The 142,256-nt window shown below is 51.1% G+C and overlaps 1 protein-coding gene across 2 annotated transcripts; it reads left to right on the top strand.

Annotated features, from left to right (window-relative positions):
- The first annotated feature begins 36,271 nt into the window (after nt 1-36,271).
- On the top strand, nt 36,272-98,172 carry MDGA1 (MAM domain containing glycosylphosphatidylinositol anchor 1). Of its 2 annotated transcripts, none has more exons than XM_060615384.3 (17): nt 36,272-37,419; nt 67,546-67,685; nt 72,188-72,362; nt 74,948-75,144; nt 75,963-76,095; nt 76,346-76,615; nt 78,763-79,092; nt 81,704-82,000; nt 82,840-83,124; nt 84,844-84,995; nt 85,847-86,024; nt 86,262-86,285; nt 87,324-87,479; nt 87,966-88,100; nt 92,271-92,401; nt 92,615-92,723; nt 93,464-98,172. In XM_060615384.3, exons 1-17 carry the CDS (start codon nt 37,353-37,355, stop codon nt 93,553-93,555), a joined length of 2,871 nt encoding a protein of 956 aa, XP_060471367.1. In that variant the 5' UTR covers nt 36,272-37,352; the 3' UTR covers nt 93,556-98,172. The 2 variants fall into 2 exon arrangements, with proteins under 2 accessions (XP_060471367.1, XP_060471368.1); XM_060615385.3 differs by having other exon boundaries at nt 36,274-37,419; nt 87,327-87,479.
- Nucleotides 98,173-142,256: the final 44,084 nt, after the last annotated feature.

Raw genomic sequence — 142,256 nt, 5'->3', positions numbered from 1 at the left:
CTCCACAAAAGATTTTTAAAATGGACTTTGTTTTAAGTTTATTTATTTATTTTGAGAGAGAGAGAGAGAGAGAGTGCACACGCATGCATTCGAGCAGGGGAGGGGCAGAGAGAGAGGGAGAGAGAGGGAGAATCCCAAGCAGGTCCCACATGAACCCAACCCCATGAACCCTGAAATCATGACCTGAGCCGAAATCAAGAGTCGAATGCCCAACCAGCCGAGCCACCCGGATACCCCTAAAATGCACTGTATTTTTAAAGAATCAAGCTGTTTTCCATGCTTGGCAGCTGCCATTGGTCAGTTTGCAGAGAGCACCGGTAAACAAGCTTGAGGGATCAGGCATAGGAGGGGGTGTCTGTATTTCTGAAGGTGAGGCTGCAGCCCCCTCCCCTTGTCCTCCTTGTCACCCTCTCCCCACCCCTTTCTGGGAGCAGGGTTGGCCTCCTCCCTTTGACTGACATTGACACTTTGTATCCATCTCCTTCCTTCTTGCAACTCTCACTCCCTCCATTTTGCTGACAGGGAACTTAGTCACTTCTCCTCCTACATCTCTGGCAGGCCCTCCTCCTCCTCCTCCTCCTCCTCCTCCTCCTCCTCCTCCTCCTTTGCTCACTCCTCCCTCTGCCCTCCCTTTACATGCAGGCAGCCCCTCTGAGACTCCCTCCCCAGCAGAGTTCCATCCTGGCACCACCTGTCCCCGCCTGGTGTGAGCTCTTTGATTCTCTTGTTTTCAGCTCCTGTATTGCCACCAAGCAGACTCCCAAACACATCCCCATCCCTTATCCTGATCTTTCTCCAAGGACGCTGGCCGGCGTTCCCCTTGTGTACTGGACACTTCCACTAGGCTCTCCTGCTGCGACTTCAAATTCAATTTGTCTTTATCAATTTGTCATAATCTTCTTCTGCAAATTAGATTACCCTTCTGCAATCCCTAAACCCTCAACGGGCACCACCGCCCTTTCAGTGCCTTTATCCAGAAGCTCGAGAGTCACACCCAGCCCCCCCCCCCAACCCCATAACCATGTGGGTCCAGGGGCTTCCATCCTGGATCTGTCTTCCTCCTCCGCTCTCCTCACCATCCCCCAGTCTCCCACTGCCACCCTCCTGCTCCTCTCATAGGGACTCTGCCTCTCACTGTGTTCTGTCTCTCCTCCAACCTTCAAGCCATAATCAGGGTATAAAGTCCAGACTACTCAGGGAGGCACGTGTGAGCTCCCTGTGATGGGTTCTAACCAGTTCCTTCCACTGCACCTCCCTGTGCTCGCTTCCCTCACCCTGAACCCAAGCATCACCCTGGGTGTGGCAACGTCCACAGAGCAAACCAGGCACTTGCATACATTTGTCCCTCACCCTTCCCAGCCCCGTCTCCGATTTCTACCTCTCCCGTTCCTACTCATTTTACTACTTAGCATCAGGTCCAGCTGCAAATAAGAGAGACCTCAAATAATAATGCCTAAAGGTAGATGTTCTTTCTCTTTTATGCAGAAGTCCACATGGAGTGTTGCTTCATCAAGTCCTCAGGGACCCAGATTCATTCTAGTGTACTGGTTTGCCATCCCTAGGAATGGCAACCTCGTGATCCAAGAGGACAGCTAGAGCTCCAGCCTTCACCTCTGTGTTCCATGTAGCAAAGAGGGCAAAGGGTATGGGCGAACCTGATCAGGTGGGAGGCAGCGGTGCGGGTGGTGGAAGAATTTGCCCGGTGTAGAAGAAAAGAGAAGTTTATCGAATACGCCCCAAAGGAGCAGCTGGCAGGACAGAGAAGGAGAGACTGCTTTGAGGGGCCACAGCTATATGGCAGATTGAGGGGGTATGGGGACATACGCAATTTTCCCTTTCTTGGTAACTGTGCCTGGTTGTAAGTAGCCCATTGCTCAGTTAGGGCCTATGGTTTTCGAGGTGGGTCGCTTCCTGAGCCTGTTTGCATTCGGCATAGTGGTCAGTGGTCGCTGTGGGTCCTTTTGTCTTACTCAGGTTTCCATTGCTCAAGCCTGTTGCCTAAAAGTGGCCTCTATGAAGGGCGTGTGTGACTGTGTTAAAGGAAGGCTCCCAGAGGTACTTACGCTGCTTTTCCATTTATATCCTCTTAGCCAGCTGCAAGGGAGGCTGGGAAATTTATTTTGAATCACGTACCTGGCGAAACCTCTGATCTTGTAATATACTGTAGAAGAAAAGGAGAGAGGCTATTGGGGGAACTATTAGAAGTCTCTGATACCATCTGACAGAGACCCATTTAAATGCCTCTCCTTCAAGTGCTTTCTCAGAGCCCCACATGGAATTAACCACTTCTTCCTGGGCCCTTGCCTACAGTACTTCTCAGAAATTCTCTCCACTGTCTATTGCAGTCAGTGGTGGAGCTGGTCTCCCCTCCCAGACCGTGAGCCCCTAGAGGCAGGGCAAGTGTCTCCTACAACCTCGAGCCTCCTCATGGCCAGTCACGAGTGCAGCAGAGCGGGTACTTGGGGAGTGCGTGGTGACCAGATTGAGCCCTTGAGCACCTCAGGTCCTGCCTCCCTGGGGAGCAACAGCATGGTTTCAGAGGTGCCTGGTTGTCATCAGGATCACAGCCTGCTTGTGGACCTACCCTGTGGCTGTGTTTGTTTGCTTTCACATAATGGCACTTTACTGGGGTGTAATTTATATACCTTCAAGTGCCCTAATCTTAAGTCCAAATCAATGACTTTTGACAAGTGTACACACTCATGTAACCACCACTCAGAGCAAGAGATAGAACATTTCTAGCACCTCTAAAGGCACCCTTGTGCTCCTCCCTAGTAATAGCCCTTGCAGAGGTAACCGCTGTCCAGGATTTTTGGTGGCTGTGGTTTTATGGGTGCTTATATTGACTTCAGCAACAATTGGCTGCTTGGTGGCTGTGTAGAAAGTAGGAACTGGGGTTGGGGAGCATTAATGTCCCTGCTCCAAGTCTTCTCCCATCTCTCTATGTGCCAATCATACTAGTCTTTAAGTTCCTTTAACTCACGCAGCTTTCTCTGGCCCCAGGGCCTTTGCACATGTCATTTTATCTTCCTGGAGTATTCTTCCTATGCTCATATGGCCTATCTTATTCCTGTTTGATCTTCAAGTCTCAGCTCAAGCATCACTGCCTCATGAGGCTGTCCCTACCTTACTCAGATTGGGTTCTACATCCCACAGCACCTGGCACCTTTTCTTTTGTAACAACCATCACCATCATAAGTCTTTAATTCCTGCATGGCAGACACACCCCAAGATAGCCTCTCACTGAGTCACATATCTGAGTCACATATGATTTGTTTCTCATCAATAGACTATGTCAAGGGTTATAGGATTTCACAGTGCCAAATCAATTGATTTGGGGTTAATAAAAAATTTATTCTAAGTTAGCCTTACTTAATCATGTTAAAGCTCCTATAAAAAGGACGGGGGACCTCCTTGAAGTCAGAGACTTTTTTCCTGGATTCAGAGAAGCAAGTTACCTGGAGTCCCACCTCTATGTTGAAATTAATTTGGTTGAAGGAGCTTGGAAGCAGATCTCTCTCCAGTTAAGCCTCTGCTGAGAATATGGCCCAACTGATGCCTGGATGTAGCCTCGTGGGTCTGTGAGTAGAGGACCCAGACAAGCCACGCCTGGACTCTGGGCCCACAGAAACTGTGAGATAACAAATGTGTATTGTTTTAAGCTTCTAAGTTTGTGGTAATTTGTTACATCACAATAGATGACTGCCTTTACTAATACATCTGCCTTGGGGTTCCTGGACGGTTTCCTTGGTTGAGTGTCCATCCGACTCTTGATTTGATCCCAGGGTTGATCTCAGGTCACGAGCCCCATGTTGGATTCTGCACTGGGCATGGAGCCTGCTTGGGAATCTCTCTCTCTCTCTCCCTCTCTTTCTCCCTCTGTCCCTCTCCTCTACTTGCACTCTCTCTCTCTCTCTAAAATAAAAACAAAAATCCAAAACTAATACATTTGTCTGCCTCTACCTCTAAACCATGAGATCCTTGGGGGCAGGGACCTTGTACACTGTGGCTATCCCTGTCTTCTGATGTAGAGGTTCTCAAAGCTTCTTGGTTCACAGTATCCTCAATGTCTTAATTTTTTTTCATGGTGTCTCTAGATCAAAAATACTAACACTTCTGTTAATTCAATAGCTACACCAAACAACTTAAGTATTTATGTCTTAATAACTTAGTAGCCATCTGCAAAAAATAATGCACATAGATTAAAAGAAAAATTATATTATTCTATTCTTAACTGCAATTATTTGCTCATAGGACGTGTGTACCTGTCGGACACTGCACAACTTCTCCAACCTTGGAATCAGAGTCGACACCACCACACCACCCTCATCCTGGTTTCCTTTTCTACATTGATTTTCACTCATAGAGTGAAAATCTATCTTCGTGACATCATTGAAAGGAATGTAAGGCAAACTAATAGCTGATGTGAATGTGAACCAGCTCAAGCTAGTAGCTTGCATGATGTACAACAGGTGTTGCTGTGTTATCTTTGAAAATGTCAAATGGGGCACCTGGGTGGTTCAGTTGGTTAAGCGTCTGACTCTTGATTTCGGCTCAGGTCATGACCTCATAGTTCATGAGATCGAGCCCTGCATCCAGCTCTGTGCTGATGGTGTGGAGCCTGCTTAGGATTCTGTCTCTCTGCCTCTCTCTCTGCCCCTCCTCTGCTCAGATGTGCATGTTCTCTCTCAAAATAAATAAATAAACATTAAAGAAGAAGAAGAAGAAGAAGAAGAAGAAGAAGAAGAAGAAGAAGAAGAAAATGTAAAATGTCCCACAGCTCCCCTGTGAATTGACTGAGATGCCCCAGGGCTCCTTGACTGGCACAAACCATAAACCTGTATGTGGAAGGGACTCAACAAATAGTTCATGAACTGAAAGGCGACTGACTGCCTGAATGGGTGAAGCATGGTGGGAGGGGGGTGCCCAAAGAGGAAATAGAGCTTTGAGTGAAAAGGCCCCGTTCTTCTCCCCTAGCACATTGGCTCTAGAGGGCTATCAGTTAGAGTCCAAACAGGACAGCAGAAACCACTCTAGATGTTTCAAAGAGAAGGAACTCAATACAGGGGATTGGTTATGCAAGTAGTGGAGGACCAGAGAAGATGGACAAGGGCTGGTGAGGTGACTCGGAGATTGGTGAGAGCTGGAAACTGCTCCTACCCTCAGGCTGTAGACACATAGGAAGGAGGGTATTACCCACAGCAGGCCTGTCAGGCAGGAACTGGAGCCATGAAGGAGACACAACACTGCTAAAGACACCAACCGAGGTGGGGGGGGGGGGGGGAGGGGGGCGGGGCTCTCCCTTCTAATTGCCTTCCAAGCTCTCACCATTGGCCAAACCCAGCAAGACGCCAGGTGGCACAGAGCCTGACAAACACAACCTGTAGGGATCAGCCCCTGTCAGAGAGAAGAGTGGGGGAAGAGTAAAACAATAGACCTCAGAAGGGGCCCAGGAACTGCTCAAGAGAGGTGGAATGAATTAACTGTGTCTGGGATAGAGACTGGGCTGGGAGGAGGGTCCCTTCACCCAGGCCCTTACCCTGGCTTGGAAACAAGCAGGTATCATTCCGAGAAGGGTCAGCATGTCCAGGACTGGCCTGAAATGGACACCTTCTGTTCTCCTGGACGCCGGGGAGGCCCCTCCTCCCAAATCCAGAACTGAGACCAGGCCCACTATAGACCTTTGGAGACAGGCCTGTTGCCAAGTGGCTGAGTGACTTCTGTCAGGTCACTTAACCACTCTGAGTTCTGGCCTTCTCACCATAAAACAAGGGCTCAGACAAGATGACCTCTTGGATTCTTCCTATCTTTAGGATCCTTCGATACATGACTAAGCCAGACTTTGAAGAAGTTCCAGAGGGGCAGTTTGTAGATGGGGGAAGGGGTAAGCAAGAAGGTGGGGCCAGATTCCACTCATTTATCTAGGGAAGCAGGGGCTAGAGGCAGGTCACCAGCCTCGCTGGCAGGATCTGGGGGAGTTGCCTTCTTCCTGGAGGTACTGCCCGCACCCAGGAGCTTTCTCCGGAGGGACAAGAGGCCCCAAACAGTCTACACTTCTTAAAGGGTGGAGAGAACTTGGTGTCTGGGAGAGAGGAGCATCTAACTCTGGAGGCATCTGCAGTGATCCCAGGGAGGGGAACAGAGCTTGGGAGATGGATTCAAAGACCCAGGAAGATTGGAGCAGGACGAGGAGGAGTGAACTGGACCAGAAGTTGTCAAGTGACTCATAGACCTGGAGAACGTCAGAACTGGAATGCACTTGACATATTACCTAGTCCAGTCCTGTTGCTTTCCAATGAGGAAACTGAAGCCTAGAGAGGGAAAGTGACTTGACCAAGACTCCTCATCTATTACTAGCCAGCCTCTGACTCCCGGCTTGGAGCTTTTCTGAAGCATAGCTGCCTCCCACCTCACACTCAGACCAAAGCTGACTTGATCTGGGTCCTCCTCTCTGAGGACTCTGGTCTGGATTCTTCGTTGCTCTAGAAAGTGAACTGAGCAGTGAGTTTTCATTAAAACACAAGTTTAATATGCAGTCCTACTAGCATGTCAGCCCCATGAAGGCAGGAATGTTACCTGCTTGTTTTTCCTACCGTACCCCCAGCGCCTAGAGCAGCGTCTGCCACGTTGTGCTCCCACTCTGCAGTCTCAGTCTGCCGGGACGATGTTCTAGGCACAAAGTGCAACAAATGGTGGGTATTTTCAGGCTTTGGCTGGGGGAGCCGTTTGAGATCCCCCCCAACTCAGGAGTGCTATGCTCCTCATGCTCGCTCTGAACAGCCACCCCATGGACCCCAGGGGAGACTGTTCGAGCTCTCCTCAGTTCCCCCTGCCAGTTTTCTCATCTAAGAATATCTTTAGCCGGATCTGCTTGGTCAGAGTCTCTCCTCCTTCCCCTTCACTCCCTCCTTCTGAACATCCTGTGGAGCCCCGTGCAGGGGATTAAGAGAACCGTGCCTAAGACCCTCCCTCCCTCTTGGCCCCAGCCTGGCATCACCCGCGGAGCTGTTTAATCTGAAGGTGTTTTCTCAAGAGCCAAGCTCACATTCTCAAATGCTCAATAAGCATTTCCTCCTGGATGGTCATCATGGGTTGAATTGCGTCCCCTAAAAAGATTTATGAGGGTACCTGTGAATATGATCTTATTTGGAAATCATGCCTTTGGCAGATGCAATCAATACTAGATTGAGATAGGCTCGGAATCCAGTGACGGGATGTTGTTTTTAAGAAGAGAGAGATTTGGACACAGATGCAGGGAGAATGCCGTGTGTCAAAAGAGACAGAGATTGGAGTGATGTGTCTACAGGCCAAGGAACACCCGGGATTGCTGGTCAACACCAGAATCTAGGAAGGGGCAAGGGGAGTTTCTTCCTTAGTGCCTACGGAGGGAGCATGGCCCTGCCGCACCTTGATTTTGGACCTCTAGCCTCCAGAACAGTGAGCGAAAACGTTTCTGTGGTTCTAAGTCACCCAAGTGTATGTTAATTTGTTACAGTGGCCCTAGGAAACCAATACAATGGTTTACTGGTGCCTCAAACTCAACAAACATCCCAAACAGAGATCATCACCTTCCTTGTCAAGGCTGTGCCTCTGGCAGCCTCCCTCCACCCATGCTTCAGGTCTGAGCTCCGTCTGGGCCCCTTCCTTGGCAAATCACTGCCAACTGTTGTGGTCTGCCCTGCCCCTCTGTCCCTCTCCTCTCCCCCCACCTTCTTAGTTTACGCCCTCATCTGGATCTCGTGACCCCTGCCCCCATCCATCTCACACAAGATTGGATGATTAATATTCCATCATGCAGCTATCCCATGATACCCCACTGCTCTCTAGCTAAAAATCCAAACAAACCTCCTTTGTAAGGCACCCTGCTGACGGCCCAGCAAATCCCCTTCATTTGGCATGTGCTCTTATCCCCCAGCTGTTGTGAGCATTGACTGACAATAACTCACAACCGTTCCTTCTTTGGAGAATTGCCCTGGGCCAATGGGAGCCATCTTTTCCAGGAGCTATGTCCTCTGTACCAAGGGCAGCCCGCAGCAAATGACTGACTGATTCAGGGGCACAAAAGGCCAGCCCCCTTGCCTCAAAGCAGGGCTAAATCTGTGGTATAATTCATTCTCCAGAGCTTCCTGGGGGATCAGGCTGAAGCCAGACTCTGGGCAGAGACCATACCCTTCCTTGACCCCTTCCCCTGCCCTACCCTGTTCCCCAGTTTCTCCTGAGAGTTTTATCTCCATAATTACATCACTGAATATGTGTCCCGGGCTTTGCTTTCAGGGAGCCCCCCTAAGATGACCCTAGGTAGAGCAATGGCATTTCTTAGTAAAATCCACACCTTTTTACTTGGCATTCAAGGCCCTCCAAGATTATACCCAGAGCACCTATGTTCCCACCTTGAGTCCCCTCTTTCCCCGTCCCTTGTACTATGCTGGTGCTAGCTTGGCAGATCATCGACCCGCATACTGAATCAGGCAGGCGTTCCTCTATTTCTCACCTCTGAGCCTTTTCTATGATCTTCCTCCTGCTGGGCCCCCCTACTCTGCCTCCCTCATCCACACACATGGAAGCACTTACCAACTCTTCAAGAACTGCCTTCACCAAGTTTTCCCAGCCCTCGAGCAGGAAGTCCCATGTTCCTTCTTTGATCTCCTAAGCGCGTCCTGTGTCTCTCCAATGACATGAATCACTTTCTGCTCAGGAATCATAGGGTAATACCAAGTTAAGTGGCACAATTTCTGTCTCAGTGGAGGCCCCAAGTTACCAGGTGCCAACTGGCCCATATCCAAATTGGGGTGCAAGACCACTCCAGCAGGATCTACAAAGGAGGTGGCCGAGAGCTGGCCCTCACCTCCAGGCCATCGGACAGATGGGGAGGCTGAGAAGTCGGAGGTTAGGAGGGGCGAGCTATTGGTGATCTGAGTCTCATGATGGCAGATGGGTCAGCATCTGCAGGGGTTAAAGATGCTGAGAATTTCCCATGGAGCATCTGGGCACCAACTGGGATTCTTTTCAAAGGGATGGTCTAGCAGATGCCCAGAGAGGGGGGCAGATGAAATGACAGCTGGAGAGTGCCACACCCATGTCAGGGAACAACCACAGGTGAGAAAGCCCAGCAATGGGTTCCCACCAGAGGAAGAGGCAGCTTTGTACACCTGCTGAGCCCCTGGACACTCACACTATAGTATCTGACAGAACCAGGCAAGCAAAACCTTTCCTGCCCCAAACCTGGGGAGGACAGAAGTGGCCTGGTGATTGGGAAAGGGAAAGGGGGGTCTATCAAGGAAAAAGAAGAGAAGCAAGTGAAATATGTCTCCCCCCTTCCCACAGCAGAGTGAGGCCCCACTTGTGGCAGGGAGCCAGGGAGGCGCTTGAAACGTATGGGACAGTGCCTCTCTGGCAAGCTGTGGACTGGACTTAAAAAAACACGCAAGCTGTATCATGGAGAATTTCAAACATATCCCAAAGTAAAGAGAACAGTCTACTGAATTCCCACTCGCTCTGCTTCTGTAGCCCGGTTTCATCTGCACTCCTGCTCTTTTCCCTTCCCCTTAATGGACTAGATGTTTTCATTAGCAAACGAAAATTTGCTTTTGTTATACCAGCAAATGAGAACTTACTGCCTAAGAATAGTTTTGGCTCTGTGTGGCCTTGGGATAGTGGTTATAGTTACTATAGTGCTATAGTCACTGTGCTATAGTTACTGCCAGGGCATGATCCCTGTCCTTTTTTTTTTTTAATGTTTATTTATTTTTGAGAGGGAGAGAGAGAGAGAGAGAGAGCGAGCGAGCAGGGGAGGGACAGAAAGAGAGAGGGAGAGAGAGAATCCCAAGCAGGCTCCGCACTGCCAGCCCAGAGCCCGATGCGGGGCTTGAACTCATGAACCGTGAGATCACGACCTGAGCCATAAACAAGAGTCGGACGCTTAAGCGACAGAGCCCCCCAGGTGCCCCTGATCCCCGTTCTTCTGACCTGGAAGATGCAGGCCAAGAAGGTCCTCTGGGAATGATCGCATGCCGGGTGGATGGCAGATGGTGATGACAACAGTGGTGACTACCAGGACCAGAGGGTCAATGGATGGCGTGTGTGGTTGGAGTATGGGTGACCCGCGGTTGGGTGGCATGTGGACAGATGCTGGATTCGTGGTAACTGGTTGGAGTGTGGTGACATGTCTGGGCACATGGCTGGCATGTCTGTGACATGTAAGTGGGAAACTGGATGATGTGTCGGTTGGCACCTACGTGGCGTCCAAGCAAGGAGGTGCGTGGGTGCCGGCTGGTTCGCTGTGGGCTCAGGGTATGTAATGATTTATCTGATTTGCCCTCCGCTGTGCCTCCCCTCCCGGCAGCTGACTGCATCTCATACATACAAAGGTTCTTATCACATCAAGAATTCATAATCATCCCAAAATATTCAATGGGGACATGAAATATTTACACACGAGGCGCCAGACAATGAAATGAAACGAGCCTGTCCCCAGACCCTGATAGAAACCTCTCTCCTGCAGGGACAGGAATGGGGCTGAGAAGCGGGGGCCTCTTCATGGGTTCCTGGTTCTCTCCCAGAGCTCTGGGGCCCACAGGACATATACCATATGTGCCCTTGTTTGGTGGGGGAGAAGCAGATTTCCAGACTCCTCCCTGTTCCCTGTGTGGGCAGGGGATGGCTGCGGGGGTCGCGGGAAAGCTGAGAGCCGCCAGTCCTGTATCATAGGAACCCAGAATCTTGGAAATGGAAGCAATCACATCATTCACTCACCTTCTCCACAAATGCTGCAGGGATCCTCATTTTATCTGCTTGCTTAACTCTACCAACAGGAAGCTCAACCCTTATTCAATAGCTAGTGTGACTCATGGTTAGAAAGCTCTTCCTTGTATTCAAATGCCTGTAAACTCCATTTGCCAGTCTTCTTCAGCCTGACGACATTTCAGCTCCCTCTGTGGGTCACCTTGTCCATCGCCCTGCCAGCCTGGTCCTTAGTATCTTGAGGCCCCCAGCCCTGCCACCCGCCCTGGGATGGCCCAGAGCACAGATAGGCCCCTGAGCAGCTGTAATGGCATCGTCTGTTTAATTAGCATGCAATTAGCCTAATGCATATTTTAACATCACACCAGAGCTGCTTATCAATCATCTGTAGCCAGGGACAGACAGACAGACTGGGGATCTGCAAAGCTAGGAGAAAGGAGATTTTCTCAATGACTTTTAGGGGCACAGCACCCCCAGAGGGTTACAGAGAAGCCTGAAGGGTTGTGCCGTGTTAAAAGACCCAAAGTCCTTCCTTCCAGCATCCAGGGCAGGAAGATGATGCTCAGGCCTCAGTTTCCCTGGTTGCAACTCTACCCTCACTTAGGCCAGCACTAATGTCAAATTCTTAAGGATACTATCTCCGCCATCAGGCTGGAAATCCTTGTCCTCTTTGAGGACAAGTACCCTGTCTTCTCTTTCCTCCCCTGACCCCTTCTCACTCCGCCTGGAATTCCCAGCTAAAAACTATGATCCAGAACAGAAAGAGCACCGGACTGGGAGTCACTGGATGTGTGCGTTATGTTGACCAAGTTGTGTCTTCTGGCAGAATCTGTCTTCTGGCAGAATCTGTTCGCACCATGGTGGGGTAGAGACAACAGAGGCTTGCAAGCTTGATCAGTGTTTCATTTCAGCTCTATCACAGGCTAGCTGGGTGACCTTAGGAAAGTGTCTTAACCTCTCTGAGCCTCCGTGTCCTCAAATGCAAATGGCTCATAATAATACCTACCTTATGGGGTTGGTGGGAGAATTAAATGAGTTAACACAGTGCCAGCACTTATAGTACCGAAGACATGATATTTTCCTCCCTCCCTCCCTCCCTCTTTCCCTTCTATCTCATACTGTCTTGAATTCACACGTTCCTCCAGAGTTTCTGGCCACTTTGCTGGTGGGGAGGTGAGACTGGATCTCTGGGGGACAAAATAACCGTTATTGTCTATAAGAGCTCTTGGGTGGAGCCCTGAGTGGGGAGAGCTGGGGGTGGTGCTGAGCAGGCAGAGGTAGCCTTAGATGGGTGAGGCAGGGCATTCCTGACTGACACCTTTTCCATGAGGATAAACTGGAATGTGACATTGTTACTGCCAGATCCTGAGTGGCAGAACACAGAGGAGTCTAAATATTTCATGGTCAAATTCATCAATAATGGAGACCGAGACTAAATTACATAACTGTCACCTTTCTGTTAAATAGTATTTTCTGGAAGGGGGGGGCTGGGAAGGGGCCATGGAGGCCTTTACTGAAAATCATGAATGATTTAGGCCAGCAAATAAAAGGGATCAGGAAGAAAGGAAGGGAGAGGGATTTTCTAGGACCACCTATCTCATCATCCAGGGGTAGCTGGATGGAAGCTGAAAGGTGTGAGGGTCTTGGGGGAGAGGGTACTGGGTATAAGGCTTTGGGGGTTGGGTCACACCTTCCAGAACAGAGTGGGGTGATTCACGTGCTAACCTGAGTTTCACTGTCACTAGATCCTTTTTCATGGAGGTGGACAGAAAGAAGCTCAGAGACAACTATAAATCAGGGGCTCTGTCTCCCCATCAAACTGTATTCTGAGTGTAGGCGCTTGTCTCCACCATCAGACCAGGGACTGCCTGAGGCAAGAGCTTGTCTGTCCCATCGAAACAAGGGCTTCCTGAGGGCAACGGCTGTTTCTCCTTCTTGAAGGCAGGAGCTGTGTCTTACCCCATGAAACGGGGTTCCCAAGAGCCTGTGCCCTCCTCATCAGAGAGCTCCCTGCGGACAACAGCACGCCCTCCTCATCAGACTTGGAGCCCTCGAGGGCAGGAACTGTGCCTTTCTGACAGACCCAGGGCTCCCCCACCGCATGGGCATGTCAGATCAGGGGTTCCCGGAGGGCGGGCATCCTGTACCCCCCCGTCAGAGCGGGGCCCCTGAACCAGGAACTGTGTCTTCACCATCAGACTGCATGCTCCCTGAGGGAGGTAGCTCAGTCTTTTCCTCACCTTCGTTCTTTGTTCAGCAGAAGAGGGAAGGCATGAGGCCAAGCGCCCGGCGTCTCAGGGCCTCGGCAGCAGGGTGCCCCTCCCCTCCCCAGGAGGGAGCCTCAGTGGGCGTGTGTACAAACTCACCCTGCACCGTCAGCCCTTCGTGGGAAGGGTGAGGGTTGGGAGCACTATGCCCGCTAAGTGTATAATTACACAGTACTTGGGGTAATTTTCCTCTTCCTCAAGAAGCGCACGTTGGCCCTGATTTTCCTATCTGCAGATTGTAAGCTCGTAATTAGCAGCAAATTACCCACACAAGTGACAAATTTTTGTGCTTTCAAGTAAACAGACAAAATACCCACAGTTCATAAATTGCCTCTCGGTGCCGCAGCCACCTGGCTCCCGGCGATGCCCAGCCTGCCCACACGTGGCAGAGAAGGGGGGTGGAGAGCCAGCGTGAAGGCCAAGGCTGCAGTCAGAGGGATGACGAATACACTGGCTCGCTTTAGAATCAGTCCTTCCCACTCACCAGCCAGTGTGGCGGGTCAAAATCCTTGGTGCAGGTCAGCTTCATGGTGCTCGCTATGGATGTGAAGCACTGGGGTAGCAGCACCAGCCTGGAGGGTAAGAAATAGGTCCCCAGGCCGCCGTGTGTCACCCAGGATTTCATTGAAGCTGACCCCGTGTCTTCTCTCAGCCAGTATCACCTTGTGTAGGTCACCCAGGCCTGCTGAACATGGCCTCTTCCTTGTTTGGGAACACAAGTCTTACCTGTTCGGTGCTGTGGATTCTTTGGAAAGAAGGTGTTTAAGGAGGTAATTAAGGTTGAAGGAGGCCATAGGGTGGGGTCCTAATCTGATAGGACTGACATCCTTCTAAGAAGAGGAAGAGACACCAGATCTCTCTCCTTCTCTTTCTCTCTCTCTCTCTCCACCCGGCCCCCTCCACGTGCACGCGGAGGAAAGGTCAGGCTAGGACACAGGGAGAAGGCGGCTGATGTAAAAGAGATCCCACCAGGAACCAATCCTGCTGGCGCCTTGATCCTGGACTTCCAGACTCCAAAACTATGAGACAATAAATGTCTATTGTCTAAACCACCCAGTCTGCAGAATTCTGTCAACGGCAGCCTGAGCAGACTGACATACCACGTGGCTTCTCTGAGCCTGTTTCCTCACAGGCAAGACAGGGGTAACCGTGGAGCCTCACGTAGGACTGTAAGGACTAAATGAGACAAGGTATGTAAAATTCTTATCAGCATTCCTGGTCCATGGCAAGTGCTCAATTGCTGTGCTGTTATGAATGTAGCAGGATGCTAAGCCCATCAGCAATGACCCTCTCATCCTACAGTGACCTCATGCCCAGCATGGCCCCCTCGCCAAATTTGAAACAATGAGAACCCGGGGTTGGCCTCCCTCTTCCCTGGTCCCTGGGAGAAAAGAAGAGTAACATTTACCTTCCTCCTAATTTTGTCCTTTTCAAATGTCAACAGGGAAGGGAGGGGATTCTGTTCCTCTCAGCTCCACACGGGCCCTCCCTAGCAGAACACTTCACTCCCTATCTCCTTGTCTGCTTCCGTGGGATGGGAGAGGGGTGTGAGGGCGGATATCCTCCGGGATCCCTGGAGGATCAGGGTGGCTCAGGGGCAAATGAGGCCACCCCTGTTGGGGTGCAGAGAGCTGGGGCGCTTCCTGGAACCAGGTAATGTGGAAAGAGATGTGGAAGGTAATGAGACAGTGGCAGGGGACACAGGTCCATCTGGCCCTTTGCCTCAGGATCGATGGTAGTTCTACCTACCGACGCATCCTAAAGTACCCCAAAACTTAATAGTTTAAAACAATAAACGTTTTATTTGGTCACAGTTCTGTGGGTCAGAAATTCAGACAGGTTATGCCAGGGGCAGCTCATCTCTGATCCCTGTAATGTCTCCTTGGGCTAGAATGTCTATGCCCTCTTCATCCACAGGTGGGAAGGCTGGAGGCCAGTTGGAATGTCTTGACTGGGTCGTTTATCTGGCTTCCTTGGTTCTTAACCATGTGGTCCCAGGGTCTCTTCTCCCCATGGGGCTTTTCCAACCTGGCGGTCTTTCCTGAAAGGTGGCTGAACTTCTTACGTGTGGTTCAGAGCTCACAAGAGTTCAAAGGTGGATGGTATGGGGAGCCTGGGTGGCTCAGCTGGTTAAGCATCCAACTCTTGATTTTGGCTCAGGTCACGATCTCACAGTTTGTGAGTTCAAGCCCCGTGTCGGGCTCTGCACTGACAGTACAGAGCCCGCTTGGGATTTTTTCTCTCTCTCCCTCCCCTCTCTCTGTGCCTCCCCTGCAGGCATTCTCCCTCACTCAAAACAAATAAATAAACTCAAAAAAATAGATCCAGAAGTGGAAGCTATTGGGCAGTGGTGTGCTGGTAACGAACTGGCTTTACAGGAAAAAAAAAAGGGGGGGGGGTGATGAAAAAGGAAGGAAGGGAAAGAGGGAAGAAGGGAGGGAAGGTCCTTGGTTTATAGTATTTGCCAATTTCTGCGGTATACATACTTCCACCAAGACTAATTTCAAGCTACCAACTTGATGTCGATCAACTCATAAAATTCCTCAAAATTTAACGATCAGCTCTTGCAAGCTAATACAAACCAGGGGTGCACGCAGGGCTTCTTAAGGAATTTCAGCCAGGAATTGAGCCAACATCCCTTCTGCCATATTCTACTGGTTAAGGCAGGTCTCGGGTCAGTGCAGAGTCAGTGTGGGAGGGGAGTACACAGGCCAAGTTGCATGGAGGTGTCCTTCTTTGGGGGCCACCAAAGTAGCAGCTCACCAGGGACGGTAACACTGATCACAGCTATCATTTCATTGTACCAGATGCTCGGGACAGGCATTTTGCAAATATTACCCCTTTCCGGCCTGAGGAAGTATTTAAGATGAAGGCCCTGAGATCAGAGAGGGTGGCAAAGTGCCTAAGCCTTAGATCCTATTGCCTCCAGCATGGAGGCATCTCCTCTCTAGGAGGGCAGGGATGTTAGTTATTAGATGGTATTAGGGAGCTTCAGAGTTTTGGGGAGCACAAGAAACAGATTCTTATTAAATGAGTGTTGTCACATCTGGGCGTACGGTGGGGAGTGACATGAATGAACATGAAGGGGAGGGACAAAGAGGGTATGAACTAACTCACTGAAACCCTATAATATAAAGGAGGTTACCGGGAACAAGTGTGGGGGCAAAACGAGGGTGCCCTCTCCATCCCATCCCAGCACCCCTGCAGCTGGGTAAACTCAGGATTCCAACCAGGGGCGATGCCACAGGTCTGCCGTGTTTCCAGATTTCTGACAGCTACTAATTGGAATCCTGAGAACTCTTGGAAATTCATAAAAGCACAAATTATTCTGTATTTTCCAGAACACGATACTTACGCGTTTTAAATGAGTGACAATAAATAACAAACAGCGAATCCTTTTTCTGTCATAGGGTTGTGCTAAACGTTTCAGAGGTCTTTTGTTTCTAAAAAAAAAAAAGATATAATGTTAAATGCATGGCTTATTATTGCTATGAACCAATATATTTTGACAAGATTATATATTTCAATAACATGTAAAATTGCTCCCTACCTGAAATTGACACTTGATGAGAGAAAACACTAAATGAAGATGTAAATATCAACACAAAATTAATGATAAATAAAAATCATTAAAAATTGAAAGATAACAGAAATATTTAACATTTAAAAATTTTCATTCTTGGGGCGCCTGGGTGGCTCAGTTGGTTAAGTGTCTGACTCTTGGTTTCGGCTCAGGTCATGATCTCACAGTTTGTGAGACAGAACCCGGAGTCTGGCTCTGCAATGACAGTGAGGAGCCTGTTTGGGATTCTCTCTCTCCCTCTCTCTCTGCCCCTAGCCTGTCCTCTCTTTCAGTCTCTCTCAAAATAAATAAATAAACAAACATTTTTTTAAATGTTCATTCTTAAAACATTTTTATTATTTTTTTTAAGTTTATGTATTTATTTTGAAAGCGAGAGAGAGAGAGTGAGCACAAGTTGGGGTGGGGTAGAGAGGAGGAGAAACAAAATCCCAAGCAGACTCCACACTGTCAGTGCAGAGCCTGATGTGGGGCTTGAACTCTTGAACTGTGAGATCATGACCTGAGCAGAGATCAAGTCAGATGCTTAACTGAATGAGCCACCCAAACTCATTAAAATTATATATATCTATATCTATATATCTATATCTATATATCTATCTATATATATATATATATATCTCATCATATATATGATGATAAATATATATCACCTATATCATTTTAATGTTTATTTACTTTTGAGAGAGAGAGAGAAAGAGAGAAAGTGCAGGGGAGGGGCAGAAAGAGAGGGAGACACAGAATCCGAAGAGGCTCCAGGCTCTGAGCTGTCAGCACAGAGCCTGACACCTGGCTCCAACTCATGAACCATGAGATCATGACCTGAGCCGAAGTCAGATGCTTAGCCAACTGAGCCACCCAGGTGCCTAAAATGATATTTTTAAAACACACAACACATTATTTGATCTGACAGTCTTGATCTTTGTTTTACAACAAATATTCCAGATACAGAAAAAAAAAATCGTTTTTGTTGACATTATTTGAACCATCAAGCAAATGTTCAAAATATTTTCAGCTTGGGTGTTAGGGCACATGGTGCTTCGTATATGCTCTCTCTCTTTTTTTTAAACAATGAAAATCTTTGTGTGCCTGCCCTGATCTTTTTTTTTTTTTTTTTTTTTTTTGCCATTGAAATTGATATTGCTTTTGCTCATTAAGATTTTAGATCAGTTTCTAATTTCATGTCTGAGAATTCCACAACATTCCTATTTCCTTCTCTACATTTCTTCCACAGTGAGTATCTAAGCACAGGCAAATGCCAGTGACCATCCTGGTAAGTACTTAAAGATGGTAACATTCATATCCTAGCAAGGTTAACAGCACTTCACATATCAAAATTGACAGTTTAAGGGCTTATTTTGCTTCCAAAATTTATTTCTTAGAGTACTGATAATAGGATTTATATGAAGTATACCATGCATATAAACTTCTTAACATTTATTTTACTTGTAAGAATGTCTCACCATTGGTAGCACACAGGGCCACAATCACATCTTGATATAATGGCAATAGCTATGAGCAAGACTGATTGCTTCTCACCTATGAGCTCTTGTCCCAGTTCCCAGAGATGTTGACATTAACCTTCAACTCCATGGTGAAGGACTGTTTCCAGCTCTTGTTTTCAACTTGACATCAGTTGATCCTTACAAACCAGCAACATCTCTATGTTGATTATGAAGCTTTAGTTTCTGCAGGGGAATTATAACACTTTTTTTCCATTTTTCAGTTTTCTTGACTTTTCTTCAGATTTTGAATTCAAGAAAGAGAATTTCTGCGAAATGCTGGGAAGACACTACTGTGTTGTAACGCTGGGTCTATAGCATGGCTGAAGGGATGTGAGCTCTATCCAAAAAAAGTGAAGTCTTGACATGCCTACTCCTAGATGGCATGTTATGGCCGAGAGGTTGGAAAGGTCATTAAAGAGAGGGCTGGACTCCAGTAGAAAGACCACCCAACCGTGTGGGCTCCCCAGTGTTCTGTCTCCCCTGCTGACCTCTTGCAAGGCAATGTGCCCCAGGGACCTGTTTTTAGCTCCTTTCTTGTCTTCATCTTCATGCCCTCTGGGGCACCCCATTCATGATCTTGGTTTCGTTGTAATGATGAAACCCAAATTCACATCTCCAGCCCAGACCCCTCCCACTTTTCTACCTAAAGATCCATTTGCAAGTTTTTTGCTTCCAACCACATGATTCCAGACTTTGCTGGTTTAGAAGTCAGAATATCCAAGGTAGAAATGCTTCTACGAGGAGAAAAAAATGGTTCCACTAAACTGGAAGTTGAGTTGTTACCAGGCCCTTTTGTTTCTCATGCACAAGAGGGATTATAGCGCTGGTTGGGGCAACTCTATCACTGGGAAACAGTGGGACAGGGAGGTGTTTGGGGCATTTCCTAGTACTTCTAGGTCAAGTGGTAAACGTTAATGGAAGACCATAGCAACCCAAACAGGCAATACCATCCAAGTCTCAGCCTTCTCCAGGCAGAAAGTTAAGATTGCCCCCCCCCCCGCCACCCACCAAATGAAGAACTCTGAGTAGCTGACATACTTGTGAAAGGCAAATCGGAGATGGGATAAAATGACAAATATGAGCTATGGTCTTGTGATTAAATGCAGAAGTGAGAACTCTAGTATTCACCCATATTGTACTCCTTGCTTTGAGATGGATATATTGATCTATTTTATTTTGATAAAATTTCCTTCTTTCTCCCATCCTGATATCCTATTATTTTTATATAGTGGCATTTTTGATGGTTCTATTTGCAATTTGTTGGACAGGTTATAGAATATCAAGATTGGATCATGATGGAATTAGAAAAAGAATGTGTCGTAGACTCTGGGTCTGGAGTTCTCTCTTGTCCAGTGAGAGAGTGGGACACAGGATTAACATGCTAGAGAGGCTAATGTCCAGGAGGAGACAAGAGCCCCAAGTAAGGGTCCTTGCTCTGTTTTTGTTAGGATCAGAAGGCTTACAAGAGTGATGGGCATACACAAAGAGACAATGAAACTGTGAACACTAACTCATGGGCGTGAGGGAAAGGGGTTTTTGAAGATATGTGGTCTTAGAGGTTTAGGTTAATATAAAACAAAATTCTGGTGCTGGGTGGAAGGTTGTTTACAACAGATATGAGGGCCATCTCTGTTTACCTAAACTGCCTAGGGGACAAGAAAGACAGAGCATGCACTTCAAGGTCAACAAGGCACCTTTCTTTTGCTAATTAGGCACCTTTCTTTTGCTAATTAGCTCCACTCTGGGCAACTTTGCCCTGTTGTGGCCTAAAGTCCTGTTTACCTATTTTGGTCCTTCTTTCGAGGGAAAGCAGCTTTCTGCTATTGTACTAAATTGGGGGGCGTTTCCGCCCTGAACACCTAATCTTGTTTACCTCATTTTTGATGCTTTCATCCTGAGGCTTTTCTATTCTTGTATCTTTGTCCTATACTGGGGGCCTTTGCCCTCTTTACCTAATCTTGGGTGTGTTCATCCTGTCGCTAATTCTTTATGCCTTGTTAACCCTTTGGTGCAGGCTCAGGGAATTCCTAAGCTTATTCTCCACAGAATGGACATCGCAGTTATCCGGGTTGAACGACTGATGTAAATTTGGGTTGTCCCCCTTTGGGGAGAAGGGTTAAGTTTTCATTTGTGAGGAATTAATTACATTACATTAGGCAGAAGCAGGTTATGATGGAGACTGCTCATGGTGGGTAAGTTTAAGTTTAAGAATGATTTCGACTCAGGTCATGATCGCAGGGGTCATGGGATCCAGCCTCGTGTCAGGCTCTGCACTGACAGTGTGGACCCTGCTTGGGATTCTCTCTCTCCCTCTCTCTCTGCCCCTCCCCTGCTCAAGCTCTCTCTCTCGAAATAAACATTTTTTTAAAATTAAAAAAAAAAAAAAAAAAAGAATGGAGGAAGGTGTATGTTGATGTTGGGCAGCCAAAACAGGGATCATAGTGGACCTCTGCCATTCTTCTTGTCTGCCTATATCTTTTAAACTTTCTTCCTTTATCTGGGACTTCCTTACCCACTTTTCCCCTGAGTAGAAGGCAGTAGAGCTCACTTTCCCAGGATGCCTTGCACCAGGCATCTAACTTAATAGCTAACATTTTTTGAGCACTTGGATTGTGCCAGCCACTGTGCTAAGAACTTTTCCTGCTATATCTCAGTACTTACAACTACTTTATATGGTAAGTACTATAGCTTCATACTGGAGACAAGGAAACAGACTCAGAGAGGTTAGGCAACTTGGCCAGGGTTAGGTAACGGTCTGACTGCACTGACCGTACTTTTAACCATCTGCCTCCAGGCAACATCTGTGTTTGGTGGGAGAACACACAGATTAATGTCACGATAATCTCAATGTGTTGAGGGTATTACTCTGGGAGCAAGGAGAAGCAACTAGTGGAGATCCAGGAAGACTTCTGGGAAAAGACATAACCTGAGCTGAGTCTTGAGGGATGTGGGGAACAGGTTAGACGAAGGGGGACGGGCAAGGCACTCCAGACTGGGAACTGCACGTGCAAAGGCCCAGAGGAATAACTGGCATGACTGCAGTAGCCATATTTCAGTGTGTGGCAGGGAACAGAGGGAAGGAAGGCAGAGTCCAGATTCCTCAGAGTGCCTCGTGCTAAGCTGAAGAGTCTGAACTTGATCCTGGAGGCTACGGAGGGCAACGAAGGGATTTGCAGTGGATTTGTGATTTGGAAATCTCTGGCAGAGCAGCAAGATGGCTTGTGGGGTGTGTGGGCTGGAAGCAGGGAGCTTGAGGAGGCCTTAGCATAATCCAGGTGAGAAATGAGCAGAGTCACACGAAAGAAGCTGCAGTGGTCGGGAGGGGAAATGGACAGAGGGGATGGATATGACAGACATGGATGAGGTAGAATCTGCAGAGTTTGGATGTGGATTCTAAAGGGAAAGTTAGAGCTCAGGTTCAGTCCCAGGTGCCTGCCAGGCTAATGGGGGAAATGGCGAACCATTCACTGAGATGAACACAGGAGGAAGAATGGGTTTTTAAATTTTAAGCAGAAAGGTGGGCAGCCTCAGGGAGCCTCGGGGAGCCCAGGGCTGACGATGCACCTAATAACAGCTAACAATGACTAGGTGCCTACAGCACGCTAGGCTCTGTGCCAAGAGTCAACTTTACAGGGATGTGTAAGGATTAAATGAATTAATACACATGATTAAATGAGTTAATATGTGTAAAGTGTTGAGAATAGTACCTCTCACAAGTGAGCACCCTGGAAGAATTTGCTGTTATTATTACTATTAGTGGCCTTGATTTAGAGGGCTTAGGGAAGTGAGGTAGCTTGCCCAAGGTCACATAGGCAAGGAGCAGCCATCTGATTCTAAGGGCCATCCTCCCACCCCCCACCTCACACCTTGCTGTCTGCAGGTCAGAGTGTGGATGCTGATCAGAGCCCCGGGGCAGATGAGCTCACAGCGGCTGGGGAGGGGGTGGTGGGCATGGAAAGGACCAAAGCGTGGGCTGATTGCTGAGGCCCATAGGAACACTGATAAAGCTGTCCTCAAAGACCCTCAGTCCATTGCATGCCCTCAGGGCCCCCCTGGTACCTGTGCTTTAATGCACACACTGCTCACCTCTGGAGCATTTAAAATAATTTTTTTTAAAGTTTATTTATTTTTGAGAGACAAAGAGAGACAGAGCACAAGCCGGGAAGGGGCAGAGAGAGAGGGAGACACAGAATCTGAAGCAGGCTCCAGGCTCTGAGCTGTCAGCATAGAGCCCGACGCGGGGCTTGAACCCACAAACCACGAGCCGAAGTCGGACAGTTAACTGACTGAGTCACCACGCACCCCATGGAGTGTTTTAAAATAGTATGTTCCTAGTATATTCCTGCGCCCCACCCAAGAACCTCTGCCTCGGTCGTTCTGGAAGAGTCGAAATCCTGGACCAACCTGGAGAGACCCTGAGCTCACAGTGAACTCTGTCAGCACAGGAGGGATGCTGAGTACCCTCTGCTGAACGGTGCAGAAAAATGTAGTGCCTCTTAGAGGGCTGTGGTGAAGGTCGAGATAATGTTGTATATGTACTCCATAAAGTTTAGTCTTTATTATCATCAGCCATTATTATTATTGCTATTGGTGCTCAGGCTTGAATCTCTGGGGTTTAGCACGGCTTCTAGGACTTAATACATAACTGCGGAATAAATGTCTGGATCAGAGCACCTCGGTTCTGGGTCTAGCTTCCCTTTGGGTGAGTCACGCAGAGCCTCAGTTTCCTCATCTGCAGCCTGGAGACACTGACCCCCCCCCTCGCAGGGCTCCCTGGCATTAAATGAGAGCACGCAGGTCTGTATTTTGAGGGCTGAGAAGCGTTCTACAAAATGCAGTGCAGTGTCATGCTCTCTCTCCCCTCCCTGGAGGCGGCTGGTGACGGACCAGGGGAGGTGAGTGGGAGGCTGCCTTCAACCGGTGGGACGCTCTCGGTTCCTTGTGAAACAAGTGGGGTGAGGCCAGCAGGGTCCTGGGAGGATGTGGGCCAGACGTGGGCCGCCACTGGCTCACCAGGTTCAGGAGGAATCATTGAGGCTAATGGACTGTGGCCTCCTTTCTGCCTGACGCAGCTCACGTCTGACGGTCCGGCATTCAGTGGTGCTGCGTACAAGATGCATGCTTACCTCTGCACACATGTGTGTACACGTCTGCACACAAGGCGTGCACACTTAGGGAAGCCTCAAATATCTCCCAGAGCGAAGGGGTGGCAAATATGAAATCTTTGAGAAGCCACCTCTCACATGCAGTAGAGATAATTGGGATATGTGGAGCGTTTGGATTTGTCTGCGTGTCTGTCCTGATATCCGTAAGCCGAACATGTGCACACATGTCTGTGTGAGCTGCTAAACGGTGCCGATGAGCCACACGTGGAAAAATGAGGGGCCAGTGGTGGTGAGGCCAGCCCGGTGGCTATACCCCGTGGCTTACACTGGTGGTAACAATGTCGGTGGTGTTGAGGGTAGGCTGATGCTGGCCTCTTGCCTGTCCCTTTCACACTCTGTAGACATTTTCCTTGTAGGTTAGGCCTTTTCTTGAGAAGGAATGGTGATGAGGAGGAGGTTAGGAGGAGGGGAAGGGAGGAGACGCACCCTTAGCACTTAGCACCCAGTGTTCAACCAGCAGTCTCTCCCTGACAATCCAGCTCTTACAATATCAATTTTTTTTGCTCTAGAAAGCAGTGCACTTTTGCTATGTAATTAGGAAGGTAATAGGTGGGAGCAGCCCCCCTGCTGTGGCATTAAAAACAAGGTTTTTTTAATGTTTATTTATTTTTGAGAGAGAGAGACAGAGACAGAGACAGACTGCAAGCAGAGGAGGGGCAGAGAGAGAGAGGGAGACACAGAAACCAAAGCAGGCTCCAGGCTCTGAGCCGTCAGCACAGAGCCTGATGCGGGGCTCGAACTCACAAACCACGAGATCATGACCTGACCCTAAGTCGGATGCCTAACCGACTGAGCCACCCGGACACCCCATGGCATTTTTATCTGGGTGGAATGAACATAATCTGCCTGGGTCTTCCTCTAGACCTTTGCTCAAACTGCTCCCATTACCCAGAATACCCTCCGTTCAGGCTGACATCTCACCCAGCCCTAAAGGCTCAGCTCAAATGCACCTCATTTGTCATGTGATAGAATTAAATTCTCTCTCCTTGCTACTCCTTGGCTGCAAAGATGACTGTATAGTGGTTTTGTGTGGCTCTGAGGCCAACAAATCTAGGTGGGCCAAAGTTACACTAAAAATGTGGTCAATGTCCTTCTCTGGTTTAGACCATAAGTACTTGGTGTGGCCCAAGACACCAAGGCCTGATACAGTGGTATATTGGCAAAGGTAATGTTTAACAACCAGGTATCTTGGGAGGGGGGGAAGCCCTGATTTGGTCTACTTGCCAATTTCCATGGTATAAATACTGCCACCACATTAAAGCTACCAACGTAACACCACTGCGGGTGTGTCTGGGGAAGAGATGTATACCATCAGCTCTATGAGCTCGTATGAGCTGGTTTCAGTATACAATTGCTGATTCATGTCCATGCTCCATAAATGTTGACATCAGCTAGTGCCCAGCACATAGTAGGCCGTCAATACATGTTTGAATGAATGGACAAATCAGTGAATACAGAGATAAATGAATGGCTGAAGAACCAGTTGAGTGGGTAAAATTAAATCAGGTGGCTACAGCGGTGGTGACTCATGGCTGGCTTTGGCAGGGGGAGGTAGGAGTAGAGAAGAGGTTGTGTCTGTGTCTCAGGCAGGGGCACCTGCCTGGTGGCCAGCACCAGGCAGATCCAAGGGATCTCGGTCCCCGCCCAGAGGGTCTTCCTGCCTCCCCCAGGCTTCCCCTGCAGCTGAGACTGCTTTGCATTCTCTCATAAATAAACTGTAATGCCGCTGAATTCAGTTTTCTTGTTGGGTCTTTTGTTTCTTCAATCATGACAAAAGCTGTACTAATGAGTTATTGGAAAAACCAAACCCTGCTCCAGGCCAGAGAGGCTGGGTGAGCACAGAGTGGGGGGAAGGTGCAGAGCACAGCAGCTCAAGCAGGGCTGGAAGCAGAGCCATTCCCCGAAGAGACCTTGCGAGTGCTAGAGAGGGGATTTAAAAAGCCCTAATAGCTCATACGTGTCCAGGGCTTTCCAGTTCACATAGACTATCTCAAGGAATCCTTCTCCTCAAGCTGCTTGGGCAGGTGTTATCACTATGCTGCCGCTCAGGTGTTTCCAACTCAGGGCCTTGCACTTACTGTTCCCTCTGCCTGGAACACCCTTCACCCTTGCAGCCAGATATCTATTGGTCTCCCTCCCTCCCTCCCTTCACTCCGGTCCTTGACTGAACTGTACATCCCCTTCTTAGAGGGACCTTCCCCAACTACCCTGTCTAAAATGATGCCATCCCTTGTTACCTACCTCCTTATCCCCTTTAAATTTTGTTTCCATAGCACCAACTCTAATCTGATGTCTTGGATTGGATTTCCCCAGAGCAGACCCAAGACAAGTAGTTGAGGACAAGTAGTTATTGGTGACTCCAGGAAACACCCACGGGAGAATGGTGAAGTGATACAGGGAAGGGAAGGAAGCCAATAAGGGGCATTTTTGAATCCAGTTACTGTGGGAACTGGAGCCCAATCCTGCTAGGTACTCTGGGAGCTAATGTGGGACACACACCTTGGAGACATCCTGCCTGAGGGGTGAGGGAACCTGGGTATTGATGCACCAGCTCTGGGAGTCCCTGGCCCTTCTAGCTGTTATGTGGGTAGGCAAAGTAGACCTTGAGCGAGGGCACACCCTAACTGGGTGCTGGCCGTTAGAAGTCAGCCAGAGGGCACCGCAGTTAGCGTGAGACGATGTGGGATGAGCACCCACAGCACCTACTAGACCCAATATGATACAACAGTTTTATCGTTGGTCTTGGAGGGACTTCGTCATGTTCCCTGGTCCATCCTCTGTGCCTGAACAGTGTTTGGTAATCATGACATAGTTGTTGAATGAATGGAGGCCCATTGTACAGATAAAGATGGTGAGGCTCAGAGGCCTGAAGGACTGTGCCGAGATTAGATTCATGCACAAGAGAATTATTTACTGAGCACCTATTTTGGGTCTAACACTTTAGACGCTCTGACTCCAATTCCTGGGCTTCCCCTTAGGAACTCCCTTCCCCAGCCTGGGTCCTAGGAAGGGGGAGGTGGAATTTTCGTGACTTCATTCCACATCCCTGGCAAGGAAATGCTCGACTGCCTCTGTCTGACCTCATGAGGAGAGGTCTGAGAAGCCATCACTCAAGGCATGAGTTGTATAACCAGGATCTGTACTGAGATGTTACTGGGTGTTTTTCCCACATCACTTGGAATAATGACAGACATCTCCCCCTCCTCCATCCCAAGAAAAGAACCAAGGTCAGTGTCTTCTTTCTGGGCTTTTATTTATTTATTTTTTTCCTCAAAGAGCTTTGGGTTTTGTTGTCAAAGCAGCAGGGGACCACCCTCTTCCCCCAGTTAGGTTTGGGAGGTAGAGGTCTCCTGAGAGGGGGTGAAGAGAGAGAGAGGACTGGAGAAGGATGAGGAAAGGTGGTTTGACTAGGAGAGAGAAGGGAGACAGGCTTCTCCAGCCAGGGGGAGGACAGAGATTTGGGGCCTTTGTCTGGGGCCTTGTGTCCCTCTGGCCAGAGGTGCCAGATGGGGATATTTGTGAAGGCTGGATGCTAAGCACAGAGGCCTGGACGGTGTCCAGGGCCTACTTGTGGTCATTGAGAGGGATGCCACGGAGACCCCAGAGCCTGTCCGGGGCAGCTGAGCCCAACTGAGGTGTGGCTGGGGGTTCAGGAGCCAAGGTGACAGGAGTCAATTACCACGGCAATGACAAGGCCTCAGGCCTCTTTTCCTGGGTCCCAGATTCTTCTATGACCTGAGACTCCCCCCCCCCCCCCCCCCCCGCCAAACATAACTAAGGCTGATTTCTCAGAACTCTGGCAATTGGAAACTTGGGATCAGAATTTATTTGACTTGAAAAAATAAAACAGTATGACATTTATTGCATGTGGATGTTGCTGAGTAAATTCAAACCCACTCCAGTGCAAAGGGACCTGAGGGCTTTTGGATGAAGGGCACACACAGGCCTCCTGTCTGCTGACAGGCCTGGCCAGGCAAAGCCAAACCTCAGGGCAGGCCTCCTGGGTGTTTGGAGGGCCAAGGAGGCCACAGGGGAAACACTGGAGGAATTTAATTAAAAAAAAATGTATTTGAAAATCACGTTTGTTTATTTCTGATTATAAAAATAATACATACTGCTTGTAGGAAATTGGGGAAAAATAGAAACATATGAAGACAGAAATGCAAATCACCCATAATCCCACCGCCCACGATAATCATTAAAATGGCATTATCTATCCTGCTCATCTTTCTTCTGTATACAGCTTTTTACATAATTGAGACCATATTAATATTATTTATATAATTTATATTCTATCTATCATGGACAACAGGTCCCTGAACTCTGCACAGTGAACGAATGAAGAACACACATACACAAATACTCCCACACAAACACACACCAGTTAATTTGCATAGACAATGGAGAATGGACCAGGAGAAAGGACACTGAATGGTACTCACAAGTCCCTACCCTGCTATTAACCAGCATCATGACCCTGAAGAAATCACTTCACCTTCTCTGTGCCTTACTTTCTTAATCTGTAAAATGGAAGGGTTGATGAAACCCCATTTAACTGCCTCCCAGCAATTTGGGGAGGGGCAAACGTGAAAGTTCTTTATCAACTGTAGTGGTATCATTAGGCCTCGTAAAAGAATTAGGAGCTCCTGGCTTTTGCCATTTAATGTGCTGTGTGGCTTTGAGCCAGTTCCTTAGTTTCTGTGGTCTCAGCCACCTACTTAGTTACATGCAGGACTGGACTAAGATTCCTAATAAGGAAACTAAGAATTTTTAGAACAATTTATTTTGTGCCAGGCACTGTACTGAGCACTTTGGATGCATTTTCTCACTTAACCCCCCTAATAGCTCCGTGAAGTCAGAACTATTTTTGCCATGCTTTTACCCACAAGGAAATAGACCCAGAGAAGTTAAGTGACTTGCTCACAGTTGCTCAGCTAGTAAGCAGTAGAGCTGGGGTTAAAATTAAGGACTCCTGAATACCGCTGTCAATTAAACCCCTATAATGGTAGAAACAGTCTCTCTCCCTATTGTCCAATAGGGTGGCCACTGGTCATGTGCAACTATTAAGCCCTTGAAAAGTGGCTACTATGACTGAATTAGCTAGTGGCTATGTGTCAGCCAGCGCAGCTATAGGGTGTTAGCCTTAGGCCCTCTTCTATGTCAGAGGCAGCACCAAGTAAGGGTGAAGAGTGTGGACCCTATAGCCTCTGGAGCCAGATTATCTGGTTTGATGATCAGTTTTGCCACTTATTAGCTGTGTAACCTTGGGAGAGTGACTGAACCTCTCTGTTCCTCAGTTCTCCCATCTCTAAAACGAAGATGATAAAGCTCCTTGCTCCTTTGATGGCTGTAAGTCCTGGGTTAGCCGACCGAAATGGAAATGGAGAGACGTGGGGATACACTGGCCTCACAGGGCTGAGTGGGAGGGTCCGTTGGGTACCCACTCCCACGGCGGGGACCATATGTGGCTCTGAAGGCCCGGGCTAGTGGTCTTGGACGATCCCTGAGGAGAGCAGGGAGAGCCAGATAATGAGCCGAATTCATCAAAAAGGCAGCAAGTCTCTGGGGCTCCCAGTGTGTGCGGAACGGCGAGCCTGCGAGCCTGCGGGGCGGCCAGGACCCCTTTTTCCCTGACTGCGTCCTGCGGGGGTGGGGCGATTAGGCCTGGCGTGACCCGGAGGGGAGGGGGCGGAGGGTGGGTTGGAAGTGAAAGGGCGGGGGAAATGAGGCACAGGATGAGTTGACACCAGCTCGTCCTGGGGTTGGCTCCGAGCAGAGGGAGCTGAAGCGGGGCCACCACTTTGCACACTGGGGTGGGAGGTGGGCGCCATTCGTGTTGTATTCTGTGTAAATGGCGCCCCCTGGAGTTTAAGGCACGCGGTCCTGTCCCTGTGCGTGCGTGGGTGTGTGTGTATGTGTCTATTATTATTCCACTCCAGATTTCCTGCCTCTCACCCCTTTATATGGGTCAAAAAGAGGTGATGACAAAAGGAACGAGAATTTGCTAGGGGAGGTTAACCAGAAAGGAAGCAAGAAGAAACACCTGCCTGGTACCTGGGCCCAGCCCTGGCCCTGTTCCCTCCCCTGATTTCAGCTTCACTCCCCGTCCTGCCCTTTCCTCCTTTCCCCACACACCCTAGCCTGACTTTTCAAGCTTGAGAACATTTGATCCGGCTTCCTTCCGAAGAGCTGCCCTGGAGAAGGTGAGAAAGACCAGCTCAGCGAAACTCGATGCTTTCCTTTGGGGCTGCTGGGGCCCTGGGAGCAGATGCCAGAGGACAGAGCCCCCTTCAGCCTGGCAGAGCCCGGGGTCTTCAGGAAACCCACCAGACCCCCACCCCCACACCCCTCCTAAAAAGCATCCCAGAATGAGGCAGAAGTGGAAAGTCACTTCCCCTGCCCCTTGTTTACGCAGGATTTCCCAAAACCTTCTGCCCCTCGTTTGCCTACTTCCCTAAGAATCTGCTTCCCCTCAGCCTGTACATAACACAAATATTTCCTCTTATATATTTATTATTTATATTTGTCCCTAATCTACATATTGTCTGGATAGTTTGGGCTTCCCTTATCCTGGTAATTCAGGTCTTGACCAGAGCCTGTTTTTGTTCGAGTTAGTGTAATCCAGATCAGCTCATTTTAATGAGCGGACATCAAGTGGCTACTGGGTGCTCAGCCCTGCACTGGGCTACCTAATAGGAGTGGGGCATCCACCCTGCCCTCGAGGTCAAGGCACAGGTAGAAACAGAGCACATGACACAGATGCCACCTTGAGCCTGGGGTCGGAGGTGACATCCATGAGACCAGGTGGAACCTTGGGAGAGTTGATCTCCAGGAGTTCTGCAATCCCCTCGGCCAGATGTGTCCCTAGGGAGGCTAGTGGACTGAGGCGGGGATGGGGTTTGTTGCTGGGCTGGGGCCTGGCCCCCAGAGAGTGTGGGTTTTCTTCCCTACAGGGGCTGACTGCTACATACCAGCCTCACAGTCTTGCCTCCAAACAGGCCTGGTTCCCAGGAGCCCAGAGAGACATTTGCATTAGGAGAAAATACCCAAATAAAACACCAGGCTGCTTCCCCTGGGCTTGGTTGAAACTTGGAAGGCTGCAGGCAACCAGGCTTAAAGCAGGGAACAATCTTGCAGTAAGAGCCAAGAAGTCAGTGTAACCAGCAAGATGTCTTCCTTGTTCCCTATCTCCTTAGCGATTACTTTATCACTGTTACAACATATCTGCTCCTAGATCTATATCCTGACTCCATTAAAAAAATTTTTTTTAATGTTTATTTATTTTTGAGAGAGAGACAGAATGCGAGTGGGGTGGGGCAGAGAGAAAGGGAAACAGAATCTGAAGCAGGTTCCAGGCTCTGAACTGTCAGCACAGAGCCCGATACAGGGCTCGAACTCACCACAAGATCGTGACCTGAGCCGAAGTCGGATGTTCAACCGTCTGAGCCACCCAGGTGCCCCCTGACTCCGTTTTTATAGCAGGATCTGTAACTCCATAGTAGCAGTCTCCTCTCTCAGACTGGGGCTCCCTGAGGCAGGGCTGTGTCTCCTCCCACAGACTGGGACTCCCTGAGGGCAGGGCTGTGTCTCTCCCCTCAGACTGTGTCTCCCCCTCAGACTGGGACTCCCTGAGACAGGACTGTGTCTGTCTTCAGACTAGGGTCTCTGAGGGCAGGGCTGTGTCTCCCCCCTCAGACTGGAGCTCTCTGAGGGCAAGGCTGCGTCTTTATTTGTTGATATCTCCAGCAGAATATCCAATATGATGAAGGGACAACACCTGGCTCAAGAAGTATGTGTTGAATTAATAAACAGTCAAGAGAACCCAACTTTTTCAGCCTGTTCACCCCCTTTCCAGACCAACCCAGTGGGGAAGTAGAACCGGGTAAATCAGCTCCTTACACGCACTCAGAGTGGGAAGACCATGTGTTTTCCAAGCCGGTGTTAAAACCAAACTACTTTTGATCCATTGGAACATCAGCTCAAAAAAATTAAAACTCCCCCGTTCCAATATTAGTGTGGACAAAGGGAGCTTGGGACAGCTTAGGTGACCCTCACCTGAGAAGCACTGGCATTGATAACAGGACACTGACACAGCTCACAAGCATTTGGAGTTTGGGCTGGGAGCAATCTCAGGGGAGGCGGGGCACATCTGCTTGTTGTGAAAATGTGAATTTGGAGCCCAGAGATGGAAGGCCGCACAGTGAGGCATGACACGCTTGTGGAAAGGTGGCCAGAGAGGGGAAGGGACTCCTATCTCTTTTGTGTCCCCACCCCCACCATTCCAGGACTGGTATTTTCAATAATTAATTGTTAAGCCGGCCAGCAAATGTCTCTTTGGCTCAGTCTTCACATCTGTGAAATGGAGGCCACATGTCTTACCTCACAGGCACGTTTTAAGGACCAAATAGGGTAGTGGGTGTGGAATTCCTTGGAAAGGTCAAATGTGAGGGTACCCTTGGTGGTTGTAAAATAATTTACAAGAGGACCCATATAAACTGGACTTTCAAAAGTGATGTTTCCCCGTCTCACAATCCAGCCCCATCAAGTTTTATGTGCCAATTCATATGACAAGCATTTATTGAGCACCCACTAAGTGCCTGGCACTATGCCAGGTGCGAGGGATACTGTGGTGCCCCCTTTAGTCCCTTACACAGAGCCAGAGTGAGCCTGCTAAATTCAGGTCAGATCCTCTCCCTCTTCTGATCAAAACCCTGCCAGAGCTCCCATCTCCTGGGAATAACACCCAATCTTCTGCAATGGCCCTAAGGCCCAAAAGACCTGTCCCCTTAACCCCTCTGATGTCAGCTCCTACTACTCTCGGGTCACCTATTCAACTGCAGCCAAATCCTCTTTCACCACTGCGGGGCCTTTACACCTGCAATGCTCTTCCCCCAGATATTGGCACAGGTTGCCACCCCCCCCCACCCCCCCCCACCCCCCCCCCCCCCCCGCTCTTCTTCAAGGTCATGACTCCAGTGTCAGTGGAATCTAGTCCAGATACCCTCTCTCACATTTTGGCCCTCCCACTGCCTCCTCCTCTTCCTAGCTGTAGTATTTCCTTGCTATCTAAATACGATTTCGTTTCCTTATTCATATAGTCTTTTGCCTGCCTCTTCACCAGAAAATAACCTCCTTGAGGGTAGGCTCTGGTCTGTTCATTCACATTGAATCTGCAGTGCCTGGAGCAGTGCCTGGCACAGAGACGGAGATACTGGTTAAGTGAATGAATGGTGAACAGACAGGCTCCCACAGCAGAGGATCTGCCAATGAGGAGGGAGGGGAGGGGCTACAGAACCTGGGTGTCGGAAGTCTCCTCCTCTCCAAGGGTGTCATTGCAGGACTGCATTGTCACTAGTCTTGAGAAGCACGTTTTAGAACGGGAGTTAACTGCTTACTAATTAGCAGCTGGAACCACTAATTGGCTATTTGTTAGAGCCTGAATTAATAAACTGGTCTTCTTGCGAGGTCGTAACTCTGCTCATTCTTTACCCCTCCCAGTCAGCCTTCACCCCACCTGACCAGAAAGTGTCTTGCCCTGAGATTGAATCGATACCTGCCACTGTATGATTTTCAGAGACAATCTCCCTCGCAAAGGCGACAACACCATTTCCACAAAGACTTCCTCTCCCTCTCTCTTTCTCTCTCTCTCTCCTCCTTCTCCTCCTCCTTCTCTCTTCTCCCAGGCTCTAACTTGCCTAAGGCAGGAGGAGATGGGGGAGCTTTCTAGGAAGGAGCTCTCACAATAAAAGCCCTCAGCTGCCCTGCTTGGCCAAAGTCTGGGGTTCCTGGTTCCCTGGCCTGTCACACCCCCCCCCCCCCACCCCAATCAGCAGCTAGTTCCTGAAATCTCTTGGAATCCAAGGACTGGGATTTCTCCGGGGCAGAAGAATAGGGTTTTCCTAGACTATCTTGGGTGGAACTCAGGAGTTGACATCAGGTGCTACCCACGGAGCCTCCAGGCAGCCCAGCCTCAGTCGGGCTCAGGTCCAGTGGTCTAGAGCTCATATCCCCACCCCTCAACAGCCCATTTGGGGCCCAGTGAATTGTTCTCCGTGTGTGAGGAGAATAGGAAACATTTCTTGTGAAAACATTTACTAGGCACCTAAGCCCTTTTCAGTATAGAGCAGTAGGAAAGAGCAGTGTCGTGGAGCCCAGCTACCTAGGTCAAAGCCCGGTTTGGCCACTTAGCTGTGTGAGTCACTAAATCGTTCTATGTTATTCTATGAGAATAACAGCCCCATCTCACATAGTTGTTATGAAGATTAAATAGTTACTGACATGTAGGGCTTAGAATAGTTCCCGGCCCATGGTATCAGCTCTTATCCACTCCTGTTTCTCAACCATTCTGTGCGATAGGGATCCTACTCACTTTACAGCTGGGGAAACTGAGGCCTAGAGAGGTTAGGACTGGAACGTCGGGCTGATGGTTCTCAAGTCTAGTACTTTTTCCCTTCTCCGGGGTTGCCAGAGGGCCGTGTCAGAGGCAGCAGACCAGGCACACTTGGGGGAGGAGATGGCTGAATCTACAGGCACACGCAAACAGGATGTCAAGGTATTTACACTGCATACAATTAGCTGCAGAGTATTCACAAGTGAATTAGCTACAGCAAATGTTCAATCCCAGCCTGGCTCCCTCACCCCCCACCCCTCCTCCTGGTCTCTCCCTGACCATGAGTCTTCTCTCTCCTTCAGGCCAGTGTGTGTTCAGGGAGGGCAAACTCAAATGCATGTCAGCTGAGTCAGTGGGGTTCCCTGCTCCTCAGTAATACATCCCAAGGCCAAAGAGGAGCAATCAACTGCTGTCTGGGGTTGGACCAGCTAATTGAAAAATGGGAAGGCAGTCTCCTATGACATGGATACAAGGTCATTTAATTCAGAATGGGCGAAGCCAAGGAGAGCGGGGAATCACCCTGAGAGCTTCCTGGAGGCGGTGAGGGTTTCTAGGAATTTTTGAACAATGGGAAGGAGATGACAATAAGATATTCATCATCACACCCTCCATCGATGCCACTTCCTCTTCAGACTTCCCGTGGAGCAGGAAATGGATTTTTCTCTTTGGGGTATTGGTTTGGGGTGGAGCGTAGAAAGGATGGCTGTACGGAGGGTATCCTAAGTCTGTGGTCTCTGGCCTTATGATGGGTATCACTCATCCATTCATTTAGCAGATCTTCAGCTGGCCTCTGCCAGGTGCTCAGCACTAAACTGGATCCTCTTATTCAACCTTGGATCCACAGGAAACGAAAGAGAGAGAAGGGGGTGGGGGGAGATGAAGAAGGAACAATCAGTTGGAGGGGGGCTGAAAAATAAGATTCTTCAGATGTTTTCGGACTTCCCAGGATGGACCGAAAGGGAACTGAGGAGGTGCCAACTGATGGCACACCCCCAGTGGCGGCCTGGCATTTCTCCCAATACCTCCCACTGCTGCCCGGTCACGTTCTCCGGTGAGCAGTCCCTTGAGGGTCAGGGGAGGGGGGGACCTAGCAGGAAACGACCTGGGGAAGGGGTGGGTTTTATTATTTTTTAAAATTCATGTTTTAATTTCCATATTGAAAAATTAAATCTTTTTGGTGTAAGTTCTTTGAGTTTTGGTAAATGCAGAGTCGGGTAACCACCATCACAGCCCAGATACTGAACAGTTCCGGGGAGCGGGGGAAGGAGGGTTAATAATCTCCCCGCTTGTTAGCTGCTGCGGTTGTCCGCGCTCCCACGGGCCGCCCTGATACAGTCCTTGCGCACAAGCCGAGATAAATAACGGCGACAGGTGGAGCAGGTGAGATTAGCAGGACCGGGGTAGGGGGACGCGACCGGAGGCGCAGCGGAGGCAGCCCTCCCGGCTTCCCAGCCGACGCCCCCTCCCTGCTGGCGTTTGGGAGGAGCGCTCTCCCCACCCCAGCTCTTGGGGGCGGGGTGAGGTAGCGGAGTTCCGGAGTGTCTGACGCCCGCAGCTGGAGGGGGCCCCGGGCTTGGCTGCCGGAAGAGAGTGCGCCCCTGGGGCGCTTGGGGGCGCTTGAGGTCCTAAGGAGAGGCAGGATGGGGAGAGACAGGGGCAAGCCGGGGAGAATGTGGGTGGCCTCGGGGAGCTCCGGTGGCGGGGTCCTGCGGACAAACCTGTTGGCAACCTGTGGGCCGAGGCAAGGGCTGGAGCTCTAAGCGTGCGCTCTCCGCCCCCGGCTCAGCCAGCTGCTCTGGCGGTGGCCCCCACGCCCTACGCAGTGAGAGGCCGAGGCTGCCTGGAAAGGGGCGGGGGCTCGGCCGGGGGCGGAGGGACTCCGGGGCCGCGCAGACAGCCCTGCAGACCGACAGCAGGCGGCCGGCTCGCGCGCCTGCAGGACCCCAAAAGACGCGGGCCCTTGGCCTTTCCTTCCGACCTCCGCTGTAGTTCCAACCACCAAAAGTGCAAAACATTTACAAAGTGTGCAGTGCCCCGCAGGCTTCGGTCCCCGGGGCGAACGGCCGTGCTTGCCCCGCGAGCTTACTGGAATCGGTGTACCCGGCTCGGCAGCCAGTCTGGGTGTGCAAGGGCGGGCGAAGAGCGAGCGTGAGAGCGTGCGAGCGCGCGGCTGCAGAGCCCGCGCCGAAACCCACGTCCCTCCGCCACTGTCCTCGGGATAGATGGATCCATTTCTGCTTTCTGACATTTTCCTGCTGGGGGGGTGGGGGGGCGGAGAGAGGGAAAGAAGGGGGAGGGGCAGAGAGAGAGAGAGAGAGAGAGAGAGAGAGAAAGAGAAAGAGAGGGAGAGGAGAAAGCAGGCAGTCTGCTTCCCCCAGCCCTGTTTTGTTTTCTCTAATTGGTCCTGGGGGAGGCGAGGAAATTGGACAGAGGCTGGGCCGGGCGAGCTGGGCTGCCTTTAATTGGCTCCTTTTTTTAACTGGAGGGGAATCAAACAGGAGAGCGAGCGACAAAGGGTGGGAGAGCGAGAGACCGAACGAGGAGACGCGAGGAGGAGGGAGGAGGAAGGGAGGGAGGGAGGGAGGCGGGGGGAGCGCGGAATGAAAAGCTCCGAGGGGGGAAAAAGCAGCACAGCGAAGCTCAAGTTGCCGAGCGAGCGGAGCGCTCCCGCGGCCCCGAGCCCAGCGGCCGCCGCGCCCGGGAGCCCGGCCCGGCCCCGCCCGCTCGGGGCCCCCGCTGGCCGAGGCCGCCGGGCGGGGGCGGGGACGACCAACTTGGGGCGCGGCGCAGCCCCACTCTCCGGAGAGCATCGAGACCGGGAGCGCCACGGCCGCGGCCAGACGGCGGGAGCGAAGCGCGACGAGCGGAGGCGGCGAGCGGCGCCCGCGCCGCAGCCCCGGCCTCGCCGAGAGCGCGAATATTTTTCAAACGACTCAAACTTTCCTCCTTTCCCCGCTTTCCCGGGTCTCTCTTGGCTGGAATTGCTCTCCTGATTCCCGCGGGGCGCCGGGGCGCGATTCCTCCCCGGGGCTCCTCGGTGGCTCGGGTAACTTCGCGGACCTGGGGACCCGTGGATCTCGCCCCTTGGCCGAGCCCAGCCAGCGCTTCTCCCCCGCTCAGGAGGGCCGGGGCCGGGGCTCCTTCGCCTTTGGGAGGGCGCCCAATCCGGCCCCCCTGGGTCGGGCTACTGAGACTCCAGGACCCGCCGCAGGACTGGAGACCGCGGATTAACCCGAGCGAAGCCCGGGCCTTCCAGCCCCCACTCCGCGGAGGGGCGTCCCCTGGGCGGGGAAAAAGACAAGTTTGTCAGTCGTCGGTGGCCTGTTGGATCGAAGAGCCCCTGCCGCCGCAGAGGGGTCCCTGGCGCCCAGCACACGGAGCAGACAGCCCTGGGGACCCGGGGCAGATCGGCGGCCGGGCTCCTCGGGCCGGGGCGCTGGCTGCTGCGCCGGGCGCGCCAAGGCACCCGGGGCCGGGCCAGCGCCCCCTGCGTCCCCACGCGGGCAGCGGCCCCGCCGGAGGAGAAACCCGGGTCGCCGCCGCAGCCACCGCCGCCTCCTCAGTCTCCCGGTCTCCGTCGCCGCCCCCTCTGTCGCCTCTCGGGGAAAGGGGGGACGCAGGGGGCTTCGCGGGGCCCCGGCGGATGCGCCCCCCGCCACCTCTCGGGCTGCGCCGCCTCGCGGGGATGAAGCACCGGCCGTGAAGATGGAGGTGACCTGCCTTCTACTTCTGGCGCTGATCCCCTTCCACTGCCGGGGACAAGGAGTCTACGGTAAGATCCCGCGTCCCGCTCCACGCTGGCTTAGCACCGCGCGGAAACTTTGCAAGAGGCGCAAAGTGCGCGCTGCCGGGGTTTGGTGGGGACCCCGGCTCGGACTCCGGAGTGGATGCCCGGGTCCCCGCCCTTTTCAGGGCGCGAGGAGATCGAGCTCGCTGTTTCAGAGCACGGAAACGGGTCGTAGGGTCTGGCGTGAAGCCGGGGATGCCAGGGGGAGGCACACACTTCCTCAAACCTTGCCGGGGGCCGGAATGACTCGAAACCCTTGAGAGCACCCAGTGGGCTCGGGAGATCCCGACTGACCCCAAACCCGAGCCTGGGGCAGCGACTTGCACGGAAACCTAGTCCTACCCTGGCTCGGCCTCCGGAGTACAAGCCGAGCGATGCACGATCCGGAGTTGCGCGCGGCTTGCGGGTGAGCTGGCTGCCAGCACGGCGGCGGGGCGGCGGGCTCGCCTTCCCCGCTCTCGCTGCGGCTTCGCTTCTTTTACTCGCTTCTTGACTGCCAGAGCGGATGCCAGCATCCCCTGGATTGGGCACCTAAAACCCCGGCATCCGTTTTCGGATCTAGCGTGAGCCAGTTCTTCCCATCCCTGGTTCCCAGCTACAAAACCCCAGCCCCACCTTCTTTCTCCCTGAGCGCATACACGGACGCATTCAGCCACCGTCCCCAGGAAACGCAAACACGGCACGCACCCATCGGGCTACGTGTTCAAACTCTGCCTCCTGCCACGCAGCTTTGCTCCTGCGTCCCTACGCCTCGCTTTCCGGCGCTAAGGGGACTCTGGCTGGTTACCCCTTCTCCTGTCCCTCCCGTGGGTGTTCCTGGGGAGAGGTCCTGAGAGCAGGCATCAATGTCCAGGATCACCCCAGGGCTCACCACTCTCAGGGACCCTCCTTCTGAGTTCTAGTAGGCTTCAGTGCCCTGACCTTACAGTCTCAGGGCCTAGTGGCCCTTACTCTGCCTTCTGACTGCAGGATGGTCTGCACAGATCACTTTTTAATATTGTATAGGTGGGGTGGGAGGGTTCCCCGTCCCTCTATCCTGAGTCCAGGGCCTAATTATTCATCTTTAGATCAGGGGAGAGTTTGACCTGTTCTGTTGGTGTGGAGGCAGAGACATTGTCCCCCCAGCTGCCAGCCTGGGGCGCAGATGTTAAATGCTTCCTTCTGGGGGTGGCTGGCGTTGCCTCCTGGTACCTCGCGAGAGGCAGGGGTGTCCTGAGGGGTGTCTGGGAGGTGACATGCTTCTGGCTCTATACAGCTAGCTGGCTTGGGCATAATTCCCTGGGGAGGCCGGCCCAGGCATCTGGCCAAACTCTGCTCTTAATTAGTTTGTGTGTCTCTTACTGCCTGGCCCTTTACATAGGCCAGAAGAGGAAAAAAGAAGGAAGAATGTAGCAGGGACCTAGAGAGGCTGGGTTGTGGGGAGGAGGCCACTGAGCTAGCCCCAGAGGCCTCCCCGGGGGCAGAGGAAGACACCAGAGGGCTGGGGTGGGGGTGGGGGTTCTTTTTCTTCGTTGTCCCCAAGGTTTTCTTGTAGCTTCACTGCCTCCTTAAGAGGTGGCCTAAGGATGGATGTCACTGAGGTCTTTACCTCCTCACCACACCCCAGGGGCTCTGAGGGTGACAGAGAACCCTCACTATTCCCTACTGTCCTCTACTCTGCCCCTCCCCCCCTAAGTGTCCTTGGGCAGATCTGGCGAACTATCTCCTGGTCATCCCTCTCCTTGGTCCCCTCCAGCTTTTCCAGACTTCTCCAGGGCTGCACAGGGCCCATGTTGGGGAAGCCCCTCTGAGCCTAGCCTGGAAACCCCAGCAATAAGGGCAGGGTTGGGGTCGGGTGGGGGCTATGGAAGCAGTGTCTGTAGACCCTGATTTCAGAGTCCTAGGGGACCAGGATTTAGCCATTGGCTTATCTGCCTCTCATTTTCTGTATTTTCTCCTCCCTCATGTGCCTGGATCTCACTTTTTGTTGCTCTCCACTTAGAGCAAACCAAGCTGGGTGTACTGGGGCCAACCCCAGGGCTCTAGGGTGACAGTCTTTGCATCTTCCCTTTGAGGTGTTGGCCCCAGGGCAGGCTGGGGCCTCAGGGAAATTGCAGAGTGAAGCATCTTTATTGGGATAGATGGGGAAGAGGTTAAGATCTAGTATGAGAAGGAGGATGGCAAGAGGCTGCTGAGTTCTTTGTGATGCTAGAAGCTTTGGCCAGAGACAGCAGAAGGGGGAACTATGGTACTACCGTAGTTCTTCTGCCCACCCCCACCCCCCCACCCTGGTTTCCCTCTCTGCCTAAAGCAGATGAAGCAGCGTGAGAAAGAGTAGAGTGTAGGGGTGAGAGATGGCCACTTGTGTCCATCATTGTATCCTGGCATCCAACATGGTGCCGGGCACACAGCAGGAGCTCGGCAAATGTTTGCTGCAGGAATGAAGGGCCATGGTTGCAGGTGGCAGGGCGTGGGGGGAGGTTGAGGAAATGCTTTTTGAAATTCTTTCTCCCCAAGAAGTCTGTCTAGGATGTTTTCCAGCAGGGTAGTGGGGCACACTCTGAGGGTCTCTGCTTTAGGGAGAGTCACAGATTCCTAGACTGGCAGCTGTAGGAGACCTCAGGGAGGAGGAGAGAGAAGAGGCTGAAAGCCCAGTGCTGCCTTGGCAGTGAGGAGAGGCCGGTTTTAGCCAAGGCACAAAAGAAAACATGTGTCCTGGGGAGGGAACCCGGCCCCTTCCCCTCTGCCTAGCCCTGCGTGGCTGAGGGAGGGGTAGATTAACATGGAAGCTGAATCGAGAGGGCAGAAGAGCAGGAGGGCAAAGCCGGCAGGATCTATCTAGCTTGGGCTGTGGGTCTCTGTTGAGGCTGGTAGGAGGCAAGTGTCCAGAGCCTATTGGCTGCTTCCATCTGAGGGTCCTGTTGCCGGGGTCTGAGGTCTGCTGTCTACAGCAGGGCTGGGGAGGTGCTCTCAGTCTGGCCAGGTGGTTTTGCTCCTTCTTTGGGACACAGATGCTACGGCAGCCCAGTGCTGGACCAGATGGTCCATTTGGAGCTGATCTCCTCTTCCCTCCCTGCCTCCCAATCTCCTGGCCCGGTTTGTTGTGCTCCGTGGTGGATTCTGCAGTCTGTTTTCTGGCCGGCCAGGGGGGTGGGCTGGCCCCAGAGGCCTGCTCCTGGGCAAAGGCAGGAGCCAGGTGATGGAGGAAGGGCATCCCGTGTGTGGAAAGCATCAGAAAACACCCGCTCCTCCATCCTGGCTTCCGCTTCTCCCCGTAGCTGCCGGACGCCCGGCCAGGGCAGGTCAGTGGGATTCCACTCCCTTACAAAAACACAGCAAACCTCTGGATTATTTAATATGCAGGAGTAGGAATTGACATTATCCTTAAGACAGGTTGTTTGCAACTTACTGGTGGAAGTCAAAATATTTCACCAAAGGTGTCATCAGAAACTACCATCCTATGCTAATTTTTGTGGGAACATGAAGACAGATGTTGAATAATTTGACAAGAGCAACATAGCTTACAGAATTATCACCAAGTCAGGGTTTTTTTCCCCCTCCTCTGAGGGGTGCAGAGAAAGAATTTCAGGAAGTGCGTCTCCCAGTGCCATCTTCTGGGTGTTGATCCTGGCTGTGGGCACTCTTGGGATTTCTCACTAGAGTTTCTACCACAAGTCTTGAGTCTGGCTGTCCAGATCTAACCCTGCCCTTGGAGAAGGCATGCCATCAGAAAACTGGTCCCCTAGGGCTAATGGAAGGCTCTGGGGGTTTCTAAATGTCCTCAAGAAGGTTCCAGCCTCTGTTCCTTCTTCCTTCCCAGTTATGGTAACTGCATGAGAGAGAGATGGAGCCTTGTGCCCACAAGTCAGGCTGGTTTCTTTGCCTTGCCAGCATTGTCTTCCCACCCCCCTCCACCTTTCCCTGCTGAAGTTGATGTTGGCCCCTGAGCCAGCCTCAGGACTCCCCAGGTCCAGTAGCAGAGCCTGGAGAGCCCCACTTAGGGTCAAGATCTGCACGGTGCCCCATCCTACACTGGGCCCTGGTGAGGGGGTGGTTAGAGAGGATTTTATTAGCCGGAAAGCACCCTTGAGGGAGTGTGCTGGGGACATGCCAGGGGCCCACTTGTAATTGGCCAGGCTTGGCTGTGAGTTGCTGGGGCCGGGCGGCAAAGCTTCCTTTAGAGCCTGGTATTAGCTCTGCTTTGCTAGAACAGGGAGGAATGAGGCGGGGGGGGGGGGGGGGGGGGTGCTGTTGGCAGGGGGAGTGCTCCGGAGGGAGAATGGAAGGAGCTAATCACGGCCGCCAAGGCCCGGCAAATGAATGATGCAGGAAATCAATACCTGGGGGCGGGGGTGGAAATCCGGGCAGTGGTAGCAGCCCCAGCGTCTCTAGCTGCCCAGGAGGCATGGGTGGGCCTGGGAGTAGTGAGATAGGCTGAAGTGTGAAGGACCCCTCTCTGCTACCTCCTCCCTTCCTCCTTCCTCATCACTTCTCTGCCTTTCTTCTCCCCCACTCTTGTCTTCCATCTCCATGTTGGGTCAGGCAGTGCTGCACCCCACAAAGGCAAGGGGCCTGGGAGAGAGGACCTTGGGCCTCTCAGTCCTGGCAGGACATTGCCCTGCCCCCTACCTACCGCTGGACACCTGAGCCTGACCTGGCCCCAGGTGCAGGGAGCGTGCGTAGCTGCCCAAGGACTGTACCTGATGCTGCTGGCACTGCCACTCCAGATGTGGCCAGCAGGGGGAGGGCTTGGCCACCACATTGCCTTTTCTGGGCTCCCTGGGCCTCAAGCCTCCCGGTGGGATGAGTTATTCCAGTTCCTCAGCCTGGGGTCTTTGGGAGCTCCTTAAGGCCTTCTGATGCTCCAGGCCACCTCCACCTCCCACACACCCAACCCCCTGTCACAGGGCATTTGCCTGTGGCCAAAGCCACACTTGCTGCGCCCCATGCCGCAAGAGAGCTCGGCAGTAGGTCTCAGCTCTGTGGGATCCTGCCCAGGTGGGGCGGTGTGCAGAGCTGGGACTGTATCCGTCACAGAGCTGCCTCTTTGTGAACCTGGGGTGTGGCCCCTGTTCTTCATCTTCCTCCCCTTCTCAGAACACTCTGCTTTGCAGGCACACAATCTGCCCATGGCAGGAACTAGGTATTAAGGGACCCTACTGCATTTGAATGCCGATACAGGAGTCGAGACCAATGCTTAATAACAGAGGAATCTTTTTTAAACAATGGAATTGTTACCCCCAACCCCCACCCCCGCAGTCAATGAGTAACATGTGCTCTTTGCAAAACAATCAGAGAATACAAAAAATTATAAGGAAGAAAGTAAAGCTCACTTATGATATCCCACCCTGCATTTGGTGATGGTTCTTTCAGGTGTCCCTTTATGCAAAGAAGAATGACTCTTTTCGAGAGAATCATTGGTTATTACAACAATCCCTCATAGGGAGTAAGTGTCATGTGCCTTTACCCAGTGCTCGTATGCCTCTGATTCCCGTAAGGTTCTGAGAGGTTAGCATAGCATGTCCTATTGTCCGCATTTAAGAGAAGAGGAGACAGACACTTAAGTGACCTGCTCAAGGTTACACAGTTGGTAAGAAGTGGCCACGAGGCTCCATCGCTGGGGACCTTCTGATTTGGAGGTAGGAAAGATGGAGTTTCCTCCCTCAAGGAGAAGGGGAGAGGAGTTACACACAAGATGGTTCCTGAAGATCTTGGTAAATGCCATGTGGCAAGGGCAGATAAAGGACTGAGGGAATTCAAAGGGTTAGGAAGTTACTTCCAAGGTCTTGTGAAGGGGGCGTTTCAACTGGCTCGATGAATAGAAGTAAGGCCTGAGGAGAACATCACAGATGGAGGGCTCACTGTGGCAAAGGCATGGAGGGTAAAGAACCTGGTCTGTGCAGGGAGTAATGAGTTGTTCCGTCGGGCTGGAACATCGTTTGAAAAAGAATGGGCACTTAGAGTTGGCACAGCAAAGGAACAATCATAACAATGGCTAATGTTTACTGCCTGGGCTGAGATCACAAACGTGCATTCACTACAAACATGCAGTCACTACAACCCTTGGAGTGAGTCATTTTCAGCCCATTTTACCAAAAAAGTAAACTGAGGGCTCAGAAAGATGAAGTCACCTGTCCAAGTGCTGGAGCTGGGCTCAAACCCATATCGGATTACGGAGCCTGTGTTTGGGTGTAGGAGGCTGGAATTCTGGGTCTGGGAGAAGCTGTCAGGAAGGTCCTGAGCAGAGAAATGGGTTGATGTCAGCCATATTTCAGGCTGCTGTGCAGCTGTGTGTTTTGAAGAGGGTATATATGGTCAGGAGGAGGGAGACTGGTTGGGAGGTTCCGCGGTTGTCTGGGGAATTCATAGGGAGAACTCCATCCAGGGTGGTGGCTGTGAGAATGGACAGGAGGTCTCAGGTACAAGAACCACAGGGAGTAAAGGCTCTGTATGGAACACGAGATATCTGGCGAGAGAAATAAGCTCTTACTCTCTTAGAGTTTGCATTCACGCTGAGGGGAGACAGACAGTAAACAGTAAACAAGTATAAAATGCATCCTATGGTGATGGGTTCGATGAAAAAGGGGAAAGGAGCTTAAGGGACAAGGAGGGGTAGACTGTGGTTCAAGTTCACATACAGAGTGGCTGGGAGGCTTCCTTGTATAGGTGCCACCAGAACAGAGAGCTGAAGATGCGGAGGGAGGAAGCCCAGTGGATATCTGCAGGAAGTATATTCCAGGCAGGAGATTAACCAGTGCAAAGGCCCTGGAGTAGGAGCCTGCCTGGCCTGTTTGGCAACAACGAGGAGTCCAGTATGGCTGGAGCAAAGTGAGCGATGCAGGGGGCGGGGGGAGGAGGTGGCGTGAGAGAGTTAGTGGGGCCTGGTTGTTTGCAGTCTTGAAGGCTATGTAAGGATGTTGGCTTGTATTCTGAGAGGCATGGGGGAGCCATGGGAGGCTTTTGAGCAAGAGAGAGACATGAGTTGACACCTTTTTAATAGAATCCCTCTAGCTGCCATGTGGAGAATAGACTGTAGGGGGTTGGGCGTGGGGGAAGGGATCCGGTTAGAGATTGTCGGAAAACGCAAGAAATGAGACTGTACAATCATTAGGGTCCAAAAGGGCTTCAGGAAGAGCACAGGCAAGAGCTGGGGCTGAAAATGGCTGTGAGGTTTGGCACACAATGGCAGAGCAAAGGCCACAGAAGTCAGGCAGGTTTAGGGCAACGGCGTGACGTAGTTAAGAGCTTGGAATTCGGGGTAAGAAACCAGGGCCGAACCCCAGCTCTGCCCGGCACCAGCCACGAGAGCCTGGAAGGTTACATCAGCTTTCTCAGGCATGGCTTTTCCGCTTGTCGGAATGTTTACTGCCGACAGTAGTAAACTGCGGTGGGTAGTCGAGCCCACCGCACGGGTTTGTGATAAGCGATAAGCACGCCATGAGACCGTGCTGGGGAGCCCTGGGCACTGTGCTCGGCACTCAGCCAGGCCTCAACACATCGCTTTATTTTAATGACTGACGCCCGTGCAGTTTTGAACTTTATGGGATTGTGGTGTGGGATGTGTGGGAGCCCTGGTGGTGGGGTAAGTGGACACAAGTGTTCATGCTCAGGAGAGAGAGCATTCTGAAAGAGGCTGATTTGCACACGTGGATTTATGTGCACAGAACAATGTGGGCTGAAATCATGAGTGGACTGAAATTGCCAGGGAAGAGAGAGTAGAGTGAGGGGCACTGGACTGAGACCAGCACCCTGGGGGTGGAAGGAGTGAGAGGAGACAGAGTAGAAGGCATCAGGGAGGAAGAAGGAGACCTAAGAGGGGACAGGGATCAGAAAGCCAGGAGAAGGGCCAGGGTCTATGGGAGGAAGGGCCATTTAAGGTGGAGGAGGAGACAGAGTAAGGGCCATCTGGGGACTAGGAGGTTGGCAGAGAGGCAGCAGGGCTCCTCAAGATCCTCTGGGGACTTGGGGAAACCTCAGATGCTGATTCAGTGGGTCCGGGGCTACGCTGAGATTCTGCATTTGTAACGAACTCCTCGGTGTGATGCCCATGCTGCTGGTCCAGTCGCTCTTTGGATAGCAAGGGCATACAGGAAGGAGGTTAGACTGAAGCGGCAGACTTGGGATGGAGGGCCAAGTAGGTGGCTTGCTGCCTGTGAGGGGCTGTGGCCCAGTAGCCTCACCTCTGAGCCTCAGTTTCCCCATCTGGAAGGCCGGTTTAGGCATGCCCGCCTCTTAGGATTCCAGAGAAGCCCAACAGTGATAATGCTTTGCAAGCTCTCAGGCGAACTCTGGGGACTCTGTTTCGCGAGAGCAGAGGGGGTGGCAGGCAGATGGTAGGGAGCCCCGGGTGTGGGTGGCCTGTTGAAGCAGGAGGTGCGGGCTGCGCTTTTGAGAAACGTGGCGGGCCAGGGAGGGCTTGAACAGCAATTCCTGCTCCCCTTGCCTGGCCTTCCGCCTGTGGGAAGCTGGGCTGCAGGGGTGGGCGATCTGGGTCAGTGGGTGGTGACCTGGGCAGGCATGAGGATGCTGCTTGGCCAGCTTTGGAGATTCCACCCCGCGCTCTTCTGGGTTCCTTTCCAGTCCAAGAAACTCTGCTGAAATAGACTTTGATTATCTGGAGGGCTGGAAGCTGCGTGGAGAAGTGGTTCTCAACCCCAGGGGCATGGCAGAACCACCTGGAGAGCTTTTTCAACGACAGATGCCCGGCTCCACCTCAGACCTCCTGATTCAGAAACTCTGCAGGTGGCATCAAGGCAGCTGTGGTTGTAAGAGCTCTCCATTCGATTCTCGGGCACAGCTGGTGTAGACAGTGCATCCGAATGAGTCAGGCCCAAACAGATGTCTTCTTCCCCTGGGCTTTCTGAGGGCATTTCTGGGTTTTCTAGGTCACCGCCCAAGCTTTGTTTCAGCCAAGCTCTGGACCCTGGGGTTTTAAAAAAAAAACCCTATGCTTATTATTCTGTAAATTAGGAGCAGGGAGGCTTTCTAGTTTAAGAGTTCTAACTGGCAAGTGCAGGTCATGATCTTTGGGAGACTGGCCCCTCCCTCTGCTTCTGACCACGGGATTTCCAGTCCCGAACCTAGAGAGCCTGAAAGAAACTGCCCCAGAAATGCTGTTTTCATTGATTTTCAGTAGGTAAATTCTGTTACCATGTTGAAACGTTGCCCTTTTGTTTATTCTTTTCTCTTTTTGGTTTAGAGAAAAATGAAAATTTCAGAGCTGGACCACATCACAGCAATTCAGTGTAAACCAAGCAAATATTTAATGAATATCTATCTGCCGAGTGTCTGGAAGGGTAGTGGGTGCCGTGGCTGCAGGGGTGAAGGGCACCTGCCCCCGGGGAGCTCACAGTGGAGCAGGAGAGTGCAGTCCTTTCCAAAGCCCTCATTTTGGAGAAGCTTGAGTGATTTGCCCAAGGCTGTAGGGTTAGCAGGTAGTGGAGTAAGGATTTGCACTCAAGCCTGCCCAGTGCAAAGTCTAGGGTCTGCCTGCTGCCCCACATGTGAGGTTCCTGAAGGAAGTATCTGGCCATTTTTTGTTCCCCAGCCTGTGTTGTGGAGGATGGGTTGGCTGAGGACCCTCAGTCTTATATCAGATAGACATTACATTCTGTTGCTAGAAACAAAGTCTTGACTATGGAGCCTCCAACAAATTAAAGCTGACTTTCTTAAGTCGAGAGGTAGACTATCCATGACTGCTATGGTGACTCCCTGGTCAATGCAGATCCATTCTCTTTCCATCTTATTGCTCTGCTCTCTTTACAACGGTGCTTCTCAAACTCTGCCACGTGTTAGAATTACCAGGTTGGGTGCTTAAAAATCCTGATGCCTAGGTCATACCTCATACCAGTTAAATCAGAACATCTGGGAGTAGGAACCAGGCATCAGTGTGTGTGTGTGTGTGTGTGTGTGTGTGTGTGTGTGTGTGTGTGTATGCGCACACACACACACACGTTCAGCATAAAGAACTCCAGCCTTAGAGCATTTTGCTTCAAAGTCGCCAAAGGGCTGCTGGGGCTCAGCCATCGTGACACATTCCAGGCAGGAGGAAAGGAGGAACATTTAAAAGGGTGGACCTGCCAGCTGAGTCAGCTTCTATTAAAGAGCTTTTCCAGAAGCCCCCTCCCAATGACTTCTGCTTGCATCCCATTGGCTATTCTTAGCTGCAAGGGACGCTGAGACATGTAGTCTTTTAGATGGGCACATTGTCACCTAGGAAAATATCAGGTTACGTTAGAAAGAAGTGGAGAATGGGTATTGGGTAGGTAATGAGTAGTCTTTACCACAAATCCCTACCTTGGGGCCAGTTGGCATTTCTTGAAATGAGAGAGGATTTAGATGGATGTCAGCGCTGCTCTCACCCCTCCCTGCCAGCCTAGCTCAGGGGCTCTGGCTGCTCTGAGGATGCCCAGAAGAGACATAGGGAGGAGAGACATAGGGAGGAGACTTGCTTAGGGTCACCCAGACATTCATGAGGGGTCTAGTTTCCCATCTGCCAGTGCTCCTTTTTTTTTTTTTAAGTTTATTTATTTATTTTGAGAGAGAGAGAGAGAGAGAGAGAGAGAGAGCGCTCACACAAGCAAAGGAGGGGCAAACAGAGAGAGAGGGAAAGAGAGAGAATCCCAAGCAGGCTCCGAGCTGTCAGTGCAAAGCCTGACGCGGGGCTTGAACTCATGAACGGTGAGATTATGCCCTGAGCCGAGATCAAGTGTCAGATGCTTAAGTGACGGAGCCACCCAGGTGCCTGTATCTTCCAGTGCTCTTGTTCCTTCCTCCCCACCCTAGCACCATTCACACTTGCTTGAGGTTGTTCATTTCTGCTGGTCGATAGCCCTTTCCACTAGCAGGTAGCTCTTTTTGCTCACAGCCACCAGGAGGGCACTGTGGATTTTTAGACCAGAAACTGAAGGTCCATACTAGAAGCCAGGGACTGGAGAGTACTGTAGAGGTGATGATCTAGCTCATTTTCTCCCTCTCAGGCCCACACCCATCTGGGACCAGGCTACTCCATTGCTGTTTGCTCAGTGTCTCTGGTCCTTGTTGCTGGAAACTTCTCATTGTCTGACCCTATTTCCACTCACCTTAACATAATCTCTTATCAGAAAGATACAGGAGCTGAGGCCTTTGAGCTGAACTTGAACATCTCTTTGGCCCTGAGACTTTCCCTATGTGATTCTTCTCAACGTTTGTTTTTTTTTTTTTTTTTTTTTTTATTTTTTTATTTTTTTATTTTTGGGACAGAGAGAGACAGAGCATGAACGGGGGAGGGGCAGAGAGAGAGGGAGACACAGAATCGGAAACAGGCTCCAGGCTCCGAGCCATCAGCCCAGAGCCTGACGCGGGGCTCGAACTCACGGACCGCGAGATCGTGACCTGGCTGAAGTCGGACGCTTAACCGACTGCGCCACCCAGGCGCCCCACCCTATGTGATTCTTAAGGAACTCTTAATGAAGGCACCTTTTCCCATGTCTGAGAGGGACATCAGGAGGGTAGAGGTAGGGAGCTGGATTCTGGTGGCCCCATCTGCCTGTGTTTGGTTCTGGCATTTCAGTAAAATGCAGAGGGACCTTGGGGGAGGTCACTTTAACTTCCAGTAAAGTATATAAGCCCTCAAGGCAAGCTGGAGGTGGCAAGGCCTGGCTTTACTCTCCTTTCTGGAATAAGGCCACAGAGTAGAGGGAAGGCCATGAGATGGGGTCTCAAGGTGTGGCAAGGAGTGAGCTCATCTGCCAGGCAGTTGCCTTAAGTAGTGACCCAGAAGCAGATTTTCGAGATTCAGTGCAAGAAGAAACAGACCAGTGAAGGTAAGTGGCTTGCCAAGGTCACACAGCAATGAGGTGTCAAAGCTGAAGTTAAAAGCCAAGGGACTCTACAGCTGCATCTTTCTCATTCTCCAGTATCACCTCGTAGGTTCAAAGAGAAGCCAGGACCTGTCTACATGGTATTTACAAACTTTTTTATGTCCACACCTTTATAATTCTCCCATCACCCCTGTGAATGCTATGTCTCATTCCCAGGCCTCATTACATCTGGACTGTAGGATCTGGGGCTCATTCTGGGTCCAGGGCTCCTGCTTAGATGTTAGAAGTCCTTAATGGAAAAGTCAGGGAGGCCCCCCTTGTGGGTAGAGGAAGCAGTTGGCTTGGCAATGTGAACTGCTGCCAGTCCCCACCAGGCCCAACATCTCTGTCACACTGCCTAAGTCTCACCTTAGAGTTATTGACAAGTTAGCCAGCAAAGCATGGTCTGTGTTACCAGAAGGTTGTTCTGGGAGTACCTGGCAGCCCTCAAGCCTTCCTCCAGTGGCCCAGGTTGGTTGATCAGATGAGTTGGATCTTGAAGTGTTGGTATTCATGCAAGGAAGTTTCCAAGGAAGTCATGGGTGGAGGTAGGGAAGCATGGTAGGTTATGTGATGTTGGTGGGTGTGATTGTTAAGCAGTATGAGGGTCCTGGGTTGTGGCCATGTGAGAGATTTAATAGTGGACACCATGGTGATCAGGATTGGCTTGGGCTCCCTGTCTTAGTTTGGGCTCCCCAGAAGCAGATGCCGAGATAAGGAGCCAAGTGAGGTAGTTTATTTGGCAGGTGAGCTTGGAAAACTCTGGTAGGGAAATGGAGATGTAAGACAGGGAACCAAAAAAAGGTGCACCGTCAAGCCAGTCACTACTGTGTCCCATTGGGGACCTCTGGGACACCATGTAAAACACTCTCCCACCATGGTGAAGGAGCTGGGGCATGTATACACCAACTCCTATCTGTGTTGGTTGAAGGCTGCTCCTGGGGGTATTAATTTCCTGGTACTTCTAGCCCAGTAGGCATGGAATGTAAGCTCTAGTGGCCAGAGATGGCCTCAGGCAGAGAGAAGCAGGTTCTGGCCAGTGTGCAATGAGGTGGTCAGGGGAGAGGATGTGGTGCAGAGAGGGGAGGCACCAACAGCTGTACGACATCCTGCCTAAGCCATCGGTCTTGCTTTTTCAGATCCAGCCTGTCTTGCTGAGCTCTTTGTTCTTAGGTCTTGCCTTCTAGATGCATGTATAAGCCCTGACTCCGGGATAAAAACTCTCCCTTGCGGCCATCAGACCTGTGAGCTGCTCATTTACTTCCTAGGATTTTGTGACCAGAACCCCAGCACATCGATTTCCCCAAGACCTTCCTGATAGAGTCCAGGCTCTCCCTGATGGATTGAAGGGGGCCTTACACTTGGGGAGGGCAGGGTTGGGGGATCACTGAGGACAAACTCAGAGTCTACAGGTCTTTTGGGCATTGCCACGAGAGGCATGATCTTTAGCTACCCACCTGCTGAATTCAAAACTAAGAAAGAGGTGGGGACAATCTCTGAGACTAGCTCTCCGCAGGCAGAATTCTGTGTGGGTGAAAAAGTAGATTGCTTTCTGTCCACCTCCTTCTCCAGGAACCAAACCTCCTCCCGTGGGCAGACTAGCCTGTACCCCTGAACATCCCTGGGCCTAATGGGTCCAGATCAGAGCACCTCCATCCTGTTGAGAATTTTTGTGTCTCTTCACTACCCACCTGAGATTAACTAATTAGTCAGATATTTTATTGAGCACCTCCTATGTGTCAGACACTGTTCTCAGCACTGAGGATACGGCAGAGAGCAAGACAAAGAGAAGATCTAGAATCACAGGCTTGTAGAGTCAGAGCCAGGAGGGATCTTAGGGCAAATCTGATCATTTGTTCGGGAGAGAAACCTGAGGCCGAGAAGGAGCAAGAGAAGCCTTCATGCCACAGAGCAAATAGGGAGCCCAGCCTGGAATCATGGAAGGTCAAAGATAATGGGCTAAGAGGTCACCTTTCCCTAACTGCTCAGTTTTTAGAGGCAGAAACCAGTGGCCAGAGGCAAGAGTCACACCAAGCTAGTGGCATGGGTTTTGCCTGCCAGTGAACACAGCATTCTCTCCTGCATCCCTTCCAAGCCAGACTTGGGCTCTGATGTACTGAAGGGAGTGTGTGTGTGTGTGTGTGTGTGTGTGTGTGTGTGTGTGCACGCACGCGTGCATGCATTGTGCCTGTGCCTGTGTGGCTTTACATGGGCTAGGGCAGCCAGCAGGAGATATGAGTGGCTTTCCAGTGATCAAGACATCCCACCTCCTTCTGGGACATACAGTGAGCTCTCCCCTCCCGCCTCCTCTAGCTCTCCCATACAGCCATGGCCCCTGGCACTGCCCACTGCCACAGTGACCTCGGGCAATGCTGGGAGGGTTCAGTCCTGAAGGATGCCCTGATGTGCCTGAAGCATCAACATCCCTGACTGCCTCACTCCCTTTTTCTGGAGCTGAAGGAGCAGAGGCTGTGAGGCTGTCCAGGGCAGGGGTGGGATGCATGCCTCCCAGTCTGCTCCCCCTCATTCTGTTGGAGCTGGGGCAGGTGTAAGGAGTGGCTCTAGAGAGCCAGGCTGAGAGGCAAAAGGGGAGGTAGTTCTGTGTGCTGGTAATCAGTGTGTGTGTGTGTGTGTGTGTAGGACCATTGGCATGAGATAAACTGCTCCCACTGGGTACCTTGATAGGAGCTAAAATACACACCCCCCCCCCCCCCGTTCTCTACCCTGTGCATGTGCACTTTACATGTATTTTTTGTGTACCCGTAAATACACCAGGGCATACATGTGCTGAAAGTGATGGTGATGTACAAGAGCCTGTGTACAGGGGACCAGATGTGTACATGTGGGGAGACTGCTGACCTCTTTCGGGGGCCTTCTCTGGGTCTACCTTTATCCCACTGCCTCTCCAGGCAGCCCTTGGCTCCCAGGCAGGGGGCAGGAGCGGGCATCCAGCACTCTGGGCCGCCAGCTCAATGCTTATATCCAGCCTGGGTTATGGCTCACCTCCCCCCACCCCGCTTCTAGGAGACCTGAAGTGGGGGCCAGGGGCAGGCCGAGGCTGGCCTGGAGCTCCTGGCTAATTTTCCCCGGCCTCCATCGATCCAGCAGCTTCTCCTGAGTCTATTAGCAGTCGGCGAGTGAAAATATCCCCCATTGCGAGCCCTGACCTGAGACAGGGAGGAATCCATAGCAATTTGTTCAAACAGAGGAAAGCGTTTCCTTCTGATTTGTATTCCAATTTATTCTAGGCAGGAAGGGGGTCAGGGTGGGAGGGGTGAACCCTGGCTCACCAGTGCTGGGCCCGGGCCCATCCCCCTCAGCCCCCCATGCCAGCCGGGGTGGCAGCTGGTGCTCCCCATGGTTCCTGGGGTGGGGGCTGAGGAGGGGAGGGTGGGCCCCAGCAGGGGGACGGGAAGAGAGGCCCGCCAGCCTTCCCAGCAGGCCCTGCTTGGCTGGAGAGCTCAGTTGTGGATTTGGTTTTCACAAAATACAAAGCCGCCTGCTCGGAGCCTCTCTCCCGGGCACTGGGGCCTGTGCCAGGCGTGCGCTCACCCGCTGCGCCCGTGCCAGGATGGGGGCTGGGCCGGGCCCATGGACAGTGGCCCCAGCTGGGCTGAGTGGCAGGAGGGTCTATTCTCCTGAAGCCCTCCCCAGCCAGCCTTGCGGGAACAGAGCCGCTCAGGCTCTGAGGGGAGCTGAGACTTTGGAAAAGCTGCTGTGCAGGGTGGAGAGCCCCTCTCCACGGGAGTCCCAAGTGCATCTTCCTGGCGCAGTGCTCAGGCTTCGAACCTGGTCTGAGCGAACTGGGGCTCACTGCTGTCCTGCCCAGGAAGACTCTTTTGAGCACTTACGATAATGACAGCTCTGACTGACATTCATTAAGTACCTACAGTTTGCTGGGCACTGGGCTAGTGCTATTGAGTAACCAGTCCTTGCAGGTGCCAGTCCGCCTCGTGTGCCTCAGTTTCCCCCTCTCCCACATACTTCTGTCACCCCGCCCCCCATCTCTGCTCAGTCTCTCTCACTTCCTCCTGAGAATCACTTCTCCCTTCCACCTGAGGGTGGCCCTGGTGACAGAGTCTCAGTACTGACGCCTCTGCAGCCCCCTTTTCCAGAGGGACCCCATGAACAGGCGAGCTCCTTTTCTTTCAGGTAGCTTTCCTTTGGCCCCACCTCACCCTCACCGCCAGGACCCCGGCCTCTGCAGAGGTGGCACCATGGCAACAGGAGACAAGGATTCTGGGAAGGGTCAGCCAAGTGGTCCTACAGCCACCCCCCTCCACTGCTTTCCTTCCTTCTTGGGTCAGTGCCCGCAGGGAGGGGAGTAACCAGAGACGTTCTTCACACCCAGGTGTCAGCGACTCGCAGCTCTGAGGTCAGCTGTTGCACATGATTTGCCAGGCTCCATGACACCACCAAGGTCTAATTTCAGAAGCCAGCAACTAAATATACCAAAGCTGATGAATAATCATCTCTCTCAGGTGGGAGCATGCGGCCTCAAGGAGCAGAGGCTTCTGAAACAGATCTGGGTTCAGGTTCTGCCTCAGCCGCTCCCTGGCTGTGCGATCCCGGGCAGGTTGTGCTCTGTGCCTCATGTACAAGATGGCATTATAATAGCACCTTCCTGAGGGGGCAGTGGTGAAGAGGGAGTGGGAATGCATGGGAAGCCATTCTTTTTTTTTTTTTTTTTAATGTGTTTATTTATTTTTGAGAGGACGAGCACGAGCAGGGGAGGGACAGAGAGAAGGGGAGACACAACCCCAAGCAGGCTTCGTGCCATCAGCGCAGAGCCCGATGCGGGGCTTGAACTCATGACCTGAGCCGAGATCAAGAGCCCGACCCTTAACCGACTGTACCACCCAAGCGCCCCTCGAAAGCCATTCTTTGCCAGTGTCCGGCGCATGGGAAGTAAGTGACGGCGACCGTCCAGGGGAGGCCCTGCTAAGTGGGTGCTTCCAGTGCCTGGGCCTGGCTCAGGAAGCTAGTGAGTCACAGAGGCTGCCACCAGGGAAGTGGCATGTGAGGCTCTGTGTACGGGCATGTGACGCATTATCCGGAGAAAGAGGGAGCAAGGCCGAGACCCTGTTCCAGGAGAAGGGGTGGCAGAATTCCAGCCCTCCTCCCATCTTCCTCTTGGAAGTTTATGGCAACAACGTTCCCTTTCAGCCACTTTGTAGGTGGGGAGACAGGTGTGTTTTGCACCCAGCCCTTTACTGCACCACTGCCTATTCCAGACCTCAGTTTCCTCCTAAGAGGCAGCCCCCCCCCCCCCCCCTCAGCCCCTGGGCACTTCCTAACAGCAATGACTTTTCCGTCTCTGGCTGTGATTGAACTCTGGTCCAATTGGCCTCCCCCATCCCCAAGTTCTTCACTTTTCTCCCCCGACCTACTGGGTTCCAAATCATTTACAAGTTGTTCAGAGGCTCAGCATTATAATCAGATCCTACGGTGCAAGCCACTTACGTGGTTTCTAAAATTTTAGCCAAAAAAAGGAGTGAAACCCTTCAGTGATGGAGAAAAAAAACAATAATGAAAATACTTAACAGGGGGGCAGGTATTGCATTTCTTGATTTATAAATGTACTCAATGCTAAAGAAAATATGTTCCCAAACTTTATGCTTCCTGAATTGACTCTTGGAAAAAAGGAAAAGAAGATTGTTCATCCTTTTCAGGGATTTCACATGCTTTCCCTCCCAGGGGTGTTTGCCTTTTGAAAGGGACACAGAAAGAGAATAAATGAGTGACTGTTTAATCTGCAAGGTGTAGATGAGTGTTATGAAGAACACAGCAGGGAAGGGATTGAAAATGGTAAAAGTGGGGGCAGGCATGCTGTTTTAAATGGAGTGGTCAGGGAAGGCTTCTCTCTCTTGAAAGAGCTGTAGGAGGTAAGAGAGAGCGAGTTCTGGAAATCTGGGGAAGAGCAGTCTGACGGCAGGAGCTGCAAGTGCAAAGGCCCTGAGGTAGGAGTGGGCTCGGCCTGCTTTGAAGAACAGCAGAGAGAGCAGTGTGGCCACAACGTGGAGTATAGTAGAACCCAAGGGAGCAGATGACAAGGTGGCATGGTAGCCTGTTGAAAAGGCATTGGCTTTGACTCCACATGAGATGGAAGTCATGGTAGGGAAGAGGAGAGGAAGCAGAGGAAGGATGGGACCTTAGTGTTGTAAAGGGATCCCTCTGGCTTCTTGCAGAGAACAGACTGAACCGGGCAAGGGAAGAAGGAGAGCAGACCTATCGGGAGGCTGCTATGGTAATTGGGGCAGGAGGTGGTGATGGCTAAACTAGAGTGGTATCTTAGGGGTCAGAGTTAGGATCAGTTTTTTGTTTTCAAATTCATTTTGAGAGAGAGACCGTGTGAGTGGGAGAGAGGCAGAGAGAGGGAGGGAGGGAGAGAGAGAGAGAGAGAGAGAGAGAGAGAGAGAATCCCAAGCAGGCTCCAAGGCAGGGCTAGAACTCATGGACCAACAGTGCAGAGACTGACACGGGGCTTGAACTCATGAAACCATGAGATCATGACCTGAGCCGAAACCAAGAGTCAGATGCTTAACGGACTGAGCCACCCAGCCGCCCCTTCGAGTTGGGAATCAGTTTTGAAGGTCAAGCTGAGAGGGCTTGCTGATGGATTGGGTGTGGGGTGTAGGAGAAGGAGAGAAGTCAGGGAGGACTGTTTCTCGCTGACAGCAAGGGACAGAGTGTTTTCACTAATGGGGGTGGGGATGAGGAATGGCTCTTCCGCCCTGGAGTCCTGGGCGGGGAAGTAAGTGCTGTCCTCCTGAGGTCACTGGATGTGGAGAGAGGCATAAAGTGAATCAGGCCCTTACATCTCTGCTCCCTGATTTTTAAACCTCAGAGCTAATCTTCCTGCCCTCTCTGAGCTGGGGTGAAGGCCAGCCTGGAGGGGCCGTGAGACATTTGAAGCAGTCAGGTTGTGGCACCTATAAGTCCACCCCACGGCTGGGTGGGATGATGCCTGGAAACCCACAGCGGCCTGGGGCGGAGTGGGGGTGGGGATGGGGTGGTCAGACTGCTGTCTGGCGGTGGTAGGCTCTCCAGAAACACTGTCCTTCCCTCCCCTGCTTTCCCATCCTGGGGTCTAAGGCCCCACCTGCTCTTAAGCCACAGGATTGATTTTGCTTTCAGGGTTGTTATTGTTATTATTACCCACTTAAACAACTTCATAGGGGAAAAAAAAGGAACCCAATGACCATCAAACATTAACCATTCATTCTAAATTCCCTTCCCATACCTGTCAATACATTTTTACATAGCGGTAAACAGTCGTCTGTTCTGCTTTGTCGGCCGACTTTATCTCCTACACACGTCTCCTGGTATTGACTGAGACCTCGGACCTGCCACTTTAATAGCTACAGGGCACCCCCTGCATCGATACTCTGGAGCCTGGTGACCATCTCTCTGTGGCAGAGTGTTTGGGCAGGTGCCAATTTCCCCTTCTTCTAAATAGCTCTGCCGTGAATATCCTTATGTGAATGACTTTTTCCTTTTAAATTATGTCCTTGGGGCCTGTTCCCCAAAGTGAGATTGCCTAATAGGTCATAGGATAGGAACAGTTTTATGGTTCTCATTTTGCACCGCCGGGTCGTGCGACAAAGAGTTTGAGCCAGCTTTGCACACAGCCCAGCCGCAAAGGATTTGATCCTCCTAATTTATTTTCACTGGCTTAATAGGTGCATTATGGCTTGTTTCTTAACTTCCAATTTTCACTTCCTGAAGCCACGTTTGGGTCTTTGAGCACCCAACAAGACCTGATCTGTGCAGAACTTCATAGTTTACATGGAGCTTGCTGATAATGTCACCTCAGTTAATAAGGCGCTGTGAGTGTAATATTACTGGCTTCTGTTTTGTATGGCAGAAAGGGAGTTTAGTCAAGTTAAGTGCCGCAGCAAAACCTCCAAACAGTTCTTGCGGGTTTGTTATATAGGATTCCCACCCACCTGTCCCCATCCCATTCCTTCTGTGGGCCCAGGATCCGCAGGTACCCATTTCAGCCCAAATTCAGTGCCCTAGCCCTGTTGTCTCCCATCGGCTCCCACAGCCAGCGTGGGCCAGGCCCCAACCAGTGCCCTGCGCTGCCAGGTTGGATCTCAGCTCCGTGGGGCTTAGAGGAGGCCTCTGCATTTGGGGGTCAGGTGTGGCTTTGGGGGTCCTTCAGCAAAGCCATAACTCTTTCCATTGCCTGGCCTAGGACTGGTCCAAGCTCTGTGTTCTGGGTTGGGGGTCTAGACCTGGCAGCATGTCTCTGGTCCCACCCAAGATGTGCCCCAGGCCCAGTGTTGTACCTAACACAGGTGCACTGGAGCCTCGGTGCACCTAGGGACAGGGTCACTCAGGGGGCTGTTGGGCTCTACATTGGAAGCTGTAACTCTCAGACCAGGGGCTTCTCATGGCAGACACACCAGAGCTGTGAGTTTGGTTTTATTTTGCTCCCTTCTAGCTATAATTCTTGAGTATCTACTAGGCAGCATGCACTGTGCTTGGCGGATGGCATTCTTACCGTATTTCACACTCACAATAGAGAGCGCGCTTATGCCCATTTTATAGTCAGGAAACTGAGGCTCTAGACTAGAGGGTTAACGATTTGCCCCAGGCCACACAGCAACTACTGCAATGGCCTGGACAAGAACCCCATGCCCAGGGCTGTGTCTACTCCAGTAGGTTTGGATCCTTCCATGGGTTTGGGTCAATAGGTGTGGGGGCTTGGTCATATCTAGTGTCCAGTCTCCTGCCAAGGTGGGGAGCCAAGTGAGCGACAGTGATGGGGTCCCCAGGACTGGCAGAGCTTGGCAGGGCTGGGTAGCTGGGACTCAAGCAGGAGAATTAACACGAGTGACCCCGTGTCCCTGGGCCACACATCCCTGGGCCCGGCAGCTGAGGTCCTGGGTTCTAGAAGCCATTCTCTGCCCTGATGGGTAGCAGACTCTCTCTCCCACCGTCGTCCTGTATGTTCTCTTGGGGAGATCTTTCCTTCCCATGATTACCTCCGTCAGCCCACCTTGCTGTTCTTATCTCTTGAGATCAGGGCTCTTGGCATTCTCCCTAAAGTAGACCTCTTCATCCAGTTTTACATTTTCTTTTCGCAGGCCCTTTGAGCAGGTTCCTGAAGAGTCTCGGGCTATATTATCAAATGGAAAAGGGACTAACATTTGTTAGTACCTACTAGATACTAGTCATTGTGTTATGGACCCAGTGTACGTTTTCTCATTTAATTCTTGCAGCCCAGAAGTTATCTCCCCTAGTGCCTGAGATGTATTTTCTCCATTTGCAGATCGAAGAAATTGAGGCTTCTGTTTCTTATAGTAATTAGATGAGAGATGGAGTCCTGCCTTTGGCCCCTCATACCACACCATCCGGGCAGCCCCCCAGGCTTACATTTACAGCCTCAGGTCAAGCAGAGCCAGATTTAGGGCATGTGCCTTCCTTCTCTCTCCCCTGAGCATCCTACCTTCACTGCTTAGAGCTGCCCTATGTCCCCTCACTGTTGAGAGTTTTGATCCTGGTCTCCTGTGACCCAGGGAGAACATCCCTTATAGCTACCCTCAGGGACCTCAGAATCCCAGTTTAGAGGGCTTTCCCCATGGCCTGTCCCGACATCCCAGAGTTCCCTAAGTGGTGTGCCTATCACACTTCTGTTGATGCACAATGAAGAGTCCAGGAGGATAACCTGGCCCTCTCGACAACTATGTGCCTTCTCATGAGGCCAGGATATAGGTGCAAGGGTGCTGAACGTTCTCTGGGCCCCGGGGCACAGGTGGACTGGCCACCACTTCCAGCAGAGGAAGTGTGTCAAGGGCACCAGGCTGTGCCAATGGCACGAGACCCCACCCCCAGTATCGGCTCCTGAAGATGGAACCAGGCCCTGCAAATAGTGTCAAGCCCTGCCTCTGACCACGGAAGCAGACTTTTCATGCTCAGCCGTGGTGATAGGGCGGCAGCCTGTGTGCTGATCCTTCCTGCGATGGCTGCTCTCGTATTCAGTGACAGCACCTTGTACTTGGAGGTCAGAGACAGATACGCTCGGGTCGGGCAGAGATTTTTGTGGTCAGAGAGGAGGTCGGCTGCATATGGGTTTGGTTCTGATGAGCAAAAAAAGAGCTTGCGGTGGGGAGCAGACTCTACTGTGGTCTGCCGCAGAGCGAAGACAGAAGTTCCTCACTGAGGATGGCTCTGCCTGATTCGGCTCTGATTCTGTCCGATGCCGGGGCAGGACATTTCACACAATAGGTGCTCAGGAAATACCGCAGAACAAATCAATGAATCAATGGCAAATAAACAGGCAATGTGTGTGTCTTTGAAGCGTTGGGAGGCAAGGAACGAGAGGGAGGGTGGTGAGGGAATCAGCTTGCACTGAGGTCTAATGGCCCGAGAGAATGACCGGAGTGTGATGGTGCTTCCCCTCAAGATGACCAGCATTAAGGTGAGGCCAGAAGAGATGGGGCGGGATGGGAGAGACTGTTTCAGACTGGTTTTCCCAGCGTAGAACTGGAGCCTCCCTTAGACTTGGAGTGCTCCTGAGAGGTCACCTGGTTCATTCTGGATGGGGAACAGAGGACAGGTATTAGCTTGCTCCACAGACAGCCAGGGCTAAGGGGAGGGCAGGGCAAAGCCCTGCTGTGGAGAGCACAGAAGGGCTAATTTTCCCAAGAGGTCCATGTTTGATGGTCCATGGTCTGCTGAAGAGGTATAGAGCATTGTCCCGTGCAGAAGGATGCCCAGGCCGAGCTGGCCAGGTGCCCTGCCCCGAGAGCCTCCTCCAAGACCCTGGCCACCATTCTTTGAGCGGCTAATTAAAAGAGAAAAACCTGTTAATATTTCAGCACTGTTAACTCTGCTAAATTATTAAGTGTCCATTTGCATTACATGTATAAAAGGATCAATAAACATGTGCATACCAGGAGCTGGGAGGGCGAGGGAAGGATAGCTTCCAAGGATGCTGCCTGGGACTGGCTCAGGTAGCGACTTGGAGACTGTGCCCTGCACCCTGAGCCCTAAGTCCTCAGCACCGTGTCAGGCACTTAGGACCTGGAAATGCATGGGGCTTGGCATAAGAGTGAGAGAACCAGACTCTAAATCGGCAGGGCATCCTTGAACAACGTACTTAACCTTGCTGAGCCTCTGTACGCGTCCCTAGTTCTCCCTGGCATCAAGCTCAGCACCTCATATCCATAAGGATGTGTTGATCAGAGCGCAGATCCTGATTCCGTATTGCCTGGCCCAGAGCACTCAGTGGTGCTGTGGGAGGCTGTTAGGATGATGGCATTCACCCTGTCCGCTGGTAACTGGGCGGAGAGAACCAACTCCAGGCTGGGAAGTCTGCAGCCTGCTTCCTTTCTCTCGTCCCCACCTCCTCTGCAAGTGTCCCAGGCCTCCTGCAGACGCACACTTTCCCTGAAAGAGTCAGGGGCAGAAAGCACGACAGCAGCCCATACCTGACTATGATTAATCTTTTTTTTTTTTTTAATGATTAACCTTTCTAAATGTGGGTTAGGAAACCTGAAGGAAAGCTGATGGAGCTTTAAATTAAGGTTTTCCAGGGGCACGTGGCTGGCTCAGTCAGAAGAGTGTGTAGCTCCAGATCTTGGGGTCACGAGTTCGAGCCCCACATTGGGTGCTAGAGATTGCTTAAAAAAAAAATAATTTATTAAGGTTTTCCTATTCATTTTGCTATCTGCCTGCTTTACATGGCTCTACGTCTTACCGTCTCATCCTTGTGCATTTGATAGCACCCTCTGTACCCTAGCTCGTGCCGGGGAAGAAATTCTCTGATGAGGGATGAGGTCCTTGATGAAATCTCCCTTCCAGGTTCCGGTGACAATTCTCTTCCAAAGCCCAGTGGGCAAGTTGGAATTCGTCTTAACATGAGTCCTTGAGAGTTTGTGGCTTCCTCCCTGGGCCTGCTGGGTGCTAGCTGTCCCTACCCGCCCCTCACCTGGAATTTGGGGTCTGTGTTTTTTTTTTTAGGGGAAAGGAGTACGCAGATAGGCCAGAAGCACTCTACCAGGGACTCACTATTTCTGCCTCAGCTGAACTCCTTACGATGTTGCCCGGTGGGGAACATCTCTCATGCTGGCTTGGCTGTTCTCGGACACAGGCTGGGGAAGGCCATGTTATTTGTCTCCATAGCCATTAGTTTTATATACTGAGCTTTGGATCAACATTTCTCCACTCATTTTACACAACGCTTCTAGCTGTCACGATACTAAGAGATCCTCTGTGAAGAAAGCACTACACGGTCAAATTTCTTTGGAAGGCACTGGCTTAACACCAAGTTACATAGGTGTGTTTACTGCAGGACTTTTCAGAGCCTTTAATAATACACACTTGGGTGCCGACACACTCTGGGAAGGAGAGAAGACACAGCATCAGCATACTTACTCCACAGAGGACTATCGATCAACACCTTACGGCACACAGCTTGGGAGACACCATTCTCCTTTTCCATGGGGGTTTGTGGCTAGAGCTCAGGAGAGTGAAATAGGAAAAGTCTCATAGACAAGAGGCAGGGAAACATACTTGTTTCCAAAATCCCGCCCTATTTTCTACCGATGTGGTGTCAAGCAGAGGGGATCAAATCCAGCCTCCCGAATTTCCAAGAAGCTTGTTACAAATACAAACTCTGAGGCCCGTCCCTGAAGAGTCAGGGCTGGTGGTTCTGTACTGTGACAGGCTCCCTGGTGACACAAGGCAGGGGTAGGGGAGTCCGTGGAGGACTGGGACAGTGAATGGAGTGCCAAGCTAGCAGGTGAAAGGCCTGGGTTCAAGTCCCAGCTCCGCTCCTGTCCTGTGTCAGTGAGTGACGTGGACAGGGCATTTTCTTCTCTGGGCCTGGGTTTTCTGCCAGGTTTTCTCTTTCTGCCGAAAGAGGCTAAATAGGACTTGCTCTTTCTGCCTCTCTGAACGAGGTGAGGAGCTTGGAAATACACACAGTGGACCGCAGGAATGTATCACTCCTCACCATCTGTGGCGGATAAGGCAGGGTCCTCTTGTGCAGAGGGCTTGCAGGCCCCCAGGGAGGTGGATTCTTGAAAGGAGTGCAGGATCATTTCTAGAATAATGATGCCAACATGTGTGGATGGTTTACTGTGTGCCAGACACTGTTTTAAACACTTTGTGTGAGTTACTGATGTATTCCTCACAACAACCCCGTTTTACAAATGAGAAAATTGAGGCTTAAGTAACTTGCTAAAGTCACAAAGTAACTTGCGAGAGCTAGACGTGCTCGATGCTAAGAGGGATGCTCAGAGGGGTCCCATCCCTCCCCTTGCTCCCAGCTCCTCTGAAGCCATGCACAGCCCGCGACATGAATTTTAACATATTCGTGAAACATCCCTGTCGGCTTTCTGTCTGTTTTGAGTGTCTCCGTGCTGGGATATAGAGGGAGCCACAGAGGGTGGTCTCCTGTCCCCATCTCTTGTCCCTATTTAATCATCTCAGGAACTGTCATTTATTTATTTATTTTTTATTAAAAAATTTTTTTGACGTTTATTCATTTTTGAGAGACAGAGAGAGAGCATGAGCAGGGAAGGGACAGAGAGAGGGAGACACAGAATCTGAAACAGGCTCCAGGCTCTGAGCTGTCAGCACAGAGCCTGACGCGGGGCTCGAACTCACAAACTGTGAGATCCTGACCTGAGCCGACGTGGGACGCTCAACCGACTGAGCCACCCAGGACCCCCTATTATTATTATTATTTTTTAAGAGGGAGGGAGTGGGGGAGGGGCAGAGAGGGAAGGGAGAGAGAATCTTAGGTAGGCTTCATGCCCAGCATTAGCCCAATGTGGGGTTTGATCCCACGACTGTGACATCGTGACCTGAACCAAAATCCAGAGTCAGGAACTCAACCAACTGAGCCATCCAGGCGCCCCAGGAACTGTCATTTATTGAGAGAGCACGTCTTGTTTGGCCAGATGTTTTACAGGTCTTGTATTAAACCCTCACACCGGCCCTGGAAGAAGGCATTTTTGTTCCCATTTTATGAATGAAGAGGCTGAGGTTCAGAGAGGTTAAGTAATTTGCTTAATGTCACTCAGCTAGTGGATGGCAGAGCCAGGAGGAATTAGTCCCAGGTTGTCTGCTTTTCCCATTTCTCTAAACCATGTCTCTCCTCTGCTCACTGTTCCGTGACGCATCCCCTGCTCTAGAGTAGTCTTAGCACTTACAACACTCTGAAACCACCCTGTTCATTTCTGTTCCCTTGTGTGCTATCTCTGTCTCCCCAACAATGCTCTTTCATTGTTGGCTTTTCATGACAGTCTCTCCAGCACCCAGCACAGCAGCCCCCGCTCGGAGCATTTGTTGTTTGACAGACTGAATGCAGGGATTATGATGTCATGGTGCCTCTTGACACAGGCCCTGGCCTAGTTGCCTTTGGAACCGAAGATGCTACTGCTTGCTGGTAGTGCCTTCCTGGGGTGTGTGGAGCGGGAGGTTAAGTGGGACAGAGTCCCATTAGGGGCCCGTGAGTTGGTGGGGACCCTGTTGGTTCGGGGTCCAAATCACAGTTGTAGCCATTCCAGAGGTGACCAGAGTCAGAGAGGCTGATTCATGTTAACAAAGCTCAGTGGGAGGTGATGGGGAGATTGAAATGCCAAGGCTAAGGGGGCCTGGGCACCACTTGCTCCAGAGGGAAAATCTGCACTGTGAAGAAGTCAGCCATGGGAGGCAGCTCATCAAGGAGTCAGAGTGAAGGGAGTGGGTAGGGTAATGGTTAGTGTCAGCAGAAGGAACTGGGTGATCTCAGTGGGCAGTTTTTTAAAACTGAAGTGTAACTGAGGTACAGTAAAACCTTAAGCAAATAACCTGACACATTTTTACATGTCTATCCACTCATATAACCACCACCCAGATTAAGATGTAGACATTTCCATCCCACCAGATGGGATCTCATCTTCTCCCCAGAAACTTCTTTTGTGCCTGTCCCGGTTAATAATCCCTATCCCCACCCAAGGGCAACTACTGTTTAGATCTCTGTTGCTTTAAGATGGGTTTCTTCCAGTTTTGAATTTCAGATATATGAAATCACATACTCTTTACTCTTTCGTCTCTGAGTTCCTCCACTCAAATTGTGCATGTGAGATTCAACAATGATGTTGTGTCTATCAGTTTGTTTTTTTTTTTTTAGTGTAATATTCCATTGTCTGATTATACCAGAATTTATCCATGCTAGTCTTGATGGACACATGGGCTGTTTCTTGTGTTTAGCTATAATGAAGAAAGCTGCTATGAATATTCTTGGACCTATTGTTTGACTGTTATTTTTTAAAAAAATTTTTAATATTTATTTATTGTTGACAGAGCATGAGCAGGGGAGGGGCAGAGAGAGAGGGAGACACAGAACCTGAAGCAGGCTCCAGACTCCGAGCTGTCAGCACGGAGCCTGACGTGGGGCTCGAACCCACAAACTGCAAGGTCATGACCCGAGCCGAAGTTGGACGCTCAACTGACTGAGCCACCCAGGCGCCCCTATTGTTTGGTTGTTATAAGCACTCGTTTCTACTGGGTACGACCCAGGAGTGGGATTGCTGTGTCATGGGGTGTACCCTTGAACAGCTTGAGTAAGTACTGCCAGATTCTCTTCCAAAGTGGTTCCATCATTTTAGAGTTTGATGTTCTTAAGAGTCAATGTCATCAAAGGGAGTTGGGTAATCTTCATGATGTCATCATCCATGATGCCCCATCTGCAGTGAGGAAACTTGTCAGGTGGCCAGAGGCCTTCTGTCTGCTGGCCAGGCCCCGTTTTTTCCTGGCCTGTGCTGTCTAGACCCTGAGAAAGTATGGCTCTCCAGCTCCTTTTCAATATTCCTTATCAGTCACCAAACCTTCTGTTGTGACAACACTGCCTGGCTATTGGCGAGCCAGAGTGTCCAGGATTCCAGCTTATCTTCCACTGGAGCCTGTTAAATCAATGTCTTCCTTGTTGAGAGGCACCCCAGGCTTCTTATAGACATCCACGCGACCTTCTGGTCTTATCAGCAACTGGCATGCGCGTCCTGCATTGGTGGGTCATTTCCTGACGAGATTGCTGGGGACCTTGGCCACAGATGGCTCTCTCTTCCATGGTGTGGTGATGTGCCTGCATTTGCATTGCAGGGAGGTGTGTGGGTGACAGTTTCAGACCCCTTCCCCAGACTCTAGGGTGCATCTTCTATATGGACTATGCGCTGATTACAAAATTCATAGAAAGTGTGAGTTGAAAGGGATCTCAGAGGTCATCTAAACCCACTCCCATGCTATATAGGTGGGGAAACTGAGGCCCAGGAGGTCTGACTTGCCCAAGGTTGTGTAGCTTATCCCCTGACGACTAGCCTAGGTTCATTTTTCTGTGGCAGCCCGGTGGTCCAGAAGGTTGTCTGGACACTCAGACTCTGGGTTCTTGGCAGCTGCCGCTGTTCGCAGGAGCCGCTGCTGTTTGCAGAGACTCTCCTGGTTAAACATGGCCCTGTGTTGCTCCCTGTTGCTGCCCCACAGCTTCTTGACCTACAGCTGGGCAGCCTCTGTGGACCCACCTCTGTAATTAGTTCCTGACTGCCCCAGTGGTATTGGTTGGAGAGGTTCTGTTGAGGTCTACTTGCGGCAGCTCTAGAACACATTAGGGGTCTCCTAAGCACTTGTCATTTTGCCTGTGTTACTGTCACACCCACCCCTGTGAGTTCTCAGGCCTGGCAGCATTCTCTCTGTTTCAGAGATGAGAAACTGAAGGTCCAAAGACCACTAAGGGTTTACTCCAGGTAATACGTATTAGATGGGACTCTGCTCGGTCAACCTGCACAAAGTCCCTTGTTCTCTGAGGCCTGGTTAGAAGGCTATCTCTTCCATAGAGCCTTCTGTGATGCTTTCTCTAGCAGACAGTGCTCTCTCTCTCTCCTCTGACCTTCTGGGCCCTCTCTACCTCTCTTACAATGCTTAGACACATTGCCATGGGATGTTCTTGTAAATTCATTCACTCAACATTCACTGGGAACATCAAGGTGAAACTCATGGTTGGGTAGGCAGAAAGACAAGAATCCTGAATCTGGCAGACACACAGATTGATGCTTTGTTGTTGTACTGGGATAATGATGGATACAGAAGGAGGGAGGGTGCAGGTGAATCATGGGATGATTCCTGGAGGAAGTTACACATCTTATGCACAGGCTTTATCGCATCTTTGTACACCTCTTTAGGGCAAGGACTCTGTTTTCACCCCCTTGTGCCCCGGATTAGCCTTCCTACCTCCATTTTCTCTACCCTCACCTGAGAGCAGACAGGTAGGAACTCGGGAGGTCTTGCCCTCCTTTTCCAAGCCCAAACATTGCTGGGCTAGGGGCTAGACACTTAGGGAGGGACTGTGTGCTTTCCCAATCCAGTCATTTTCCCTTTGGGTGTCCCAGCCACATCCTAGCCCTGGTCCCCCAGCCCTGGTCACGTGAGAAAGGCCAGGGAGGAGCCAGTCTTTTGGAGGCTTCCAGGCCCTTGGAGAGAGGTTCTGTCCCTAGAAGAAGAGGTTGGCCTGCTCAAGGAGCAATGGGGGAACAGTAACAGGCCTTTGGGTGAGGGCAGTGAGCAGTCTGTGGGGCTGGGAAATATGTTAGTTAAGCTCTCTAAAAGTAAAGGCTGGATGGTTGATGGGGTATAGTTCAGGCAAGTGATTTGCTGGGAAAGTGCTCTCAGGAGAAACTGGATGGGGAGGCAGACAGACAGTAATGTGGTTCAGTTGTTTTAGCCTCAACCTATTCCCAGGGGGGCTCTGGAGTGCAAATGGCACCATAGTCATCCCACCAGGAGACGGGGATCTGTCAGCCATTGGACTATGTGCATATGCACTAGGGGAAGGGGAGAGCTCCCAGGCATTTCTGCTCCCACTGGTGAAGGACAGTTCCCAGGGGAAGGTGAGCTGTATGTGCCTAGCAGCTGGGGGATGGATGTACCCGGCAGGTATGGGGACCTGGGGGAGCGCCAGCAGTCTCTGCTACAGAGGCTGCTAAGACAGCGATGCTCACGGAGAGATGACCCATCTGTATGGATTACTGAGCCCCTCATACTCATCAGCTCATTGAAAACACAGAACTCTTGCAAGGAGGGTGGGATGAGGAGGAACTGCCCCTTTCCTGAGTCCTTGACCTTTCTGGGCCTAGCCTGGGACCCTGGGAGTATTCTTTCCAGAGCTCCATAGGTCAGGCCTCTAAGGAATGGCCTGGGGAGTTCTGGGCTGACATCTCCCCCTAACACACTCAGAGGAGGGAGCCTTAGACCCCCGCTGGCCTTGGTGCCTCTTACCTAAACCTGCCCCCTCTCCCGCCAGCTCCCGCCCAGGCTCAAATCGTCCACGCGGGCCAGGCATGTGTAGTGAAGGAGGACAACATCAGTGAGCGCGTCTACACCATCCGGGAGGGGGACACCCTCGTGCTGCAGTGCCTTGTCACCGGGCACCCTCGGCCCCAGGTAAGCCCCACCCTGGCCTCGCACGTGCCTCCCCTGCCCTTACCTCCTCACTCTGCGCCCCACTCTGGGCCCAGAGCTAGAGAAGAGGCAGCAGGAGCTGGGGGTAAGAGGTGGATGTTGGCCAGTAAACCCAACACAGAAGGCTGGGGCTAGGAAATAGCTGGAAAATGAACGCAGTAGGGAAGGGCTGGAGTCTGTGAGCTTATTCACCTGAAAACATCGACGACTGAGGGAATAATTCAATGTCAGTTGTTGAATTCTACTTCATTCCCATTGTATCTGTTGTGCAGATGCTTCCTCACACGCACCTCCAACCTCCGTTTGAGGGAAGACCACGTGCCAACACTGTGCTAGGTACTTCCTCCAGTGTTTTCTTGTTGGAGCCTCACGACCATGCTGTGAGGAAGACATTAGGGCATCCACTTCACAGCTGAGGAAATCAAGGCTCAGGGAGGTTGAGTAAACTCCCAAGATCACACAGCTCCTCTGAGGGTGGAAGCAGAATTTGAATCCAGAACCAGCGTCCGCTGTAGCTTTAGTGCACCTCCTCCCAGTGTGTCCATCTTTGGGTTGGAGGCTCCAGGAGTTACCAACAACATATAATACATTCTCTCCTTCAGGAGGCTTCAGGTAGGCAAGCCCCACATTCTTGATGGTAAAAGCCTGAAAGCAATTAGAAAGCAGCAGAAGATGAGTAAATTTACCAGAAGCCAGGTAAATTTTGTCACAGACCATGTATATGGTTCCATCAGAAGCGTTGGCCAGTTCTCACCGAAGCTGGTGGCAAGAGGCAGGAGCCGGGCTAGAGGAATGATGGAATTTGCTGGTGAGCTGCCATGGCATTTTAAGAGCAGCAGAAAATTTTTCATTGGATCCTAGGGAGGACAGTGAAATGCAAAATAGTTTTTTGGGATAATCTTGGGAAGAGGGATGGCTTTGATGGGTTTGGCCTTGAGACCAGCAGATGGACAAGGAGACCCCTAAAGACTCAACCTAAAACCATTATCACTGCTCGCTTCTTCTCAAAGTTTTGTTTAGAAGTGACAACAATGCTGCCAGCCTTCAGGTTGGTGTTTGTATCAGGTGTGACATCGGGATGGTCCTCCCTAATGCAAGGGAGGCAGCTGGGCCATCTCTCCCTAAGGCTGCACTGGCCATCTGCGTGTGTGCCCTCGTGCATCGCGTTTTTGAGTCGTTCGTGTCTGTGGCTGTGCATGCACACACTCTTTTTTCTACTTCCATCCATGATTTCCTTGTTCCTCCTGCTACCTAGGCTCAAGCCCTTGGGCTAATATTTGACTCTGCCTTCTCATTCCCCACATCTAGCCAGCCTCTGAGACCTCTGTTTTTATGTCTCCCGCATGGGTCTTCTGCTTCTATTCCTCATTACCTCTGGAGGCCAGACCTTCAGTCCTATCCCTTGGACCACTGCAATAGACTAACTGGATCCCCATGCTTCTGCTTCTGTACCCCATTCCCAGAATCATCATCTTCAAACCTGCTCTGTCCTATCACTCCCCAGCTCAGACACCTTCGATGGTTTACCTATTACCTACCAGACCCATTTCAGGCTGCTAGGGGTGGAAGTGAAGACCTCCCATAGGCTGGCCCCACCTGCCTTTCTGCCTGTCTGACCTCCACTGCCATCCTCCTCACACCCTGTGCTCCAGTCACACTTGCCCAAGTACACCCTGTTCATTCCTGCGTTAGCCACTTCTGCTCCCTTCTCCTGAAATGCCGTCTACCTCCTTGTTTGCTCAGTTCATTACAACAAATATTTATGGAGCACCTGCTATGTGCCCAGCACTGTGATGGGTCCTAAAGATACAGTTATAGTTCCTGTTGTCATGGAGCATCCAATCTAGTAGGGGAACAGGGAAGCAGCATCTCATGGCCCACTTTGAGGTCAGGATGGGGGGCTGAGTGGGCATGGAATTCCCCACTCCAAACAAGTAGCAACAGAGAGGGAATCTTGAGGGCCAAAATGAAGGATCTATAGCAATGGCAGTGAGCAGAAGGTGAAGAACTCCTTGGAGGGGCTTGGACTGCGTACTCACCTCAGGGATAGTAGTATTAACACACACATGGGGGATATGAGTTGAGGCCACAGGTCCATCTACGCTTGGAAGTTAGACCTAGACTCTCTATCTAAAGCAGGAAGCTGGACAAGGGCATCACCTGTGAATGGGGACCAGAAGAGCTCTGTCCCACATCCTAGAGTCACAGCAGGGATCAGATTCTGCTTCAGGGCATGGGTATAAACAGAGTCACCCACGAAGGAGCACAACCCTTAGGCTGTCTGTGTCTTGCAGTATCCAAGTGGTGAGGAAACCCTAAGCTGAGAAATTAGTATAAAAACTAGTTGGAACCTGTGAACCTATGTGTCTTGGGCATTGGGAACCATAAAAGCTATACCACAGACAGGCCTGTGAGGGCCTAAGTGGGACTTCTGTGGAAGAAAACTCCCATGAAATGCAAGCCTGTGGAGTAAAGTTTCCAAACACATTTGAAAATACACTGCCAGGAGAGCCAATCCATAGACCACCCCCCCCCCCCAACAAAAAAAAATTGAGCAATCCACATCTGAGGAAACAGAGATAACAGAACAATCTGAAAGGATCTTTAAAATAAATATGATTAAAGTGTTTCAAGAGATAATGAAAGGAATATAATCCACAAGACAAGAGATTATACAACCCGATCAGTTAGATATGGGGGAAAAAAACAAATAGAAATCCTAGAGATAAAAATAACACAGTCTTTTTAAAAACTTGGCCTCTGTGCATAGAGATAGCTAAAGAGAAAATTAGCGAATTGGATGATAGATCCAGGGAAATCAACTACAGTGTGGTCTGGAGGAGACAAAGAGATGGAAATGTGGAAAGGAAGCTGGGAGGCATGGAGAATAGAATGACAAGCTCCAACATAAATGTAGGCATTCTGGAAGGACAGACTAGAAAAAACTGAGAGAAGACGACATTTGAGGAGGTAAAGACTGAGAATTGTGCTGACCTGAAGAAAGGTACAAACCCTCAGGTGGATAAAACAAAGCAAATCCAAAGCAGTTTCTAAACACATCCCATCTAGATAAACACAGTAAAACTGCAAAATGTCAAATGTAAAAGAAAAGATATTCTCATGGCCTTGGTTTCTCTCCAAAGCACCCTCTGACCTAAGTATGAATTGCCTGAAATTGCCTATAGCCTTCTGCAGGTTTTGTCCCCTCTACATCCCTGAGGGAAAGGTTGAGGGTGGCGGGGGGATGACAGTAGCAACAATGAGGCCTGCAGTGACGCTTCTCTGAATGAGAAGGTTGCCCTTCACCCACTTCTCCTGAGCCTTGCTGTTTTTGTGCCCTATTCACCAGCATCAGGCACCTTGCCCTGTCTCAGTAATAAGCAATTCTCCCCAACTTTAAGATGGAAACTTCCCTACCCCATCCCCCAGTCCTCAAGACTCAATCATCCGGAACCGATCAATTTTTCTTAAACGTCTGGTACCCTGAGGAGTAGCTCCAGTTTCTTGTGTGATCCTCAATAGTTTCCCACAATTTAGGGCAAATATAATAATAGGAATTTGTTGAATGACTAATATGGGCCAGGGGCTACCTCACAATGACTCTGCAAAGTGAGTATTATGCTATATGATAGTTACAGTTATCTATTGCTGCATAACAAATGCTCTAAAACTCAGGGACTTAAAACAATAGACACTTAGTGTCTCACAGTTCCTGTGGGATCAGAATCCAGGAGCAGCTTAGCTGGCCAGTTCTGGCTCAGGGTATCTCAGGAGGCTGCAGTCATTTGAGAACTGACTGGGGCTGGAGGACCCACTTGCAAGCTAACTCCTGTGGCTGTTGACCTGAGGTTTCCATTATTTCCCTGTGGACCCCTGCACAGGGCTGCTCGGGACAGCCAGATGGCTTTCCCCAAGACGGAAGTCACAGTCTTTTACAACCTGGTCTTGGAAGTGACATACCATCATGCCTGCTGTGTTATATTGGTCACACAGACCAGCCCTGGTACAAAGTGGGAAGGCACCACAGAAAAGGACTAGAGGCAGGGATTACTGGGGCCATCTTGGAGGCTGGCTACCTCAGAGACCTCTTTCACAGATGAAAAATCTGAAGCTGAGAGAGGAATAGCCTACCCAAGGCTACTAAAAATTTTACCAAATTCTTAGTCTTACAGGCACTAAGGCACTAAGGCACATGTAATCCTCCCAGTAACCTTAGGAGGGCATAATGTTCTCTATTTTACCAATGAAGAAAGGAAGGCAGGAAAGGTTGGGTAATTTGCCCAAACCCATGCTCTTAACCACTGCACTACACAGCCTTATTTAAAGCCTCCTCCATCCGACCCCAGATTTCCCAGGCTCTTCCCTGAGGCGTCCTACCCCATCTGTGTATCCCTGGGAGTCTGTCTGGGTTGGTTTCCCAGGCCCGGGTGTGCCCCCCGCACCCTCACTGCCACGTCTGACCGTGTCCCACCCTGCCGGTCCAGGTGCGCTGGACCAAGACTGCGGGCAGCGCATCCGACAAGTTCCAGGAGACGTCAGTGTTCAACGAGACGCTGCGCATCGAGCGCATCGCACGCACACAGGGCGGCCGCTACTACTGCAAGGCTGAGAACGGCGTGGGCGTGCCCGCCATCAAGTCTATTCGTGTGGATGTGCAGTGTGAGTTGGCGCCGTGGGTGCCCCCGCGTGCTCAGCCTGGGAAGAAGGAGGCGGGTGGAAAGGAGGCTGAAGAAACAATAGCTCCATGGAAGAAGACAGTAGAGACCTTCTTATCTCTCCCGGACGAGAGGGGCATATCTGCTGTTCCTCCAATGTGCATCATCCTATACAATTCACACATATCCGTCCGTAATCTGTATGGACCTTGCAACGTCCCTCTAAAGTGGTCAGGGAGGGGCCTCTGGGTGGCTCAGTTGGCTAAGCCTCCAACTCTTGGTTTGGGCTCAGGTCATGATCTCACTGTTGGTGAGTTCAAGCCTTGTGTGGCTGTCAGCGCAGAGCCCGCTTGGGATTCTCTCTCTCCCTCTCTCTACCCCTCCCTCCCTCTCTTGCCCTCAAAGTAAATAAACTTAAAAAAAAAAAAAGTTGTCAGGGAGGGCAGGACAGTTTGGATTATACTCTTTTTCACAGATGATATGAAGTACCAAGGGTTTGTGTTTGTGACTTGTTCACCTGCAAAGGTGCTCTTGACTCTGGTCCAGTGCCCTTCCCACAGGACCTCATATCTCTGCTTTTGTCCCAAGGGTACCTCTGAATCTTCCCTACCCCCGCCACCTACATAACCAAGCACCCCTCAGTCCTTGCTGCTGGTTGAATGAGAAGCCCCTAGTCCCTACCTACCTTCCATGGAGATACCCCATTAACCCCAAGAGGCTATTTTACTGCTTGCCACCTGCCTCTGTGCTCACCCAGGCTGACCCTAGGTACCCAGAAACCGTAGAGCCAACCCAAGGGGCCTCTCTGGCACCATCTTAATTTCTGCAATGATTCTACCCATTAACTATGCCTCACGCCCCCCGGTGAGACCCCCAAGTGGTGGCCACTGGAACCTTAGACCCTTCTGTCTCCCATCAGCCACCCAAGGGCCTGCCAAACCCTGGGGCTGAGGATCATTTTTTGAGTTATTGGTGCTGGAAGGGGCTGGCGGGCATGGCTTAGGTGTCATCAATGCCTTACCTCCACCCATGGTCTTTGTTATGACTTCTGTCCAAGGGGGCTGGGCAAGGAAAGAGTGACGGGATGTTGGAATGCCTCTTGTGGGATGTTAGACTGTGGGTTGTTGATTCCTGTGGTTCACAACACTGGCTGTACATTAGAATGTCTAGGGGCTCTTGTTTTGGTTTAATGTTTATTTATTTCTTTTGAGAGAGACTGTGTGTGTGTGTATGAACAGGGGAGGGTAGAGAGAGAGGGAGAGAGAGAATCCCAGGCAGGCCCTGTGCCATCAGTACAGAGCCTGACATGGGGCTTGATCCCAGGAACTGCAAAGATCATGACCTGAGCCCAAATCAAGAGTTGGACGCTTTACTGATTGAGCCACCCAGGCCCCTCCTAGGGAATCTTATAAAGAAAATACTGATGCCTGGGTCCCACTTCCAGAGATTCGGATGTAATTGGGGGTGGGGCCAGCATCGGGATTGTTTTCATTTCTTTTTTTTTTTTTTAAGTTTATTTATTTTTGAGAGAGAGAGAAAGCGAGCACAAGTGGGGGAGGGGCAGAGAGAGCAGGGGTTGGGGGTGGGGGGTGAGACACAGAATCTGACTCAGGCTCCAGGCTCTGAGCTGTCAGCACAGAGCCCGACGTGGGGCTCGAACCCACAGACTGTGAGATCATGACCTGAGCCAACATTGGATGCTTAACCAACTGAGCCACACAGGCGCCCTGGGATTTTTTTCTTCAACTTTTTTTTTTTTTTTTTTTAATTGAGGATTAACTTACATCCAATAGAGTTAACTAATGTTTTTTTAAATGTTTACTTTTTAGAGCGAGAGACAGAGTATGAGTGGGGGAGGGGCAGAGAGAGAGGGAGACACAGAATCCAAAGCAGGCTTCAAGCTGTCAGCACAGAGCCCGATGAGGGACTTGAACCCACAAATCGCGAGATCATAACCTGAGCCGAAGTTGGACGCTTAACGAACTGAGCCACCCAGGCGCCCCTAGAGTGCACTAATCTTAAATGTACAGTTCAATGAATTCTTATGTGTATGCCTATGTAAACACCAACCAGGTCAAGAGCATTTCCAGGACCCCCGACAGTTCCCTCATGCTCCCTCCCAGTTCAGTAATCTCCTTAGAGGCAATCATTCTTGTGACTTTTGACACCATCAGTGAGCTCTGCCAGGCTTTGGTATTAAAAAAGAAAATCTCCATGTGATTCCAGTTTACCAGTGAAGAAAGAGGCCCAGAGAGAGAAGGGACTTAGGCAGGCCACACTGCAAATTAACAAGTAACCTTGGATTTGGACAGTGCCCTGATTTCCAGTGTGCCCTGCTTCCTCCATCCCATGATGGGAGGGTGAAGGTAGACACCCCCATGCAGTTCCTGTGAGGGACAGCTAGGAAGCCATGAAGTCCATTCCCCTGCCTCTAACAGGTTGGTCAAGCAAGCAGGGCTGGGACGCCATCTGACTCTCCGGAGGCATCCCTTGAGGGTGGCTTAGCTTTCCTGGGGGGCTGCCAGGAGCCCAAGCCCCCCACCGTGGGGGTCACCCAGCCCTGACCTCGCTGGGGCTGTGTTCTTGCAGACCTGGATGAGCCTGTGCTGACGGTGCACCAGACAGTGAGTGACGTTCGAGGCAACTTCTACCAGGAGAAGACGGTGTTCCTGCGCTGTACTGTCAACTCCAACCCGCCTGCCCGCTTCATCTGGAAGCGGGGCTCCGACACCCTGTCCCACAGCCAGGACAATGGGGTCGACATCTATGAACCCCTCTACACCCAGGTCAGGATGGACGGCAGCTGGCCTGTCTCCTCACGGCTCCCCCCACACTCTTCCTTGTGCACCCAGCAAGGGAGGGGAACGTGGGGACTGAGGCCTCATGATCTGGTGTTCCAGGGGCTGCCCTGACTCTAATGATTCTGTTCTGACCTCAGAAGCATGCGTTCTGATTGGGCTTCAGAAAACTTGGGCCAGATGAGATCAGGACAGAAAGGTCAGGGAGCAGTGGTGAGGACAGCAGAGTCCCCAAGGCAGCGTGTCTTCCTGGAACATCGCTTGTTAGAAAAGTCACCCCCGAGGGGCGGATGTGTCATCCCTGCATGCACATGGTGGGGGGGGGGGGGGCTCCTGGGCAGGCACAGCAGGAGTTGGGGGGCAGAGAGATGACTGCGCTTCCCATGGGTCCCCTCCAGTCCCAGGAGATGGTGATGAATCTGTCCTGCCAGGGGAGTCTTTCAGAGGTGGCTATCCCTGGTGGCTGTCAAAGCTCCCCATGTGGACGTGGCCTGTGGGCCAACCCCATGTCTGTATAGGTTGTAAGACAGGGCAGGATTCCTTCCTTATCCTCCCTTTCCCAGAGCGGGAAAGCTGAGGCGTGCTCCCGGCTGTGTGTACCAGGACATCGCATCCAGAGACGCTCAAGCTACGGAGAGCGCAGTATCCATCCCAGGCTCAGGCTCCCTGGGGATAAACGGTGTGGAGGTTGGAAAGATAGGAACGAAAATAGGAATTTGCTTCAGCCGCTGGTGCTGGGTGAATGTGTGCGGGATCCCCAGAGACCCAAGCAGGCCCCTCAGCCCAGCGATGTGCTCCTGCCCTAGGGGGAGACCAAGGTCCTGAAGCTGAAGAACCTGCGGCCCCAGGACTACGCCAGCTACACCTGCCAGGTGTCTGTACGCAACGTGTGCGGCATCCCGGACAAGGCCATCACCTTCCGGCTCACCAACACCACGGGTACAGGACTGCCCTGCCCATGCCCTTTGCCCACCTGGCTCACTCCCCAGCCAGGAGAAAGTGCCCCACCCCACACAGGACTCCAGGCACGTCACCATTAGTGCGTCCCCTCCTCCCCCACGCCTGCTCCCTGACTTCTCCCCTCTCTTCTCCCTCTAGGCCTTCTCCAACCCCATGGTTTCCCTGGACCCCACCCCTCCCCCAGCCCTGCCTCATGGTCCCCTAAGACCCCACCTCCTTGTCCTCTTAGCACCACCAGCCCTGAAGCTGTCTGTGAATGAAACTCTGGTGGTAAACCCTGGGGAGAATGTGACGGTACAGTGCCTGCTGACAGGCGGTGATCCCTTACCCCAGCTGCAGTGGTCCCACGGGCCGGGCCCGCTGCCCCTGGGTGCCCTGGCTCAGAGCGGCACCCTCAGCATCCCTTCAGTGCAGGCCCGGGACTCTGGCTACTACAACTGCACAGCCACCAACAACGTGGGCAATCCTGCCAAGAAGACCGTCAACCTGCTGGTGCGATGTACGTGGGTCCAGAGGGGTGGGAGGGAACTCGGGAGGCAGACAGCGTCCCTGTCCTCCAGGAACTGCCAGTGACCTAGGAAAGGGGCCTGTCTGCTTCCTTTTCGGGGATGAGATATGCCGAGGAGGCGTGTTCCAGGCACTGTGATTTCCCCGCAACTCAGGTGTCTGCCCGCGGGCAGCAGGACCACGATTTGTAGAATGTTTTATTTATAATCTCCTCTCCCAAATATCATCTCAACAATGGAAGAAGGGAGAAGGGCTGGCGTTGATTACCTACATTTTTTTTTTTAGATTGGGAAACTGAGGCTGCGAAAAGCTAAATGTGGACATTCCAGTCTGCAAGAGAAATTTCCTCTCTTCCCGTACAATGGTTTCTACCTTTTTATTTTTTTATTTTTTTTATTATTTTTTTAAATGTTTATTTATTATTGAGAGACAGTGAGAGATAGAGCATGAACATGGGAGGGGCAGAGACAGGAGGAAACACAGAATCCGAAGTAAGCTCCAGGCTCCGAGCCGTCAGCACAGAGCCCGACACGGGGCACAAACCCACAAACCGCGAGACCATGACCTGAGCCGAAGTCGGACGCTCAACCGACTGAGCCACCCAGGCGCCCCTGGTTTCTACCTTTTTAATGGAGTTAAATGAAAGTAACATACATTTGCACATACCTCATATGCAAATCTTTATTAGCAAAGCGTGTCAGTGAGTCTGAAGGTAATTAGTAAATGGAAAAATGATACAAAACTTGGGGGTGCAAATGAAGTACAAACACTTCCCTTATGAAACTTCAGCCTCATTAGCTGCTCCGTGTGATCTTGATTTTGCTCATGTGCTTTACAGAGAGAACTTTAAATTCTTCTGACTTAGGAGTAACCTTAGGTTGTTTGTTTGTTGTTTATTTGAAAATTTTAAAGATCTCGGCTTGATTCCAGCTCTTTAGCACTTGAAAATAAAGTACAGCTTCTGTCAAATTCAGTGGAGAATCTTCTGATGAAATGGACTTTCCTTTTGTTCTTCCCTCACCAACCAGTCTCTCTCTGACTCTTCTCACAAAAAGAAGCTAGCTCTCAGTGACTTTTTACTTAACCAGAGCAAGAAACACAGTAGCCAGATTGTTGCTGATGACTATTTCTTCCTCTGATGGTTCTTCTTCTGTCAGATTAGTTTTCGCCACCTAATTACATTCGGGGCCTTTAAAACCTGGGTTCGTGAGGTTGCAATTTACATCAGATACTTACGGTTACCTCTTAGGGTGACATACAGCCTGCTTTGCCCGGGCCAGTCCTGGTTCATGGCCATTGTGCCACGGACCTATTGAATCAGCACCCAAATATTAAGAATGCTGTCTACCTCTTGGCTACGTCAGACAATATTCAGGTTTTTCTTTTTCTTTCTTTCTTTTTTTTTTTTTTTTAACATTTAGACTTTTCAAAAAAGGCTAGACCTTTCATTTTTCCAAACTCTGTGTTTTTATGTAACGTCATGTAAAATTATCGTATTAGGCTTTCATTATAAAAATTACACAAACTTATTGCAAAGACTCAGGACAACAGGATAAAATGTGCAAATTAAAATTTCCCCTCAGTTCCACTCTTTAGATAGAAGTACTAGTACATTCTGGCACATCTTTCCAAAATTTGTATTTTGCATATTCAAGGTTTAGAAAAGAACAAAAATAAAGCAGCACAGCCGTTAAGAGCGTAGGCTGAGTCTGAATTCAAGGTTGGTTACTTCTTCGGGCAAGTTCCTTAAACTGTCTGAGCCTCAGTTCTGTCCTTTGTAAAATGGGGACAGGAAAGTGCCTCCCTCAAAGACTGTGGGATGGGTTAAATGAGTCAACCCATGTAAAGGGCTTAGAACAGTGCCTCTCACATAGTGGATGTTCAATCAACAGTGGCTAGAACAATTACTAAACCTACTTTTCTGCAGCCAGCTTTTTTGAACTTTTCAAAATGCATCTGAACAAGCAGAACAATTTCCAAGTAAAGTGATGGTTTCTCTTGGGGGTGGGATGGGGTTGTAGCCCCCAGCCTGCAGGGAGGGCTGGTTCGAGGAGAGAAGCTGGGTCTGGATGGGGGTGGGACATAGAGCCTTGGCTTTGGGCCAGCCCCAGCCACCCTTCCCTCCCCATCCACCTGTAGCCATGAAGAATGCTACGTTCCAGATCACCCCAGACGTGATCAAAGAGAGTGAGAACATACAGCTGGGCCAAGACCTGAAGCTGTCATGCCATGTGGATGCGGTGCCCCAGGAGAAGGTGACTTACCAGTGGTTCAAGAATGGCAAGCCGGCACGCATGTCCAAGAGGCTGCTGGTGACCCGAAACGACCCTGAGTTGCCTGCCGTCACCAGCAGCCTAGAGCTCATTGACCTGCACTTCAGTGACTATGGCACCTACCTCTGCGTGGCCTCCTTCCCAGGGGCACCAGTGCCTGACCTGAGCGTCGAGGTCAACATCTCCTCTGAGACAGGTGGGCAGCTGAAGCAGCATGGGGTGTGTGTGTGAGGGAGCTGGAGAGGCCCATAGAGGGGAGGTGGGGACAGTAGCTTGAAAAAAGGAGGCCACAGTGAGGGGAACACCATTTGTTCATGTTGCACACATTTATTAAGCACCTATTATATGCCAGGCATTGTGCTAGGCTCGGGGGTAGAGTGGTGGGCAGATAAGCTCTGCTTACATCGAACTAAGTGGGAAGGCAAACGTTGTTCAGATAGTCTCACAGATAAATATATGACTGCAAACAGTGATACGTGAGAGTCAGGAAAGAGTTTCCTCAGAATGTTTGATCTGAGATCTGAGGGAGGGGCAGGTTTTACTAGGCAAAGGAGAACAAGGGAGGGTGGAAGAGAAAGGCAGGCCAAAGAATCAGCATGTGCAAAGGCACCGGGGCAGGTAAGCGCATGGGTCATTTGGAGCACCCAAGGAGAGTGCGACTGGGAGAATGGAGTGAGATGTGAGAGAGTGGAGGGGCCAGCAGGGGCAAGATCATGCAGGGATTTGGGTCTTTATTCCGATAATAATAAATAAGAATAATGAAATAATGACTAACATTTATTGAGTGTTTACTATGTGTTCTGATGATTTCATATTGATGTCATTTACCTTCATGGTTTACCTTATGGGATAGTTTATCATCAGTTTTGAGAGATGAAGAAACGGGCTCAGAGAGTTTAAGAGACTTACCTAAGGTAACAAACAATAAGTGGTGTAGCTGGGATTCAAACTCGAGCAGTCTGACTCTAGAGCCACACCTGAAGGGTTTTCATCTTATGCATGACGGAAGTTTGGAAGGGATAATTTCCGAGAGAGTTTCTAGAATCGTATCTCCAGCCCCTAGCCCCTTGCACTGAGGAGCTGGCTGACTTCGACTAAGCCTCTTTAATTCTCTGGGCCTCCGTTTCACCTCTGTGAGACATTGAACCAGATGGCCTCGGAGGTGCCTTCGAATCCTGACTTTTGCACAGGGAGACGACTTCGTGTCCGGGGAGAGTATCCCTTACAAGGGGATCCCATAGCTGGGATACAGGACGAGAGAGGGAAGATGAGGTGGGAAAGGCAGAGACGGGAACAGGACCCTTGGGTTTGCAGATGCGAGGAGTTTGAGTTTTAACCTGAGGGCACTGCAGCCTCAAAGCGGGGAGACAACAGCCCTTTAGCGTGTGAGGGCACAGAAGGTTGGGGAGCTGGGATGTTTTAGAAACAGGGAAATCAACGGGGCGCAGGGCCATTTCCTCCATTTGGCTCATCAGCCTGATGCCTGCGGCACGGAAGCTTTTTAAAGGCTTGTGGAAATGATTCAGACCCGGAAAAAGAAATTAATTGGCTCCAAAATACAAAGAGAAAACTGTAAAATTAAAGCCAACACATGTATAAATGTTTACAGAGTATAAATTATGCTAACTAGATAACTGGACCTCAGCTTGCCTTGTAGAGTTATTTATAATTCATATTTGATGTCGGACATTTTAATTTGGTCCATGTCATGTGGGATGGGACCCATGGAAGTCTTTTAAATTTTTTTTTTTAATGTTTATTTATTTTTGAGACAGAGAGAGACAGAGCATGAACAGGGGAGGGTCAGAGAGAGAGGGAGACACAGAATCTGAGACAGGCTCCAGGCTCTGAGCTGTCAGCACAGAGCCCGATGTGGGGCTCGAACTCACGGAGTGCAAGATCATGACCTGAGCCGAAGTCGGCTGCTCAACCGACTGAGCCACCCAGGCGCCCCCATGGAAGTCTTTAAAAGACTCTCCAGTTGGGTGATGTGTTGGGTTGGATTAGGTTTGGCGGTGAATAACAGAAAATCCCGAAATGCTACTAGTGGCTTAAATGAGGTAGATGTGTACTATTTTTTCTGGTAAAAGTGAGCAGTCTGGGCTGGAATAATGGCTCTGCTCCACCAAATCCTCAGGGCCCCAGGCTCCATCTTGTCTTGTTACCCTTAGCGTGCACCGCCTTGTCCACAGTGGCAGTCCCAGCTGCAGCCATCAATCTGCATTCCAGCCTGCAAGGAGAAGGAAGGGAAGAGGGGTACAGCCTCTCCCTGTGAAGAACCTTATTTTCTGTCACATCCCATTGGCCAGAATTTGGTCACATGGCCACAGCTAGCAGGCTAGGGGACATCATGGTTATTCTGGCTGTGTGCCCTGCTACACTCCAGACATTCTATTACTTTGGGAGGAGGGGTAAGGATGTTGGAGGACCGACTAGCGATCTGTAATAGCACTCCAGAAGACAAGATGGAAGCTTTAATTAGAGCAGGGCCAGTGGGCAGGAGAGAGGGGGTTGAGGGAAGGCATCCTTTGGTAGAACTGTTTAAAAGTGGAACCCCCTTTTGTTGGGGTAAAGGGAAAGAAGGAATAGGCCAGGATGACTTCAGCCCTTTTTCTGAGTTGGGAGACCCTCGGGGGTGCAGGAGGTGGGGAGAATGGGGGGAGGCGAGTTGTGCTTTGGAGATGCTGAGGGATCTTTGGGACATCAGGGATGCGAGAGGGAGGCTCCTAGGGGGAGGGGAGCAGAAGCCTCACGGCAGAGGCTAGCGGGGAGCTCTAACCTTGCTCCTACCCGCTTCCCCACCGCAGTGCCGCCCACCATCAGCGTGCCCAAGGGCAGGGCCGTGGTGACAGTGCGGGAGGGCTCGCCCGCTGAGCTGCAGTGTGAGGTTCGAGGCAAGCCGCGGCCGCCGGTGCTCTGGTCCCGCGTGGACAAGGAGGCAGCGCTGCTGCCCTCGGGGCTGCCCCTGGAGGAGACTCCGGACGGGAAGCTGCGGCTGGAGCACGTGAGCCGCGACATGAGTGGGACCTACCGCTGCCAGACGGCACGGTATAATGGCTTCAACGTGCGCCCCCGCGAGGCCCAGGTGCAGCTGAACGTGCAGTGTGAGTCCCATCGCCCCACCTGGACCACATCAGAGCTGTCCCTCCCGGTTCGCAGCCTGGCCTGCCCCCCTCTTCACCCCTTCGTACACTCCAGTCCAACCAGCCTCCGCCAAGTACTGCGGATACCCCTAACACCTTGCCACCCCCGTGTTCTAAGGTGGGAAGTCTGACCCTTGTCACACTTCCAATACCAAGTGCCCCTCACCCCCATCTGCATTCCCAGGGACCCAGTGAGCAAAGAATAACTGATTTTGACAGGTAGACACGGGAGTTTGAAAGACTCTCAAGGGAGCACGTTGTGTCTGAGACTATAACGATGAGAGTTAACTCACCTTGTGCCAAGCACTACTCTAAGAGCATTTTAATGCATGAACTTATTTAACCCTCCACAGCCCTATAAATAGACTCTATCATTCCCTTATTTTTACAAATAGAGAAACCGAGTCCCAGGATAAGTAACTTGCCTAACGCCTCACTAGCTAGTTAGAGGCAGGGCTGAGATTTGAACCTAAGGCAACTAGCTCCGGGGATCATGCTCTAAACCCCGACGTTATGCTGCTTTTTCGCTACACGGTGGGGTGAGGGGACCCTTTGAGGCAAGACTAAAGGCCCAGTCTGGGAAGCACGGCTGGAGGAAATGGCCGGGAGGGGGGTGGGTATCTGCAGGTCAGGGAGTTCTGAGCGTGGCCATTGTGTTATGTTGCGAGCGTGTATCCGCTCTGAGATCCTTACAGGCTGCGGGGTGCGGGAGCAGGGTCGAGTGCGTCGCCTTCAATGGGGCCGCTCCTCAAACCCCACTCGGCCCCGCTGACCGCCGCCCCCGCCGCCCCCACCCCCAGTCCCGCCGGAGGTGGAGCCCAGCTCCCAGGATGTGCGCCAGGCGCTGGGCCGGCCCGTGCTGCTGCGCTGCTCGCTGCTCCGAGGCAGCCCCCAGCGTATCGCCTCGGCTGTGTGGCGCTTCAAAGGGCAGCTGCTGCCTCCGCCGCCGGCTGTCCCCGTCGCCGCCGAGGCTCCCGACCACTCCGAACTGCGCCTCGACGCCGTCACCCGCGACAGCAGCGGCAGCTACGAGTGCAGCATCTCCAATGACGTGGGCTCGGCCACCTGCCTCTTTCAGGTCTCGGGTGAGCGTCCCGTGGGTCCCGCCCCACCCAACCGCGCCCACCTGGGACCAGGCTCCGCCCCAACTCCAGCCCCCGCCCACTCCCGGACTGGGCCGCGCCCCTTTCCAGTTGCCCGTACTGGGTTCAGGCCCCTGCCTTCCCAAGACCCGCCCATGCCGGGTCTAGGCCCCGCCCATGCCGCCCGGACCTAACCATGACGTCGTTTACAGCCAGATCCCCTCCAGACAGGCTAGATCCCTTCGCCCACGCCCACTCCAGGTGTAGATCGTCTCAAGGTCCGCTTGTACGTGTCCTAAGCCCCCCTCCCCCCGCCCCCGTTTTAGCTCAGCCCCGTTCCTTGGCCTCGGACAGCCCTGCCTGTCTCAAACCCCTCCTTCCCCGGGTTTAGGCTTCTCCCCTCCAGCCCCTGGAGCTCCAAGTTTGGGCCCTTCCCTCTAAAGACCCGCCCACACCACGCCTAGGCCCTAGTTGCCTGACGCATAGGCTTCACCCCTTCTAGCCTCGTCCAATCCCAGCTCTCCATTTCTTGCTTTTTTTTTTTTTTGGTAGCAGGTACGCTCCAGCCCCACCCAGACCAGGTTTAAACCCGCCCACTCAAGTCCTGGGCACCGCCCCATCCCAGCCATCACGTTTCAAGCCCCTCCGCTTTAATCCGTGGCCCCAGAAGCTGCGGGTGGGGGACTCCCTCTTTTCGTGACCGCAGGCCCAATATGAGGGGCCAGAGCTGTAGCTTAGAGGAGAGAAGACGACCCTCAGCAGCCTCTCTGGAACGTCGTGGGTGGCTCTAGTCCTGCCAGCACACATTTCCTGAGCTGTCACCCCACAGATTCAGGCCCCTCGGTACCCAGAAATCCCTCTCAGCCCATCTCATCATCAAGTCACTCCCGGGTGGGCTGTTTGGGGCTGCAGGCGGGCCTGGGTGAGTCAAAGGGCTGAGGTGAGGGCCGAGGGGAATGCATTGTGGCCAAAGGAGTTGCTGATCCCCCCCCTCTCTTCATGAGGGAGAGTTGGTTCCCCACCACTAGACCTGGTGGCAGCACCCCAGGAGGAGAGCCACAGTTGTGCCTGTGCCCTTCTGCACCCCAAGGTCTCCCAACAGCCCCTACTGACTGGGTGCCCCTTTAGTCCTCATTTGGATTTCCTCACTCAACAGCAGGGGGCCAGGACGGGTCACTTCCCAGCCCTTCCCCACCCCACCCAGCCCTGCCAGCCAGAGGCCCCTGTGACATTTCCCACCTCCTTCCCCTCTCCCCTGTTCTCCCATACTTTCCTTGCCTCCCCACCTTTTTGTCTCTCTCTGTCCTTCTCCTTTCTCTTCTCTTCCTTGTACCTCAATATCCTTACCCTTCTTTGTGTCTTTTTCCCCATCCTCTTTCCCTGTGTCCTCTCTAATATCCCTCCCCCGTGTCTTCCCAAATTTCTCTTTTCTCTGGCTTTTCCTTGGCCTTTCCTCTCTGTTCTCACCAATACTACCTCTTGGAATTCCCAATCTCCCTTTTCTCCATTTCCCACCTTCCCTGTGACTGCACCTCATTCTCCCAATCTCCTCCTCTCCCACCGTCTCCTCTTGTCACTATATTCCCTTTCTCTTTGTCTCCCCATGCCCTCTCTCTGTTCCTCGCCATCTTCCTCTGTCTCCCTTTCCGGCACTCCCTCTCTCTGTATCTCTCCCCATCCCCCACCCTCCCCGGCCCCACGCCCCCATCCCCATCCTCTCAGCCAAAGCCTACAGCCCGGAGTTTTACTTCGACACCCCCAACCCCACCCGCAGCCACAAGCTGTCCAAGAACTACTCCTATGTGCTCCAGTGGACCCAGAGGGAGCCTGACGCTGTCGACCCCCTGCTCAACTACAGACTCAGTGTCCGCCAGGTGGGCCAAGGGGGACAGGGGCCCGGGTGCAAGCTGACCCTGGGAATGTCCATCAAGCCATGGGAAGGGGTTGGAGGCAGGGCCTGACCCCCTTATAGACAACTCTTCAGACCTAGAAAGTGTTCTGGACACAGCAGCAGAAACTGGGAGGCTCTAGGGACCTGCCCCCTCTGGACTCCTGCTCTGGGCACAGGCTTGAGAATTGAGCTGGGTCTGCTGGATTCAGACAGGAAAAAGGGCAGAGCCACCAGCTGTGTTCCCAAAATGTAGAATCTGCTCTTGGGTCAGGAGCTTAAGGTGGGGTGTGGGGTCAGTCTCGTCCACAGAATCTCTAGAATGCAAGGCCAGAGCTATGCGGATGTTTTGTATAGTCTCCTTCGGTGTAGTTCTGCCCAAGGGGCATTAGGTGTGGAGGGTAAAAGTGTGGCTCTGGGGCAGACTGCCTAGGCTAGAATCCAGCTCTGTATGAGCTAGGGCAAACTGCATCTGTTTGGCCTCAGTCTCTTCATCTGTAAAATAGGAGTAATTATAATGTTCCACCTCATAAAAGTGTTATTTTGAGGAGTAAATGAGTTAATAATGGCAAATTACTCTGAATAGCGCCCAGCACACTTTTGTTGTTCGGTACGTGTTGCTATCGCTTACTAAGACAGCTCTAGGAGGCAGGCATAGAAGGAGTGATTGTCCTATCTCACAGATGGGGAAACTGAGGGTCTGGGTTCTTAGTCCTTTATGCTTTCTGCTCCCTGACACTGCCCCCACCCCACCCTCCAAGTCTCACCAGGGCCTGGGCTGGTGCTCTGGTGGAGGGTGTGGCCCGCTGGGCATCTGGGAACTCCCTGTATCTACAGTTGAATCAGCACAACGCCATGGTGAAGGCCATCCCAGTGCGGCGCGTGGAGAAGGGGCAGCTGCTGGAGTACATTCTGACCGACCTCCGTGTGCCCCACAGCTACGAGGTCCGCCTCACACCCTACACCACCTTCGGGGCTGGTGACATGGCCTCCCGCATCATTCACTACACAGAGCGTAGGTGGTGGTGGTGGTGGTGGTAAGGGGGGGCCCATCCCATACCCTGGGGACCCCTTCCAACCTCACCACATGGGTCCAGAGCTTGGGTCCCCCCACTGTGTTGTGTTCTACTCTGTCACCCCTCTGGACCCCAGTCCTGGTTTCGGGAACCCTGTCCCCTGGTGCCAAGCCTGGGCACCCTCTGTGCAGTCCCACACCTCAGTTCTGACTTGGTTTTCCTACTTTGTTTCTCAGCCATCAACTCTCCCAACCTGTCAGGTGAGACAACTCCCTCCCACTTCTTCTTCCCTTTGGGGACACAAAAACTCCCGTGGTGGGAGGAAAAGACCCTGAGAGATACTCAGAAAATGGGTGGAGGCCAGCAGCTGGAAGGAGAAGCCAAGGGGAACAGGGCTGGGCTTGGAGACATGTATATCCAGGATTTATTCTGGGGCTTACAGGTGGTGTGGCAGGGGTAGGGGGGTCAGGGGTGGGAGACGTCTTGAACTCAGGGCCTTTCCTCTTCAGCCAGTACCATTCACAGTCCTTAAAAGAAAAATAGAGACCAGGCTAATCCACATCCCCTGTTCTCTCTGGCAGGGGTACTTAATCTGAGACCCAGGAAGCTGCTCCCCACAAAGGATCTGTGTATAGATAGAATTCAGGGGGGTCCGTGATCCTGGAACATAGAAGGGCATACAATTACTTCTTCATTTTCCCTAACTTCTAGCAGAAGTTTAACATCTCCTTCAGTGATGAACGTAGGCGACAAACCGCAGTAGTAACATCACTACCTGTGACTTTGTCATCAGTACAAACCTGGTGCTTTCACATCACCTTAAAGTTGTTACAGCTATTTCTAAATATCATTAACATTCATTAGAACTTCAAAATCACAGCAGTTATTAGACCCAACACTAGATCTTGTTATTTAATTAGATAATAAAGAAGCCCACTTATTATTATTATTACAACACAGATTTGTTTTTTAAATATTTTGACAGCTGTATCTCAACATAATTGATTTCCTTTGTAACCCTGTGTATTTCATTTTATGCATCTAAAATTATTATTCTGAGATGGAGTCCTTAGCCTTTACTAGATGACAGAGGGTCTGTGGTGCACAAAGGTTAAGAAGTTCTTTTCTGGGAACAAATTTGTCAGGGGCCCAGTTGCCTGGTTTTTCAAGCCCTGAGATCCTGGGTCCACCGTTTGGATGCACGGGACCTGCCTTGGGGTGGCCAGGGAGGGCAAAGCTGGACCAGGGGACCCAAGGAGCCTGACCCTCTTTGTCTCATCCCCACCCTCACCCCAAAGCAGATAACACCTGCCACTTTGAAGATGAGAAGATCTGTGGCTACACCCAGGACCTGACAGACAACTTTGACTGGACACGGCAGAACGCCCTCACCCAGAATCCCAAGCGCTCCCCCAACACCGGTCCCCCCACTGATATCAGCGGTACCCCTGAGGGTGAGGACATGGCCTGCTGCAAGGAATGAAGGACAGCATCAGGGAGGGGTCTAGTGCCAGGGAGGCCAGTCTGAGGCGGGGAACACAGCCCTTCCCTCAGGGAGCCATAGTCTGAGGGGGAGACACAGCCCTGCCCTCAGGGAGACCCAGTCTGGGGGGGAGACACAGCCCTGCCCTCAGGGAGACCCAGTCTGGGGGGGAGACACAGCCCTGTCCTCAGGGAGTCCCAGTCTGAGGGGAGACAGCACCCTGCCTCAAGGAACCCTAATTTGAGGGGGAGACACAACTCTGTCCTCACGGGGATTCGGAAGAAGAGAGAGTACAGTAGAGCTCAGAACTGGCCCAGACTCCGGTGCTGTGCTGTGAGGCAGGGAGGACAAGGTGCCGTGCGGGTCAGATGAAGTCAAGGCAGTGAAGGAATCAGAGGGGAAGAGGCCTGTGTGGGGTGAGGCGGAGGCTGCTGGTGCATCTGCCCCTTCCCAACAGGCTACTACATGTTCATTGAGACATCAAGGCCTCGGGAACTGGGGGACCGAGCCCGTTTGGTGAGTCCCTTGTACAATGCCAGCGCTAAGTTCTACTGCGTCTCCTTTTTCTACCACATGTACGGGAAGCACATTGGTGAGTCGGAGCACCAGGTGGTCTGCCCAAGCGTTGCTGGGGCTGGGAGGAGAGAGGGAGTCCACAGGAGGCTGGGTATTGGCCCATGTGAGGCCTGGGCTTCCCAGCTTAGCTGAATCATATCCTTGGAGGGGGTGTGGGCAGAATCTGGGCAAGGGAGGAAGGCAGAGCCAGCTTGTCTGAGGTTTTGAGATGATGAAGGCTTCCTGAGTCTGCAAAGAAAATGGCTCCAGCCGGACAACATGCAAGTCTTGGAGGAGACGGAGAAAACAGGTAAGAGGTTGCATGTATTGAGTGCCTGTCAGGTGCCAGGTGACCTCCTGGGAGCTCTGTCTCCGTGGTCTCATTATCTCTCACAACCAACAGGTGAGGGCGGTGTTACCATATAAATCAGAGAGGTTAAGCATTTTCCCCGAGATCACACAGCAACCCGAGTTGTCTTCCTCCCCGAAGCCCTAAACACAGAATTGGGAGGGTGCTGTTTTGTGAGCAATGAGGGGAAGTCCTGCTTCTTAAGTGTGGGTGTACATTTGCCCTTGGAAAGAGATGGTAGGAGAGTCACATTAATCAACGAACTCATCATTCAGCCGTCACTTCCAGAGCTCCTGCTCTGGGGCCAGGCATCAGGTGCTGCTACGAACAGGACCGACCAGTTCCCATCCTCGGGGCACCCGAAGTCAAGTGGGAGAGACAGGCATTGAACAGCTAATTGCAGCAGATAAGATTGAGCAGCCACTGTGACACATGTCCACAGCAAGACAGGGGCCAAGACAGCTGGTAACAGGGACTGACTGTGGGGGCTGAGTTATGGAAAACTCTGCTGAGGAAGTGACAGTCTTTAAAATTTTTATTATTTGTTTGTTCACTTATTTAGGGGACAGGCCATGTATTTTGCATGGGTCAAAGGTACAAAAGGTACATAATGAGAGCCCCCTGCTCGTCTCAGTCCTCCTGCTGCCTAGAACCCTTTCCCACAGGCAACCACTGCACTTAGACTTGGGGGCAAGTTTCCAGAAACGCTTTATGCCTACAGAAGCCAGTACATGTGTGTTTGATTTTGCCCCCTTTTATACACACTGTTCTGTGTCTTGCTTCTCCCTCTGAACTGTACATCTTGGGAATCATGCCTTATCAGACCACAGAAAGTTTCACAGTAGAGGAAGTGACTTTAAGCAAGAGTAGACCTAATGGCTCTTTATGGACAAGTCTCCCCAGCTAAAGTAGTGGGTCACGCTGAACTGATTAGCCAGGATGGGGTAGGATGGAAGGTTCTGCGTCCACTGGGGCCTCCAGACCATCCACCCAGACCAATGCACTCGTGGCTGGGTCTGGAATTTGTGGGAAGATTCCTGTGGGGTAGGTGGGTTGGGTGACCAGCCCTGCGCTGCCCAGGCCTGTCGTTTCCATTTGGCTCCTCATTTGGCCTTCCTGAGGAAGACTCTGTAAGCATCAGATCTGGACAGGAGGACTTTCCAGTAGGGATGCCATGGAGGGGCCCCCTGTCCCATGTCATGTTACTGCCCTGCCCTGCCCTCTTCATCACCATATTTTCTAGGCCTCCAGTACCTGATCCGGTCCCTGCCTCCTTCTCTGACCTCATTTTCTGCCATTCTCCCCCTTGGCTCCTACTCAGCTTGAGCACACTGGGCTCCTTGTTTTCCTTTAAATACTCAGGGCAGGTTCTTGCCTTAGAGGACTTTGCTCATGATGTTCCCTGGACTGGAACACTCTTCTCCTCCCCTCATTCAAGGTCTCCTCCTCAGAGAGGTCCCTGAAAGCCCCAACTAAAATACCTCTTTATTCCTTTCCCTGCATTGTTATCTTTATCATGCCCATCACCAATAGAATGTAAGCTCCAGGCAGGAAGGGGTCTTTGTCTTATTCACTGATGTATATCTAGTGTCTAGAACAGCCCTTGGCACGTAGTGGTGCTTCATTAGTTGAATGAATGAATGAGAGGGAGGTCTGAGATTCATGAACCCAAAGTAACTTCTAACCATGAGGCTCTATGGAAGTCCTTTTTCAGTTGTGAGGATAGTCATGAAAGGTTCTTCAGTCAGCATTTAATTATTGAGAACCAATACCAGTTTGATGCAGACTTTCCCTCAAAGAGTCAAATGAGGAGGAGATGTTAATCCCAATAACTATCACACCACAGAGCAGAGAGTGGTCTGGGCCTGGAGGGCTGCAGTTGAAGGACCCAGGGTTCACAGGACACATAGAGGGCTCCCAACTCAAGCCTAGGAAGACTTCTTGGAAGAGAGGACATTGCAAGAAGGATTTGGCCAGGGGAATGTGGTAGGGGAGGGAGTCTCAGGCAGCTGGAAAAGCCTGAGCAAGAGCCCAGAGGCTGGAAAGCTGGGGTATATCTAGGCTCCAGCACGTAGTCCACTTTGGCTTTGCAGGAGGCAAGGAAGATAGGGAAGAATGAAGTGAGCAGGCCCACCATTAAGGGAGGCTGAAGGTCTTGGGCCCTGGCTGATCCCTGTGAAAGGCGGTCCGGAAGCCCCCCGAGCAGGGGAGATGCTGGAGATGAGGGGGTGCTCAGGGGAGAGGACAGAAACCCAATTTTTGTTTAAGTAGTAAAAAGGAGGGGTTCCCCCATTAGTGTCCTGGGGGCAGGGTGGTGGAGGAAGAAGAAAAGGTGGAGATTGAGGGGGATAGGAACAGGGGGAAGAGCTCCAGGACAGGGAAGAGAGAAAGGCCCCTTTGGAGCTGGTGAGGAGCCTGAAAAGTATTGGGCTTGCCTCCTGGCCCCCTGGAAGCTTGCTGCAGCCCTGTCATGGCCCCATCTGTCGGTGAGGGTCCCCACCCAGGCCTAGCTCTGCTGCTTGGGAGGGGGTTTTCTTGCTGTCCAGTTCCCTCCTCTTCCTTCCTCTGCTACCCCACCTGGCAGCTCTGGGCACCAGCTGTCCCCAGACCTTGTGTCTCGCTGACTCTCCTCAGTCTAAGCCAACTCCTTTCATCTCAGGCAGGTAACATTTGGTGGCTCTCTCCCACCGGGGGTCTGTCTATCTGGTGTCACAGATGGTGTGCCTTTGTCTGTGGGCAGAGCCATGGAAATGCCAGCCACCGGGCACTGTCTAAGATTGATTCCCCTTTCCTCTGAGCCAGGTCTTTCACATCACTGGGGGCTTGAGGTGGGCCGGAAGAGCCAGGAAGGGGCATGACATCGCCTGGGTGCTCTTAGCCAAGCCATGATTCCCTCCTTCTTTTCCGGGGCTCCCAGCACCTCCAGAATTCCAGGCCTCTGTGGCTGTGGGCAATGGGCCTCAGCACCCTCCGTCTAATGCCCTCAAAATTGTACTTTCACTGTGCTTACCATGGCTGTGTAGCACAAATACTAACATCTCTCTTTAAAGAAACTCACTCCTCTTGTCTTAGCTTTGTCCTAAGCATCAGTATTAGAGAAACTGTGAGTTGGAAGGACTGGCTTTATTCATTTCTTAAAACATACATATAAGTATTGAAAATTTTAAAATTTTAAAGTCCATCCCTATGCCTCCAGAAATCATCCCATGTATCATGCCCTGCCAGGGGTATGCCCTGTGTGCTTTGGGAATCCTGCTTTGTGCTCAGTCATAGGCCCTGCTGCCCTGGGATAACTCCACTGTTGAGAGGAGGAAGGGGTGTGTGTGTGTGTGTGTGTGTGTGTGTGTGTGTGTGTGTGTATGCCGGGGTGGGGGGAGGATTAGTTGACTAGAAAGGAAGGGGAGAGGGGCACCTGGGTGGCTCAGTTGGTTAAGTCCAACTGACTTTTGGCTCAGGTCATGATCTCACGGTTCATGGGTTCAAGCCCCGCGTTGGGCTCTGTGCTGACAGCTCAGAGCTGGCCTGGAGCCTGCTTCGGATTCTGTGTCTCCCTCTCTCTCTGCCCCTCCCCTGCTCACACTCTGTCTCTCTCTCTCTAAAAAATAAATATACATTAAAAAAAAAAAAAAAAAAGGAAGGGAAGAAATGAACGAAAATTTGCAAGTTGTCCTGATGAATTGAAGCCCTGCTGCTGTCTTCTCTTTCTTGTGTGGAGGTCCCTCCCCCGGGAAAATGGGACAGTGAACCAGTCTGGGATGGTGCTGTGGGCAGTGGCAGAGAGGAGGGTTTGGGGAATGTGGAAGGGTAGGGGTGTCCTTGTCCAGACCTCACTGCCCCCCCTCTTCATACCCACCACAGGCTCCCTCAACCTCCTGGTGCGGTCCCGGAACAAAGGGGCCCTGGACACACACGCCTGGTCCCTCAGTGGCAATAAGGGCAATGTATGGCAGCAAGCCCATGTGCCCATCAACCCCAGTGGGCCCTTCCAGGTGAGTCACCGGGTGTGGGGGCCCCCGAGATTCTCCCAGCCCTTGGGCCATTGCTCTGACCAGGGAGCACTTAGGAGGACTTCATGCTCTTTCTGGGGAGCTGGGGAGAAACTCAGGCAGGGTAGGGGTGGCTTTCAAGTGGACTGAAGGGAAGGGATTGGGGGCTCTGCCTGGCAGAACACCCCTAATCCCTGCTCTCTGACCCCGCCCCAGATTATTTTTGAGGGTGTTCGAGGCTCTGGCTACCTGGGGGATATTGCCATAGATGACGTCACGCTGAAGAAGGGAGAATGTCCCCGGAAGCAGATGGATCCCAACAAAGGTGCCAGATGGGAAGGGATGGGGGAGCCGAATCTATGGGGAGCTGTGTAGGTAGGCACCTGTCCGTATCAGGAGAAGGTGCTGGTGTCTGAATGGTGGTTCAGAGTGACTAGGTGGTGGGATGTGTGCGTCAGTGACTATTTGAGCAGGTGTTGGTGTGTTTGGTACCCACCTTGGGCTCCACGTTGGCTCAGGTTATGGGGCATATGTAGGGCAAGGAGAAGACTAAACTCTGCCCTCCTGTGAACTTACTGAGTTATTTACAGTACCCGAGTGCCTCCTGTGTCTGCGTCCAGGTATGTGTGGGTGCAGATGTGAACGTGTGCCCCACCCCCCAGGGCCAGGTGTTTGTAGTTACAACAGCTGGAATTTGCTGAGTGATGACCATGTACCAGGCAAAGTACAAAGCCCTACATGTATCTGATCTCATTTAACCCTGATGACAGCCCTCTGGGGTAGCACTTACTATTAGACTCATTTTACAGATGGGGAAACTGAGGCCCACTGAGGCCAGTAAATTGCTCCGTGTCTTAGTGAGCTGCAGAGCCAGGATTTGGACCCTCTCAGGCTCAAAGTTAACCCCCACCCCACGCCACCAGACGTCTGTGCTTATAAGTATGTCTGCACAGTGAGGGCAGTGTCTCACTTTAGGTCCCCCAGAGAGAGGGGGAAGCCTGCTAGTCCCTGACATGCTGAGCTGATCAGAGCCCTGGCCTGTCTCCCTTTTCTCTCCTGTCACAGTGGTGGTGATGCCAGGCAGTGGAGCCCCCCGCCAGCCCCACCCACAGCTCTGGGGGCCCATGGTCATCTTCCTCTTGGCGTTGCAGAGATGATGAGAGCTGCGTGGCCCCCCCACCCGGCCCCCGGCACACCAAAGTGTCCGCATCGTACCAAAGACTGACCCCCGCCAGCCGGGGTGCCCAGGGGCAGGGCCGGCCCGCCAGGGAGGGGGCCTGCATTGGCTGCGAGGATGAGCAGAGAACAAGGACAGAGGCCCGGCGCTGAGGCCCTGGAGACAGTCGTTTGACACACGCACACACTCACACACTCACACTCACACACACAGAGATATATTAAAGCACAAGTTTCTACCCGACCTGCCAGCACCTTCTTTTCTGCGGAGACAAGGGACTCGCCCGAATGGCGTCCACCACCCCAGAGACCTCGGCGCCACATAGGCCTTGTCCAACTGCACCTGTGGCGTGTTTCTGACCTTCCCACATTCCTAACTCAAGGCTGAGCCCCGGCCCAGTGGCTTTACCAGACGGGAGCCAGCAGAGGAGCAGACTCAGGAGCCCCACCCTTGGCTGGACTCTGGGACTCCCTGGGATGGGGGAGGCCTGGGTCAAAGGAGGCCAGGGGGTACTTTGTGAGCTCTGTGAATGTCCCCGTGCAGGTGATGGCGAGGGAGGTCAGGCACCTGTTGCACGCACCTCTGTTTACAGGGCGAGAGCTGGAAGGTGGAGATCCCAGGTCACCCTGATCCCTTGACCTGTTCCTTGGACGTCATATCTCACCTCGATGTGCCCCTTTGAAGGGACCCAGCACAGGGTCCTGGGCCTGGGCAGTCTGAAGACTGACACCTTCCCTTCTACCCCATCCAACCCCCACCCCACCCTACGAGGAGCTGGATTCCTGAGAGCACAGTCCCCACCCTAGTCAGCTGGCCTGAGTTCAGCACCCACCTGCATCTCCGAGGAGCCAGGAGGGGTGGAGGCCGGCTGTTTTCTGGGGTGAGGCTTGACTTTGAGAGGGGCAGAGGAGAAAGCCTGCTTTTGTGAGTTTGTGCCCCCATGGCATTTGGGAATAGAGTGGAAACTTCATTTCTTATATACTTGGCATGAAGGAGTGCCCTGGATAGGAGGGTATACATAGAGGGGGTGCCCCTGCAAAGCACTGTCTAGTTGGCTGTTCCCTTCCCTGCCCAGGGTCAGTGAAGGGGTGGGGGGTGTGTGTGGTGGTTTGTAGAGCAGCAGCAGAGGGTGGGGCAGTTGCTGGCCTCCACGTTGCCTGGGAGCCGAGCTCATGCCCTGATCCATGAAAGGGCTCCCTGTCCTTGGGTTCTGGGATAGGAACCTAGATGGGCAGGGTGGAATCTAGACCAGTCCTTCTCAACATCACCCGTGAGACCCCAACCAGCCGTCTATGGGAGAGATGAGGACCAGCTCTTTCCAGGGTGAGCCTTCACGCTTGCGTACGTGTGGCTGTGTGTGCACGCACATGTGTGCACGTGCGTGGGCCGATCTGTGTCTGTGTAGCACTGTGGGGACGTCTCTGGGCAGCAGTGTGTGCGAATATGAGTCTGCATGTGCAATTACACATATCTGTCTGTGAGGCCGGGTCTAAACCCTGTCTCAGTGAGTGCCTGTGGATGTCGGCATGCACGTCCGCCTTCAGGAGGGACACGAGTGTTTGTAGGGGGCTGGTGGAATATACCACTTCCGGCCCTAGTCTGTAGTCTCAAGCTGCCTGCCGCCGCCTGAATTTCTACCTTTTGTCCCCTCTGGATGACAAACAGTTTACAGATGACCCTATTGAAATGCAAGCACCTTTGGTGGGGGTTGTCACAGGGATTCACCCGGAGCATTCTGCAGGGACAGTTGCCCAGAAGGGGCAGCACTGCAATGCCAAGAGGCAGGCAGGGGACCAGAGGACAGGCCTGTGTGATCATCATCACCCACAGCTGGCAGGGGGCTGGGCCAGGCCTGGAGCAGGGCCTTCTGACGCCTGACCAGCCCGGCTGCCTTCTTGGCCCAGCCGAAGCCTCGGTCCGAAACGAGTGGCTCCAGGTTCCCAGAACACGCTTCCATCACGCCGGCTGGGTATTGTTCCTTAATTGTCCCATCTGTGCAGGGTCTGCTGCCCCAACTAGACTGTGAGCTCCTCCTCTGAGCCTTCCAACCTTCTCCCCCACCCCCGCTCCCAACCTCAACGCCCAGCACAAGTGGGCCTGTTATGGAAACCACAGCGGGCTTTGCCCAGCGGGAAGGATGATATTAATCGGTGGTTCCCAGCCCTGGCTGCAGAAGAGAACCACCTGAGGGTATTTTAGAGAGCCATGATGCTTGGGTCCTACCCCCAGAGGTTCTGATTTGATTGGACTGGTTGGTGTTCAGCCTGGCATCAGAAATGTTTAAAAGCTCCCCAGAAGAACCTGGGAGTGGGAACCAGTGGCCTATCACCTGCCAAGTGCTTCCTTTGTGCCCTTGCTGGGGTGGGTATGGAGATCCAGGGATGAAAAGCACCAGGTACTTCCTCCTTGGGACACTGAGGTCCTGGGTCCTCACGTGTGGATGGGTGAGGCTGGTATGTGTGTGTGTGTGTGTGTGTGTGTGTGTGTCACTGCGCGTGCAGGCAGGCCTGCAGGGAGTGTGGGTGTCACTGTGTATTAGCATTAACAGTGTGCGATGAGAGCACTTAGAGTGTGCCAGTCAGTGTGTGTGTGTGGGGGTGGGGGGAAGATGGGGTCTGCAAGGAAGGAGTGTCTTTGTGCATCTGTGTGTGCCTGTGATTCAGCACCTCTGTATCAGTGTCACTTGTGCTGTGTGTGTCTTTGAGTGCCTGTGGGTGTCAGCACTGTTGTGCTGGTAGGTGGCCCATCAAGACCCCCAGCCCAGGGGAGACCAGGCTGGGCAGGATCCAGTGCATCTCCCCCTGGGGCAGTCTCGCCCTCTGGGTCAGGGTGGCTGAGGCATTTTGTGGCCTTAAAACAGGGAGTCCAGGGTCAGCCCTCATGGTGTTGGGGTTTGTTCAGCCCTGTTGCCCCTGATTTGATGTTTTGGGGAGACCCCTAGGGCCAAGTGCTGTACAGTTAGGAGAGGGGAAGTCTCAGCTTGGCTGTCCTGCCCCTGGGACCACAGACAGCCCTCCAGGGTGCCCAGCTAAGCCTGCGGACCACACGCGCATCTCCTAGAATGCCCCTCCCACTTGCCTTCTCTGGGATATTCTGCCATCTCTTTCCCTTTCATTCTTTCTCCCTGTGCTCGCTGGCTCAGGCTCTCATGGCCAGGGTGGGCCTCAGAGGTCTGAGCCCCTCACCTTGTAAATGGATAGGAGCAAGGGTGGGGGGGCTGGCCCAAGGTCACATGGCTAGTTGGGGTGGAGCCAGCCTTGGAAGCCGTGCTCTACAGCCCCGAGGGTGTCACACTGCTGGCCACTGCCTCCTGCTGGCAGCCAGACTGCCCTGTCTCTGGGTGCTGGTACAGATGTGACTGGGCACCTGCTCTAGGAAAGGTGCTCCCTTCCTGCCCCAAATTCTGGCCTCTCATCCCAGGCCACCGCCCCTCCCACCCCAGATCAGGCCTGGGTGCCCTGTGAAAGCTGCATCCCTCTGCCCACCCAGGCTTTAGCTACTGCCCAGGTTCCCAGACAGAAGGGACTGTTTCCCTTCCCTGCCCTCTGTCTTCACATGAGCCTGGGCTCCGAATGAAGGTCAGTGTGTCCTTGTGTCCTCATCCTGTGGACTTACCCCTAAGGACCAGGAGGGCAGGGGTGAGAGTGTACAAATTCTTGTATTTTCTTCTCGCTGGATTCGAGGGGGTTGGGGGGGGGGGTTTCCAAGGTCTGTCCCAAGGAATGGGGTGAATGAGCCTGCACTGGGGAGTCCCTGTGGGGCCCCTGGTTGAGGTTCTGGGCTCTGGGGAGCCCTCCTCATTTCCACAGGCAAGATAGCACACCCCTTTCTGTTGAGTCAGTGCTATGTGTGAGGCTGTGTGTCTGTGAGGGTGAGGGTGGGGGGTGTGCATATGAATGTGTGTGAGGGAATGTGTGTGTGAGGCGTGTGAATAGGTGTGAGGGTATGTGCTGGAGTAGAAGGACCACTCTTTCCTAGAGATCCCTGGACCCTTAGAGCTGGAAAGGACCTTAGAGACCATTTAATCCAGTGCCCACACTGTACAGGTGAGAAAGTTGAGGTCAGAGAGACGGCACTTGTCCACCATCACCCCTCCCTCATGTCACCTGCATTCGTTTCCCAGGGGCTCCGCTAGACGTGCCCTCCCTCCTGGCACCTCCCCACCCCCCACCACCGCTCCCATAATCACAATCTCAGCTCGACTCTGCAGGGCCCTCTGCCCCTGTGGCCTCCAAGCACCCTTCCTGCCCCAGGTAGCCAGTTCACCAAGGCCTTTATCCCCAACCCAGAAGGGGCAGGGGAAGGAGGGGACTGCTCCAGCCTTGAGGCCTCATAGACTTGAGAGAAAAGCCAACCCCTCCATGCCCAGGCTCACCCCACCACCAAGGTAAAAGCACAACAGGAGACCCTCATTATTGGGTGAAAGGTATTGGGGTCGTTGTAGTCACACGACCCCGTCCTCACCCCTTTGCCTTGCTCTCTGTCTCCACCCCAGCCTCTGTCCCCCCCCCCCTTTGTTCCTCTTTCACCCCCAAGCCCCCCGAAATGTAACCTCTAGTTGCGGACGCGGATGTTTCAATAAATAAAGCTGCAGTGTTCTAGTGCTTCGGGTCCGGCTGTGTGTGGGGCGGCAGGTGGGCCGGGAGGGGGCGCTAGTGAGCTGCTGGGGTTCTTTTCAGGTCAGGGGGAAGAGCCTTTCTCTTTGCCACCTGCCGTTATGGGTCCTCCTCTGCCTCCCCGACAGTGGGAACCTGCGTTCCTGTCTCCAGCCCAATGAATTCAGTGTCCTCATTGATTTATTCCTTCAAGAAACACTGGCCAAATACCACCTTCGTGGAAGCTTCTGCTAAGTGGGGGAGATGGACACGAATCTAATCATTACACCAGGAAGCACATCATTATCAATACAACTAAGGCTGTGAAAGAAAGTAAGAGCATGTTCTTATTTGGGTTGGAGATTCAGGGATGACTTCTCTAAAGAAGAGGCATTTAGGAGACACCCAAAGAATGATTGGGGTTGGCCTACCAGGGCAGAGGGGGTCTTCCAAGCAGAGGGAACACAGCATGTGCAGGCCTAGAGGGCTGAAAAACCATAGAAGGCTCAAGGAAGGGGGAGGAGGATGAAGAAGGAGGAATAAAGTTGGTCAACCACCGTATGAACTTGGCTTTTTGCTTCTCGGCACCCCGGCCTACCGTCCCTCCTCTGCTCCCCTACCCGATCCCCTCACAATCCTCCCCTCACAATCTCTGGGTTCCTTCCTGGCTCCATCAACCCCACTATGCTCTCCAATTGGGTCTGCCTCCATCATTCACCACCAATGAGCTGCCCACTTGTCCCTGAATCATTTTGTACCAACCTTGTCCTTTTTCCCAGACCCTCCCAGAATCCTAGAATTTCAGAGCTGAGAGGTCCTTAAACGTCACTTAATTTCAACCATCTATCACTGTTTTCCTTAGGAGAAATAGCTTGCCTACATCACAGGGGCAGGAAGTAACGAGGAAAATTCACTCTCCTGTGCACACTTGTGCAGTGACTCCAAATCAAGGGCATGGGTGTCATGATACAAACTACAGCAAGATCAAGCAAATGACAGGAAGAGTCTCACATTACTTGGTTACAATGACTCAGGTAAGTAGAGCAGATAGTTTCACTTCCATGCTCCAGATAGGGAAAGTGAGGCTCAGAAAGGTGACAAGACTAGGGGTTCCCTATCCCAGCTTTATCCGATCATATCTGGGATAACTTGGGATTATTCTTCTAAGAGCCGAGGACCCACCACTTGGTTAGGTTGGCTCATTGTGTACAAGCAAGAGAGAGACCCACTGTAGCTCACTCAAGTACAGGAGCATTATTGTAAGGACATACATAGTGAAGGGGAGAGCTACTCTCAGAAATCCAAACACAAGAGGTGTGAGAGGTATGGGATTCTTGAACCAGATGGCATTCTGGATTCAAGGATGACCTAGGAGTTTATGACCCTTCACCTGTAACAATGGCCACAGATCCTTATCCTACCTATAGAGGGGAAGTCTAATTCCCTTCTTCTTGAATCTGTATTAGTCTTAGTGACTTCTTTGGCCAGTAGAATATGACATTGTGAGATGAAGATGTCTTCAAGGCCCCTTAGGACATTCTCTCTGGGAGCACTGAACTACCACATAGGATGTCCAACTCCCCTGAGACCAACATGCTGGGGAGACCACATGAAGGGCTCCAGTTGACTTTCCCAGTAGAGCTCAGACTTCCAGCCATCCCCCTGTTCCCTCAAAGCACTAGCTATGGGAGTAGAGCTGCCTTGGACCATTCAGAACGGACCTTCCACTAGCTGAATACCTTTGCCAACGCCACAAGAAACAGAAGACTCGTTGAGCCAAGCTTTGCCCAAATTCCTGACTCACAAAATCAAGGGATATAAATAAAATAATTATTATTTAAAGCCCCTGAGGTTGGGGGTAGTTTGCTACAACAGCAATAGATAAGCACCCTGGAGTGATTCAGCCACTTTCCTTTCTTCCCTTTCCACTTGGCCCACATGGTTCCTCTCCTGACTTTCCTACATTAGCCTCTCCAGCTCCAACTGTCCTTCACAACTTTCCAATGGCAGCTCCCCTTCAGTCCCGATCACTGACTCAGCCTCTCTAGAGAAAGGGCCGGCTGGACTGGCCCACCATTTTGTGCCTAGTCATAAACGCATCATTGGGCAACCAGCTGACTGGCCACCCTGGGGTCAGCCCTGGTCTAATCAGCTGGGTAGGAGGAATCATGCATATAAAACATGACTGCCTATGGCCTGCTGCTTCTAGGAAGGCTGAGACTTGGCCCCCTTCAGAGGGGCAGTGGCTGGCAGGCACCATAAATGTACCTCCTTGGTCCTCCCCTCTGTCATGTCTCCTCTGATGACCATCTGCTCCCAGGGCCACAGTTGTACAGTGTGTAAACTATGAAAGTGACCCCATCCAAGGGCAAGTCCTAGTGTAAACTATACAGGTAGGTCAGGTAACTTACAGGAACAGTGAGTGCCCTGTATTAGACTTATGATAAGGCAGATATATTTATTTTTGTGTTTAGAGATGGGGAAACTGAGGCTCAGAAAGGTGCTGTGGTTACCCACGCTCATCAACTTAGGAAGGGGGAGAACCTGGAGACAAAGCTAGAGGTTTGACTTTGGGTGCTGTGTCCATTCACATCAACCAGATTCCCTCCTCTTCTTCCTCCCCATTTGGGGTCATTCTGCTTTTCTCGCCGGCTCATCCCCAGGGGCTGGGAGAAGCAGGGCCCTTTTCCATGCAGCCCTCCACTTCAGATGGAAATTGTTCCTGGTCCTGACTTTCTATTTCTAGCTGCCTGACCTTTTTGCATATGTCCTTTGTGGAAAGCTACTATAACACCTTTTCAGAAGGAGGTTGGGTATAAATAAATCCAAGAAAAAAGTCGAAACTCTTCTCCTTGAAGTCACCCCAACCCTGAGTGGAAGCATCTCTCCATACTGCTTCCCAAACCCCCTGCTCCTAAATTCATCTTTCCTGAGCACGAGGCCCTGGCAGCACCCAGCATGTCTCCCTGCCCTGAGGTCAGCTTGGCAAGCCCCCCAAATGCAAACCTCACCACTGAATCCATCACCCTGTCTCTTTAGCAGTTTTTGGTCTTTAAAAATGTTTTGAGCCTTCCATTTCCCTCAGGCCCCATGAGGCTCAGCCAGAGCTCAGCTGAGTGGACTCAGCACTTTGCAAGGCCTCATTCCATCTACACAGGCTGCCCTAAGAGGAATCCTGCTCTCAGGGTCCCCGTCCCCCACCCCCCCAGAACCACCCACCAATCAACCCTCCTCTGCGAGGCAGCGAGAAGAAGAGTGAAACATGAGTCAGAGAGGCCCAGAGTGCCAAATGTCCCCACAGTGGGTGTCTCGGCTGCCATTTAGAGATGTCCATAATACATTGCTGAGACAGAAGGGCAGATAAGGAAAAAAAAACCAAAAACGCCTAGTACTATTTCATTTTTTCATATAAAAATATCTGTGTGTATAAGTGTGTGCGTTTTTTTAAGTCCAGAAGAATATTCACCGGATTATCTGTCGTTATCTCAGCAATGAAATTTCAGATGCTTCTGACTCACGTTTTTAGATTTTTCTGTATTGCCTGAATTTTTTTATATGAACAGGTATTATTTTTAATAACCAGGAAAAAAACCTATTTTCTCGAGAAAAGCAAAGCCAGAAGTCATCAAGGACTACAGATTAGAAATAAAGGTCACTTTCTGTTCTTAGCATTATTTTTATAACCATACATCACAGAGATGGGGAAAGGGCTTTGAATTCAGGCCTTGGAATCTTTTCCTGCTGATTGTTCAAATAAAAGTACACAGACAATTGGGAGGAAGAAGGAGGATGGGGTTGTGTTGACCAGGGTTGGAGGGGGGCGTGACAAGCCAAGTCATGAGGAAGAGAAAGCCCAGGCAGAGCTAACCACAAATGCTAACGTTGGAGGTACGCCCGACACCGGTGTGCGTGGGGAGGGGTGCAAGCGTGCACGGGGGCTTGCATTCCCATGCAGGTTTGTGCATGCCCTCTTTGGGACACCTGTGTCAATGGCAGGCCCTGTGCAGCGCTGGTGTCTCCCTCCCTCTCATGATTTTAATGAGGCCTCACTCCAGCCAAGGTGAGTGTGTGGGCGAACGTGTCACATAGTGGGAAGCGGGAGGGCTGTCTTCGGCAGCCAGGGGAGGGCCTGGACGGAGGGGCAAGATCTGTGGCTGGGTCCTTTGCAGGCTGCTCCTCAATCCTCCCCCCGCCCCTGCCCCCCATCGGGCAGACAGACCCCCTTGGAAACTCAGACTCTTGATCAGAAGCCTCCAGGCCTCTGCTGATCGTTGCTTCCACTGGTGAGCGGCAGAGAGGAGGGATTAAGGGAGGTGGAAAGTCACAGAGCTGGAGCCCACTGGAAAGAGCACTCTGAGGAGAGACAGGGATGCCTGGGCCCAAATTCTGGCTTGCAACCTGGAATAAGTGGACCCATCTGGCCTCAGTTTCCCTGTGAAATGGGGGAGGTGTGGGAGGTTTGAACTTGAACATTCTTTCAGGCCTGGGATTTAAAGAAATGAGGGGTTGAGGTATTCCTAAGCCATGCAGAGAAAGGGGACCCCCCACACACAAAAGAAATGGAAACCTCAGTGACATAGCCCTGTTTCTGTTTGTGGGACTGAGCATCTGTCTGGTCTCTGTCCCCCTCCCCAGCACTGAGGCCACTGGGAAAGCTGGTCAATCTGGTCTCTCCACACCTCAGTCCCTCAGTTGGGTCCCACCCCCGCCTAGAGGTGGGCAGGTGGCACGAAGGAGCCCAGCTCGAGCCCTGGGAGTCCTGGCCAGGCGCGGGCGGTGGCGGCGGGGCGGTGGGTGTGGGCGCAGAGCCTGACCTTGGCGGCTGAGGGACCGCGACAGGGAAGGGGGCGCAGGGCTCCTCGCCCAGGGGCGGGCAGCCTGCTGAGCGCCAGCAGTGCAGGCCTGGGAGATGAGCGGGACTGCGGGGGGGTTCTGGCTGAGTCCTGAGGCAGAGGGGTCTTGGCAGTGTCGGCTGGGTGTCAGGATCACCAGAGACTGAACCAAAGACAGAGGAGAGACACACAGTCTGCAGAGAGGATGGCTGTAGGGTCCTGGAAGACTGCAAGCCGGCCTGGATGGTGGGGGGTGGCAGCTACTAGGACAGGCAGGAGGGTCCCGCTCTCCATAGATCCCAGAGACATCAGGAAAGTCCTGTTCAATCTGGGCGGCGAAGGGGGGCAGCCCTGTAAATCCACAAGGTTCCCAGAAGGTCGCTGGCCAGCCCCAGACATCCTCTCCTGGAGTGAAGGTGAAGGAGGTGGGAGGTGGGGTCTCAGAGATGTCGCTTTGCTCCCTTTACCCCGAGTCCAGAGATAGGGACAAGATGAGGTGCTGTGGGTGCAAAGTGCCCCTTTCCCTCTTTGATGGGAATTTGAGGCCCTTTTCTTTGTCTAAAATTTGAAGAGCAGAGTAGTTTCTAGATGCTATTCCCCTGGGGACTCTGGCAGGAGAGGTGTGCTGCATTCTAGCGACTTCTGGCCTGTGGAATGGTGATGGTGGGGCCGGGGGCGGGGGTCCAGGTCTCTTCTCTCAGTTCAGATCCCCAATCTCTGGTGGGTAGGCCTGGCTCTGAGGAATCGGTGCAGCCTCTCCTGTTGGCCTGGAATGCCCCCTGCCCCTCGGGCCTGCTTGGCACAGGGCCACACCTTGTATTCATGAGCAAAACATATATATATACGTATATGTATATATATATACGTATATATATATAGCTATAGCTATAGATAGACATATAGATATATAGATATAGATAGACATGCCGATATATAGTTAGATATAGATATAGACATATGATAGATATATAGATAGATAGATCTAAAGAAAGTGAGAACAGATACGAGACGCCAGTGCCAACTGCATCTCGTATCTGTTCTCATTCATTCATCAAATTCATTCATCAAACACGTATAAATACATACTGTGTGGAAAGCACTGTGCCTCGTGCCAAGGCCCCAGATTTCAGGCTGCTCATGGTCTAGTGGGAGAATAACATGCGTCTAGACATTCAAATCCAACAAACTTTTGTGAGCGCCTGCTCTGCCCAGACACACACCCAAACTGAAAAGCAAAGAGCACCAATGACATTACATTTGGTGGGCCATGGGTCGGCCCCCCGGCTCCCTCTTCCCCCAACTTCGTCTGAGCCCAGGCATATAGGAAGGAGGGAGAACAGTGACAATGGCAAGCGAGGGCCTGACCCTCAAAACAAATCTTTGCTTTAGGTTCTAATGGGAATCCTGCCTGCTGAAGTGTACATTCTTTTTGTTCTTGGGTGTGATGGGGAGCGGTACCAGCATCTCCCCCGGGGACCCCCTTCTGATGCCTCTGAAGAAAGGCTGTCAGTCTCGCACCCTCCGGGTAGTCAGCTGGCTCATTTCCTTTGGGAAGCAGAGAATCGTGTGAATGGTTCTCACCCCGTACCTGGCACACAGCGAATATGCCACAGGAGTTTGATAAATGGATGAAGAATCGGGAAGTATGTGGTAGACTGTGTTTTCCAAAATTGGCCTCAGTAATGTTCCTGGTCCTGTATTAGCTCTTCCAGAACCTGACCATCCCTCATCAAAAGGTGGAACTCTTTTCTCTCTGACTGAAAGGTGGTTTTGTGACCGCCTCTGCCAAAAGAATGTGATACGGCTCCTCCTGGGTCTGTTTCTCTGGATGCTCACCCTGGGAACCTATCTCTATGCTGGGGGAAAGCACAGGCCACGTGGATGGACCCCATGAAGGTGCTCTGGATGGTGGTCCAATAGGAGGTCTCAGCCGATAGGCAACATCAGCTCCCAGGCACATGAGTGAGTGAGCCTCTGGTCACTTCAGCCCCCATCCATCACGCCACCCTGGCTGGCGCTGGGTGGAGTAGAGATGGCCTGTCTCCACCAAATCCTGCCCAAGTTAGAGATTCCCGAGCAAAAGATAGGTTGTCATTGTTTTAGGCCGCTAAGTTTTGGGGTGGTTTGTTATGCGGTGAGAGATAACCAGAACGATGTGATAGATTTTAAATGGCCACAGATTCTCTGCAACTCTTCCCACCAAGAGATGGAGTCTCCTCCCCAGCCCTCAAATCTGGGCTGCCTTTGACCAGCAGAATACAATGGAAGTGATGTCACGTGATTTCCAAGCCTAAGCCTCAAGGGCATCGCAGCTTCTGTTTGCATGCTCTTAGTGCCTGGAGACTCCGTGAGCAGGAATGAGCTATATCCTCCTAGATCCTGGAGACATGAGGTCCAGCCCACAGGCAGCACTGACCTCCGAACACGTAAGTGAATCCATCTGCAACCATCCTGACTGCGGCCACACCAGGGGTCCTAGGTCAGAGCCCAGTCCAAATCACTGACGCCCAGTCCTGGGCGTCAATGAAACGGTTCTTGTTTGAAGCCACTGCGTTTGTTACACATCAACGGATGATACCTGATAATAATACCAGCTTCTAATTTCTGAATCAACATGTGGAACCGAGAGGTGTTTTGGGTGCCCAGTGCCGCGTGGGGATGGTGGTAGGACACAGGATTCTCGGCTCTAGGAGCTGATGGCCTCGTTGAGTCACGGGGAAAATGAAGTCTCACACCGGAGTCAGATCCCTCGCTGACAGCTCAAACCCATCCTCCCTTCATCATGGGGATCGCATCGTGGCTCAGCAGCACGTGGCTACCCAGCTGCGCCTTGTTTCCTAGCCTCCTCTGCATCCGGATTTGTCACATGACCGGGCTGTCTCCAATGGGATGTGGGAGGCAGTGGTGGAGGCCACGCGGGGCCAGAGCCTATAAGGACAGTGGGGCTGTTTTTCCTCCCTACGGGAATAAAAGGAGCCGGTCTCTGCTTTTCGGTGACGAGAGCCGCTCACCACCCTAGCCAGGATCATTGAGAAAGTTCTAATCCTCTTATTTATGCTTTGCGTTCTCTGTTGTGGGAGGTTAGCTTTATCCTGTTTCCTACTGCCAGCCTCTCCTGCGTCTTATGTCCAGACTAGAAGCTGGGGGCTGGGGTTGGGGGAGGCGGGGGGCGGTTCCTTCCTTAGACTGTGAGCTCCCAGAAAGCAAGGATTTCTGTCTGTTCTTTTTGTTCACAGCTATGTCTCCAGGCCAGTGCTGGAAACGGAGCATGACAGATAGATGCTTACTAAGTATTTGTTGATTAGATGAATGAACCAGGGAAGGAGAAGTATTTCCTAGTAATTCTGGAAGCCTTCAAAAAGGCTTAGGTCAGGGGCCTCAGACAGAGACCCCCTGAGGGCAAGGCTCCCTGCACTTTCTCAGGCTGAGAGCAGATCTCTGGGAAGCTGAGACCAGTGCAGGGCAAGACTCTTGGCTGTCCCTCCTTGGCCTCCCAGCCCCCTGTGACGTGGCAGTGGCTATGGCAGGAGCCACAGATGGCATCCAATGATGCCAGAGGGTGGTTAAGCACCCTTGGAATGAAGCTTAGCCTCATTACAGCTTGTTTGAAAGAAGAGCCAATTAGGGAAGCAATTTTCCTTGAGCAGTCTGAAGAATGGAGTAAAACGATACCCAATCAGACAGGAAGCCAGCAGCCCCCACACCTCAGCTGGCTCTATGGAGGCCCCCTGTCTGCCCCCTCGCCTCCTAGGAGTGCCCCCACCCCACCTCCCAGCCACCTGGATAGAGCCAGTGGGTAGAAAGGGGCAGTCGAGCCCCACCTGATGCCTCAGGGCTCCAAAAGGCGTCTTGACCGATCCCCTCCCCCATCCAGCACTCAACTAACTTAACTTATCGTGGATATGACCACTCCCAGCTTCTAAGAGCCTCATGCTCCTGGCACTAGGAAGTTCTTGATCACTAAGTGTCCTCTTTGGGGCTGTGATTTCTTTTCATCATATTCTTTGTGGGGAAAGAAAACAGGAAGCACACTTAGGAGAGGCTCAAAGGCCCCTTCAGAACCTCCCTTCTCCATCCGGGAAGCCCTGTGCCTTCTGTCACCAGCAGATGACAGAAAGATGGTTTCCTGGGACTACTACATCAGCCAGGACTTGATGGGGAGCACATGACAGAAACCCAGCTTAAATGATTGAACTAAGGCAAAAGAAAAAAATGGGGGCGGGGAGATTTGTGGGAAGGATTTGGAATATCTCTCCTAATCAAAGGACAAGCATGAGAACCTTGGGGACCACTGGAACCCGGGACTCAAACACTGTCACAAATTCTCCCATTTCTCTCTGGTCTCTACTCCTCCACCTATTGGCCAGAGTCTTTCTGACCCTCCTCCACTCGGCAGGCACCATGGCTCTTCCTCGTGTCCCACAGCATTTCCGCCAGGAGGTGCTGAACCTCTCCCAGCTCCAGTTTGAAGAATCCCAGGGAAAAATTCTGGCCCAGCTTTGAGCACGGGCTCAAGCCTCAGCTGATCATCGATGGCCAAAGAGTGGGAGGCATGATAAATGCCCTCTACTGGGGTCAGCTGGACAGGTGTGGGCAGCTCCCCCAAAGAAGGGGGAGGCCAATCCCAGAAGGAGGCTAGGGCTGGGAAGGCCATATAATAGTTCCCAGTTATGGGGACACAGCTGTCTCCTTCGCTCACTAGGTACCCAGCATCTTGTCAAATAGTTTATCTCATCTCTGTTTCTTGAAACAAGCATGAGACAAGGTTCTAGTATCATCCATGATATACAGATGAGGGCCCTGAAGCTCGGAGAAGTGAAATAACTTGCCTCAGGTGACGTAGCTGTTAAGTGAGAGAGCCAGAACTTGAACCCAAAACTTTTGGTGGCATAAGTCGGGGAGGGAGGGAGGTCCAATCCATATAAGCTAAAGCTTGGACACGTGAAGTGGAGCTTATAATACCAGGCAGGCTGTGCCATGTGTCCAAAGCAGAGTCTACACAGAGCTGAAGGAAGCCAGACCCAGGGGGCAGAGTTGAGCAGGCACCAGCAATCAAGGTAGGCTTCTTAGAGGAGGTGGCATTTGCCAGCATAGTAGGACAGTTTGGATTGCTCCAGAAAGAGCACGCAGACGAAGAGGCACAGGTGCTGGCAGTTGGAAGTTGGGCTGCTGCACCACAGTGGGTAAGGGTGAGGGGACATGCATGGGCTCAGCAGCATCTGTTTTCATCGGCCAAGTCAGGGGGCTGTGCAGCCCAGGTCAGAAAGGTGGGCTGCAGAGGCCCCGTGAGCAGGACTGGCAGTAGAATATTGTGACCTTTTTTTCGGGTTAAAATGTCCTTATTTTTTTCACAAGAAGTTTTAAAATGTGTGTGTGTGTGTGTGTATTCAAATTGTTACTTAAATTCTAGTTCGTTAACATACAGTGTAATATTGGTTTCAGGAGTAGGATTCAGTGATTCATCACTTACAACAGGCAGTGCTCATCCCAGGTGTCCTCCTTAGTACCCATCACTCATTTAGCCCATCCCCCACCTACTTCCCTCCATCCACCCTTAGTTTGTACTCTATGTTTAAGAGTCTTTTATGGTTTCTCTCTTCCCCCACCATATGTGCTTTGGCTTTGTTTCTTAAATTCCACATATGAATGAAATCATGTGGGTATTTGTCTTTCTCTGATTTATTTCACTTAGCTTAACACTCTAGCTCCATCCACATCACCACAAATCGCAAGATTTCATTCTTTTTGATGGCTGAGTAATATTCCATTGTATACATATGTATACCACATCTTCTTTGTCCATTCATCAGTTGATGGACATTTGGGCTTTTTCCATAGTTTGCCTACTGTTGATAGAGCTGCTATAAACACCGGGGTGCATGTGTCCCTTTGAATCTGTATTTTTGTATCCTTTGGGTAAATACCTAGTCGTGCAATTGCTGGGTCGTAGGGTAGTTCTATTTTTAACTTTGAGGAATCTCCATATTGTTTTCCACAGTGGCTGCACCAGTTTGCCTTCCCACCAGCAGTGCAAGAGGGTTCCCCTTTCTCTGCATCCTTGCCAGCACCTAATGTTTCTTGTGTTGTTAATTTTAGCCATTTTGACAGGTGTGAGGTGGTATCTCATCAGGGTTTTGATTTCCATTTCCCCGATGCCGAGCGATGTTGAACATATTTTCACATGTCTGTTCGCCATCTGAATGAATGTCTTCTTTGGAAAACTGTCTGTTCATGTCATCTGCCCATTTCTTAACCGGATTATTTGGGTTTTGGGTGTTGAGTTTGAAGAAGTTTTAAAATGTTTAACTGAAGTGTAGTCGACACGCAATGTTACATTAGTTTCAGGTGTACAACACAGTGATTCCACAAGTCTGTACGTTATGCTGTGCTCACCACGTGTCACCATACAGCCTTATTACAAGACCCTTGACTGTATTACCTATGCTGTGCCTGCCGTCCTCGTGACATTCATTCCATGACTGAAAGCCTGTATCTTCCACTCTCCTTCTTTGCCCATCCCTGCCTCTTGTTTTGGCAACTATCAGTTTGTTCTCTGTATGTATGGGTCTGTCTCTGCTTTTTTTGTTTGCTTGCTTGCTTTGTTTCTTAGATTCCACATATGAGTGAAATCATATAGTATTTATCTTTCTCTGGCTTATTTCACTTAGCGTAATACCCTCTAGGTCCATCCATGTGGTCACAAATGGCAACGTCTCATACTTTTTTTAATGGCTGCGTAATATTCTAGTGTGTGTGTGTGTGTGTGTGTGTGTGTGTGTGTACCACATCTTTATCCATTCATCTATTGATGGACACTTGGGCTGCTTCCATAATTTGGCTCTTTTAAATAATGCTGCAATACATATAGGGGAGCACATATCTTTTTGAATTAGTGTTCTCATTTTCTCTGGGTAAATGCCCAGTAGTGGGATTACTGGATCATATGGTAGTTCTATTTTTAGTTTTTTGAGGGACCTCTGTTTTCCTCTCTTCTCTCCACGGGCTGCACCGATTTACGTTCCCATCAACAGTGCTTTTTCTCCACATCCTCTCCAACACTTATTGTTTCTTGTCTTTTTGATACTAGCCATTCTGACAGATATGAGGCGATATCTCATTGTGGTTCTGATTTGCATTCTCCTGGATGAGTGATGTTAAGCCTCTCTTCATGCGTGTCATGGTAAATTTTAAACAGACATGCTGACAAGAGGGAAAAAGCATTTCTGGAAGATGGGTCTCAAATATTTATTGAGCACGGCAATCCACGGCCTGGGCTAAGGGGAGGGACAAGGCCGTGGGGGTTGGAGTCTCTGCCCTCCCTGCACCCTGCCCTGATGCAGCACAGGGCTTAGACTTGGAAGCAAGGCTTCTATCTAGCTGGGCCACCCTGGAGGAGCAGCACCTCACACGGTGTTAGGCACATAGTAAGTGCTCAACAAAGTGGGGTAACCATGACTCAGCCTAGGTGGTGACAACTCCTCTGTCAGCCTGGATGTTCGACGGGGTCTGTGCCAGAGGGCACTCTGGACAGATCAGGCAACGCCCTCTTTGTGCCAGTGCCTTTACCACTCCTGCAGAAGGTGAGTCCCGAGAGCACACTCTTTGGTGTGCTGTTCCCCTGCACGTTGTAGGGGCTCACTACAGATCAATCTACAAGGTAAGCCTCACAATCGCCACTTTACAAATGGGGAAACGGAGGCTCCGAGAACTAGAGGGACTTTTGTCCGGGCTCGTGCAGCTAGAAAGTGAGGGAATCGGGTTCTGCTGATTTCCCAAAGCCATTTTCTCAACCAGCAACCCCAGCTGCCTCTGAACTCGATGGATAGTAGCCAGGCAGAAGAGGGGTGGGGGCAGGCTTCTGCCTCCCCCCTCAGACTCACTGAAGAGAGGTTTTTTCACTTCCCCTCTACCCTTACTAGGTCCTGCTCAGGACTGGGGCCAAAGGACACAGGGGACCTGCAGAGGTCTCGATGGCTTGGGCCCGTGCATACCAGCCACTTCCCTGGGAGTCTGAGGGAGGCGGCCTCAGCAGCAGGGGCAGCCTGCTAATTAGGGCGCGGTGTTCATGATTCACTATTCCGAGATGTCATTTTCTAGACTTGGGGTTGGGGTGGGAGTGGAGAAGGCACACACGGAGTTGTTTTTAATTACATTTGGTTTGCTAATTTCTGATAGAAAATAAATATTTACCGGGAGCCATATTTCTTCATTTCACGCCGGCTGACTCCTGAGTTTATCGGGAGCCCAAACAGGCACCTCCCGCTCACCTCCCGCCCCCACCAAGTCCCCAACCCCCCTCACCACCCCCCCCCTCACTGGATTCACACACCAGAGCAAGAAGGGAGGGCAGGCGGACAGGGGGGAGAGATGGGAGGGAATGGAGAGGTGGAGGGGGGCCCGGCCTGGCTTCTGTGGGCGGCAGGCCCACTCTCCAGTGTGGACAGAGGGGAAGGGGGCCGGAGGAGGAGGAGGAGATGTTCACGTAGCACAGGGCGGGGCTCGAGCGGGAAGCCTGGAGGCTGGGGTGGCCCTAGCTCTGAGCCAACCAGCCAGGAGCATGCCTGTTTCTACTTATCAAGATGATCTCTAAGGACACTTCTACATCCTATGTGTGCTAGGTCTCTCTGAGGACTAGCTTTGGAGGACTTTTTGGGGATGGGGATGGAAGGAAGCTTTGAAGGGCCGTCTTGTCCACTCCTTGGCCTCCAAATGGGCCCCTGCAAGGGAGAGGGAGCAAGAAGCCAGGAACATGGGGAGGAGGGAAAGGGAGTGAGGGTGAGTCCCCTGGTGGGGGTGGGGATAGGCAGCCTCCAGAAAGCAGGGTCATCTGCCTTTCTCTCTGCTGAGGGTTGAGATCTTGGGGTTTGCAGGGGACACCTATAAAGGGGGATGTCTCCCTGATGGTGGAGAAAGGAGAGGAAACTAGAGACCCCTTAGCTGAGGGCTGGGGGCCTCTGCAGAGTGGACAGTTAGAGCAGGGCAGGCTTTCTCAGCCTCAGTACTATTCACATTTGGGGCTGGACAGTGCTTTGCTGTGGGAGGCTGTCCTGTGCAGGACAGCCTCCCACTGTCCTGTGCATTGTGTCCCTCCCTAGTGCCTCTAACCTACTAGATACCAATAGCGCCCCACCCTGCTAGCTGTGATAACCAAAAATGTCTCCAGACATTATCAAATGGCCCTTGGTGTTTGTGTGTGTGAGTGCAAAATTGCCCCTGATTGAGAAGCACTGTTGGAAAAATCTTGGGTGGGGAAGAAGCCTCAGAAAGAGAGGAAAGAGCTCTTGGGGCCTCTGGACTAAGAGGTGTTGGGGTCCCCTGAGAGATCCAGAAGAGATAAGGAGATCTGGAGGCTAGAGAATGGAGAGGCCCCTGCCCCCAGCCTGGTTTCCAAATCCATGTTAAGCCATGATTTTTTTTTTCCAATTACATTTCAATTTAGCTCAATTACTTTTCCATTATTGTTCAAGCGACTCGGTTTTAATTGAAGCTGCTGGTTCTTATCTCTCTCATTCCCCTACATACAAGAGGGGAGGGAGGAGGAGGGTTGGGTTAGAGGAAGCCCACACTGGTGGAGTTCTGGGGGCAGTGGGCACCTTGAACAGAAAGATCAAGGCCTTGAGGGGTGGGGGCACACCCAGGAGCTCTCTGGGGCACTCCAGAGTGGCCAAATAAATCTGCAGGTGGGCAGGGGTGGGTAGGCGAGGAGGACAAATAAGGAAGAAAATTATCACAATATTCATCAAGTACTGGACATTGTTGTAGCTAAGACCAGTAAGGTATATGCTATTATCATACCCATTTTACAGATGGGAAAACTAAGGCACCGGGAAGTTAAAAAGTTGCCCAGAGTTGTACGCCTGGTAAGTAGCAGGGCTGGGAGACAATCCAGGCTTCTGGCTCTTGAATTTAGGCGCTTAACCCCAAGCTATACTCTCCCTCCTTCACAGTTATACCCACTGGCCTCCTACCAGCCCCAGCCCCAGCCCCATCTCCCTGACAATCCCTCTCTCCCAAGCTATGAGGCTCAGTTCCCTCTAGGTTGTTTGACATTCCATCTGTCTCTAATTCCTCCTCAGCCTGCAAGGGCTGGCCTTCACTACCTCTTCCAAGAAGTCTTCCCTGATTGTCCCTGCCCAAATGTACTTCCACATCCCTGAACATTGCCCATCATGGTGAGGTTGCAGGGCGGTGGGGGTGGAAAAGGCAATAATTTGGAGTTGGACAGATCTGAATTAAGTCATCTATGAGCTGTGTGATTTGGGAAAATCACTTAAGCTTAGTGAGCCCCTGTTTCTGTGTCTGTAAAATGGGTATTAACATACATCTCTTGGGAGCAGGTGATCTGAGGATTAAAGTAAAGGTGATGAAGTATGTAAGATGCCAGGAAGGGGTAAGAGGCTTAAGCAAGATAAGGGTTTTCTCAGTGAATCGTAATGTTGACCCTGAGGCACAGGTATAGTGGGGATCAATCTCCCCTTCACAGAGCAAACAAATGAGCCCCAGAGATGTCTTCAAATCCTGCAGGGAGCTGGAACAGAAACTGTGACTGGGATCCCCCACTTAACCCTGAAAGTTGTCAACCTATGTATGGCAGAGGAGACAAAGGATAAGTGTCCACAGCTGTGAAACTTCTGAGCCCATGGGGGTGAGGGGCTTGAGATCTTACTCTTCCCTGACCTTCCTTGTTCTGCCTGTGAACCCAGTGAATTCACAGAGGGACTGCCCCTGTGACTCTGAGGGTGGGTAAGTGATAGAGGTGAAAGTAAGCCCCCTGCCTTACAATTGTAAGCCCCCTGCCTTACAATTATGGTTTGTCTGTGTTTTTCTCAGTTAAGAGAATGCCACTAGAAGGAATAGAATATTAGACTCAAAGTGGCTTTAAATGGTTTTCCAGCAAAAAGTCTGAAGTGGGTGCTTTCTGGGTTGATCAATGACTGGGCTCTTCACAGATTCCTCTGTTTTGCCACTTACAGCATTTTTCATAGCCTCATGGTCACAAGGTGGCTGCCAAAGCACTACATCACAGCATCCCAAGACAGCATCCAGAGCTGTCTGGAAGGAAAGAGAAGAGAGTCCCCCTCATCCCCTCTTTCCTTTCACTGAGGTGAAATGTCTTTCCCAGAAACTGCCCAGCAGATTTTCCCTATGTCCCATTAGCAAGAACTGAGTCATATGGTCACCCCAGCTGCATGGGTAAAGCCAGTCTCTGGAACCATTACCCCAAGGACATACCCTCTGGGGCACCAGCTTGATGTAGGGAGAGTCCCTTGGGAGATCTTGACCTTGACTTCTGTACCCTTCATATTGTGTGTTCCCTGAACTGAAGCCCAAGTGAGCAAATAACCTCAGGATAAGCAGCTCTGGCCCTCACCTGTCTGTTATAAGCTTTCATCTCAAAATTGGCTCTTTCCTGCTGCCTTTTTGTCTTTTTTGAAGATTTTAATTAATTTCTTAAAATATATTTGCCCAATATATTTTTAAACGTTTACTTATTTTTAGAGAGAAGGCACATGTGTGGAGGGGAGGGGCCGAGAGGCTGGGGCAGAGGATCTGAAGAGGGCTCTGTGCTGACAGCGGAGAGCCCGATGCGGGGCTCGAACTTACGAACTGTAGGACCAGTCCCACCAGAATCAGGGTTCTCTGAGAAGAGGAGGAGGGGAAATGGCTGCAGTGTAGACCGTCAACAGCCAGAGCCACAGTAGTGATCATTACTGCTGAAACCAGAGGGACAGGCACAGGGGACTACAGGAGGCTTGCCTTCGAAATGTGCCTCTTTGCCTGTGCTTGGAGATGTATCAACGTTTTCCTCAACAAGCATTTTATTTTTTTATTTTCAAACAACAAACTCACAGAAGAGTTGGAAGTATTCTTCAAAGAACGGTTTACTTTCTGAATTATTTGAGAATGAGTTGCACACCTAATGTCCGATCACTTCCAAATACTTCAGTGAGTATTTCTTATACACAAGGGCATTCTCCTGCATTCCAAAATCGGGAAGTTAAAATTGATACGTTACCACAATCTGATCCTCAGACCCCGTTTAGGTTTTGACGACTGTCCCTGTAATGTATTTTATAGCAAAAAAGATTCAGTCCAGAATCACGCATTGCATTTAGTTGTGATGTCTCTGACATGTGAAGCTTTCTTCACTCCAAAACTGTTCTCTAATCTTTCTTTGACTTTTGCAACTTCAACATGTTAAAGACTACCAGCCAGTTATGTTGTACACTGTCCCTCAATTTCAATTTTTTCTGTTTCCTCATGATCAGATTCAAGTTATACATCTTTGGCAAGAAAGAGTATCAAAGAATTGATCCTGTGTTCTTGCACCCTATCAGGTTTCAACATATACCATTTCTGATGATGTTCACTTCCAACATTTTTGAACGTATGCATATAAGTCACAGCCTTTGACTCCAGAGTGTCCCACAGACGCTGTCCAGATCTGCACGCATAAAACAAACTGAGGCCAAGTCAACCTTGTGCTAAATTGCATGTTTTGGGCAATTCCATGGTTTATTCATTCATTGTGGAGAGCAATCAAGGAGGACTTCAAGGAAGAGATCAAGAATGGCTTCCAGGGAAGGGGAGGATTTGGCAGGGTCTGAAGGGAAGTATTAGAAGGTAGGATGGAGAATGTACGAAAAGGCTCAGAGCTGAAAAGAGTAAAGCATATGTGACAGAGACAATGTCCTGTATTGCTGTGTTGTTTCTCTCGGGCCACAGAAAGACTACATTTCTCAGACTCTCTTGCAGATCAGTTGGGCCATGTGACTGAGCCCTAGACAACAGAATATGGATGAAAGTAAGGAACATTGCTTCCAGGCTTCCCATAAATCCTTCTGCATAATCCTCCACTCTCTTTCTTCCCCTTGGAGATTGAAGTTTGAAGATGGCAGAGAACCTGGGTCCCCAAATGATTGTATGGGACAGAACTGTACCTCTCCCCCACTGCCGATCACATCAGATTGTGACATGAGTGGGTAATTATCCTTGTTTGTGATAAGCCACTGGGATTCGGGGGTTATTACAGCAGCTGGCATAACTTGAGCAAGATAACATGTGATGGGAGACATTGAGGAAACCAGTCTGGTTAGTACCGAGTCATGTGGAGATATGTGAGACATGATAAATCCGGTTTATAGCGGGGCCTTGAATGTCAGGCTAAAGAATCTAGAATTATTTTCAGTAGCAAATAGGAAGCCACTTAAGGTTTATTAGTTGGGGAAAGACATGAAAAAAGTAATGTTTAAAGCGGAGGTGGTTTCTAGGATAGCTTAGGTTGCAGTGAAAGGAGCAGAGAGGACATTTAGAGGCTCTTGTGCTCATCCAAGAAAGGGATGGTACTAAATAGGATTAAGTTCAGATCGACAGAAAACCACAAATAACGATGGCTTACTCGAGGTGAATATGTATTTCTCTCACATAAACAATGGCTGCCATTGTGATGGGCTCCCTAATGGTGCAATTTCAGACACCAGCAGAAGGAGTTGTATTTTTCTTTCTTTATAAAAATCTGGGTTCTGATTCTGAGGAGACAGAGTAAGCATACCCTCCTTTCTCTCTCCCATGGCATGGAATGATCAATTCTGAATTCAGAAAACCAGTTTCAGAGGATTCTGAAAATAAATGGTGGCAAGTAGATTAAGGAAGAATTAGAAGTTTTATCTCTCTGGTATTGCCCACTCTGGACTTAAGGGCAGCCTAAAACTCAGAAGTGCACATTGGGTGTGGACAGAAAGAGCTCCGTGAGAAGCTTTCTATCTCTGGATGAAGGAGTGGAAAAGGGGACCCCTACAGGTATCGAGAGTAGGAGAAGTCCCCTGTGTTTTAATTTTTACCTTTTTTTCCCCTGGCCCCAGCTCCCACAGTGGTAGCAGAGGTGAGGGGTGCACAGTGATGGCAGATTGGGTCAACAGGGCAGATGCCTAAATCTCTGAAAGAGGGGAAACTCTTATCTCTCACCAGAGTAGCTGTGATCCCGATAGCAGAAGGTGAATCCCCATTAATTTTTCCTTTCTCTTTGTCCTCCCATTACTTGGTCCAGAGGCAGTAATGGAAGGAATGCAGCCAAGTGGGGAAACTAAAACCCCAAATTTCTGTCTGGAGGTCTGGGAAGGCAGGCTCCAGGGATCTGGCAATAGTCAGGGTGGATCATGGAGAAGAGGGGGAGTCAAGAGAGCAATCCCATCAAGTTGTGTGTGAATTCCAGGCCTTGCCTCTGAGCCGTGTATGTCTGGATCCGATCCTAAACAGCTTATCCAGGCTTCAAGAACTGAGCTACAACACAGATCAGACTATCCCAGGCTGACAACTGGGTGTCACACACATGGGACTATCCCTCAAAGCACTACAAGTGCTTTGAAAACCAAACTGACTTTGGGCCTACAGCCCACAGAAGGCATATCAGAACTTGCAATCTAAACCCAATTTGATTGGTTACCTGCTAACAGAAGACTCAAATATATTTCTTAAGATTTATTTATTTTTCTTTAAAAATTTATTTATTTTTAGGAGAGTGCAGTGGGGGGAGGGGCAGAGAGAGGGGGACAGAGGATCTGCAGTGGGCTCTGTGCTGACAGGCAGCAAGCTCGATACAGGGCTCGAACTCATGAACTGGGAGATCATGACCTGAGCAGGTGTCAGATGCTTAACTGACTGAGCCACCCAGGTGCTCCCACCTCTTAAGATTTAAACAAGACCCAACATGTCTAGGATAAAATCCAAAACTTCTTGGCATATGAAGAATGAGGAAACTCTTAACTCACAAGTGAAAAGCAAAGCAACAGACACCAACCCCAAAGTAATACAGATGTTGGATTATCAGAGACTTTAAAGCAGCTATTATAACCATGCCTCAAGAAGTTAGGCTGAACACTCTTGAAATAAATGGAAAGGTACAGAGTCTCAGCAAAATAGTAGAAGATTTAAAGAAAAACCAAGCATAACTTTTAGACCTGAAAAATACAATGACTGAATTAGAAAATCACTGGATGGGCTCAATAGCAGAGTGAAGATGACAGAGGAAAAATGAAAGAACGTGGGTGATCAATGGTTATTCGGTTTGAACAACAGACAGAAACAAGTTTCCTTAGAAAAGTTGAACAGAAATTGAGGGATCTGTGGGACAGTACCAAAGAGTTGAACATCTGTGTTAATGCATGTTTAAAAATGGAATTCAAAGCATGGTTTCTGACCACAGTGAATTAAACGAAAAGTTCATAACAGAAAGATAATTGGAAAACCTCCAAACACTTGGGAATTGAACAACACACTTCCAAGCAATTCATGGACAAAGAGGAAATCCCAAAGAGAAAATGTTTTGAACTGAATGAAAATGAAAACAAAATACATCAAAATGTATGGTGTGAAGTTAAAGCAGTGCTTAGAGGAAAATTTGTAATATTAATTGCTTATATTAAAAAAGAAGAAAGCTCTCACATTAAGAATCTAAGCTTCTTCCTTAAGAAACGAGAAAAACAGTGCAGAAGAAGTAAATAATAAAGATCAGAGCAGAAATCAATGAAATTGAAGCCAGGAAAACAATAAAGAAGAATCAATTGAATTAAGATCTGGTCCTTTGAAAAGATCAATAAAATTGATAAACCTATAGCTAGATTGACAAAGAAAAAACCAGAAAAGGCACAAACTACCAGTACCAGGCATAAAGAGGTAATGTCACTACCAACACCTAGGCATTAAAATAATGAGAATACTGCAAATATCTCTATGTCCATGAGCTTAACAGCTTAGATTCAAAGGTCAGCAAATTATGGCCCATGGCCCAAATCTGGCCCATCTCCAGTTTTTGTAACCAAAGCTTTTTTGGAACATGGTATACAGGTATGAATAGCCCCCCTGCCAAATTCATGTCCACCTAGAACCTCAGAATATGACCTTAATTTGGAAATAGGGTTTTTGCAAGTGTAATTAAGATGAGGTTATACTGGACCAGGATGGGCCCTAAAATTTAAAAAAATGACTGATATCTTTATAAGGAAAGGAGTGGAAGATTAGGATACAGAAATACAGCAAGACACAGGGAGAGGCCACAGGAAGAGGTACAGATGGGAGTTACATGGCCACAAGCCAAGGAATGCTTGGGGCTGGAAAAAGCATGATTCTCCCCTCCAGACTTCAGAGGGGACATTGTGCTTTGCACTTCTAGCCTCCTGAACTGTGAGAGAATACATTCTTGTTTGAAATCACCAAATTTGTGCTATTGTGTTATGGCAGCCCCAGGAAACAAATACAACAGACAGGCTCACTCATTTATTGATTGTCTCTGACTGCTTTTACACTACAATGGCACAATGGGATGGTTGTAACAAAGACTGTGTGGCCCAAAAAGCCTATGATCTTTTCTATGTGTCCCTTTACAAAAAAATGTTTAATGACTTTTGACACAGATGAAACAGAATAAGTCCATAAAGGCCACAAACTACCAAAATGCACCCAACAAAAATAAACAGAATTATCCAATATCTGTTAAACAAGTTGAACTTGTTGTTTCGGTTAAAAAAAATTTTTTTAAGTTTATTTATTTTTGAGAGACAGAGCGAGAGAGCGCAAGTGAGCAGGGGAGGAGCAGAGAGAGAGGGAGAGAGAATCCCAAGTAGGCTCCTTGCTGTCAGCACAGGGCCCCATAGGGGGTCGATCTCACAAACCCGTGAGATCATGACCAGAGCTGAAATCAAGAGTCGGATGCTTAACCGACTGAGCCACTCAGGTGCCCCAAACAAGAAGTTGAGTTTGTAATTTGAAAACTTGCAAAAGAAATACCCTGGAGGGTGCCTGGGTGGCACATCTATATCTATTTATATATAGGTCTACGTGTTATTAAACTTTTGTTTGTTTTTCTCCTATTAAAAAGAAAAAAAGAAATCTTCTGGCTTGAATGGTTTCTCGAGTGAATTCTAACAAATATTTAAAGAAGAAATAACATCAGTTCAACACAATCTCTTCCAGAAAATAGAAGTGAAAAGCTCCCAACTCATTTTATGAAGGGGGCATTACCCTAATGTCCAAACAAGATGAAGACAGCAGAAAAGAAAACTACTGACCAATATCGCTCAGGAACAAAGAAACAAAAATCTTAAAGAAGATACTGGAAACTTGAATACACAATGGCTATGAAAATAATAATATACCATGACCAAGTGGAGTTTATCCCAAGAATGCCAGACTGGTTCAACGTTCAAAAATCAATCAATGTAATCCATCATATTAACAGACCAAAGAAGAAAATCCACATGATTATATCCAACTGAGATAATAAATGTATGCTGTTTTAAGCCGTTGAGTTTTGTGATAATTTGATACTCAGCAATAGATACTTAATCTTAGCACGTTCTTTGTTCCTCCTGTATTTCTTTCCCCACTCATCTCACGCCCCCAGGGAAAATATTTTAGTAATCATTAGATAACCACTAACCTGAATGTATTGTTTATCTTTCTCATGCGTTTCTTCATACTTTTACTCTTTTCTCTTTATACTTTCACTTATATGCATATACCTCCAAACCAAATGTGGTATATTTTACCATATAAGATTTACACAAATGTTTTTTTTTTAATTTTTTTAATGTTTGTTTATTCTTGAGAGAGAGAGAGACAGAGCGTGAGCAGGGGAGGGGCAGAGAGAGAGGGAGACAGAATCCAAAGCAGGCTCCTGGCTCTGAGCTGTCAGCACAGAGCCTGATGTGGAACTCAAACTCATGGACCATGAGATCATGACCTGAGCCAAAGTCGGATGCTTAACTGACTAAGCCACCCAGATGCCCCTACATAAATGTTTTTAAATTTTGTATAAATGAGGGATGCTTGGGTGACTCAGTCCGCTAAGAGTCTGACTTCGGCTCAGGTCACAATCTCACAGTTTGTGGGTTCGAGCCCCGCGTCAGGCTCTGCGCTGACAGCTCAGAGCCTGGAGCCTGCTTCGGATTCTGTGTCTCCCTCATTCTCTGCCCCTCCCCCGCTTGTAGTCTCTCTGTCTCTCAAAAAATAAATACACATTAAAAAAATTTTTTTAATTTTATATAAATAGTATGACCTTGTATTCTGCTGCTTATTCTTAATATTGTTCTCCGATTCACCCGTGTTACATGTGTAGGCCTTGTTCATTCATCCTTCCTGCAGTATCATATTCTACAGTAGGATTATGCCACAGTTTACTTATCCATTCTTGTATTCATGACATCTAATTTGTTTCTAATTTTTTTTTTTTTTTTTTTTTTTGCTTTTCTAGTGTTGCTGAGAACCTTCTTGTACATGTTTCTGTTTCTGTGTGTAAATGTATGGGAATTTCTCTAGGCAGAGGAAAAGCTTGGTCTAATCCTTGGGTGTTCTGGCTTTTCTTTTCCCAGAGTCCATAACGGAGGGGTTATTCACAGTCCAAGCTGAGTGTGGGGTGTGTGTGTGTGTGTGTGTGTGCTTATGAAGGTTGGGGAGGAAGAGTCATAACATAACAAACAACAATGACCATGAGTCACTGAGCCCTGTCTGTGTACCTGAACTATACTTATCATAGAATGTCTCCACTGGAAGGGGCTTTAGATGCATTTGTAGAACTTCCTGGGAATCCCTGTTTCTCTCAAACACCTGTCTTGCCCCACAGCTCCTTTCCTACTCCCTTTCCAGTCCAGATCCTGCCGCTTTTGTCAAGAGCTCAAGAGAAGGCATTAGGAAGCAGTCTCTGCCAGCAAGGCAAATGAAAGGCTCAAAGCCCATCGCGGGGAATCACGACGTGGGCCCTGCTCTGACCCCTACTCTACACTGCCTCGGACAGGCCCCACACTCCCCCACCCTCCCGCCCCCCTCCAAGCTGCCCTTGCCAAGGAAGACAGGCTGGGAGCGCTTATGCACAACAGAGCTTAGGGTGCGGGCAGGCACTTGCTGGTAGGGGTTGTGCGGCCAGTGGGGCAAGATGCGTTCGGGCTGGGGAGTGCTTCCGCTGGGTACAGGAGAGGGAGGTCTGTCTGCACAGAGGACACCACATCTGGGGCATCCCGCCTGAGGCAGGGAGGGGATGAAATGGCCTGGGGGTGGCCTCTCAGCCCCCACAGGCCTGTCCCATCTCAGCCTGCCCCGGCACACACACACCTCTTCCCCATGTAAATCATCCAGCAGCCCGCTGTTGACAAGGGCAATTTCCCAGCATTCGCTCTTGGCCCAGCTGCCCTGTCGCAGCCTAAATGTTTAGACAGGAAAAATTCACGAAGCCCAGGCCCCAGGCCTGAGGGACAGCACAGCGCCAAGAGACTTTTCTACTCCAAGTGCATCCAGGGTCTGCCCAGCTCCTGTGGACTGGACTGAAGGGAAAATACTGAGGAGCCCTGGGTCTGGGGGAGGAGGCATAGTGCCCACCCTCAGGGAGCCCTCCAACTGAGGGAGGAAGCACTACCCCCCCCACCGACCCCTGCTCTCAAGGAGTCACTGGTTTAAGGGGGGAGGCGGATTCCCTACTCTTGGGGAGTTACCAGTCCAAGGGAGGAGGCGTGGCTCCTCTATCAGTCTGAGGGAGCTCCCAGTTTGGTCGGCTGTCAGTTCTGCACAGGTAAGGACTGGAGATGCTACGGTATGAAAGACCTCTGATCGTAGGCCTAGAGGCCCTGGGGACTCTCGTAGCATGGGAGAAACCATTGATTTCTGCTTTTGCTGGCAGCAGACTTGAAATGGCAGGAGAACTGGAGGCAGACAGCAGGAAGGACTTCCTACTGAGAAATGAAGGGACTAGAATGGTGGGCTTTGGTTCTGGGAGGGATGTGCATCCTCCCCGTCACCCACCCGGCATGTCTCTCTCCTGGCTGGACACCTATCCTTTGAGGCTCAGGTGCCATCCAGTACGGATGCAGGGGCCAGACCACCTTTCAATTCTTCACTCTGAAGAAAGTCCTGTCCTTTTTTTTTTTTTTTTTTTTAATGTTTACTTATTTATTTTTGAGAGAGACAGAGACAGAACGTGAGCAGGGGAGGGGCAGAGAGAGAGGGAGACACAGAATCTGAAGCAGGCTCCAGGCTCTGAGCTGTCAGCACAGAACCTGATGCAGGGCTTGAACATATGAACTGCAAGGTTTCACCTGAGCCGAAATCAGATCCTTAACTGACTGAGCCACCCAGGTGCCCTGAAAGCACTGTCCTTGAAGGCGAACCGAACCTCACACACACACAAAAAAAAACCCTGCCCAGGTGATCAGGAGAAACAGACCTCCTCTCACTCCCCAGAGCACTGCTGCCTCAGCAACAGCACCCTAATGGAGAGGACCCCCCTCCCCACTTTCCTCCACTGCCCCTAGCAGAACTCTGGCTGTCATCAGGAGGCCTGGATTCAAGTCCTAGCTCTGCTTCTGGTTTGCTGCATGTCCCCTGGCAACTCAGTGAACCTCTCTGAGTCTCATTCATCACAGGGAGAGGAGAGCCCCCCACCTGGGACTGTTGTGGGGTTAAAGGCGATGCCACTGGTGAAAGCAGCTGGTGGGTTGTAAGTCATCACATAAGCACAATGGACTATTACTACATTTTAATTGTTACCGTGCACCTTACTGTGACGGTAGCATCCTGGGTCCCAGGGTGACACGACAGGCTACCTACCCTCTGGGTTGCAGAGTCTAAGGCAGGAACAGGGACCCTAATGTATGGATTCCTCTTAATAGCCAAGGCCCATCTTCAGGGAGCCAGTTGGAACCTGCTGGGCCCCATACCCACCAAATTCATGCAGCCCTGCCAGGTGGCTTGTAAGGCCCGTGGAAGCCACGTCAATCTGCCTGTTCTGCCCCCTCCCCTCCCCCAGGCCCCAGGAGCTGACAGCCCAGAACACTGAGCATTAGCTAGTCACTGTTTCTCTTTCTAAAAAAACACAACTCTATTAAAATAACAGCGTGATTTAGTTAATTATTCTCCATAGTAAGTGGGCAACTGTAGGAATACAATTCATCCAGCTCCCTGCTGTCTGATTGAGTTTCCTAAAATCTTACTTTGCTGTTGTCACTGCATCCCCTCCCCCAAGAGTTTTCCCGTCCTCCCAAGATTACATAAGATAAAGCCCCAAATCCTAGGTCTGGGATTTGGGGACCTCCACCAGTTTGGGCCTTCCCTACATTCTAGCCTCACTTTGGATAAACTAGGCTGTCTATTCCCTGTCCTTGTCTCTGCCTCCTTTGACTGAGCCTCTTTAAGACTGGTCAAATCCAGCTTCCTCCAGGAAGACTTCTTTGATTGCGTAGTCCAGAGTTTCTTGAAGTGGACTTGTGCCATTGGCATCAGAATCACATGAAATGTATGGGAGACAGGGTGGTTAAAATGCTGATTCATGGGCCCCCACCCCAGATCTACTGGACCAGACTCCCTGGTGGGAGATGATGTCTGAAACTTCACTCATTTAACAACCCCCAGCCCTGCCCTATCATGCTTCACCACCCCGGCCCTGAAACCCTGTCGTACTTGGACACGGGTCTCTCTTTTTTTTTTTTTTTTTTTTAATTTTTTTTTTAATGTTTATTTTATTTTTGAGATAGAGAGAGACAGAGCATGAATGGGGGAGGAGCAGAGAGAGAGGGAGACACAGAATCGGAAGCAGGCTCCAGGCTCTGAGCCATCAGCCCAGAGCCTGACGTGGGGCTCGAACTCACGAACCGTGAGATCGTGACCTGAGCTGAAGTCGGACGCTCAACCGACTGAGCCACTCAGGCACCCCTGGACACGAGTCTCTTGCCTAGAAACATCACAGGCAGGAACACGACAGACTAGACACTCCAAGAGGCCCTCTGTCTATAAAACACTCAAATCACAGTAAACTGTATGTAAGGACATGGAGTTTGGGAGATGTAAGGGGGGGAAATCTTAAAGACTGCCCTGAGGGAACATGCTGATATCACTCTACAGCAGGGAAGGCAGAGAAACTCACCAGATACTCTTGCTTTAAGCAGGGACTCAGATGGCCAGTCCTCTGGCTTCCAGCAAAAGCTGTTGCAAATCTTCTCTGGAGGAAAATATTCCAACTTTATCCCAAGACTCCCAAGGATTAGGGGTAAGCAAAATAGAAAAACAAAACAACAAAAAACCTCATGGTCACAGTTCACCAAACATTTATGAAAATGAGCCACCATGAGTGAGAGCCAGCAGAAACCATAAGCAATGGATGTGAATTCCCAAGGAATTCAGATATGAGAATAATTAGACACTGATTACAAAATAATTATGCATAAAATACATTTAAAAATATTTTTTAACATTTATTTATTTTTGAGAGAGAGAGAGAGAGAGACAGTGCCCGCCGAGCAGGGCAAGGGCAGAGAGAGAGGGAGACACAGAATCTGAAGCAGGCTTCAGGCTCTGAGCTGTCAGCACAGAGCCCGACATGGGGCTCGAACCCACGGATTGCAAGATCATGACCTGAGCCACCCAGGTGCCCCTGCATAAAATATTTTTTTAATTAAAAACAGAATGGCAAAGGGGCACCTGGTTCAGTCAGAAGAGCATGTGACTCTTGATCTCAGGGTTGTGAGTTCGAGCCCCACATTGGGTATAGAGATTACTAACAAAAATAAATAAACTTTAACAAATGAGTATTTAAAAAAAAGTTGAATGGCAAAGATACTCATGCAACCAAATTCTAGCAATGACAAGGCATATTTTTTAAAGGACTGAATAGACCTCATATTAAAGCAAACTCAGTGGATGGGTCAAATAGGAGATGAGACGCAGCTGAAGGAAGAGTTAGTGACGTGGGGACTAGAGCTGGAGACTTCGCTGTGATTGCAGCACACCAAGTCAGAGAAATGGCATATGGAGAAGGGTGGCAAGGTGTAGGAGACTCACCGGGGTCCCAGAAGAAGAGAGGAAATGGAGAAAAGGAAATATTTGAAAGTATAAGGGCTGGAAATTTCCCATTTTTGATTAAAAATATGGATTCATAGAGTCAAAAGGCACAAGGAAAAGCAGGATAAATAAAAAACGGCTGCACGGGGGCATCTGGGTGGCTCAGTCGGCTAAATGTCCAACTCTTGATTTCAGCTCAGGTCATGATCTCTTGGTTCATGGGATCGAGTCCTACATCGGGCTATGCACTGACAGCACGGAGCCTGCTTGGGATCCTCTCCCCCGCCTCCTCTTCCTCTCTCCTACTGGTGTGTGCATTCTCTCTCTCTCTCTTTCTCAAAATAAATAAATAAACATTTAAAGGAAAAAGGCTTTACCTAGACCACCTGGCAGGGCTGCATGAATTTTGTGGGTTTGGGGCCCAACAGGTCCTAACTAGCTTCCTGAAGACGGGGCCTTGGCTATTAAGAGAAACTCATTGTGCAGAACATCAAACAGAAAAAATTCTAAAAGCAGCCAGAGAAAAAAGACAGATCTCATGTCAGGCCCCCTTATAATGTCAGTTCCCGGCAGATGAGCCTGGCCAACCTCTGCAGCCAGACCGAAATCCCCTAAGGCCCAAGCCTCTGTCATCTGTGAGCCCTCGGGTACATTATTAACCTCCGAGTCTCTGGTTTTCACTGGTGGAAGGCTGAGGGGGTGTTGCAATATGGAGGGGAGGAGCCCTGGCTTCGGAGTCAGGTGGACCTGGGCTAAACTCTGGCTCTGCTACTCGCTGCCTGCGGTCATCTTTCTTGTCCCGGGGCTGATGCTCACATGTAAAGGCATTGGCTTGTGCGCTGCTGTGGAAGTTAAAAAAAAAAAAAAAAAAAAAAAAATGAAGAGCCAGTTCACAAAACACCCAGGTGAGGATTCTCGTTTTTTACAAGATTTACTTAAGTTCTGACTCTGTGCTCGGATATTCCTCGCACAGTCTCTCTGGGAGCCCTTGTGACATCCCTGTAAAGTGGTCATCCTCTGGGGAGGGGACTTCAGGGGCCAGGACATGAGAAAACCACCCCCCCCCCCCAGCTCATGGTGTACTTTTGTTGTTCTCCCCGCCCCCAACCCCACCCTCATTCTCTCTCTGACACCAGCACACATTCTGATGCACTTCATACATGCCTTTGAATATGCATGTCTATTCTCGTTAAATATGTAGTGTTCGTTTGCCTGAAAACGTGGTTCTAATTTCCATAAATGATATTGTGCTCTGGACCTTCATTCTGTTTTTTTTCCCCCCACTCAACACTACACTTTTAATACCCATCCCTGTGTCTGTCTGTATTCCTAGCCTGTTGTTTTTTATTGCACTTTGGCATTCCATAGTGTCCCCACTTCACAGGTGAGGAAATGGAGGCCCAGCGGGCTCAGATGACCTTGCCCAAAGTCACACAGCCAGTAAGGAGCTGTGTCAGAACCTTGGTCAGAAGCCTTGGTCAGAACCTTCACAGCAGGCTTCTCTCCCTTCACAGAGGTAGCGAGAGGTGCTCATTCTCTTCTCACTGGGCCCCCCTGACCTACCTGCTCCCTGCAAGGGGAGGTTCCCCCACTGAGCCTCTGCTGGCCTCCAAAATACCTCCAACAACCTCCACAAGGGCTTGTGGGTTCTGAAAGGCCCCATCCCTCCTTCTTCTAAACCTCTTCAGTGGATTTCTTTTACAGTATTTAATTGAGCATATCTAATTAGGTAATATAATTTCATTTATTTAAATAGGTAATACAATTGCATGTTTCAATATTCAGAAGAGAGAAGAGGGGATACGGTAAATTCTCACTCTCTGCTGACCCCACCCCCTAGTTCCCCAACTTGGAAATACTCCCTGTTACCAGTAGTCATGACTCTCATCAGAGATATTTTGTCCTTACACAAAACTCTGTGTACATGATGTTCCCACCCCCCTTTCTTATGCAAATGCAAGCATACTCTTTATATTGTTCGACACATTATTTTTGCCGCTCCAGACTGTATGTCAGGGATTGTTCCACATCAGTACTCTAATATATTAGCTTCTGCTTCTTTACGGGTGTGTGGTATTCCGCTGTGTGGATGCACCATTACTTAATTCAACTAGGTCTCTATTCATGGACATTGTTCAATCTTCTGCTAAATAAACTGCTGTGAACATCCCTGGGCACATGTCATTCTCATGTAGGTGAGTGGACTGGATATTATGAAGCATTGCTCAGACTCCTTTGGGATCAGGCACCCGTTCCCCCGGCTGCTGGAGCGTTGGCTGCTAACAGCTCACACACCTGTTCAGACGCAGCCCTCCACCCAGCCCTCCACCCTCACCCAGGGCTTCGCCCCTCCCGAGGCATAAACATCTGCTACTTAATCCTTAAGGCCCCTTTGCCTGGGTTTGGGACACCTGTGCTCCCAGAGTTCCTGTGGGATCTGCAGGACAGTTCAACTCCTTCCTCTGCCCATACTGCTTCCCTCACTCCCCTGCAGGTGTTGTGCCCAAGAACATTCCCCAGCCAACCTCCCGCGTGCAAATCTCTGTCTCAGACACTGTTTCCAGGAAACCCAGTCAAAGACAGAAAGTCTGTTTGCAGGATAAATTCCTAGTTAGGGAATAGAAGGACCAGTGCACTTGTAATTTGGGTAGCTTTCCACGTGTTTTCAAAGGACAGAATAAAAGAATATGCACAGAGCTGGCGTGCAGTAACTGTCCCTTCCACCTGATCCAGAGTAGAAGGCGCTTTTGTGCAGATGGTCACATGGGATTTTCCAGCATCCCTCTGCAGCGGGAAGGACAATCTGAGACCCACCTGGCAGCTAAGGAGGTTGGGCTGGAAGGGGGGCTGCTTGTCCAAGATGACACAGCTGGAATGGCAGAGGCAGGGTCATCCTGGCTTATGCCAGATGTGGGGATGCTGAGATGTTGGCTTCACCCAGGGAGGGACTGGAGGGAAAATAAAGATGATAAAGGGTGCAGCTGGGGGTGTAGGGAAGGCAGAGTTTGTAAAACCTCCCAGTTAGGGCTCTGCCCTTCTCAGATGCCCCAGAGGGCCCAGTGGGACCCCGCCCTCCCTCTTCTGGCCTGACCTTCGCCCGCCCTTCAAGCTCTTCAGGCTACTGTAAGCTGTCAGATGCCCAAGAGAAACTGATTCAGACTAACATGAGAGCCACGTGCAACCTCTCCCAGAGCTACTCGAATGTCTGAGTTTTAGACTGTACAAAAATAGCTTCAGGCACTCACATCATCTTTATAGCCATTTACAACAGCCCTGGCTTACATCTGGACCCTAACAGCTGGATTTTGGCATGTGCCCTCAGCCTGGAATGGACTTCCCATCTCCTCTACTCCCGCCTTCACGTGTCCTCCTCGTCCTCCAACCTTCAACCAGGCACTGCCTCCCTTAGGAAGCATGCCCCATCTTCCAGGGGGTTGCTCCCCACCCCAGACCTCAATAGCCACTGCTGGCACCCAGCGCTACCAATTGTTAGTGTGTTCCCCCCAATTCCCGTGTTGAAGTCCGAACCCCAGTACCTCAGAATATGACTTTATTTGGAAATAGGGCCACGGCAGATACAATTAGTTAGGAAGATGAGGTCATACTGGATCGGGTGGGCCCTGAATCCAACGTATCTAGTGTCCTTATTTAAAAAATGCCATGATACGGGGCACCTGGGTGGCTCAGTCGGTTAAGCGTCTGACTTCGGCTCAGGTCACAATCTCACGGTTTGTGAATTCGAGCCCCGTGTCGGGCTCTGTGCAGACAGCTCAGAGCCTGGAGCCTGCTTCAGATTCTGTGTCTCCTTCTCTCTCTGCCTCTCCCCCACTTGTGCTCTGTCTCTCAAAAATAAGTAAAATGTGGGGCGCCTGGGTGGCGCAGTCGGTTAAGTGTCCGACTTCAGCCAGGTCACGATCTCGCGGTCCGTGAGTTCGAGCCCCGCGTCAGGCTCTGGGCTGATGGCTCGGAGCCTGGAGCCTGTTTCCGATTCTGTGTCTCCCTCTCTCTCTGCCCCTCCCCCGTTCAAGCTCTGTCTCTCTCTGTCCCAAAAATAAATTAAAAAAAAAAAAAAAAGTTGAAAAAAAATTAAAAAAAAAATAAGTAAAATGTAAAAAAAAAAAAAAATTTTTTTTAATTTTTAAAAAAAATGCAATGATAAAAAACTTAACCCAGTTTAAAAAAAAATGCCATGAGAAGGGTGCCTGGGTGGCTCAGTTGGTTAAGCAACCAACTCCTTTTTTTTTTTTAATTACGTTTATTCATTTTTGAGGGGCAGAGAGAGACAGAGCGGGAGCAGGGGAGGGGCAGAGAGAGAGGGAGACAAAGAATGAATCTGAAGCAGGCTGCAGGCTCTGAGCTGTCAGCACAGAGCCCAAGGCAGGGAGGGCCTCCAAGAACCATGAGATCATGATCTGAGCCCAAGTTAGATGCTTAACTTGACTCAGCCACCCAGGCGCCCCTAGTGACCAACTCTTGATCTCTGCTCAGGTCATGATCTCACGGTTCATGAGATGGAGCCTCATGTCAAAGCTCTGTGCTGACCGCATAGAGCCTGCTTGGGATCCTCTCTCTCTGCCCCTCTCCCTGCTCTCTCTCTAAGTAAGTAAATTAATAACCAAAAAAAATTCCATGAGAAGAGAGACACATACAGAGGGAAGATGATGTGAAAATACCATCTACAGGGGGCGCCTGACCATCTCAGTCAGGGGAACAATGGAGTGTGCCACTCTTGATCTCCGGGTTGTGAGTTCGAGTCCCATGTTGGGGGTAGAGATTACTTAAAAATAAAATCTTTAAAAAAGAGAGAAGAGAACAAAATACCAGCTACAAGGGAAGCGAAAGACTGCCAGCAACCCCTCCCCTCCCCCCAAGCTAGAGAGAGGCCTGGAACAGATCTCCCTCAGAGCCCTCAGAAGGAACTAGCCTTGCTGATACCTTGATCTCTGACTCCCAGCCTCCGGGACTGTGAGACAACAGAGCCCGTTGTTGCAGCCTCCTGGTCGGTGATACATTGTTACAGCAGCCCTGGCACACTAATGCACTCACTGGGCTCTCGAAAGGATGAGCTAAGGCATTCCTGGGGTGCTACAGGCGGGGTGCTATCACCCTCATTTAAATGGCAGAGGGCAGATGTGGACTCAGGCCGTCTCTGGAGCCTGTGTTTTTTAATCACTAGTTTCTATGTCTTGTAGTAGAAAGTTATTGGTGGTAATATTGAAAGAAGACCCGCAGTATTACTCCAGGCTGTGGACTCAGCGCTGATGGCTCCCAAGCACCACAAGGGAGGTGGGAATCTTCCAGCAGCCTCAGGGGTTCGCCCCGGCTCCTGGTCAGTAAGATGCAGGCCCAGGACCTGTTATCTCCTATAGATAGACACCACATCCCAGCTCCATGCGGGTGAGCACGTCTGCCTCCCGGCCCAGCTGCGTGTGCCCTGACCGGGGCCTCAGGGGGCCCAGGACCCAGCAGAGCGCTGAGCGCACAGCAGGTGCTCCATCAATGTGTGCGAAGAACCCACGTGTGGCTCTGATGCAGCAGCCTCCTTGGGTTTCATGACAACATTTCATACCCCGCTCCAAGTATCGACAGAGTTCTCATCTCAGCCTGCTATGCGCCTGCCTAATTTTCCACTCGATTGACAGACTCCATTTTACTTAACTGGCCCCTATTGTGCGGCAATTGGATGGTTTCTCATCCCCTCCTAAACTAGGGGGCGGTACCAGGGAAACCCGAGCTACGAGCTACGAGCTTCCAGCTAGGGCAGTGGTGCCTTCTGAAGGAGCCAGCCCAGGAAGAGCATTCCTATGCCCATAGTGGCAGCTGCCAGCTGGGGAGAGGCTTGGGGACAGGCCTGGGACTTCTTGAGGCCCAATCGGCCTCACCCTGTCCCCAGTTCCCCTCGAGTCCTGTCCTCAGTCCCTGCTCACCTTTGCTGACTCTTCAAGACCACAAAGGACAGAGCTCCCAGGTGGCGTACCCCTACCCATCCCATCTTGCTCTGAGCCCCCACTCTCGGGTCCTCCCTGTGTCTTACCTCTTCCTACCCTTCTATGAAACAGAATCCTGGAATTCTTTCAGTCATCATCACTGAGCACCTACCGGGTACCCAGAGCTTATCCAGGTGCTGGTGCTTCATTCAGCCATCAACAAGAGACAACATCCCGGCTCACAAAGCTGACATTCCAGAGCAGAAAGATGGGCGGTAAACAGAGAAGTGAAACACCAGGTGATAGGCACTGGGGGAGGGGGCTGATCATTCACATGACATGGTCCAGGAAGGTCTCTCTGAGGAGATGAGCAGAGACCTGAATGAAGGGAAGGAGTGAACCATGCAGACGTGTGGAGGAAGGACTTTCCTGGCCAAGAGAACAGCAAGTGCAAAGGCCCTGAGGCACTGGAACAATAAGGAGGCTGATGCGGCTGGAGTGGGCGAGGTAACACCAGGCACCAGGTATAGGGCTTTTAGACCTTTTTCACAGTATTAGCTTTTTTGCTAAGGGAGATGAAAAGGCAAAGATGAGGCACTTGAACCAGCTTGTTTTAAAAGATCCGTCTGGCTGCTATGTGGAGAGTAGACTATGGCAGGGACAAGGGTAGAAGCAGATGCGATTCTCCAGGCAAGAGACAATGGTGGCCTGGACCAGAATGGTGGCAATGGAGCATGTGTACACACACACACACACACACACACACACACACTGCCCTCAAACCCCCCCTCCCCACCCCACCCCTGCCGCTGAGTAATTTTGGATCTATTTTGAAGTTGGGACTAACAACATTATCAGATCTAGAAGGAGTTTCAGAGATCATTGCACAGCCCCATTTTACAGACTATAAAACTAAGACTCAGAGAGGAGAGGTGGCCCATCTTTGTTACACACATAATCAGGAAGTCATACCTGGAATCTGGTCTCACCACCCTGCTCCTATGCTCTGCCCCAGCATCTCTCTCCACCTCTTGAGTGTTTCATTGTGTGTCCCCCCACACCCCCCATTTTGTCTCTCCCTGTCCCCAGCCTCTGTCTCTCTATCTCTGCAGATGCCTCAGCATTTATTTCCCCTACCGTCAGGCACAATTTGGAACATTAATTAGTGATGAATTAACAACGTAAATCCCAGCAGTTGCTGTCACCTGGTGCCCATGGGCTCTTGGAAGGGAAGGGACCTTGCAAATCTGATCTTAATACCTCTCGCCTCCTCTCCTAGGGCAATTACTTCTCACATCATTTGTTTGCGGAGGCTGTGGCCACCCCCACCCTCCCAGCCCGGCTGAGGACAACAAGTTCATCTTTGTCAATTAATTATTGAACGGTTTATTTCTCACTGGGAGGTGATAAGAGAAGGGAAAGCCGCATGTTGTGAAATCATCACCGTAATTATACAGCCACTGCTGCAGCACCTGACATCACAACGCCACAGGGGCCAGTGGGTAGTGGGAAGAGAACAAAGGGCAGAGGTCCCTGGTGGGCAGGAGACCTGGCTGTGAGGCCTAAGGTCAGCCCCTGGGCTTCTCTGCAGTGTGGTCAGCAGACATACCCATATTAAGCTCTCAGAGTCCAATTCCAAATGAGGAGGGGGGAAGTGCAGGGAATTAACCATGGGGGCAGGCTCCTACTTCTTCATCTGGGGTGATCAGAACGCTAGAAGGCTAAGATCGTCTTTATAGTCCTTCCCATCTGAATTTAGGAGCCCCACAGCATACACAAAATATGGTAGCATAGTGGAGGGTCTTTAACATTTTAGCAAAAAGCCCTTAGAGTAGTCTGAAAAGCCCAGAGCATCTGTTCCACCCACATATAATCTGCCCAATTATATTTCAACTCATTTGACTGTTCTCCCCTTTGCTCACTCCACTCCAGCCGCACTTGTCTCCCTGCAAATGCCTGGCACACCCTGCCCCAGGGCCTTTGCACGTGCTCTTCCTTAGGCCTATAGTGCTTTTTCCCCAGAAATCTGTATCCCTCTCACCTTCTGCAGGTCATTATCAACCATCACCTTTCAGTAAGACCCTCCCTGAGCACCTTATTTTATTGATTGATTGATTGATTGATTTCTCAAGTTAGTTAACATACAGTGTAGTCTTGGCTTCAGGAGTAGAACCCAGTGATTCATCCTTATTGGATAAAGGATTAGTATCCAAGACCTGAGCACCTTATTTTATTTATGTTTTTAAATTTTTTTAAAGCTTATTTATTTTGAAAGACAGACAGAGAGCAAGCATGCACATGCACAAGCAGCGGAGGGGCAGAGAGACAGAGAGAATCCCAAGCAGGCTCCAAGCCATTAGTGAAGAGCCCAATGCGGGGCTGGAACTCACAAACAGTGAGATCATGACCTGAGCCAAGGTCAAGAGTCAAGCACTTAACTGGGTACACCACCCAGGTGCCCCTCTGGGCACCTTATTTTAAATCGCAGCCTGTCCCACCCCCCAAAATGCCCTGACACAAACATTCTCTTTCTTCCTGCTTTTTTTCCAGAGCATTTCATCATTTTTGACATATAATGTGCCTGTTATTTATTCTCTCTGTCTCTCTCTCTCTTCCCCCCCCCTCACTTCCTCCCTCCCCAAAGTACTGGGTCTTTTTTGTCTGTTTCCTCCCCTGTCCCATATCCCCATATCCTATCTGTGTCTTCTGTACTTTGAACAGTGCCTGGCACAGAATAAGTGCAGAGTTAATCATTCTTGAATGAATGAATGAATGAATGAATGAATGAATATTTGTGTGGGATGGGGCCTGAAAGTGGAAAGGACAGGAGTGAATTCCCTTTTCCAGGAACAGGTTGGCAAGGGCCATTGCAGCACCAGGAATTCGGGAAGATTCTTGGCGGTGAGGCGGGGGGCCTCTGCCCAGAGAGGAAAACTACTGGAAAAGCCATTTTAAAAGCCAGTGTTCCAGTTGATTTCATGTCTGTACATGCCTGGAGGCTGGCGTGTTTGATGCTACCCCTCCACGGGTCACACTCTGACTGGTCCCCACCCCTCACCCCTCCCCAGGGAGGGGACAGAAACATGAGAAGCCGAGGACACTTTGATTAACTCCCCAGCAAGAGTCTCCACGCGTGTGTCTCCCTTTCTCTCCAAGGCTATAATGGGGGGGCAGTGTGCTGGGGGCTGGGCAGGGGCATCTCCATAGTGTGTAAGAAGGTGGGGAGGTGGGGCTGCAAGAAAAGGGGCGCGGGGGAGCACGGTGGGCTGGGCTTTGCCCCCAGGAGGGGGTGGCGGAAGATGGGGTGGAAAGGTAATGGAGAGGTGGGGAGGGAGCAGCCCGGCAAGTAGGGAAGGAGGCAGGCCTCACTCTGGGCCACAAGAAGCTGCAGTGAAAGAGCACTGGAGGGGGTGGACTGGGGGGGGGGGGGGAGGGCACTGACCGGATGCCCGAGGGCCCCTTGGGGACACCAACTCTTTTTCCAGGACCCGCTCCCCCCAAGCTCCTCTCTTCTCCGCCAAGCTGTGCTGCCTTCCCCCTAGAAACGAAGATGGTGATTTTTTAGAGCCAGCTTCCCCCCAAATCTCCGGAGATACCAGAGCTGCTGTTTCCATGGAAACCTTCCCCGCCAACCTCCGGAAGGAGGAGCTGGGCAGCCGCCCCCGCCCCCACCGCCCCCACACTGCCCCTGCTCCAGCCTGCAGGGGGGCCCCAAGTTGAAAATAATACCCCCTCCCCCAGATTTTCCCAGCAGGGGCTCCACTTCTTGAATGAGGGAAGGCAGCTGGTTTGCTCTCTGGGCTCAGGCTGTTATATGGGGACATTCAGACCCACGCGAGAGAGAAATGGGGTTGCCGGTGGGGGTGGCAGGTGCGTGGGGGCTAGGGCAAGCTCTATCTTCTGTCATCATCCCCCTGAAATGACTGGCCAAGGGACCAGTCCCCAGGGAAGGGCCCAAGGGCAGGGCCTCTCCTTCCCTGGGAATCCCAAAAGATGCCATTTTTTCTTTGGCTCTATTCATCTCTAGGGAGTTTCCTTCCCCAGATCCCAGGCCCACCTGAACTCCTCAGGGATCACACTGCAAACTGCACACAAAACAAAACAAAATAAAAAATACAACAACAACAACAACCCCCAAACTCTAACTCAAGAACAGAAGGAATTTATTGGGAGGACACCGCCTAGCTCCTTGAACTGATGAGAAGGCTGGAGAAGCAGGCTGAGAAATTTGCCAGAAACAAGAGAGGCTGGTGAAGGGGGCCACCGGAGCCACGCCCAGAGCTGCCCAGCTAGGGCAGGGGACGCTGCTCACTCTGCACACAGGCCACCTGTGGACTCTGGCACACCACAAATAATTTTAACAGTCCCTACTTCTCTGTATTGCTCTTTCCAGGTCAAGATCCTGGGCAAATGGATAGTCTGAGGGAGTTTTTTGGACAATGGAACTGTTTAGCGTCCTGATAGTGGTAGTTATATGAATCTCTACACGTGTGTTAAAATTCAGAAAACTGTACACTAAAAAACAAAAAGGAAAAAGAAAGGAGTCAATTTCACTGTTTGTTAATGGAAAAATGAAATCCTAGGTAAAAAAAAAAACAAACAAACACATCCTTTGACGAAGGTGGCTTGTAGGCCCGCAGGCCAGCTGCGGGGGCCAGGGGAGGGGGCCTGTCTGCAGCCCTGTGGCTTCCAGAACGGGCTAGGGCTCTGCCTCCAGGCCAGGGTCACACACTGGGGGACTCCATGAAGAGGTGAAGAGTTTGGGTGCTGGGCAGCTAGCAGATGGACAGATGTCCACTTCCCCAGAGGAGCATTTGGGCACTTGGGAGTTTCCCAGGAAATGCGACCACTGAGAAGTTTCCGGTTTCAGTCAGAGCAGCAGGTCTGAAAGAGGGAGGACAGCAGGTTCCTGACCCAACAGACACAAGAGAACCCAGTCAGCCAGATAAGCACAGCCCCCCCCCCCCCCCGCATGCAAATGCCAGACCAAATACACACACTCAGGCTTCCATACCTGTTTGTAAGCCCCCAAATCGCCAGTTCAGTCAGCAGGAGACTTTGGCCCCTGCGTCCCGCATGATCTTGGATAATAAATCCCTCTCCCCTCTGGGGTACATTACCTCCTCTGAAGAATGTGAGGTCTCTCCACAGCTCTGGCATGCTGAGCAAGGAGGCCCCAGAATTAATGGAATTGCACTCAGGAAGCCTGGGTTTCTGGTGTGGCCCCCCTCTGCCTCTGCCCTGGACGACAGTGGGATGGAGAGAATGACACATGACACAGAGAAACCCCTGAGGTCCCACTTGAGATGGAACACTCTTGTGCCAAAGGAGGAGCCCCTGGTAAAAGGGAGGACTCCCTCCCCCCTCCCCCCCCCCCCCCCCACCAACCAACGAGCAGGAATGCAAAATGGAGCAGTGCCTGTCCCATAGCCAGTGCCCTGGTGCTTCTCTGAGAGCCTGAGGGTGGTGGTGATGAGGTTGCTGTGTCTTCCCCAGGCTCCAGCCCAAGACAGTCTGTGTCCCCTGAGACCTAGCCTTCAAGGGTAGTGGACAGTAGTGGAGGGTGTTTATTAAGGAGCTCAAGATAGCCCAGCACCGGGCTTCACACACTCCAACTCAGTATCTCAGGGAATCAGGGAGGGCAGACTCCCTCAGCAGTGCTCCCCTGGCCCACACTAACTCCCACCAATCCTAACTGTGTCTAGGGTGAGAGCCTACTCTGGTTTCTAGTCAGGAGCTTGCTAAAGGCTTATGGACTGTTCCTTCCCTGGAAAAAAAGCAATTCCTGACTGCTTAAGCTCAAGTATGGGGCCGTGGGAAGAGGGTGGGGTTCTCAGACCTAGAAGTCATGAGTGAGTATCCAAGTTCCTCGCCCCTTCTGGAGCACCTCTCCCAGCCCTTGAGCTGTTTGAGGGACTGGCTCCCCTGCCAGCATCGCATGGATGTAGGAGCCCCCACCCAGCTCAGGGTGGAAGGGTCTAGGGAGGTTGAAGGCAAGGGGGACAGCTACAGAGTGGCTCAGTCTGAGGCTGGACCGAGTGGCCTGGTGTGGGGGCTGGGGTGGGGAGCGGTGGAGTGGGTGGGAGACACATAACCCGCCTGGTGCCCTCCCTCCTACCTTCACATGGCCTTGGGCTCTGCTCTCTCCCTGCTCCCCCGACCCTACCTGGATCCCTACTACCTGGGCCAGCATCCCAAGGAGGGAGATGGGGAGGGTGGGACAACAGGGGCTCTCTGAGCGGGCTGTCCTATCTGGCAGGAGGTAGAGGGATGGGCCATGGGGCAGCATAGGGCTTCCCCTGAGCACATGCACCAAAAAAGCTGAGCCTTTCCCACAATTTAAAAGGTCACATGTTGACTTGTCTTGTTGTTAGGACTGCATGAGAAAAACCATGTGACAGTAAGACCGAGAGACACAAAGGATTGTCCAAGGGGGTTGCCTTTTTCTGGCCTGCTCCCCCACCTGCCTCCAGCAACCACAGGGCACAGCCATCTGGCTCCAGCGGCTCAGGGAGGGGGTAGGGGTCCTCTGACCTGGCGTGGAGACGCGGAATCTGAAACCGTGGACACCGGGGGAACGGAGAACGGACAAAGATGAAAACCCCACCGGGAGCCAACATTTACTGAGGCTTTTGTGGCGCCTCTAGCAATTTGAGATAAAAGGCACTTCCCAGTTCCTCGGAAGCTCCCGGCTTGTGGGAAGGCTCACAGAGAAGTAATTAGAATCCAGTAAATGCAGTTGGGGAAGGCGAGGGCTGGGGGTGGGGGCATCCAGGAGGGACATCTACCCCACTGAGGGAGCACGGGGGACATAGACGTGCGCCTGGGGAAGACACAGGGGGGAAGGAGGCAAGAAGGGAGAGTGAGGGGCACCTGGGAGGCAGGGAGGGGGAGAGAGCCTCACAACTAGACCTGCTCTGTATGAAGCCACCAGTGTTGACACAGCACCTCACATACGGCTTGCTCCCACCTGCTTTATGTTAGTCGGTTCTTGACACAGTGAGGATGATGGAAATGCTGTGTATCTGCACCATTCAGTCTGGGAGCCAGTAGCCACCTGTGGCTCCTGAGCGCTGGAAAGGTGGCCAGTGAGACTGAGGCGCCGGCTTTCGGTTCTAATTACTTTAATTACTGTAAATGTAAACTTAAATAGCCCCCTGGGCCTCCTGGCTGCTGGATTGGATAGAGCAGTATGGAGACCCTGGGATCCATCCCTGACGTTCTGTTCCAGGCGGGGAGAACAGACATTAAACAAAGACCTATACGGTCCAGTGTCGGGTTGCAATAAACGCTACCGAGAAAAATGGAGTGACAGAGTGACGTAGTGGGCTGTTGTTTTAGAAAGGGTGGTCAGGGAAGGCCGCTCTAAGACCCGGCCTGTGCAGAGACCGAGTGAAAGAAGAGAGAGAGCTGGGGTGGTCTGGGGAAGGGCATGCCAGGCACAGCAAACTGCAGGTGCAAAGGCCTGGAAATAGGAGTGGGCTCGGGCCAGAGTGACTGCAGCCCAGGGGTGGAGTGGGGCTTGGGGTTTGGGGGGACAGGTAATGAGGTCTGAGCTGACCCAGGGCACAGAAGGGAGCATGGGTTTTATTCTGTCACGTGGAGCGCTTGCCATCGCCAATGCCAACTGGACCAGGAATCGGGTCCAGTGCCTGGCCCCACTCTGGCAAACCAGCTGTCCACTTATTCTCTGCTTGCACATGGTGCTGTTTTCGTTGTGGATAAAGGAAACAGACCTGCTGGATGCGTGTCTCAACTCCTCCTCCTGCTGTCCGCTCCTGCTCTGACTCTGTGACTTTGCCCTGCACCCCCACCCAGCTGTTTCCTCTCCCTAGCTCCCTGCTTCTGCCTGCCTCCTGGCTGGTGTCTGACAGGTCTCTGTATGGTTCCAAGTCTCTGCTGGGCACACCCTCCCCTTCTGCTGGCTGAGCAGAGACAATGAGGGCCTGGCCCATGGGGGTGGGCAGTGCACCAGCCTGGGGTGTGATGGGGGGGGCGCCCAGCCTGGCTTCAGGGAAAGGCCATTTCCAGCAGGTGGGGAAGGGTGGTAGGGAAGGCTGTGGGTCGGGAGTCGTGTTCTAGAGGCAGAGCCAGGAATTGCCCGGGACCCCTCCAACAGGGTAGGCAAAGCAGGTCATGTCCCAAGGTAACTGGAATGGGACAATGTTTTCCCCTCTCTTTCCCAGCTCTCTCTCAGCCTCCACCCCAAGGAGACATGGGAGGCTGGGGGCGGGGTGCAGGGGGAGTGCAGGAGTTTCTAGGTTTGTGTAGAGAGAAATGGAAAGGTGGGTTGATTAGTTTTCTTGCTGCCCCCTCAACATATTAGTGCAACCTACTGGCTTAAGACAACATATTTATTCTCTCACAGTTCTGGAGGTCAGGAGTCCCAGATGAGTCTTAAGGGACAAAAATCAAGGTGCCAGCAAGGTTGCTTCCTTCTGGAGGCTCCAGGGGAGAATCTACTCTTGCCTCCTGCAGTTTCTGGAGGCTGCCAGCATTCCCTGGCTTGTGGCCACATCATGCCCACCTCTGCTCCTGTCATCACATCTCTCACCCTCCTGGCTCTTTTATTTATAAGGACCCTGGTGATTACACTAGGCCTGCCTTGGGGAATCTGGGATAATCTCCCCACCTCAAGATCCTTAATTTAATCAGACCTGCAAAGTCCCTTCTGCCAAATAAGGGAACACTGACAGGTCCCAGGGGCTGGGAGGGGCACATCTTTGGGTGCCATCACTCAGCCTGCCGCAGGGGCCCCACTGACGGTATCCTACTGCGGTCACCAGGCTGTGAGGCCTCTGCAGCAGGGAGTCTGTCTTTTCTCTCTGCCGTTCCTGCCCTCCAGAGTTTGTGCAGGAGCAAAAGATCGCGTGGGCTCCTCTGCCTCTTCCTTGCGGCGATCCAGGGCAAGTCCCTTAAACTCTCCGTGCCTCAGTGTGCTTATCTGTAAAATGGGGATAATAATAGCACTGGCCTCAAAGGTTTTTTGGTGAGGATTCAATGAATTAATCCATATTAGATGCAGAGAACCATGCCTGGTGAGCTAAGTGCTGTGATCAGAAGTACAGTGCATAGCACACGGTGAGCATGTCAGCTGCCAGCATCATTATCACAAGTCCTGCTGTCATGCTCCGGATGGGGCCAGCCCTGTGATAGGCACGTGGGAGCTCCCCAAGAAGGAAGGAACACTGCTTGCCTTCAAGGAATTTACAATCTAATCGGGAATACAAAGGCTTGTAGAAACAGAATTTTTTTTTTTCCTGGAAGGACGGCTTCTAAAAATTCTCTCACAAACGTTTATGCTATTAAAGTTTCTTCATTGTGCATCTGTGATAATCATTAATGCAGTTTGCCAAGTTTTTTCCAGCTCTCTGCCTTCTGCCTTCTGCCAAATGGCTGAATTGGCACTTCATCGTGGGTGGGTGGGTGGGCTCCTGGTCCTGGGTCTGGTCCTGGTCAATGAGTGGGGAGCAAAAGTGCAAGGGCCTGATAGGCCCGAGCATTTCGTGACCGGGGCAAGATCCTCCAGACCTCTCTCACTCTGGTGTAGCTTGCCTTCAGCCCGATTCCCCCAGTGGCTATGAAGAGCAAGGCAGAGTTAAACTGGTTGTTTCAGGGGCATCTGGGTGGTTCAGTCGGTTAAGCGGCCGACTCTGGATTTCGGCTCAGGTCGTGATGTCACAAGTTCAAGAGTTTGAGCCCCACAGCCCACTTTGGATCCTCTCTCTCTCTCTATGTCCCTCCTCCCCTCTCAAAAATAAATAAATGATGGGGCGCCTGGGTGGCTCAGTCGGTTAAGCGTCCGACTTCGGCTCAGGTCATGATCTCACAGCTTGTGGGTTCGAGCCCCGCGTCAGGCTCTGTGCTGACCGCTCAGAGCCTGGAGCCTGTTTCAGATTCTGTGTCTCCCTCTCTCTCTGACCCTCCCCTGTTCATGCTCTGTCTCTCTCTGTCTCAAAAATAAATAAACGTTAAAAAAAAAATTAAATAAATGTTAAAAAAAATAAATAAAGTGGTTGTTTCAGCCCTTGTGATTTAACAGTTACTTGTCACCTCAGCATCACCTAGCTTCTCCCAACTGGTTCAACAACTGAACTGGTTTACAGAAAAGAGCCCAATCAGCACCATTATACTATTATTGGTGATTCCCTACTCAGTCATGTTCTCTGCACCAATGTATAGTTTACATAGTTATAATCCGTGAAGAATATCTATTTTTTAAAAATTTTTAAGTGTTCATTTTTGAGAGAGAGAGAGAGAGAGAGAGGGAGAGAGCATGAACAGGGGAGGGGATAGAGAGAGAGGGAGACACACAGAATCCAAAGCAGGCTCCAGGCTCCGGGCTGTCAGCACAGAGCCTGATGCAGGGCTCGAACTCATGAACTATGAGATCATGACCTGAGCCAAAGTTGGACACTGAACCAACTGAGCCACCTAGGCACCCCAGAACATCTATTTTTTGTTAAGAATTTAAAAAAATTGACATAAAACATTATATTAGTTTTAGGTGTA

Source organism: Panthera onca, chromosome B2 (genome assembly GCF_046562875.1).
Source record: "Panthera onca isolate mPanOnc1 chromosome B2, mPanOnc1 haplotype 2, whole genome shotgun sequence".
Classification (NCBI taxonomy): Eukaryota; Metazoa; Chordata; class Mammalia; order Carnivora; family Felidae; genus Panthera; species Panthera onca.
The sequence above is the reverse complement of the archived record's forward strand: the minus strand, read 5'-3'. Positions and strand labels throughout refer to the sequence as shown.

Bases quoted from the DNA above. Each gene is read 5' to 3' on its own strand.
- MDGA1 (XM_060615384.3), top strand. From the start codon at position 37,353: ATGGAGGTGACCTGCCTTCTACTTCTGGCGCTGATCCCCTTCCACTGC. The intron at 72,363-74,947 runs GTGAGTTGGCGC...GTGTTCTTGCAG, and splicing joins TATTCGTGTGGATGTGCAGT to ACCTGGATGAGCCTGTGCTG. The intron at 75,145-75,962 runs GTCAGGATGGAC...CTCCTGCCCTAG, and splicing joins ATGAACCCCTCTACACCCAG to GGGGAGACCAAGGTCCTGAA.